Genomic DNA, 144,179 nt, shown 5'->3' on the forward strand with positions numbered 1-144,179 from the left:
GCCCCCCCGCCTCACGGGCCCCATAGCGGATGTGTGATGTGCCGCTACCCGGGGGGCCCCTGGGTTAGCGGGGAACCTAGGCAGCTGCCTGGTCTGCCTGCCCCTAACGCCGTTACTGCTCCTGGGACTCGCCATGGTGGGAGGAAAGAGGATCAGGGTGAGGATTCTGTGGTCCAGACTCCTGGCTAGTGAGACTGGACCGTGTGGAAGACAGGTAGTGCTGGGAAATACTAGAAGCATTATCTGCCATTTAACCAACCACCTGTTTGCACTGATCTGGCTTTAAGAGTGGTGTCCTGCAACGCTCTGCAAAATGGGACAGGAACCTACGTCTCATGGATGATCATGTTTGTTGTGTTCCCAAAGCATGCATAGTTTCACTTGGCCAACGGCTTTGGCCTCTGCGTGCACCATCAGCAGCACGTAAACTTCTCTGTCCCTTACCCCACGCCTTGTGCTTTTTTAAATTACGTATATAATTTATGCATGCAAATTTTCTGGTATTAATAGGTAAAAGAAAATATGTTGCCTTGAAAAGGACTTTTGTTTTTAGCTTACAGCAGCAGTATACCTATGGAAGGCCTGTAAGGCAATAAATCCTGCCTGTATGCCTCTAATCCAAAACTACTTGAGAATGGCACTTGAGCACCCGCGATACTCAATCGAGTAACGAGTGTAACCAAGCACCACGATCAGTGGCGTAGCAACTGTTTGTGGCGCCCGGGGCGGTCGAAAAATTTGCCGCCCCTTTGGTCGTTGATAATACATAAGGGGCTGGGGGCCCCACCTATAGCGTCAGACAGAGGGCCCCCACCAAACAGCGCCACACAGAGGGTCCCCACCAAACAGCGCCACACAGAGGACCCCCACCAAACAGCGCCACACAGAGGGCCCCCACCAAACAGCGTCACACAGAGGGCCCCCACCAAACAGCGCCACAGAGGGCCCCCACCAAACAGCGCCACACAGAGGGCCCCCACCAAACAGCGTCACACAGAGGACCCCCCACCAAACAGCGCCACACAGAGGGCCCCCACCAAACAGCGCCACACAGAGGGCCCCCACCAAACAGCGTCACACAGAGGGCCCCCACCAAACAGCGCCACACAGAGGACCCCCACCAAACACAGTCACACAGAGGGCCCCCACTTACAGCGCCACACAGAGGGCCCCCACCACATAGCAAGTGCCAACCATGATGCTACCAAAGAAAGGAAACCAAAATAAATGTCTCACGAAGATAAACCCTGTATACCCGTCATTGCGAGGTGGTCACCTGCCCAGGACCCCCATGTATTAGCAAGAGCTGTGTGGATTAAAGATGTTTGTGTATTAATACCACAAATATCTGGCCGTCCCCAGTAAAGGTGGATTAACAGCGAAACCCTGTCTGCAATGAAACAATCCAATAAAATATCACAGAAGAAAATAATAAATCTAAAACCTGTTGGTCGCGTTGCTGTACGTCCTGGTGTGCAGTAGCGTGACAGCGCAAACACCGGCACCAGGGCATCCAGAAAGCTCATCCAGCAATTTGACCATTCTGCATTTATAATGCTTTTCCTTAAATTCAGCTTATTTACAGATGTAGCAGAGCCATGTTTGTCATTTGGCATAACTCACTCATCTAATATATAAAGCTCAAAGTGTGTATGTATGTATGTATATATGTACAGTTGTGGCCAAAAGTATTGACACCCCTGCAATTCTGTCAGGTAATACTCAGTTTCTTCCTGAAAATGATTGCAAACACATATTCTTTGGTATTATTATCTTCATTTAATTTGTCTTAAATTAAAAAACACGAAAGAGAATGAAGAAAAAGCAAAACATTGATCATTTCACACAAAACTCCAAAAATGGGCCAGACAAAAGTATTGGCACCCTCAGCCTAATACTTGGTTGCACAAACTTTAGCCAAAATAACTGCGACCAACCGCTTCCGGTAACCATCAATAAGTTTCTTACAATGCTCTGCTGGAATTTTAGACCATTCTTCTTTGGCAAACTGCTCCAGGTCCCTGATATTTGGAGGGTGCCTTCTCCAAACTGCCATTTTTAGATCTCTCCACAGATGTTCTATGGGATTCAGGTCTGGACTCATTGCTGGCCATCTTAGAAGTCTCCAGTACTTTCTCTCAAACCATTTTCTAGTGCTTTTTGAAGTGTGTGTTTTGGGTCATTGTCCTGCTGGAAGACCCATGACCTCTGAGGGAGACCCAGCTTTCTCACACTGGGCCCTACATTATGCTGCAAAATTTGTTGGTAGTCTTCAGACTTCATAATGCCATGCACACGGTCAAGCAGTCCAGTGCCAGAGGCAGCAAAGCAACCCCAAAATATCAGGGAACCTCCGCCATGCTTGACTGTAGGGACCGTGTTCTTTTCTTTGAATGCCTCTCTTTTTCTCCTGTAAACTCTATGTTTATGCCTTTGCCCAAAAAGCTCTACTTTTGTCTCATCTGACCAGAGAACATTCTTCCAAAACGTTTTAGGCTTTTTCAGGTAAGTTTTGGCAAACTCCAGCCTGGCTTTTTTAATGTCTCGAGGTAAGAAGTGGGGTCTTCCTGGGTCTCCTACCATACGGTCCCTTTTCATTCAGACGCCGACAGATAGTACGGGTTGACACTGTTGTACCCTCGGACTGCAGGGCAGCTTGAACTTGTTTGGATGTTAGTCGAGGTTCTTTATCCAACATCCGCACAATCTTGCGTTGAAATCTCTTGTCAATTTTTCTTTTCCGTCCACATCTAGGGAGATTAGCCACAGTGCCATGGGCTTTAAACTTCTTGATGACACTGCGCACGGTAGACACAGGAACATTCAGGTCTTTGGAGATGGACTTGTAGTCTTGAGATTGCTCATGCTTCCTCACAATTTGGTTTCTCAAGTCCTCAGACCGTTCTTTGGTCTTCTTTCTTTTCTCTATGCTCAATGTGGTACACACAAGGACACAGGACAGAGGTTGAGTCAACTTTAATCCATGTCAACTGGCTGCAAGTGTGATTTAGTTATTGCCAACACCTGTTAGGTGCCACAGGTAAGTTACAGGTGCTGTTAATTACACAAATTAGAGAAGCATCACATGATTTTTCCAACAGTGCCAATACTTTTGTCCACCCTCTTTTTTATGTTTGGTGTGGAATTATATCCAATTTGGCTTTAGGACAATTCTTTTTGTGTTTTTTCATTTAAGATAAATTAAACGAAGATAATAATACCAAAGAATTTGTGTTTGCAAAGATTTTCAGGAAGAAACTGAGTATTATCTGACAGAATTGCAGGGGTGTCAATACTTTTGGCCACAACTGTATGTATGTATGTGTGTGTGTGTGTGTGTGTGTGTGTGTGTGTGTGTGTGTGTATGTCCGGGATTGGCATCCGCACCGTCGAAGCTACAGCCACAAAATTTGGCACTGTCACACGTCTGGACCCCGAGAGCGTCCTAAGCTATGTTGTGAGGCGAAATTTTAACCCTGTGCGTTCCAATTCACCAAACAATTTTGCCCCTGCCTACATACTGGGGAAAAAGTGTGTGCGCGTCAAGCCCCGCCCCTCATTATGATGTCATAATGCCCCTATTTGCATCCTGGGGAAGCACTGTGTGCGTATCAAGCCCCGCCCCTCATTATGATGTCACAATGGTTGCCATGGCGACGCTGATGTCATCATAGGTTGCAAGCCCTGCCTCCGCTCATTATGATGTCATAATGGTTGACTATGGGATGGAGGATGTGTGATGGGTATATGGGCACGGGACTATGGGATGGTGGATATGTATGATGGATATATGGGCACGGGACTATGGGATGGAGGATGTGTGATGGGTATATGGGCACTGGACTATGGGATGGTGGATATGTATGACGGGTATATGGGCACGGGACTATGGGATGGAGGATATGTATGACGGGTATATGAGCACGGGACTATGGGATGGAGGATGATGGGTATATGGGCACTGGACTATGGGATGGAGGATATGTATGACGAGTATATGGGCACGGAACTATGGGATGGAGGATGTGTGATGGGTATATGGGCACTGGACTATGGGATGGTGGATATGTATGACGGGTATATGGGCACTCGACTATGAAATGGCGAATATGTATGATGGGTAAATGGGCACGGGACTATGGGATGGAGGATATGTATGACGGGTATATGGGCATGGGACTATGAGATGGAGGATGTGTGATGGGTAAATGGGCACGGGACTATGGGATGGAGGATGTGTGATGGGTATAGGGGCACGGGACTATGGGATGGAGGATATGTATGACGGGTATATGGGCACGGGACTATGGGATGGAGGATGTGTGATGGGTATATGGGCACGGGACTATGGGTTGGAGGATGTGTAATGGGTATATGGGCACGGGACTATGGGATGGAGGATATGTATGACGGGAATATGGGCAAGGGACTATGAGATGGAGGATGTGTGATGGGTAAATGGGCACGGGACTATGGGATGGAGGATGTGTGATGGGTATAGGGGCATGGGACTATGGGATGGAGGATGTGTGATGGGTATATGGGCACGGGACTATGGGATGGAGGATATGTATGACGGGTATATGGGCACGGGACTATGAGATGGAGGATGTGTGATGGGTATATGGGCACGGGACTATGGGTTGGAGGATGTGTGATGGGTATATGGGCACGGGAGTATGGGATGGAGGATATGTATGACGGGTATATGGGCACGGGACTATGGGATGGAGGATGTGTGATGGGTATATGGGCACTGGACTATGGGATGGAGGATATGTATGACGAGTATATGGGCAGGGAACTATGGGATGGTGGATGTGTGATGTGTATATGGGCACTGGACTATGGGATGGAGGATATGTATGACGAGTATATGGGCACGGAACTATGGGATGGAGGATGTGTGATGGGTATATGGGCACTGGACTATGGGATGGAGGATATGTATGACGGGTATATGGGCACGGGACTATGAGATGAAGGATGTGTGATGGGTATATGGGCACTGGACTATGGGATGGAGAATATGTATGACAGGTATATGGGCACGGAACTATGGGATGGAGGATGTGTGATGGGTATATGGGCACGGGACTATGGGATGGCGGATAATTATAATTTGTTATAACTAACCACAGTTAGTAACTATGCCCGGGCAGCGCCGAGCTCTCCAGCTAGTTGTCACATAATAAGGCAATTGTTTTTGCATTGGGTCCTACTATATATCAAGCAATTGCATTGTGAGCAATTCCCTGGCAATCTTTCTTTTTTTCCCCTCAGTTCTCATCAGTTGTGTCAACCGCCTGCTGTACGACATGCACAAGGGGTGTAAAAAAGTTAAGTCGTAAGGGTACGTAAAATTCAGGCTCCTAAACTGGGCTACAAGATGTGGAATGGGAAAGTGCTTACAATGCAATTGCTTCACTGCTTGTACAGCATGCAGTTATATGACACACCCAACTCTCCTATATCTGTGCATAACCACATCACTATTATCAGCTCTGAGCTGCTGCTGCAGAACCTCTTGGCAGGGATCACACATACAGAGGGCATGCAGCCTGGTGAAGCAGTTTTTTCCATTAAAAATAAAAAAAGAAAAAAAAAAAACTTCATGAGTTTTCTACTAGTTGCACATACTAATAGGATTAGCAGGGCTGCCCTGCTCTCCCCCCATGCCTGGGGCACAGATCCCTGCAGCAGAGCTTCCTGGCACTCTATAGCCCCTCACCCACACAGTGCCCCCAGCACAGCAGGGGGGCAGCTTACCTGCAGGGCAGGAGTGGGCATCAGCCTGGCAGAGGACTTGGTTCCCAGGCTGTACAGCTCCTGTCCCGGGCACATTCAGCATGAGTGAGAGCATGGAGCAAACCCTGCCCTGGATCCAGTGTATACACATCAGACTGGGCTGGCCTACAGCAATCCCAGCCACCCCCATAACTGGAGGAAGGAGGAGACCTCCAGCACTGCTGCACCATCCACAGCCAGGGAGACTGGGCGGAAATGAGTTCTCCCACAGAGGAGAGGAATTGCTGCGGCTGCTACCGCGCCGCCCCCACACACGTGCCGCCTGGGGCGGACCACCCCCCCTGCCCCCCCCACGCTACGCCACTGACCGCGATGCTTGATCAAGTATTGAGCAGTGGCAAGCAGGCTTGCTCATCACTTCTAGATACACCTCTGGCTCATACTGTATATAGGGGGCTATGTGTGGTCTCATACTATATACAAAGTGCTATGTGAGGGCTCATATTGAATATAGAGAGGCTATGTGGGGGATCATACTATATATAGAGGCTATGTGGGGGCTCATACTATATATAGAGTGGCTATGTGTGGTCTCATACTATATACAAAGTGCTATGTGAGGGCTCATATTGAATATAGAGAGGCTATGTGGTGGCTCATACTATATATAGAGGCTATGTGGGGGCTCATACTATATATAGAGTGGCTATGTGGGGGCTCATACTATATAGAGGCTATGTGGGGGCTCATACTATATATAGAGTGGCTATGTGGTGGCTCATACTATATATAGAGAGGCTATGTGAGGGCTCATATTGAATATAGAGAGGCTATGTGGTGGCTCATACTATATATAGAGTGGCTATGTGTGGTCTCATACTATATACAAAGGGCTATGTGAGGGCTCATACTATATATAGAGAGGCTATGTGAGGGCTCATATTGAATATAGAGAGGCTATGTGAGGGCTCATATTGAATATAGAGAGGCTATGTGGTGGCTCATACTATATGTAGAGGCTATGTGGGGGCTCATACTATATATAGAGGCTATGTGGGGGCTCATACTATATAAAGAGTGGCTATGTGGGGGCTCATACTATATATAGAGGCTATGTGGGGGCTCATACTATATATAGAGTGGCTATGTGGTGGCTCATACTATATGTAGAGGCTATGTGGGGATAATACTATATATAGAGGCTATGTGGGGGCTCATACTATATATAGAGTGGCTATGTGGGGGCTCATACTATATATAGAGGCTATGTGGGGGCTCATACTATATATAGAGTGGCTATGTGGGGGCTCATACTATATATAGAGGCTATGTGGGGGCTCATACTATATATAGAGTGGCTATGTGTGGTCTCATACTATATACGAAGGGCTATGTGAGGGCTCATACTATATATAGAGAGGCTATGTGAGGGCTCATATTGAATATAGAGAGGCTATGTGAGGGCTCATATTTAATATAGAGAGGCTATTTGGGGGCTCATACTATATACAGAGTGGCTATGTGGAGGCTCATACTATATATAGAGGCTATGTGGGGGCTCATACTATATATAGAGAGGCTACGTGGGTTCTGACAACGTATATAGAGGGGCTATGTGAGGAATCATACTGTATGTAGGAAGCTAAGTGTGAGCTCTTACAGTATAAAGAGGTATAGAGGAGAGCTGTATATGGGCTCATATGGTATGTATGGGGTGTCAGCATATTTAATTCTGCTCAATATTAAGTTATAAAGTTATTATTACTATAAAATAATAATTGTAATTAATATGTTACAGTCTACCATGTAGCCCCTTGGGATAAGTAATAGCCCAACCCTGGTATATAGTAACATTATCCTACAGTAGCATGTCCACCTCCCCATCCAACCATCCATATAATCTAATCTTCTATAATACTGGGATATATGAGTTATTATTATTGATTTATCACTGTTCAAATCAGTAGGAACTACTCTGGAATTACAGTGAATGGTAACATTGTGGCATTTTATAAAAGTTTTAAGAAGCCAAGGTGGATAATTAGAGTCCATTTCATGTATATGGTAATGAATTGGTTGTATGGCCTGCTCTGGTCTCTTTAAACAGCTGCTGCTCCTGCTGATGATGTCACGGAATGTTGAGGTTTCTGGCTCTGCCCCCTTGCATTATGACATCACACACAAACATTGTGTAAAGAGCTGCAGAGCCAACATTCCATCTGACAGTTGCAGACGGTGGAGAGAGATAAGTCGGCGCTATGTCATCTCTTGTTGTGTCCTTCATTTTCTTCTATCATCTATTTCTCATTTATTTTTTATTCATTAAGGAGTCTTTATTCTCTATAATACAAGCAGGTCCAAAATAAATAGTGAACCCCTCATATTAGGAGATGTCCAAATTTTACAGCCTTTCTTCCAACAGTAAAGAGATACATAGGATGTGACGGGATTTATCTTCAAGTACAGAAATGACAATGATTTACCGATTATCCATCACATTTTACTGGTTTCTGACTTTCTTGCTCATCAGGTCCATAGATTAGTTATAATTAAGAGAATCCCCTCAGCCATAACTGGAACATGACGACTTCTTGATTTTTAGGCCATGTATTGTTATAGAATCATCCAAATCTGGGAGATTAAAGTTACATCCTGAAAATGGAACACATGTAACATGAAGATAATTATGTAATTGTCGGATGTTATAGAGACACATAGTAAAATACAGTCCAGGTCACAAATATAAATCCAACCAATATTGGGAAATCCTTGTACAACACCGATGTATATACATATTAGCTCCATATGTAGTAAAACTATTCAAATATTCCCCCACATTGGTAGGATTCATATAGTTTGATCTCTAATATATTGGACAATGCACTTCAGTGGAAGTGAGGTTGTTGGATCCGCACCCACTAGCTGCTACTTGCGATGTCACGGAATGTGGTAATTGTTGGCTCTGCCCACATTAGCTGTTCCTTGTTATGTCTTAGAGCAGCGTTCCCCAGCTCCAGTCCTCAAGAGCCACCAAGGATTCATGTTTTCAGGCTTTCCTTAGTATGGCCTACGTGATAATTGCAGTACCTGCACAGGCAAAAATTCCATCACCTGGGCAATACGAATGAAATCCTGAAAACATGAACCGTTGGTGGCTCTTGAGGACTGGAGTTGGGGAACACTGTCTTAGAGTGATGGGATAGTTGATCCACCCCAAATAGCTGCGTCATATGATGTCACGGAAGATTATGGTTATTGGCTTCATCCACATTAGCTCTTATTTTTCATTTCACGGAATGTTTTGGTTGTTAGCTTTGCCCCCATAAGACACTACTTGTGATGTCACTAAATGTTTTGGTTGTTGGTTTCACCCCCATTACCTTCAACTAGTGATGTCACTGAATGAATAAAAGTAATAGAAATGTTAAGCTAGTCCTACCTGTATGCCTCAAATTAATGGTCTTGTTGTGGATAAATTTTACATTCTGTCTTCATACTAATGATCACCCCAAAGACTTATAATAACGCACAATTTCATCTGCTTTTTAGGTGGAAATTGGTCACCTTACCTCTTGTCCTGTCTGCAGTTGTACAAGTTGCACCAACATGTCCGCCCCTGTCCACCCCTGAATGGAGAGATAGTAAGGATGACACTACAGCTACAGAGGTGACCGTATGATAGCCCAGCTTGACAATCCATTTCTCACGAAGACCCTTTCAGCTTTTCAGACATGGGTGGAGCACATGATCTCTGAAAATAGGGTCCCACAGCTGCACCCCAACAGTTTGAGCATCACTCTTAGAAGAGTACATACCCTCAGAGCAGAAGGCGGCGAATCGCCCCTCACTGTGTCACTGAGGAGGATAGCATTCGCTAGGGATTACTCCGGAGTGGTGGTTGTGGTGGGATGCAGGTCTGGACAGCTGTCGTCATCCTAGTAGCTAGATAAAAATTTAAATATGTCTGTTTATGCTTTAAATAGAATCTGTCATCCCCCCGTGAGACGTCTATGGCCTATTAATATGGGCATACAGGTAATATAAATGTTAAGATACTCCTACCTGTATGCCTCATATTAATGGTCTTGTTGAGGAAAAATTTTAGATTCTGTCTTAATGCTAATGATCAGCCCAATGACTCATCATAACGCACAGCTTCATCAACTTTGGAAGTGGAAATTGGTACCCTTACCTCTTGGCCCGTGTGCAGTTGCACAAGTTGTACCAACAACATGTCCACCCCTGTCCACCCCTGAATGGAACCATAGGAAGGATGACACTACAGCTACAGAGGTGACCGTCTGATATCCTAGCTCGACTACCCACCTCTCCTGAAGACCCTTTCAGCTTTTGAGACTTGGGTGGAGGACATCATCTCTGAAAATAGGGTCCCATAGCTGCACCCCAACAGTTTGAGCATTACTCTTAGAAGAGTACATACCCTCAGAGCAGAAGGGGGCGCGTAGCCATTCACTTTGTCACTGAGGAGGATAGCATTCGCCAGGGATTACTCCGGAGTGGTGGTTGTGGTGGGATGCAGGTCTGGACAGCTGTTGTCATCCTATTAGATAAATAAGAATTTATATATGTATGTTTTATGCTTTAAACTGAATGTTTCCCTCCCCACCCGAGACGTATATGACTTATTAATATGGGCATACAGGTAATAGAAATGTTAAGCTAGTCCTACCTGCATACCTCATATGAATGGTCTTGTGGATAAATTTTATATTCTGTCTTTATGCTAATGATCACCCCAATAACTCATCATAACGCACAGCTTCATCTGCTTTGGAGGTGGAAATTGGTCCTCTTACCTCTTGGCCCGTGTGCAGTTGCATCAACAACATGTCTGCCCTTGTTCACACCTGAATGGAACCATAGGAAGGATGACACTACAGCTACAGAGGTGACCGTCTGATAGCCTAGCTCGACTACCCACCTGTCCTGAAGACCCTTTCAGCTTTTGAGACTTGGGTGGAGGACATCATCTCTGAAAATAGGGTCCCACAGCTGCACCCCAACAGTTTGAGCATCACTCTTAGATAAGTACATACCCTCAGAGCAGAAGGGGGCGCGTAGCCAGTCACTGTGTTACTGAGGAGGATAACATTCGCCAGGGATTACTCCGGAGTGGTTGTTGTGGTGGGATGCAGGTCTGGACAGCTGTTGTCATCCAATTAGATAGATAAGAATTTATATATGTCTATTTATGCTTTAAATAGAATCTGTCACCCCCCCCCGCGAGTCGTATATGGCTATTAATATGAGCATACAGGTAATAGAAATGTTAAGCTAGTCCTACCTGTATGCCTCTTATTAATGGTCTTGTTGTGGATAAATTTTAGATTCTGTCTTTATGCTAATGATCAGCCCAAAGACTCATCATAACGCACAGCTTCATCAGCTTTGGAAGTGGAAATTGGTACCCTTAACTCTTGGCCCGTGTGCAGTTGCACAAGTTGTACCAAAACATGTCCGACCCTGTCCACCCCTGAATGGAACCATAGGAAGGATGACACTACAGCTACAGAGGTGACCGTCTGATAGCCTAGCTCGACTACCCACCTCTCCTGAAGACCCTTTCAGCTTTTGAGACTTGGGTGGAGGACATCATCTCTGAAAATAGGGTCCCACAGCTGCACCCCAACAGTTTGAGCATCACTCTTAGATGAGTACATACCCTCAGAGCAGAAGGGGGCGCGTAGCCATTTACTGTTTCACTGAGGAGGATAGCATTCGCCAGGGATTACTCCGGAGTGGTTGTTGTGGTGGGATGCAGGTCTGGACAGCTATCGTCATCCTATTAGATAGCTAGATAAGGATTAATATATGTACCTCATCGCCCGTGTGCAGTTGCACAAGTTGTACCAACAACATGTCCGCCCCTGTCCACCCCTGAATGGAACCATAGGAAGGATGACACTACAGCTACAGAGGTGACCGTCTGATAGCCTAGCTCGACTACCCACCTCTCCTGAAGACCCTTTCAGCTTTTGAGACTTGGGTGGAGGACATCATCTCTGAAAATAGGGTCCCACATCTGCACCCCAACAGTTTGAGCATCACTCTTAGATGAGTACATACCCTCAGAGCAGAAGGGGGCGCGTAGCCCCTCACTGTGTCACTGAGGAGGATAGCATTCGCCAGGGATTACTCCGGAGTGGTTGTTGTGGTGGGATGCAGGTCTGGACAGCTGTCGTCATCCTATTAGATAGATAGATAAGGATTAATATATGTACCTCATCGCCCGTGTGCAGTTGCACAAGTTGTAACAACAACATGTCCGCCCCTGTCCACCCCTGAATGGAACCATAGGAAGGATGACACTACAGCTACAGAGGTGACCGTCTGATAGCCTAGCTCGACTACCCACCTGTCCTGAAGACCCTTTCAGCTTTTGAGACTTGGGTGGAGGACATCATCTCTGAAAATAGGGTCCCACAGCTGCACCCCAACAGTTTTAGCATCACTCTTAGATGAGTACATACCCTCAGAGCAGAAGGGGGAGCGTAGCCAGTCACTGTGTTACTGAGGAGGATAGCATTCGCCAGGGATTACTCCGGAGTGGTTGTTGTGGTGGGATGCAGGTCTGGACAGCTGTCGTCATCCAATTAGTTAGATAACAATTTATATATGTCTGTTTATGCTTTAAATAGAATCTGTCACCCCCCCCACGAGACGTATAAGGCCTATTAATATGAGCATACAGGTAATAGAAATGTTAAGCTAGTCCTACCTGTATGCCTCATATTAATGGTCTTGTTGTGGATAAATTTTAGATTCTGTCTTTATGCTAATGATCAGCCCAATGACTCATCATAACGCACAGCTTCATCAGCTTTGGAAGTGGAAATTGGTACCCTTAACTCTTGGCCCGTATGTAATTGCACAAGTTGTACCAAAACATGTCCGCCCCTGTTCACCCCTGAATGGAACCATAGGAAGGATGACACTACAGCTACAGAGGTGACCGTCTGATAGCCTAGCTTGACTACCCACCTCTCCTGAAGACCCTTTCAGCTTTTGAGACTTGGGTGGAGGACATCATCTCTGAAAATAGGGTCCCACAGCTGCACCCCAACAGTTTGAGCATCACTCTTAGATGAGTACATACCCTCAGAGCAGAAGGGGGCGCGTAGCCATTTACTGTCTCACTGAGGAGGATAGCATTCGCCAGGGATTACTCCGGAGTGGTTATTGTGGTGGGATGCAGGTCTGGACAGCTGTCGTCATCCTATTAGATAGATAGATAAGGATTAATATATGTACCTCATCGCCCGTGTGCAGTTGCACAAGTTGTACCAACAACATGTCCGCCCCTGTCCACCCCTGAATGGAACCATAGGAAGGATGACACTACAGCTACAGAGGTGACCGTCTGATAGCCTAGCTCGACTACCCACCTCTCCTGAAGACCCTTTCAGCTTTTGAGACTTGGGTGGAGGACATCATCTCTGAAAATAGGGTCCCACAGCTGCACCCCAACAGTTTGAGCATCACTCTTAGATGAGTACATACCCTCAGAGCAGAAGGGGGTGCGTAGCCATTTACTGTCTCACTGAGGAGGATAGCATTCGCCAGGGATTACTCCGGAGTGGTTGTTGTGGTGGGATGCAGGTCTGGACAGCTGTCGTCATCCTATTAGATAGATAGATAAGGATTAATATATGTACCTCATCGCCCGTGTGCAGTTGCACAAGTTGTACCAACAACATGTCCACCCCTATCCACCCCTGAATGGAACCATAGGAAGGATGACACTACAGCTACAGAGGTGACCGTCTGATAGCCTAGCTCGACTACCCACCTCTCCTGAAGACCCTTTCAGCTATTGAGACTTGGGTGGAGGACATCACCTCTGAAAATAAGGTCCCACAGCTTCACCCCAACAGTTTTAGCATCACTCTTAGATGAGTACATACCCTCAGAGCAGAAGGGGGCGCGTAGCCAGTCACTGTGTTACTGAGGAGGATAGCATTCGCCAGGGATTACTCCGGAGTGGTTGTTGTGGTGGGATGCAGGTTTGGACAGCTGTCGTCATCCTATTAGATAGATAGATAAGGATTAATATATGTACCTCATCGCCCGTGTGCAGTTGCACAAGTTGTAAAAACAACATGTCTTCCCCTGTCCACCCCTGAATGGAACCATAGGAAGGATGACACTACAGCTACAGAGGTGACCGTCTGATAGCCTAGCTCGACTACCCACCTCTCCTGAAGACCCTTTCAACTTTTGAGACTTGGGTGGAGGACATCATCTCTGAAAATAGGGTCCCACAGCTGCACCCCAACAGTTTGAGCATCACTCTTAGATGAGTACATACCCTCAACGCAGAAGGGGGCGCGTAGCCATTTACTGTCTCACTGAGGAGGATAGCATTCGCCAGGGATTACTCCGGAGTGGTTGTTGTGGTGGGATGCAGGTCTGGACAGCTGTCGTCATCCTATTAGATAGATAGATAAGGATTAATATATGTACCTCATCGCCCGTGTGCAGTTGCACAAGTTGTACCAACAACATGTCCGCCCCTGTCCACCCCTGAATGGAACCATAGGAAGGATGACACTACAGCTACAGAGGTGACCGTCTGATAGCCTAGCTCGACTACCCACCTCTCCTGAAGACCCTTTCAGCTTTTGAGACTTGGGTGGAGGACATCATCTCTGAAAATAGGGTCCCACAGCTGCACCCCAACAGTTTTAGCATCACTCTTAGATGAGTACATACCCTCAGAGCAGAAAGGGGCTCGTAGTCAGTCACTGTGTTACTGAGGAGGATAGCATTCGCCAGGGATTACTCCGGAGTGGTTGTTGTGGTGGGATGCAGGTCTGGACAGCTGTCGTCATCCAATTAGATAGATAAGAATTTATATATGTCTGTTTATGCTTTAAATAGAATCTGTCACCCCTCCCGCGAGACGTATATGGCCTATTAATATGAGCATACAGGTAATAGAATTGTTAAGCTAGTCCTACCTGTATGCCTCATATTAATGGTCTTGTTGTGGAAAAATTTTAGATTCTGTCTTTATGTTAATGACCAGCCCAATGACTCATCATAACGCACAGCTTCATCAGCTTTGGAAGTGGAAATTGGTACCCTTAACTCTTGGCCCATGTGCAGTTGCACAAGTTGTACCAACAACATGTCCGCCCCTGTCCACCCCTGAATGGAACCATAGGAAGGAGGACACTACAGCTACAGAGGTGACCGTCTGATAGCCTAGCTCGACTACCCACCTCTCCTGAAGACCCTTTCAGCTTTTGAGACTTGGGTGGAGGACATCATCTCTGAAAATAGGGTCCCACAGCTGCACGCCAACAGTTTGAGCATCACTCTTAGATGAGTACATACCCTCAGAGCAGAAGGGGGCGCGTAGCCTCTCACTGTGTCACTGAGGAGGATAGCATTCGCCAGGGATTACTCCGGAGTGGTGATTGTGGTGGGATGCAGGTCTGGACAGCTTTTGTCATCCAATTAGATAGATAAGAATTTATATATGTATGTTTCATGCTTTAAACTGAATCTTTCCCTCCCCACCCGAGACGTATGTGACTTATTAATATGGGCATACAGGTAATAGAAATGTTAAGCTAGTCCTACCTGTATGCCTCATATTAATGGTCTTGTTGTGGATAAATTTTATATTCTGTCTTTATGCTAATGATTACCCCAATGACTCATCATAACGCACAGTATCATCTGCTTTGGAGGTGGAAATTGGTCCTCTTACCTCTTGGCCCGTGTGCAGTTGCATCAACAACATGTCTGCCCTTGTTCACCCCTGAATGGAACCATAGGAAGGATGACACTACAGCTACAGAGGTGACCGTCTGATAGCCTAGCTCGACTACCCACCTCTCCTGAAGACCCTTTCAGCTTTTGAGACTTGGGTGGAGGACATCATCTCTGAAAATAGGGTCCCACAGCTGCACCCCAACAGTTTGAGCATCACTCTTAGATGAGTACATACCCTCAGAGCAGAAGGGGGCGCGTAGCCAGTCACTGTGTTACTGAGGAGGATAGCATTCACCAGGGATTACTCCGGAGTGGTTGTTGTGGTGGGATGCAGGTCTGGACAGCTGTCGTCATCCAATTAGATACATAAGAATTTATATATGTCTGTTTATGCTTTAAATAGAATCTGTCACCCCCCCCCGCGAGACGTATATGGCCTATTAATATGAGCATACAGGTAATAGAAATGTTAAGCTAGTCCTACCTGTATGCCTCATATTAATGGTCTTGTTGTGGATAAATTTTAGATTCTGTCTTTATGCCAGTGGCGTAGCAACTGTTTGTGGCGCCCGGGGCGGTCGAAAAATTTGCCGCCCCTTTGGTCGCTGATAATCCGGAAGAATCCGAAGAGCCCACACTACACTCGAAGATCTAATTTTTAGTCTACTACTAACTCTGCTGTTATTATTTCTAAATTTCTAGACTTTCATCTTCTTGCAGTTCTCTCTCTCTATATATATATGTGTATGTATTAGCGTGATGACACTACTGAACCTCCACCACTGCCCTGCCGAGAGCTGCACCATAAAACAGTGTAAGGAGACCCACGTGTCTTCCCCCTGCACAGACCCACAGTACACCCCCTACAGAGCCCTCATGTTCTCCCCTTGCACAGCCCCCCTCCCCCGTGTACCCCCCTGCACAGCCCCTCCATGTCCTCCCCTACACAGCCTCCCCATGTACCCCCCAGCACAGCCCCCCATGTCCTCCCCTGCACAGCCCCCCATGTCCTCCCCTACACAGCTTCCCCATGTACCCCCCTGCACAGTCCCCCATGTCCCTCCTACAGAGCCCCCCCATGTCCTCCCCTGCACAGCCCCCCATGTCCTCCCCCTACAGAGCCCCCTCATGTCCTCTCCCTACAGAGCCCCCCCATGTCCTCCCCCTACAGAGCCCCCTCATGTCCTCTCCCTACAGAGCCCCCCCATGTCCTCCCCCTACAGAGCCCCCTCATGTCCTCTCCCTACAGAGCCCCCCATGTCCTCCTCTGCACAGCCCCCCATGTCCTCTCCCTACAGAGCCCCTCCATGTCCTCCTCTGCACAGCCCCCCATGTCCTCTCCCTACAGAGCCCCCCCATGTCCTCCTCTGCACAGCCCCCCATGTCCTCTCCCTACAGAGCCCCCCCATGTCCTCCTCTGCACAGCCCCCCATGTCCTCTCCCTACAGAGCCCCCCCATGTCCTCCTCTGCACAGCCCCCCATGTCCTCTCCCTACAGAGCCCCCCCATGTCCTCCTCTGCACAGCCCCCCATGTCCTCTCCCTACAGAGCCCTCCATGTCCTCCTCTGCACAGCCCCCCATGTCCTCTCCCTACAGAGCCCCCCATGTCCTCCTCTGCACAGCCCCCCATGTCCTCTCCCTACAGAGCCCCCCATGTCCTCCTCTGCACAGCCCCCATGTCCTCTCCCTACAGAGCCCCCCATGTCCTCCTCTGCACAGCCCCCCATGTCCTCTCCCTACAGAGCCTCCCCATGTCCTCCTCTGCACAGCCCCCCATGTCCTCTCCCTACAGAGCCCCCCCATGTCCTCCTCTGCACAGCCCCCATGTCCTCTCCCTACAGAGCCCCCCCATGTCCTCCTCTGCACAGCCCCCATGTCCTCTCCCTACAGAGCCCCCCCATGTCCTCCTCTGCACAGCCCCCATGTCCTCTCCCTACAGAGCCCCCCCATGTCCTCCTCTGCACAGCCCCATGTCCTCTCCCTACAGAGCCCCCCATGTCCTCCTCTGCACAGCCCCCATGTCCTCTCCCTACAGAGCCCCCCCATGTCCTCCTCTGCACAGCCCCCATGTCCTCTCCCTACAGAGCCCCCCCATGTCCTCCTCTGCACAGCCCCCATGTCCTCTCCCTACAGAGCCCCCCCATGTCCTCCTCTGCACAGCCCCCATGTCCTCTCCCTACAGAGCCCCCCCATGTCCTCCTCTGCACAGCCCCCCATGTCCTCTCCCTACAGAGCCCAACTGTTTTGCATAATATCAGCTATATGAAGATGTAGGCAATCCAACTCCAAGGATTAGGGAGCCTCAACTTTAGAATTAGTAAATGGGGGAGAGGGAGTAATTACCTAGATGCCGCCCCCTGTAGCATAACATTACATGATGGAATGAAATTCAAGGGGCAATCACATACCGCGGTGTCTCCCTCCCCTCACAGACATCATGGGCAGGCTGGGCAGCGCTTCCCGCCGTCCCCCTCACTCACCGGCTCCTGTGTCCCGGGATCCGCTCCTCCTGCGTCACCTCAGCCACACGCCACGTGTTCTTCTGGCAGCTCCGACCGAACAACCAGCCCCGAGCGGCCAACACCTCCGCCCAGCACCGGCTCAGGAGCGGAAAGCAGCCGGGGCTCCGAGTCCGAGTCCAGCAAGGCAGTGGCGTAGAAGGTAGAAAGCGCCTGCACTGTGCCTCCGCGGAGTCCGCGCTGTTCTCCCAGTCAGAGGAGAGGAATTGAATTGCTGCTGCCGCCGCGCCGCCCCCACACACGTGCCGCCTGGGGCGGACCGCCCCCCCCGCCCCCCCCACGCTACGCCACTGCTTTATGCTAATGATCAGCCCAATGACTCATCATAACGCACAGCTTCATCAGCTTTGGAAGTGGAAATTGGTACCCTTAACTCTTGGCCCGTGTGCAGTTGCACAAGTTGTACCAACAACATGTCCGCCCCTGTCCACCCCTGAATGGAACCATAGGAAGGATGACACTACAGCTACAGAAGTGACCGTCTGATAGCCTAGCTCGACTACTCACCTCTCCTGAAGACCCTTTCAGCTTTTGAGACTTGGGTGGAGGACATCATCTCTGAAAATAGGGTCCCACAGCTGCACCCCAACAGTTTGAGCATCACTATTAGAAGAGTACATACCCTCAGAGCAGAAGGGGGCGCGTAGCCAGTCACTGTGTTACTGAGGAGGATAGCATTCGCCAGGGATTACTCCGAGTGGTTGTTGTGGTGGGATGCAGGTTTGGACAGCTGTCGTCATCCTATTAGATAGATAGATAAGGATTAATATATGTACCTCATCGCCTGTGTGCAATTGCACAAGTTGTAAAAACAACATGTCCACCCCTGTCCACCCCTGAATGGAACCATAGGAAGGATGACACTACAGCTACAGAGGTGACCGTCTGATAGCCTAGCTCGACTACCCACCTCTCCTGAAGACCCTTTCAGCTTTTGAGACTTGGGTGGAGGACATCATCTCTGAAAATAGGGTCCCACAGCTGAACCCCAACAGTTTGAGCATCACTCTTAGATGAGTACATACCCTCAGAGCAGAAGGGGGCGCGTAGCCCCTCACCGTGTCACTGAGGAGGATAGCATTCGCCAGGGATTACTCCGGAGTGGTGGTTGTGGTGGGATTCAGGTCTGGACAGCTGTCGTCATCCTATTAGATAGATAGATAAGAATTAATATATGTACCTCATCGCCCATGTGCAGTTGCACAAGTTGTACCAACAACATGTCCGCCCCTGTCCACCCCTGAATGGAACCATAGGAAGGATGACACTACAGCTACAGAGGTGACCGTCTGATAGCCTAGCTCGACTACTCACCTCTCCTGAAGACCCTTTCAGCTTTTGAGACTTGGGTGGAGGACATCATCTCTGAAAATAGGGTCCCACAGCTGCACCTCAACAGTTTGAGCATCACTCTTAGAAGAGTACATACCCTCAGAGCAGAAGGGGGCGCGTAGCCAGTCACTGTGTTACTGAGGAGGATAGCGTTCGCCAGGGATTACTCCGGAGTGGTTGTTGTGGTGGGATGCAGGTTTGGACAGCTGTCGTCATCCTATTAGATAGATAGATAAGGATTAATATATGTACCTCATCGCCCGTGTGCAGTTGCACAAGTTATAAAAACAACATGTCCACCCCTGTCCACCCCTGAATGGAACCATAGGAAGGATGACACTACAGCTACAGAGGTGACCGTCTGATAGCCTAGCTCGACTACCCACCTCTCCTGAAGACCCTTTCAGCTTTTGAGACGTGGGTGGAGGACATCATCTCTGAAAATAGGGTCCCACAGCTGCACCCCAACAGTTTGAGCATCACTCTTAGATTAGTACATACCCTCAGAGCAGAAGGGGGCGCGTAGCCAGTCACTGTGTTACTGAGGAGGATAGCATTCGCCAGGGATTACTCCGGAGTGGTGGTTGTGGTGGGATGCAGGTCTGGACAGCTGTCGTCATCCTATTAGATAGATAGATAAGAATTAATATATGTACCTCATCGCCCATGTGCAGTTGCACAAGTTGTACCAACAACATGTCCGCCCCTGTCCACCCCTGAATGGAACCATAGGAAGGATGACACTACAGCTACAGAGGTGACCGTCTGATAGCCTAGCTCGACTACCCACCTCTCCTGAAGACCCTTTCAGCTTTTGAGACTTGGGTGGTGGACATCATCTCTGAAAATAGGGTACCACAGCTGCACCCCAACAGTTTGAGCATCACTCTTAGATGAGTACATACCCTCAGAGCAGAAGGGGGCGCGTAGCCATTTACTGTCTCACAGAGGAGGATAGCATTCGCCAGGGATTACTCCGGAGTGGTTGTTGTGGTGGGATGCAGGTCTGGACAGCTGTCGTCATCCTATTAGATAGATAGATAAGGATTAATATATGTACCTCATCGCCCGTGTGCAGTTGCACAAGTTGTACCAACAACATGTCTGCCCCTTTTCACCCCTGAATGGAATCATAGGAAGGATGACACTACAGCTACAGAGGTGACCGTCTGATAGCCTAGCTCGACTACCCACCTCTCCTGAAGACCCTTTCAGCTTTTGAGACTTGGGTGGAGGACATCATCTCTGAAAATAGGGTCCCACAGCTGCACCCCAACAGTTTGAGCATCACTCTTAGAAGAGTACATACCCTCAGAGCAGAAGGGGGCGCGTAGCCAGTCACTGTGTTACTGAGGAGGATAGCATTCGCCAGGGATTACTCCGAGTGGTTGTTGTGGTGGGATGCAGGTCTGGACAGCTGTCGTCATCCTATTAGATAGATAGATAAGGATTAATATATGTACCTCATCGCCCGTGTGCAATTGCACAAGTTGTAAAAACAACATGTCCACCCCTGTCCACCCCTGAATGGAACCGTAGGAAGGATGACACTACAGCTACAGAGGTGACCGTCTGATAGCCTAGCTCGACTACCCACCTCTCCTGAAGACCCTTTCAGCTTTTGAGACTTGGGTGGAGGACATCATCTCTGAAAATAGGGTCCCACAGCTGCACCCCAACAGTTTGAGCATCACTCTTAGATGAGTACATACCCTCAGAGCAGAAGGGGGCGCGTAGCCCCTCACTGTGTCACTGAGGAGGATAGCATTCGCCAGGGATTACTCTGGAGTGGTGGTTGTGGTGGGATGCAGGTCTGGACAGCTGTCGTCATCCTATTCGATAGATAGATAAGAATTAATATATGTACCTCATCGCCCGTGTGCAGTTGCACAAGTTGTACCAACAACATGTCCTCCCCTGTCCACCCATGAATGGAACCATAGGAAGGATGACACTACAGCTACAGAGGTGACCGTCTGATAGCCTAGCTCGACTACTCACCTCTCCTGAAGACCCTTTCAGCTTTTGAGACTTGGGTGGAGGACATCATCTATGAAAATAGGGTCCCACAGCTGCACCCCAACAGTTTGAGCATCACTCTTAGAAGAGTACATACTCTCAGAGCAGAAGGGGGCGCGTAGCCAGTCACTGTGTTACTGAGGAGGATAGCATTCGCCAGGGATTACTCTGAGTGGTTGTTGTGGTGGGATGCAGGTCTGGACAGCTGTCGTCATCCTATTAGATAGATAGATAAGGATTAATATATGTACCTCATCTCCCGTGTGCAGTTGCACAAGTTGTACCAACAACATGTCCGCCCCTGTCCACCCCTGAATGGAACCATAGGAAGGATGACACTACAGCTACAGAGGTGACCGTCTGATAGCCTAGCTCGACTACCCACCTCTTCTGAAGACCCTTTCAGCTTTTGAGACTTGGGTGGAGGACATCATCTCTGAAAATAGGGTCCCACAGCTGCACCCCAACAGTTTGAGCATCACTCTTAGATGAGTACATACCCTCAGAGCAGAAGGGGGCGCGTAGCCCCTCACTGTGTCACTGAGGAGGATAGCATTCGCCAGGGATTACTCTGGAGTGGTGGTTGTGGTGGGATGCAGGTCTGGACAGCTGTCGTCATCCTATTCGATAGATAGATAAGAATTAATATATGTACCTCATCGCCCGTGTGCAGTTGCACAAGTTGTACCAACAACATGTCCGCCCCTGTCCAACCCTGAATGGAACCATAGGAAGGATGACACTACAGCTACAGAGGTGACCGTCTGATAGCCTAGCTCGACTACCCACCTCTCCTGAAGACCCTTTCAGCTTTTGAGACTTGGGTGGAGGACATCATCTCTGAAAATAGGGTCCCATAGCTGCACCCCAACAGTTTGAGCATCACTCTTAGAAGAGTACATACCCTCAGAGCAGAAGGGGGCGCGTAGCCTGTCACTGTGTTACTGAGGAGGATAGCATTCGCCAGGGATTACTCCGGAGTGGTTGTTGTGGTGGGATGCAGGTCTGGACAGCTGTCGTCTTCCTATTAGATAGATAGATAAGGATTAATATATGTACCTCTTCGCCCGTGTGCAGTTGCACAAGTTGTACCAACAACATGTCTGCCCTTGTTCACCCCTGAATGGAAACATAGGAAGGATGACACTACAGCTACAGAGGTGACCGTCTGATAGCCTAGCTCGACTACCCACCTCTCCTGAAGACCCTTTCAGCTTTTGAGACTTGGGTGGAGGACATCATCTCTGAAAATAGGGTCTCACAGCTGCACCCCAACAGTTTGAGCATCACTCTTAGATGAGTACATACCCTCAGAGCAGAAGGGGGCGCGTAGCCAGTCACTGTGTTACTGAGGAGGATAGCATTCGCCAGGGATTACTCCGGAGTGGTTGTTGTGGTGGGATGCAGGTCTGGACAGCTGTCGTCATCCTATTAGATAGATAGATAAGGATTAATATATGTACCTCATCGCCGGTGTGCAGTTGCACAAGTTGTAAAAACAACATGTCCACCCCTGAATGGAACCATAGGAAGGATGACACTACAGCTACAGAGGTGACCGTCTGATAGCCTAGCTCGACTACCCACCTCTCCTGAAGACCCTTTCAGCTTTTGAGACTTGGGTGGAGGACATCATCTCTGAAAATAGGGTCCCACAGCTGCACCCCAACAGTTTGAGCATCACTCTTAGATGAGTACATACCCTCAGAGCAGAAGGGGGCGCGTAGCCTCTCACTGTGTCACTGAGGAGGATAGCATTCGCCAAGGATTACTCCGGAGTGGTGGTTGTGGTGGGATGCAGGTCTGGACAGCTGTCGTCATCCTATTAAATAGATAAGAATTAATATATGTCTGTTTATGCTTTAAATGGAATCTGTCACCCCCCCCCCCCCGCGAGACATATAGGACCTATTAATATGAGCATACAGGTAATAGAAATGTTAAGCTAGTCCTACCTGTATGCCTCATATTAATGGTCTTGTTGTGGATAAGTTTTATATTCTGTCTTTATGATAATGCTTTGTTGTTTCTCTGATCCCACAAAATGACCTTATTTTCATTGTTCTGATTGGTTATAAGTGTTGTCTTTGTTTTGTCTGTTTTCTTTATTTGTTTGTTTTCTTTTCTGTTATTGGTACTGTAATTTTGCACTTTATGTATTTGACCAAAGGGTTAAACTAAATGACTCTAAAGAAAATAGATTTAATTAGCAAAATGTTTAGTGGGAATGTGTTATTAAGCTTTTAGGTTTTGGACATTGACCACTATCTGGTTATTATTAACCAATGTGTATATTATTGCCATTATTTATTATTATAGCTCCATTTTTTCCATGGTGCCATGGTGCTTTACATGTGAAAAGGGGTGTCCATAATAAACACAAGTACAACAATCTTAACCCCTTAATGTCCAATGACGGACATAGTCCATCATTGGACATCTCCCCCGCTTTGATGAGGGCTCCGGCGGTGAACAGCTGACATGTGCCTGCAATAGGCGCAAGTGGAATCGCGATCCACCTTCCCCTATTAACTAGTTAAATGCTGCTGTCAAACACTGACAGCGGTATTTAACAAGCGCTCTGGCCGCGTGGTCAGAAATACGCGCACCGCTGTCCTCCGTCACGTGATAAGGGGGTCACAAATGCGTTGGAACAACAATCAGAGGTCTCCTGGACACCTCTATGGTTGTTGATGCCGGATTGCTATGAGCGCCACAATGTGGACAGCGCTCATAGCAATGCTGTATTTCTTCTACATGTAGGCGATCTGCTCATCGCCTAGATGTAGCAGTGGCGATCAAGCTTTGGCAGCTTCTAGCCTCCAATGGAGGCTATTGAAGCATGCTAAAAGTAAAAAAAAAATGTATTTAAAAAGATGAAAAAAAATAGAAAAATATAAAAGTTTAAATCATGCCCCATTCAAAATTAAACAATAAAAATAAAATTAAACATACACATATTTGATATCGCCACATTCAGAATCGCCCGATCTATCAATAAAAAAAAGGATTAACCTGATCGCTAAACGGTGTAGCGGGAAAAAAATAAAAAAAACAGAATTACTTTTTTTGGTCGCTGTGACATTGCATTAAAATGCAATAACGGTCGATCAAAAGAACATATCTCCGCAAAAGTGGTATCATTAAAAACGTCAGCCTTATCATCTCAAAAACATTCGTCAACAATAACCAGAAAATGTCCAATCCTTTTAATCATAGTTTAAAGTTTTGCAAGAATTTACTTTAAATTGTGTCACCCCTTATATCATAAAATAATAAATCAAAAGAAACGACTTTTCTAATAGACTGGCATGTCCAGAAGAGATCCCTTATTAGCAGTCACCTCATTATCATAATAGGCAGGATTACAATGAGAGTTAATAGAATTCACTATTCACAGTAGGTAGTGTCACAGCTCACCTCTTCCCACTTCCTGCACAATGACATCTGCATGTCACTAAACATGAGAACATGAATAGAAAACTCTGCCAAGGAAATAGAGTCCCTTATAATGTCTTATGATATATATATACTGTACATGTATATGTCCAATGTCCATATCTTCAAACAGGCAAGAGAGCAGCTTCCATAAATGTACAGGAAACAGAATACAATGATCTGCAATCAGAAATACAGATTATACAAAAGATTATAACAATCTGATTTCAATTAGTTTAAAAATTTTATAAATGTATGTGACACATTCCCTTAAAGAAAAATAAGTAAAAAATATACCTAAAAAGATTATTGGATATTTTAAGAAATGTTTAATACGTTAGAGTAGAGTAGGGCCCTGCCAAAAGAGTCTACCTTGTCGTGGTGGCAGGCTTAAAAAACCTGTTGGTCAAAACAAAAGCTGATGGTTACGTTTGTGGTATCGTTACATGGGAACTATTAATGTGTGATTGGTGACGACGGGGCAGAAGAGTTTTTCCAAGAGTGGGCGATGGGACTGTGCAAAGTTCGAAGGGTGTAGGCGGGGCTTGGGGGTAGAGGCAGACCTGGGGTGGAGCCTGGGTGGAGTCTCAAGGGAGCCCGAAAATTTTGCCATTATGGGGCCCTGAAATTCCTTTTGGTAGCCCTGATCAGGAACATAGCTAGCTTACATAATATGTGATAATGAAACTATCAAACTGGTGAGATACTCTCAAAGAAATGATAATTCCATTGTTTTACCCTTGATCTTAATATCTCTTGGTACATGTATCAGAGACACAATAACTGTTATTGCTTTGTGATAGTTCCTTCTCCCATTTTCCTTTATTTTCCCTTGTTTCACCATATTTTTCCTTTTCTCTTACTTCATGTTGTTTAACTCCATTTTATATAATAATTAGAACATTTTCAATAAAAACAGTTTGAGCAACAAATGGAATATCTGCTTAGTAAAAAAATGCTTTTGTGACTCCTTCGTGAACCTCATGTGCTAAAGAAGAGCCACGTCCAGCTGAACCACGGAGAAGGATGATAATGGACTTTATCTGGTCACTTCATGAACATTCTTGATGGTGCCCATCAGGACGTGGCCAGGTGGCATTGCTGCGATTTTTTTTTCTCATGCCAAATTAGTATGAGAAAAAAATAGCAGATCTGCTCTGCCCAGGGGTATAACATTGGGTCTTGTGCTATGTGATAAAACATCAGATAGTTCTAGGCCATATTATATGGTTATGTGAACAAACTCTTATTGTAATAAACTATTTTTTTTTTTAACTTGGAACTTCTGTGATCATGTTGGCTTACTATCCAAAACAGGACCCCTCTATTACTGACACCTGTAGAAGGTCACTTACACACCTGCAGTAAACAGATTTCCCTTGTGTAATATTGTAAGAGGTTAGTTGGATGCAGTGAAGAGCCGGAGGCAGAGAAGGGGTTAACAAGATTTACTACAACAGGTTATGGAAGTACAAGGAATACTCAGCGCAGGGAGATCAAATCAACAGTGGGAAAATGCAGAAACTCTGAGCGCAACAACAGGACTTCCACAAAAAACACAATATTTTGAAAAGGGTGATCGAAAAAGAGATAACTTATCGCTTGAAGATTTTGTTGGGGGAAGGCTGGAATATCTCCCGCCGACGTCATAGACCGTGGACAATGACTCTGGCTCTGTTATGGAGGAACGAAAAGCACTGTCTCCCCACTAGGAAATGTCATTGCAACATTTCACAACCCTAGCTGGCCATGTGGTTTGTGACACATAAGCAGACACATCTTGTTTCATTTATGAAGGATGGACTCTTAAAGTGAAAGAGCCTATTTTTACAGGGGCATCAGGCAGCATTAATCTTCTTAAAGGGACATTATTAAACAGTGGGTCTCCTATGTTGTTATTGCCTATGCAGTGAGTGGATGGACTGCCAAGAATTACGACACACCCCAATACCCCTTTCACGAGAGGTACAAGAGGGCTTCCTGAAAAAATGTTGCATTTAATGCAAGGCCTGCCCTGCCCCAAAGTTACATGCACCCCAATAAGCTTTTGAAGCCATGTACCGGAAGGGCACAGGAAAATCCACTTCACATTATTCATTTCGTACTCCAATACTGTTTTTTTATACATTGACAGCAAAGCCTGTTGTTCTGCCTTCTTCCATGTATGACGCTGTGTGGATTCCAGCATACGGCTAAACCCTTCATCCACTCCCAGTAACAAGACTGTATGGGTGCTTAAGTCCATATTTATTAGGATGATGTGAACAACAATGGTAAATGATAAAGGATGATATATTGGAGGAGATTGGTGAACACAATATGGATGAGATCGGAGATATAGAAGTGGATGATATCGGAGATATAGAAGTGGATGATTTTGGGTAAAAACTATAAATAAATAGACAGTGCAATATGTCAGTGCTGGCAGATAACATCACAGCAATAATACAAGGTGCTATCATAGCAGTAAAGCAATGATACACAGCAGGCATTATTACAAAGTGCTGTTACATCAGTAGGCATCACCACAGAGGCTGAACAATACAACACACAATGCAGTGAAAAGAGATATATAAACAACTTAGGCTGCAAGCATTGTGCTAACTGAATAATGGGGCATTTGTCTAACATGCAGTGTAAAAGTTTTACAAGGAACTGAAAATACATTGCAAAATCATGGGGCTGCATCATGGCCAGCCAACACAGATACACAACACATATCACATAACTGCATTAAACCCTCACTGGAATCCGCTTGATATAAGCAGTGATTTTGCAGGGAGCTGGACACGTGTGAGCAGCTCTGGGATCTGAGGGAAAATGGCTACATCCTTCAGCACTGGAAGATGAAGGGGCGGTTCTGAACAGAATAACAATTAAGGGGAAGGAGCCCCTAACTCCAAGAATAGGAAAAAGAAGGGCAACTATGACATCTAATGGCCATAGCTGGAACAGCACTTAAGAAATGTCTTGCTGCACATGAATGGGCAGAGCGCTTTGCTGCCAAGTCATATGCACCCCAATAAGCCTTTGAACCCAGGTACTGGATGGGCACAGGAAAATCCACTTCACATTATTCATTTTGTACTCCCATATTCTTTTCTTATGCATTGACTGCAAGGCCTGGCCCGCTGCCAAGTCATATGCACCCCAATAAGAATCTGAAACCACGTACTGGATAGTTACATGAAACAAAAGTTTCCATTATTATTTTATTTTTTATTACCATAAAGTTTGTCCCTAAAGTGAATGCAAGACCTGGCCCTAATTTGCACTCACCACAATCCCCCTTGTAAGAAACATGGGGGAGGCTTTCATAAAAAATTCACATTACAAAGGAGCATTTCATCTATACTTGGAATGCCCATACACAAACATTTCCCCCTGGGGGTACATATCAACATAGCATGTAATTTTTTTTTTAGGGGCATCATAAACACCTTGCAAAACTGTAATGTGGTTTACTACACAGTTGCTGCTGGGAAGGTGCAGGTTTTCAGTAAAAATATGGCAGACGAATCACTGGATGAAGTGATCAGGAAAAGGGGCATGGTGATGACAGGAATGAGAACATACATGATTAATATCAGTAGTGGCTATGGGAGGGATGAGATCTAGGATACAGCCTACAATGATTCGTCGTTTAGCCACCATTAATTACCAGAATGGTTTTCATGCCCGTCAGAAGATCGGTGTAACAGATGCACGTGTGAGACTCGGCCTAAAAATTGCCTGTCCAAAATATGTTGCCAAAGATGCACGTGTCTGTATAAAGGGCAAAGTGCAACATGTTCGTGAGATGCTAAATTAGAGAAAGCAGGTTAGTGTTGGAGGAAAACCAAACAAACTGATGCTCGTGGAAAACTAAGTTTAAAGAGGAGTGCACCGTCCGTGACTACACTGGGTGCAGAATTATTAAGCAAATCAGTATTTTGATCACATCATCCTTATTATACATGTTGTCCTACTCCAAGCTGTATAGGCTTGAATGCCAACTGCCAATTATGTAAATCAGTTGATTTGCATCTCTGTAATGATGAGGGGTGTGGTCTAATGACATCAACACCCTATATAAGGTGTGCTTAATTATTAGGCAACTTCCTTTCCTTTGGCAAAATTGGTCCAAAGAAAGATTTGACGGACTTTGAAAAGTCAAAAATTGTGAGATGTCTTGTAGAGGGATGCAGCAGTCTTGAAATTGCCAAACTTTTGAAGCGTGATCACCGAACAATCAAACGTTTCATGGCAAATATTCAACAGGGTCCCAAGAAGCGTGTTGATAAAAAAGGCGCAAAATAACTGCCCATGAATTGAGGAAAATCAAGCGTCAAGCTGCCAAGATGCCATTTGCCACCAGTTTTGCCATATTTCAGAGCTGCAACGTTACTGGAGTATCAAAAAGCTCAAGGTGTGCCATACTCACGGACATGACCAAGCTAAGGAAGGCTGAAAAACGACCACCTTTCAACAAAAAAGATAAAACGTCAAGACTGGGCCAAGAAATGTCTTAAGACTGATTTTTCTAAGGTTTTATGAGCTGATGAAATGAGAGCAACTCTTGATTGGCCAGATGGATGGGCCCGAGGTTGGATCAGTAAAGGGCAGAGAGCTCCACTCCGACTCAGACGCCAGCAAGGTGGAGGTGGGGTACTGGTATGGGCTGGTATCATCAAAGATGAACTTGTGGGACCTTTTCGGGTTGAGGATGGAGTGAAGCTCAACCCCCAGACCTACTGGCAGTTTCTGGAAGACACCTTCTTCAAGCAGTGGTACAGGAAGAAGTCTGTATCGTTCAAGAAAAACATGATTTTCATGCAGGACAATGCTCCATCACATGCATCCAAATACTCCACAGCGTGGCTGGCCAGTAAAGGTCTAAAAGAAGGAAAAATAATGACATGGCCCCCTTGTTCACCTGATCTGAACCCCATACACAACCTGTGGTCCCTCATAAAATGCGAGATCTACAGGGAGTGAAAGCATTACACCTCTCCGAACAGTGTCTGGGAGGCTGTGGTGGCTGCGGCACGCAATGTTGATCGTAAACAGATCAAGCAACTGACAGAATCTATGGATGGAAGGCTTTTGAGTGTCATCGTAAAGATAGGTGGCTATATTGGTCACTAATTTTTTTGTTTTGTTTTTGAATGTCAGAAATGTTTATTTCTAAATTTTGTGTTGCTCTGTTGGTTTACCTGGTGAAAATAAACACATGAGATGGGTATATATTTGGTTTTTATTAAGTTGCCTAATAATTCTGCACTGTAATAGTTACCTGCACAAACAGATATCCTCCTAAGATAGCCAAATCTAAAAAAAAACCACTCCAACTTCCAAAAATATTAAGCTTTGATATTTATGAGTCTTTTGGGTTGATTGAGAACATAGTTGTTATTCAATAATAAAAAGAATCCTCTCAAACACAACTTGCCTAATAATTCTGCACACGGTGTATAAACACACCCGTGGCATAAGCTTCTTTATCTTCACCCATACATATTACCAATAATATCCAAATGTACCAGTCGAAAATAATTTGTCCTAGTGTAACGAACACTAAGGAAAGCCACTAAACGTACATAACCACGACCCTTGGTAACACCAGATTTTCTCTTTACAAATTATGGAAGATGATGGTATTGATGACAACTTTGAAATTTACCATATCCACACCAAGAAGATGAAGATCACAGCTGCAAAAAAATGTGCAAAAAAGTCCGTGAATGTTTGGAAAATCATTTTCTCTTGGGCAAAGTTTCCCTCTTACTAAAGTGGTACTGAATGATGCATACAAAGCTCTCATGTCTACTCAGCGTGAGATGCTTGAAAGATGATGTGTTCTGATTTGTCCATGTCCACTTTTTAAAGCGAGCAGAAAAGAAGGATGATACAGCCTGAAGACATGTGATTTTGGTCAGCAAGAAGGTGATGTCAGGTACAGATAGGTAGATGTGTGTGTCATCGGCGTAGTGATGATATTGCAAACCGTGACATTACATCAGCTGTCCCAGGCCAAAGGTTTAGATGGAGAAGAGTAGGGATCCTAGAACTGAGCCTTGGGGAACACCGAAAGACAGGTGTCGAGGTGAGGAGGTGGTGTGGGAGAGGGAGAAAATGAATGTCCCCCTAACAGTCTTGTTGTTTTTTAAAGACTCTGCCGATAACCCCTAAAAGGCCATTTGCACCACCGGCCATGCCGCATCAGCAAGGGTAGCAAAACTACCAGCCTTACCACCAGCATGATCAGGCACATGGCAACAAAGCACCCGACTGTTGATTGAACATCAGGCTCCATGAACAGTGTCTACGGGTGATACCACTGCTTCTTCCACTGTTGTGCGTGCAAGCCAATCCCCTGCCCATGGTGCATGCAAAGATGCCTCCTGCCCTGCATCTGTAGTTGCACACAAACTCAACTAGCACCATTAACAAGCACGTCCACGTCCATGTCCCAACGCAGCATTCAGTCTTCCATACCCCAGTCCTTGGAATGCAAGCGTAATTACGCAGCCAACTCCACAGAACTTAATTCACACATTTCTCATCTGCTTGCACTTGAAATGTTGCATTTTAGGCTCATGGGAGACGGAAGCTTTCCGCAACCTGATGGTGGTGACCGTCACAAGGTACTTGCTCCCCACCCACCACAATTTCTCCCGGTCTGCCGTCATGACATTACACAACATTACCCGGGCCCTCAACAATGCTGTTACAAGGAAAGTGCACCTAACCACAGACACCTGGACAAGTGCTTTTCGGCAGTGACAGTACATCTCGCTGATGGCACACTGGGTTACCGTAGAAGAAGTCATGACCCAGATGGACATTGGGAGACCATGTCACAGATGTATGGAGGAGACAGGTTGTGGAAGGGTTTGTATGTCATAGTTAAGATTTTGAACTGTAGCCTATGGGCAATAGGAAGGCAGTGAAGGGCCCGGCAGAGGAGAGGCTGGGGAATAACAGAGGGACAGTTGGATTACTTTGGCAGCAGATAGGATAGATATGAGTGGTTCAAGAGTGCTAGAGGGGAGGCCAGCGAGTAGAAGGTTGCAATAGTTGAGGCGGGAGATCATGAGGGCGTGCACAAACATTCTGAAGTTTCTTGGAATGTACAGATCCAGGAAATGTTTTTGAGTTGTAGTGGACAGGAGGAGGCAAGGGCTTGGATTTGTAGCTTGAAAGAGAGGGCAGAGTCGAGGATCAAACCGAGGCCACGAACATGTGGGACTATTTGTCCCGGTGTGCCTTCCCGGCATTACACAGGTACGTGTCCCATAACATTACCCGTGCTCTCCATAATGCTGTTACTGGGAAAGTCCACCTAACCACAAACACGTGGACAAGTGCTTGTGGTCAGGGCCGGCACATCTCACTGAGGCACACTGGATTAACATAGTGGAAGCCGGGACCCACTCCGACTTTGGTATCGTGCACATCCTCCCAACCCCGAGTATTGCGGATCCTACATCAATCTGGGTTGCCCACACAGTCTACAGCTCCTGCACCTCCTCCTCCTTCGCCACCTCTTCAGCTTCCATCTCCAAAAGTAGCACATCAGTCACAAGCTGGAACTACTGAGGCACTGCCTCATCCAAGCGGCAACAGGCTGTGCTGAAGCTAATATGCTTAGGTGACAAACCGCAAAATGATGAAGAGTTGTGGACAGCTGTAAAAGAGCAGGCAGATCTGTGGCTGATCCCAGCAAAGAGCAAACATATGAAAGGCATACTAGAGCACACAAATCACCACATTAACAGACAGAGCTATTTATCTGAAGTATTACGGTATATATTTCAGTCAAAAAACGGAGGTGCTTGCATGAAAAAAAGGGAATTAGACCTACCGTTAATTCTGTTTCCAGTAGTCCCTCAGGACAGCACCATGGAGGAAGTCCTCCGTTGACCTATAGCGGGACAGGATCACAGAGAGGTTAAAAGGTCCCTCCACCCTCCAGTGTTTTTTCAAAGTACCACCGAGGATGGATGGAAATGGTCCAAACGCGCCCTTACAAACGCATCTATAAGAGACCATTTAATAACTTCATCTTAGTCTGGAGCCATGGCGACCTGACGGACGAACGATCTGCCGGAAGATTGATTCCGTGCAAGCCTAAAGACAAACATAAGGGAGGGAATTAAGGGTGCTGTCCTAAGGGATTACTGGAAACATAATTACCGGTAGGTCTAATTTCCTTTTTCCATTTCGTCCCTCCGGACAGCACCATGGATAATACCAAAGGAAAGATCCCAGGGTGGGTACAGAAACCCAAGGACCAAAGTCCCAGGCAAGAACCAGGCCAGATATAGATATGATCTGCAAGATCAAAGAAATATAGATGTCTAAAGAAAAGCGCAAAGATAAACACCGTAGTGAGTGTCTGATCTATGTCTATAATCTCCAATTTCAGTATGAATGTGGTAAACAAGGTATGCAGCAGAAACAGAGTGAAACACACCCGCCGTACCCCCAATACCAATAACCAACAGACGTGAATTATAGTTGTTGTGATAGATACTTAAAAAACACCGCAGCCACAGAATAGGTTTAAAAACCTTATTGCCCAGCAAAGTATGGTGATAGCCGCAGCCACAACACAATGAGGACTGTACAGACCAGTAATCCGCTGCATGTGGTTAACGACAAAAGGTTGTTCCTTCGTTGGTCCTCCTGGGCTAAGGTTAAACCCTGGTTAGAGATCAGCTTACCATAGTACAAGGAAATCTGCAAGACAGAGACCCTGGACTGCGGGAAGATCAAACCAATAAGTTAGTACATGGATAATGGGCAGAGCATTGGGATGCACATACACTACTCATCCAGATCACATCTATTCCAAACCCTTTGATGTCTAAACCCCCAAGTAAGGCCGGGGTCACACTAACCGACGCAAAACACAGTCCGTATTTTACATGCGTAATACGGATGAATTACCCCTAAAGAGTGCTCCGTATGTCATCCGTAAGCAAGGTGTGGTCCCGTATTTTGCGCATGTCAGCATCCGTATGTAATCCGTATGGCATCCGTATGCTGAGATTTTCTCGCCGGCTTGCAAAATGGACATATAATGGAGCCCTATGACAGGGTTTATAACAGAAACCAAAGAATAGATATAGACACATAGAATGCATATATATTATATATATATATATATACGGTATATGTATTCTATGTGTATATATCTATTCATTCGTTTCTTTATTAAAACTGTCAGTGTGAGTTTACTGTAAAGCGCACTGAATTGTCGGCTTTGCTAAAAGACACCGGGTGTGTATTTCTCGCAGGTCACATGTGTGGTCCGTGTGTAATCCGTATTTTTTGCGCACCCATAGACTTGCATTGGCGTACTACGGCCGTAGTACGCTGACAATCTCAGCATGCTGCGATTGGCACGGAGCCTAGAATACGGATGAGTAATATACGCCTGGTGCGAGGGACCCCATAGAGAATCATTGGTCCGTGTCTAATGCGTGCTTTTAGCGCCTCTCACTCGGCCGTATTCCTCGCCAGTGTGACCCCGGCCTAAGGGTTGATTATTATTGACGCTAAGGAAATATGCTATCTGCCAGGTAATATCTCCTGCCATTACCCACATAGGGCTTCTTATTAGAAGCACTGAAAGGGAAACGGGGATCACGCCTGTTTTACCTACAGTATGTTAGATACAGGGAGTCTGGACTCTGGAATCGATGAAAGTGGTGTTGGTGGGGGGGTTGTTGGTAAAAAACCTGTAATACAAGAGATTATTTCGAACTGCCTCTATACGAGTCATTAGTCCGGACATTATATATAAGTCAACTTATCTATCTATCTATATATACACACATATATACACGCGTAGCCTAAAAGGCAATTTTCTCAGTGATATTTATACACCCAGACTGCCATGGTGGGAGTAACCATACCCTATAGCTAGAGAGAGTAGTTTTCTCCCCATCACAGAGGGGGATTACCTACTGTGAGGCAATGGGACTATGAGTTCTCAACTCTAAGCGTCCAGGTTACAGATTCTTTATCTCAGGAGCCCTGACTGCTGTAAGGACAGTGTGTGTGGTATCCTCTGCCACCTGACGCAGTGCTGCTGTTTCGCCACAAGGTAATGAAAAAAACAGTGTTTAAGAGCCGTGTTGCTCGAAACGCATATGGTCTCATTACACACCACCCCCTGTCATTGCTGTGCCATCTGAGATGTCTGTTTTGTCATTTTGAATTTTTTAAGGATCATCCAATAAAATTTTTTTTTTTTTTAATTTTTAAATAAGCCTTGTGAGTGAGCTGGATCCACTTCTATTTTCCCTATTGCCTTGGAGGCTGTGCAGCAGTGAGGAAGCCGTGCTCCTTCTTGTGCTTGGAATTATATCTCGGGGGTGAGCTGAATGTTCTCTTTTGTTTTTACAAAGGCAATGATGCAGTTCCTGGTAAACATAATACAACAGACTTATGTGACAAAAATCTGTCTACTGGATGTTGATCAAGGCAACTAGTCTGATTGCCGTATGTGGAGCTGGGAAAGATTCTCTCCTTCCACCTCATGGGATTTACTGCTCCCAGGACGTAGTATGTCCTTTGTAGGATGAATCCAAAGATGTATATCTCCCTTTAAAGCTAATTATGCAATAGACTTGCCCTTAGCACTCAAGGCAGTAGCTCCTTGAGAGTTCTGTTCCAGGCGGAAGAAATGCTACTTTACTAGGCCAATTCAAGCATAGGTGGTTTTTTTTTTTTGGCTAAGCTCGGATGCCAAGAATGAAGCAAGAAAAGTTGGATCTGGGTCCAAACTGAAGGACTCTGGGCCTGAGATAAAACGTGAAGTGGTAGGCCAACAAAACAGGGTGCGGCCACACAACAAGGCCCAAGTCAGATGGTCTAAGCCAGAGGCCCACAGCCAGCGGCACAAAGCCACAACACCCGAAGTACTATGAGGCACCATGATGTACCATGAAGCACTATGAAACAATAGTGATACACCCTGAGGCACAGGGGCACCAAAGCACTATGATGCCATATGATGCACCAAAGCATTATGACGCAATATGATGTATAGAGACGCTATGAAGCACTATGATGCCATATGAAAAAAGGCACTTATGAAGCGCTATGATGCAATATGATGCACAAAGGCACCCTGAAACACTGATGCAATATGATGCAAAAAGGTACTATGTTGCAATATGAAGTAATATGATGAGGGGCATGAGGCCTATGAAGCACTATGATGCAATATGAAGCAATATGAAGTAATATGATGAGGGGCACTGTGAAGCAGTATGCTGCAATATACACAGAGGCCTATGAAGCACTATGATGCCTAAAGGCAATATGATGCACTATAATGCGATATGATGCAGCGTTGCTGTGAAACACTCTGATGCAATATGATGTCGAATTACTGAGAAGTACTATGGTTCAATATGCAGAGGCACTATGAAGCACTATGCCATATGGTGCAACCTGATGTACTCAATATAATGCCTAGAGGCAGTATGACAGAGGTACTATGATGCAATCTGGTGCAACGTGATGCACTCCATATAATGCATAGAGGCACTATGATGTAATTATGTACAGAGGCATTATGATGCCATCTGATGCCCCGGGCACTATGGATGCAATATGAAGCACTATGATGTAATATGTTGCAGAGGCATCCTGAAGCAATATGATCCATAGAGGCACTCAATATAAAGCATTGAAGCATTATAATGCAATATGAAGCATAGAGGCACTCAATATAGCGCATAGAGGCAATATGATGCATAGAGATACTCAATGTGATGCTATGTTGAAATGATATGCACAGAGACACGTCCATATAAAGCATAAAAGCACTATAATGCGATATGAAGCATAGAGGCACTCAATGCAAAGAAGCAACATGATGCATAGAGATACTCAATGTAATGCGTAGAGGCAGTATGATGCAATATGATGTCCAGAGGCACTCCATATAAAGTATAAAAGCACTATAATGCAATATGAAGCATAGAGGCACTCAATGCAAAGAAGCAACATGATGCATAGAGATACTCAGTGCCATGCATAGAGGCACTATGCAATATGATGGACAGAGGCCCTCAATATAAAACATAAAACCACTCTAATGCGATATGAAGCATAGAGGCACCCAATATATTGCATAGAAGCCATATGGTGCAGAGAAACACTCAATGTAATGCATAGAGGCAGTCTGATGCAATATGATGTACAGATGCCCACAATATAAAGCATGGAAACGCTATAATGCAATCTAAAGCATAGATGCTCAATATAATCCGTAGACCCAACCGTTGCTCTCAATCCTGTTGAGTGGTGTGATTTTCTTTCTTTTCCTTTCCCTCTGTGTCTCTACGGCTAGGGCCATGAGCTGCCACTCTGAACGGAACATCTCATTTGTCAGCCTGACCCCACCCGAAGGAGCTAATTACTGAGCTGCAGCTGGAGGGCCTTCATGGAGACACTGTGCTGCATTAACCCCCTGTGTCCTCCTATGGATAGAGTAGTTAAGTCGAACCATGAGATGTAACCTGGACATATGGCCTTATTATAGCCTAGAGGTGCAAGGCTTAGCTGCATATATGTGAACAAATACCTCATCACCTGAGCAGCTTTCAGCACAAAGGCATGAGACTAGCATCCGTCCAGAGGCCTAGGCCATCAACAGCATTCCACCGTGCACTTACCTGTGCTGGCTCCATACCTGCTAGAAAACAGGGGGAGCTGGTAATGCCGAGTGCCCACCATGGAGGGAAGCGGCGTCCCGTCAGGCATGCTGCATTACTGCCAATGATTTCTTCTCCTGTGCCCCACGAGATCCAGGAAACTCGCCCGTTGCCTGTCTCGTTCTGCACAACCGCGTTCTACAGCGGAACGCACGCCGACCTGCTCTGGCATTACCGGAGGAGCGACGCCTTCTTCTCCCCCGATTTCCGTAAGTAGCAGTGGCTTGCAGGCCGGCATCAGAGCCGAGAGCCTCGACTGTGGGAGGAAGCGGCTCTACCCAGGAGCCTCGTCCGCACCCTGGTCTCTGTGGCTGAGGGACCCCCCTAGGAGGGTTTCAGCCCCGGGCTGCTTGACAGGGGGAAGGTTTGGCCCAGCCGCCCGATCCCCCTGGGCCCCGTCAAACGTTCACCTTCTATCTTCACTCCTCCTGGAGCAACCTCTCCTACGACCGTCCCCTTTGGGACATGAAAAACACTGGAGGCTGGAGGGACCTTTTAACCTCTCTGTGATCCTGTCCCGCTATAGGTCAAGGGAGGACTTCCTCCATGGTGTTGTCCAGAGGGACGAAATGGAAAACATGAATATTTCAATGTGAAGCGAAAAAAAGAGAAATATGCAGCACTCCAGTCTTGGACCAGTAGAAGCGAGTAATCGCGAAATGGCCGTTGTCCGGCACCTCCCTCCCCTAGCATTCCTCTAACATCCTGCATGTCCACTTAACTATTGATGGAATTTATGTGAAATAAAGACGCACAGTTTTTCAGCTATATCGGTGAGTGCTGCATATTTCTCCTTTTTTCGCTTCACATTGAAATAGATCTGTGGCTGACACCGCTGAACCCACAGCCAGGCATGGTTGTGTGTGACAATGGCTGGAACCTGGTGGCTGGTCTGTGGCGATGCGAGCTCACACATGTGCCATGGCTGGCTCATGCGCTTAATCTCATTAGTCAATGTTTTCTGAAAAGCGACAAAGAGCTGACAGATCTGCTAGAAAAGTACAACTCTCTGCGTACCCATTTTGAAAGTCATCTCCATCTTCATCCGTCCTTGCTGTGCCTCAGCGGCGCTTGCAGCTTCTGGCTCACTGACTGGTGTGTGATGTCCTCAGGGGATGGAACTCTACACTGCAGATGTTGGAAAGGATTTGTGAGCAGAAGAGGGCATTTGGTGACTAATCTACCAGCATCAACAAGGTTGTCGGCAATCAGTTCTGACTTCACACATAAGATCTCAGGAGTGGACATGGATTTCAGACATATGTGCCATCCTCCAAAACTTTGAGGAATCCACCAAGTTGGTGGTTATTTATATAGAGCAAACATATTTGCAGTTTAACAGTTTCAAGCACAACAGTCCTAAGTAATAACGACAACAATATTACAATAATTAAACCAAAATAAAATGACTCTGCTCTTGACAGCTTGCATTCTACACTAAGTAACAACGATATCAATAATTAACCCCCAAAAATGCAATCCTGCTCGTGACAACTTACAATTTACAATGAGGTGGGGGAGATAAAAACTACAGGGGTATATTTACAAGAATGTATTTACAACTAGCTGAAGAGCCCGGCGCTGCCTGGGCATAGTTACTAACTGTGGTTAGTTATAGCAAATTATAATTATCCTCCATCCCATAGTCCCGTGCCCATATACCCATCATACATAACCACTATCCCATAGGCCTGTGCCCATATACCTGTAGTACATATCCTCCATCCCATAGTCCAGTGCCCATATACCCATCACACATTCTCCATCCCATAGTCCCGTGCCCATATACCCGTCATACATATCCTCCATCCCATAGTCCAGTGCCCATATACGCATCACACATCCTCCATCCCATAGTCCCGTGCCCATATACCCGTCATACATATCCTCCATCCCATAGTTCAGTGCCCATATACCCATCACACATCCTCCATCCCATAGTCAACCATTTTGACATCATAATGAGCGGCAGGGCTTGCAACCTATGATGACATCAGCGTCGCCATGGCAACCATTATGACATCATAATGAGGGGCGGGGCTTGACACGCACACACTCTTTCCCCATTATGTAGATAGGGGCATTATGACATCATAATGAGGGGCGAGGCTTGACACGCACACTCTTTTTCCACATTATGTAGATAGGGGCACAATTATTTGGTAAATTGGAATGCGCAGGGTTAAAATTTCACCTCACAACATAGCTTAGGACGCTCTCGGGGTCCAGACATGTGACTGTGCCAAATTTTGTGGCTGTAGCTGCGATGGTGCGGATGCCTATCCGGACATACACACACACACACATACATACATACACACATTGAGCTTTATATATAAGATGATGTTTTTACAATGATATTACTGAGGTTAGTCAAAAGTCGTGGAGGCCTGAGGACAAGGAGGAGGAGATCATGGTCAGTCGTACTCTTGGTAAGGACACGGAAGTATTGACTGTTAGCAGTCTTACACGCATGGCTGAGTTTATGTTACGCTGCTTTTCCCGTCACCCTTGCATTTTCAAAATTTTGCTTGATGGGCAATACTGATTGGTGACACTTATAGACCCACGCTACAAGGAGAACTTTATATCTCTTATTCCAGAGGGAGACAGGTGTACTAAAATGTTGGAGGACCAGAGGGCCCTTCTTGCGGAATTATTAAAAAAATTCCCATATGAAAACGCTGACAGCAGAGGTCTCAGTTCATTGGCGAAGCAAGGAGTACAGGTGAGAGAGACACAACTCCAATCCAGCAGACGCAGTGGTACACTGGCAAAGTTCGGGGAGAGTTTTCTCAGACCATCCCATCGCCCTGACCCCGAGGCATGGGGGACTCTCACAAAGAGTGCAAAGTTTGGGAAAATGCTGAGGGAGTACCTTGCTAACCGCACCAATGTCCTCTGTCATTCCTCTGTGCCTTATAATTATTGGTTATCCACGCTGAACACGTGGCATGAACTTGCTCTCTCTAATGCGCACGTGCGTGGTACTCATGGTCAAGGAACGCACAGCGCCTCGCTCTCTGGTGGTCAGTGGGCACACAGCGCCTCGCTCTCTGGCAGTATCACTTTTAGTGGCGGGAGCCAACGGGAACAGCCCTTTGCAGCGCCAGTGCTCTAAGGATGGAGCACACTGCTCAGCCTCCTATGCGCTGCTTGTCCACGCCAAAAATCTCTGCTGTCATGCCCGCTTTCTCTTAAGCTGGCCCCCTGCCTCTAGGTCACTGGGTCTGTCCGTCTGCTACAGTTTGACGCGGCGTTGGCACTTTGGGTGCGTAGTGCACTGCCCCCCTTCCTGCTCACACGCTCACAGCTGGGGACTCACTCCTACTTTGCATTTTTTTCCTCAGCTTCCGGACAGGTTCCCTGTCTAAACATGCCCCCTCTTCCTGGGTAATGGGGTCTGTCCGTTCCCCTATTCCTTCCCCTGGGAAATAGGGGACGCAGCCTTGACAATTCCAGACCCGATGCAGCACATGTACCCGCAGCCCGGTCATCCTGACCCCGTACATATCTGGCCAATCAGTTCTTTAATGCAAGCATCATTACATCCAGAACAGTTTCATTTTGAAGGACTTTGTGGCTCATATCAGTCCACAAGATGACACTAGTCATCTTGTCTCCTAGTCTCCAGCATCCATACTACCCAGTTGCACACAGTATGTTACCTGCCTCACTAGAGACAACAAAACAATGGACTTGTTCTTTGCCAATGTGAGAGGGGCATATGCCTCGTCAGCCCTACCGCCCCTTGGAAGATCGGATCACAACCTAGAGCACCTCCAACCCGTGTACAAGCCACTTGTACAGAGAACCTGCTGTCACTCGCACAGTGAGGATATGGACTGAGGAGAGTGATGATGCTCTGAGAGACTGCTTTGAAACAACCACTTGGGAAGTGCTGCAAGATTCATATGGTGATGACATGGATGGTCTCACACACTGTATAACGGACTACATTAATTTCTGTGTAGACATCATGGTACCCACAAAAGTAGTGAGGTGCTTCTCTAACAATAAACCAGGGATCAGCCCCGGAATAAAGGCTCTTCTCAAAGAGAAGTTGGCCTTCAGATCAGGTGACAAGGGCAGGCTGAGAGAGGTGCAGAAAGATCTGAAGAATCTAATCAGGCAGGGAAAGGCTAATTATAAGACAAAGATTGAACTGAAATTGTCACAGAAAAGGATTCATGAAGTCTGGGAGGGTCTAAAGTCTATATCTGGGCATAGACAGACTGTCGCCAGGATGGTTGTAAATAAAGAGGGGCTTAATGAACTTAATCTATTCTTTAACAGATTTAATCACACACTGGCTGCTCCTGCCCCTGCATATCATTCACACCTCTCTGCTACAATAACCTCACCCCCTGCTGCAACTTGTCAACTGAGCCAGGGTCTGTTCTTCACAAGTACCCATGTTGCAAAAGAACTGGATAAGATCAAAGTTTTGAAGGCTGCAGGTCCTGACAGTGTTGAGGTAGGGCTAAATTAACCCTTCACGGTTGAGCCAGTGATTTCCAAATTAATTCACAGGGCGTTGCTAGCAACTGGGAATGACCACACGGAGACGGGGGTCTCTGTACGGGAGGATCGAGGCAGATCACTGAGCCCCTTTACTGAATCTTACATTACATAGCATTCTGCTTAATTATGCAAAGTATACAGCTACCAATAGAATCGTAATACATGTAAGCCAATAGTATTGTAAGAGAATCAGAATATGTCCCTAGCTGCGTGACGTAGAATATAGAACAATAGCACATTCTTTTAGGGTCTCATCTCATATCTTATATCTTGTACAAGCTGGAACAGTCTGGTTTCATAACAGCCGTGAACTTTCATCCAGTTAAGTTACAAAATTTAACTCGTAAACAGCAAAATGGCGTCGCAAGCACAAAAATGCATCCCGGAGAACAAGATGTCCTGTACATCTGAATACTGTACTTCACAACGGCATCAGTGCAAGGCTAATCAAAACCTGCGGGCACCAGCTGAGTGAGATCATTACATATCTGTTCAATATGAGCCTGAGAATAGGTATAGTACCACAATTGTGGAAATTATCGTGTGTGGTATCAGTTCCGAAGAAACCTTATCCGAAAGACCTTAATGACTATAGACCTCTAGCATTGACATCACACCTGATGAAGGTACTAGAGAGATTGGTTCTCACACGTCTCCGTCCTCTAGTGAGCTCGGATATGGACCCTCTCCAGTTTGCCTACAGGCCGGGCATTGGTGTGGATGATGCCATTATCCACCTTCTAGATAGGACTCTCTCTCACCTGGAGAAACCTGGGAACACTGTGAGAATGTTCTTCGATTTCTCTAGCGCTTTTAATACCATACAGCCAGCTCTACTGAGAGACAAACTGGGCCTTGTTGGCGTGGACCTCCAACTCTCCACCTGGATCCTTAACTACCTCACGAACCGACCTCAGTTTGTAAAGGTTCAGGACAGTGTGTCAGACACAGTGATCTGCAATACAGGGGCACCTCAAGGTACAGTTCTTGCCCCTTTTCTCTTCACACTGTACACTGCGGATTTTAAGTGCAACTCTTCTAGCTGCTACTTGCAGAAGTATTCTGATGACTCTGCAATAGTAGGCCTCATCTCAGGAGGAGATGAAAGAGAGTACAGAGATACTAACCAAGCTTTTGTGGAGTGGTGTCAGAGGAACCACCTTAGGATTAATTCCGTGAAGACCAAGGAATTGGTGGTGGACTTTCGCAAGGGAAAAAATCCACCAGTAGTGGTGAACATTCAGGGAAATGACATTGAGATAGTCGACACCTATAAGTACCTTGGTGTGATCCTCAATAATAAGCTTGACTGGGCCCATCACTTGGATGCAGTGTACAGGAAGGGCCAAAGTAGGCTTTATCTGCTCTGAAGGCTGAGGGCCTTCGGAGTTAGAGGGGCACTCCTTGCATCCTTCTCCAATTCTGTTGTGGCATCAGTCATCTTCTTTGGTGTGGCGTGCTGGGGTAGTGGCATATCAACCAGGGACAGAAATAGGCTGGACAAACTGATTAGAAGGGTCAGCTCTGTCTTGGGATGCCCCCTTGATCCAGTTCAGGAAGTAGGCGACAGGAGGATACTGGCCAAGGTGAGCTACATGGTGCAGAATGATTCCCATCCCATGCATGAGACCGTGACAAAGATGTGCAGTACTGTCAGTGACCGGCTACTTCATCCTAAATGTGAGAGGGAGCGCTATCGAAAGTCCTTCCTTCCTGCTGCAGTTAGGCTGTATAACCAGCACTGTCCAAAATGGAGAACGACCCAAACAGTGAACTGATAGATCCAAAGTTGTGATAGTCCGGTTACATCTTTTTTTTTTTTTTTTCGTATATGTACCTACCTACTGTCAGTGTAATGCCTTTATGCATCTGTATCTGTACTTGTTCCTGCCTTGCTGCTGTAATGCTCTGAATTTCCCCTTGGTGGGACGATTAAAGGATTATCTTATCTTATCTTAGTCTAAGACTTCAAAATTTTGGTGGTAAATCAATTCCCCATTGTTAGGTTGTGTATGTTTTGACTTATGACTTTGGACGGCTCAGTCCACATACGCTTTCCAGACGCCAGCCATTTAACATTTCCACTGGCCATCCAGACTCTCTACTTTGTCCTTCTTTTGGCTACCATTGCAAGGATTTATTTATTTCAGTAAACGAGATTTTTCTGATGAAGGTCCTATGCTGGACCGAAAACGTTTAAACCTTTCTGTCTGGATGCACAAAATAAAAGTGTCTGAATATTTCACATATTGACTGCAAAGATTTTTGTCATTTTTTGATTGATGGGTTGGATACCCGACTTGAGCACCAACAACCAAGCTATTCCTGAGTGTCGTGCTCTCTTTATAGGATTGATTTGACTTATGTAACATCAATTGGGTGATAATTATTCACACCTATTTGCTTCACAGTATATTCATCTTTTTCTTCAAGGCTTCGGAATATAATGTTGTAAAAGTGAAAGCAAATTGGTGAAGAGAGTTTTAACTCAAATGTGAAACTAATTGTCATCTTTACTATTTCTCCATTCCGTGTGCAGCTAACCACCTCATTGATCTTATTGAGTCTCTTTGGCAGGAAAACAACAGCTCCATCAATACCATGTGTTTTTCCTATTAATTCATCATGCTTGTAAAGCAGAGGTGAGATTAGGGATCTAAATTACATCTGTGGACTGTAGTAAAAATGACACTGTGCAAGACCCACTAGGGTCTAGCTACCAATTTGACATACCATATATACTCGAGTATAAGCCGACCTGAGCATCACCCGAGGCCCCTAATTTCGTCACAAAAAACTAGGAAAACTTATTGACTTGAGTATAAGCCGAGGGTGGAAAATGCAGCAGCTACTGGTAAATTTCAAAAATAAAAATAGATACTAATAAAAGTAAAATGGTGGCCCCATAAGATGCTCCATATTAATATATGCCCCATATAATGCTGCACAAAGGTTAATGGTGGCCCTATAAGATGCTCCATATTAACCCCTTTCTGTCATATGATGTACTATCCCGTCCATGTGACCTGGGACTTAATTCCCATGGACGGGATAGTACGTCATAGCGATCAGCAGCGCTCACGGGGGGAGCGCCGCTGATAGTGGCAGGGTCTCAGCTGATTATCACAGCTGACACCCGGCACTATGTGCCAGAGGCGGTCACGGACTGCCCCCGGCACATTAACCCCTGGCACACTGCGATCAAACATGGGCATAGGGAAGAATCACGCAGGGAACAGTGCAGGCCCCCGGATCCAAGATGGCCGCGGGGGCCTTCGGGGTCCTGCAGGGAGGTGGATTTCTCAGTGCCTGCTGAGATTAGGCGTTGAGAAAGCCTCCTGCAGTACATGTCAGATCGCTGATCTTACACAGTGCACTGCAAAGTGTCAGATCAGTGATCTGACACTTTACAGCAGAGGTCTCAAACTCGGCAGAGTAAATGTGCCGCACATAAAAAAAATTTGAGCTGGCGGGCGCCATTCCTTTCAAACTTAATACACCTCGTACACACACGGCTCCGCTCCATCCACCTCATACATACGTGGCTCCGCTCCGTACACCTCGTACACATGCGACTCCGCTCCGTACGCCTCGTTACTGTAGCCATTATCAAAGTGATCAGACCCATAGAAAACCTTGAAATAATCTTAAGCCAACCTGTTAATAATCATATCAAATTATAGATGCCGATACAGTTGAAAGCAGTAATGAAGGAGAGAGCATCATGTGATGCTCCCTCTCCCATCACTCGCCTCTGACTCAGCATGTACCAACAGGGGAGCTGATTTGAAGCTGAGAAGCTCTGCAGTATGCAGAAGCGAGAGCAGCAGGTAAGTACTGTGTGTGTGTGTCTGCTGTACTATTCTGTGTATGGGGGGACTGCACTATACTGTGTTGTGTATGTCTGCTGAACTATAGTGTGTATGGGGGGACTGCACTATACTGTGTTGTGTATGTCTGCTGAACTATAGTGTGTATGGGGGGACTGCACTATACTTTGGTGTGTGTGTGTGTCTGCTGTACTATACTGTGTGTGGGGGGACTGCACTATAGTGTGTTGTATGCACTATACTGTGTGTGGGGGGCCTCCACTATACTGTGTTGTGTATGTCTGCTGCACTATAGTGTGTATGGAGGGACTGCACTATACTTTGGAGTGTGTATATCTGCTGTACAATACTGTGTGTGGGGTTGACTGCACTATACTGTGTTGTCTGCACTATACTGTGTGTAGGGGGCTGCACTATACTGTGTTGTGTATGTCTGCTGAACTATAATGTGTATGGGGGGACTGCACTATACTTTGGTGTGTGTTTGTCTGCTGTACTATACTGTGTGTGGGGGACTGCACTATACTGTGTTGTCTGCATTATACTGTGTGTGGGGAGAATGCACTATACTGTTTTTTTGTGTGCCTGCACTATTCTGTGTGTGTGGGGGGACTGCACTATACTGTGTGTTTGGGGGACTGCACTATACTTTGTATGTGTGGGGGCTGCATTAAACTGTGTGTGGGGGCTGCATTATACTGTGTGGGGGGCTGCATTATACTGTGTGTGGGGGCTGCACTATACTTTGTGTGTGTTTGTGGGGGGATGAATTATACTGTGTGTGTGGGGCTGCATTATACTCTGAGGGGGCTGCTTTATACTCTGGGGGTCTACATTATACTGTGTGTGTGGGGGGGCTGTATTATAATCTGAAAGGGCTGCATTATACTCTGAGGGAGCTGCATTATTCTCTGAAGGGGCTGCATAATACTGTGGGTGTGGGTTCTGCATTATACTGTGTGTGAGGGCTGCACTATGTGTGTGTGTTTGTGGGGGGCCGCATTATACTCTGAGGGGCTGCTTTATACTCTGAGGGGGTTGCAGTATACTCTATCAAGGACCATGGGAGCACATTTTACTATATGTACTATATGGGACCTGCATTATACAGTATCAAGGACTATCTGCACCAATCATTCTCCCTCAGCCAGAGTAAGGGTAGGTGCATACGGTCAGTAAATGATGTGGGTTGGATGCTGCGTACCTGTGCAGCATCCAGATGTTACAGCAGAGCGGATGGGATTTCAAGAAATCCCATCCCTACTGTGCGTGCACCGATGCCCACGGATCACCCAGAGATGGACATGTGGCGTGTCTCTCCAGTTCGCAGCATGTCTATTTATCTTGCAGAGACACAAGCCTCCGTAAGATAAATCTCACCCGTACAATGTATTTGAAGGTTTAATTCCGCACAGTTCAATGGACACATTCAGAATCACCTGCATTCAATAGCTGGCAACACTATGGACGTAGCGGACATGCGCTGCATACAAATCGCTGCCGATTACTGAACGTGTGCAGAGACCCTAAAAATTCCAGGAAACAAGCGTTGAATGACTTCAATATTGTCGATCGGGCTCGTTTAGCGGCCTGAACTCAGCGCAAGTAAATACAACAGAAATGTTTCTGAGTGATGGAGCGATATGTGAGCATTTGCAGACCCACTTTAAGCTTTTGCCAAGGGCCCCACTTTGTCTAAAACCGACCCTGCATGGCGGACGCATCCCTCAAAGATCAACCCAACCCACCTCGTCAAGGAATCTCTGAAAAGGGACATCTCATTTGGTGTAAAGTTCATTAATAAAACCTAGTTGAAAAAATGATTTTTAGCCCCAAATACATGAATTTTAAGGAAAAAATACCCATATCCCAACAGTAGAAAAGTGAAGGGTATATGTCAAAGACTGAAATAAAAAAAAAAGTTGAGAGTTAAAAAAAATTGGGGGCAATAAATATTATAATATGATTACACAGACAACATTTGTCACAGTAAGTACAGGTATAAATGTGAAACTATCACATTTTCTGCTTTTATTTTTAAGAAAGTTTTTTGCATTCAGGAAACTTTCTGATGTTCTATTCTCTTTAGATTTATTTGTGAGAATACTGATGATCTGCTGACAAAACCGTTCACTGGTGGTATTGATGATGATGGTAGTGATGATCTCACTGGTGGTAATGATGATGATGGTAGTGATGAGCTCACTGGTGGTAATGATGATGATGGTAGTGATGATCTCACTGGTGGTAATGATGATATTGTTGATGTTGTCCATCTTGAACTGTCCTCCCACCTCTCCTCCTGCTCCCTCTTTGACCGCTTACAATCAGGCTTCCGACTGCACCACTCAACTGAAACTGCCATAACTAAAGTCACCAACGACCTACTAACCGCCAAGAGCAAGCGACAATACTCAGTCCTTCTTCTCCTGGACCTGTCTTCTGCCTTCGACACTGTGGACCATTCCCTCCTGCTCCAGATTCTCTCATCTCTGGGCATCACAGGCTTGGCCCTATCCTGGATCTCATCATATCTAACAGACTGATCATTCTGTGTCTCCCTCTCCCACACCACCTCCTCACCTTTCCCATTCTCTGTCAGTGTTCCTCAAGGCTCAGTTCTAGGACCCCTACTCTTCTCCATCTACAACTTTGGCCTGGGACAGCTCATAGAAGTCCACAGCTTGCAGTATCATCTCTATGCCGATGACACGCAGATCTACCTATCTGGACCTGACCTCACCTCCTTACTGACCAAAATCCCACAATGTCTGTCCGCTATTTCAGCTTTCTTCTCTGCTCGCTTTCTAAAACTGAACATGGACAAAACAGAATTCATAATCTTTCCCCCATCTCACTCTACCCCTCCACCAGACTTATCCATCAATGTCAATGGTTGCTCACTTTCCCCAGTCCCGCATGCTCGGTGCCTCGGGGTGATCCTCGACTCTGCCCTCGCTTTCAAGCCACTTATCCAAACCCTAACCTCCTGCTGTCGCAATCTCAAAAATATTTCCCGGATCCGTGCATTCCTTGACCATGACACCGCAAAAACACTAGTGCATGCCCTTATCATCTCCGGCCTTGACTACTGCAACCTCCTACTCTCTGGCCTCCCCTCTAGCACTCTGGCACCACTCCAATCCATCCTACATTCTGCTGCACGACTAATCCACCTGTCTCCCCGTTATTCCCCAGCCTCTCCCCTATGCCAAGCCCTTCATTGGCTTCCTATTGTGCAGAGGCTCCAGTTCAAAACCCTAACTATGATATACAAAGCCACCCACAGCCTGTCTCCTCCTTATATCTGTGACATGGTCTCCCGGTACCTACCAGCATGCAACCTTCGATCCTCTCAAGATCTCCTTCTCTACTCTCCTCTTATCTCTTCTTCCCACAACCGCATACAAGACTTCTCCTGTGCTTCCCCGATTCTCTGGAATTCCCTCCCCCTACACATCAGACTCTCGCCTACCATGGAAACCTTCAAAAAGAACCTGAAGACCCAGCTCTTCCGACAAACCTATAACCTGCAGTGACCCACAGTCTACTGATCCGCCGCACAACCAGCTCTACCCTCTCCTAGTGTATCCTCACCCAACCCTGTAGACTGTGAGCCCTTGCGGGCAGGGTCCTCTCTCCTTTTGTACTTATGTGTGTCTTGTACTGCTCATGTTTATTGTACTTGTCTATATTTGCCCCTTTTCACATGTAAAGCGCCATGGATAAATGGCGCTATAAATTGTATAATAATAATAATAATAATAATAATAATGTTGTCTATAAATCTTGATTGTATTCTTTCTTCGTCTCTTTCAGCCTTCCACTGACCTTACCCAGTCCACTATTTCCTCTTTTCTGATATTGAAGAGACGCTCTGTTTGTGAAAAACAGGAGAAGATAATGTAATTATTTCTTTGGGTGTAATGGAGGAGGCCAACTCAAAATTAGTAAAGGTACTGTCACACTAAGCGATATCGCTAGCAATATCGCTATAACTTGTGACGTTATAGCGATATTGCTAGCGATATCGCTGTGTGTGATACTTACCTACAACCCGCTCCCCCCCTGGTTATCGCTGATCGCGCGAGAACGTTCAGGACCGCTTCTCGTCGTCAGCTTCCTGTTGTGACGACGAGCGACGCGTGGAGCCGGGCGGGAGGATGCAGGATCGCCTGGTGTGACAGGTAAGTAGCGACCCCCGTCCCCAGCGATGTCGCTGGTGAGATCTGCCAGTGTGGCAGCTCACTAGCGACCACTTAGCGATGCACCAGCGATCCTGACCGCGTCATATCGCTGGTCGGGATCGCTGGTACATCGCTAAGTGTGGCAGTACCTTTAGGCCTCATTCAGATGTTTTGGGGTTGTTTTTGCATGCAAAGAGAAAATTTTCATCCATTTTTGGTCAATGTGTCCGCTTTTTCCATCACGGTACAATCGTTTTTTCCTCTATCCAAAAAATAAGTTCTCCTACCCTTTAAGCAGTAAAAAAAAATATGCAGTTCATTTGCTTTTTTTTTTATAGACCCACATTATTGTACTTACCTGGGTCATCACTTATTATTTCCATCAGCTCATCTTCTTCCTAACCTTTGTTTTGTTACTGAAAATAGGAAATAGAGAAAATCTTTAATCTCCTTATCATGGGCAGGAATTCTAGAAGGAAGCAATGTGCAGAATAATGCATTGTCCAACTCCAGGAAATGCACCCTATTAAGAGCGGTTATAGGAAGCTTCGCCCCCAGCAATTTGCCTCCAGCAGTTCGCCCCAGGTACATTTTGCCCCCAGCATTTGGCCCCCAGGATGTTTCGCCACCGCACATTTCGCCCCCAGCGTTTCGCCCCTGGATGTTTCGCCCCCGGATGTTTCACCTACAGCATTTTGTCCCTGGATGGGTCGCCATCTGATGTTTCGCCCCTAGCATGTTGACCCCTGATGTTTCACCCTCAGCTTTTGGGGTCAACATGCAGGGAACAAAACATCTAGGGCTGAACATACCTGAGGGTAAAATATACAGGACCCCAATTGCTGGGGATTCCTGTGGCTGCCTTTTCAGCAGCTCACCCAGTGTCTCATCTGGCTGGCCTTAAAGGGGTATTATCACCCTAGAACACAAAAAAACTGACATACTTACCTGTCACAGCTGCAGCTCCTTGGGTATGGGGCGAAATGTGCGGGGGTGAAATGTGCGGGGTCGAAACACCCTGGGGGCAAAATGCTGGGGGCGAAATGTGCGGGGGCGAACTGCTGGGGGCGAACTGCGGGGGGCTAAACATCCAAATCCCATATAACACAGTCCACATAGTATATAACACAGCCACATAGTATATAACACAGTCCACATAGTATATAACACAGCCCACATAGTATATAACACAGCCCACATAGTATATAACACAGCCACATAGTATATAACACAGTCCGCATAGTATATAACACAGCCACATAGTATATAACCCACCAACATAGTATACTTTATAACACAGTCACATAGTATATAACACAGGCCACATAACATATAACATAGCCTATAAAGTATGTAACACAACCACATAGTATATAACACAGTCCACATAGTATATAACACAGTCCACATAGTATATAACACAGCCCACTTAGTATATAACACAGCCACATAGAATATAACACAGCCCACATAGAATATAATACAGCCCACATAATATATAACACAGCCCACATAGTATATAACACAGCCACATAGTATATAACACAGCCCACATAGTATATAACACAGCCACATAGTATATAGCACAATCCACATAGTATATAACACAGCCACATAGTATACTGTATAACACAGGCCACATAGAATATAACACAGCCCAAATAGTATACAACACAGCCACATAGTATAAAACACAGCCCACATAGTATATAACACAGCCACATAGTATAGTGTATAACACAGCCACATAGTATATAACACAGGCCACATAGTATATAACACAGGCCACATAGTATATAACACAGGCCACATAGTATATAACACAGCCTACATAGTATATAACACAGTCCACATAGTATATAACACAGCCCACATAGTATATAACACAGGCCACATAGTATATAACACAGCCCACATAGTATATAACACAGGCCACATAGTATATAACACAGCCCACATAGTATATAACACAGCCCACATAGTATATAACACAGTCCACATAATATGTAACACTTCCCACATAGTATATAACACAGCCACATAGTATATAACACAGCCACATAGTATATAACACAGCCCACATAGTATATAACACAGCCCACATAGTATATAACACAGCCACATAGTATATAACACAGCCACAAAGTATATAACACAGCCACATAGAATATAACACAGCCACATGGTATATAACACAGCCACATAGTATATAACACAGCCCACATAGTATATAACACAGGCCACATAATATATAACACAGTCCACATAGTAAATAACACAGTCCACATAGTATATAACACAGCCAAATAGTATATAACACAGCCACATAGTATATAACACAGCCACATAGAATATAACACAGCCCACATAGAATATAACACAGCCACATAGTATATAACACAGCCACATAGTATATAACACAGGCCACATAATATATAACACAGCCCACATAGTAAATAACACAGTCCACATAGTATATAACACAGCCACATAGAATATAACACAGCCACATAGTATATAACACAGGCCACATAATATATAACACAGCCCACATAGTAAATAACACAGTCCACATAGTATATAACACAGCCACATAGAATATAACACAGCCACATAGTATATAACACAGGCCACATAATATATAACACAGCCCACATAGTAAATAACACAGTCCACATAGTATATAACACAGCCACATAATATATAACACAGCCACATAGAATATAACACAGCCCGCATAATATATAACACAGTCCACATAGAATATAACACAGCCCACATAATATATAACACAGTCCACATCCCCCCCCCCGAGAATGGCCCCACAGTCCAGAACTCACTGATATATTAAAAAACTCCACAATTTTCACCTCTCCTCGTGCCATGCGCTGCTCCCGTCTGGCTCCTACATAAACATAAAAAGTACCAGCACAAAGTCAAGAAAATTTCATGTATATAAACTCAGATACATATCAGAAAATACAGAGAAAAAAATGAGTTTACCATATACAACGAAAAATAAGTATTTATTAATACAGAAGTTCATCAATTACATAAATAGTAAAATGTACAATAAAATATATCATATGTCAATTAGTATGTATGAATACACATGATCCACAAGACTGATGGCCACAGACTATGAGCAGAACATAATAGCAGGACAGAGCAAAAAATAACCTATGTCAAACCAATAGTAATAGAAAGAGTTAATGTAAACATCAGGCAGCTGATTCACTCAGTATCAGGAGGCTCATATAGCCAACCATGCAGTGCAATGGTATGCTGAACAAGTGCCCCTAAATCATAAACATCACCATGGTAGTGTGGGAGGAATGGCCCCCGTCGAGTGTCCGGACCGGAACCAAGGGAGCCATCATCTGGGTTCCGGGGGAAACTGTCCCCGGGGGACAGAGTTCGTGGACAGGCTGTTGTGACAGACAGATGGGCTGGGGGAGGGAACAATATAAAGGAGGCGGGGAATCCCCGGGACGATGAGTCAGCAGACTGTGACAGAGGCAGCAGGAGACTGTGGGAGCGACTGCAAGATAGAGCGACCTACCAGTGCCAGGGAAGATGCCGACTGAGGACTCCAGAGGGACGGTGGCAGGGCGATCATCCGAGATTTGCTGCCCCGCTCCAGCCCGCGGCTGCAGCCTACCCGCGGCCGCTGCCATCTCGCTCCACCCCGCAGCAGCGACCTGTTACCCGCCACCCGCAGTCGCCCTGCTCTCACCAGTGTTCGCGGCAAGTACAGTGCCGCCGCCGGCCACCACTGTCCCGCACCGGTTCGCAGCAGGGGCCGAGCCTCTGCTGGCCGTGGACTCCCCGTCGCAGCCGTTAGCTGCGCGGGTGGTCTGTGATTCGCCACCCTACATCGCTGCCACTTGCCCCAGTCTGGGAACTGCGGCCCATCCGTCCAAGGACTCAGCCGGGGCCTGTGGGGCTCCAGTGTCATCAGAGCGCTGGAGCGTGCGAAGACTACGCCAACGCCTCAGCAACTGGGCCCAGCGACTACTACGCCGAAAGACCACCATCCCGAATGGCAAGGGACGCCTGGACGGCTAAGTTGACAATATATTTACAGACCCGTAGTCAGCCATACCGCGGCCCTATAGTGACCGGCTATTGCCGGAAGTAGTCATGTTCTACCCGTTTGTGTTTGCTTGTTTTAGAGCCCCTGCGAGGGCAACCCGTGTTACTGTGGCACCCCTGAGGCTTCAGTCGCCACAGAGGTACTGCACCTCCTCCTGAGGTGTGGTGCCCCACCATCCAGGTAAGGTGAGAACTCCTGACCACGCTGCAACACTCGCATCCCACACAACATGGTAGTTCAGCAAAGCCACATTGCGGCTCCTTGCTTAGAGGGTAGCAGAGCACCTTTGGTGGTTCCCTGCTTGGAACACGAAACGTGCTGGGAGGCGGGTGGAGTTTAGACTACATAAAGAGCAGGAAGAGTTAGTTAGTCAGTCAGTCAGCGAGAGAGAGAGAGAGTCACTCGGAGAGGAGTGAGGATTCCTGGAAGAGGGATGGAGGAAGGAGTGCTGCAGCTGCCTCAGTGATCTGAGCCAGCTGGCACAGGAAAGGAAAGGAGAAAGACATTGGACTGAAACCTGACCTTCTATGAGAGAGAGGGATTAGTACAGAATGAAGGAGAAAAATGGAACAGAGAGGACGTTGGTTAGAGGAGAACCCTGCCTAGAAGTTCTAAACGCAAGGCCGGGGCCCGGTCCCCGAGGTTGTATGGATACTGAAGGCTCTGCAGCAGACACCGGTGGAGTAGTGAGCTACTCCCATCTAAGACTTGGGGGCACAACAGCAACTTGGATAGTGAGCTGGGACTCAGGAGTAAGGCGTCCCCGAAGCAGGCTACAGCTGTCTGCTGTACAAGTAGAGTTCTTGGGAACATCTGTCAGGAGGCACTCCAGTGTAACTCAGTACTAGGAGTACTTCAGTAAAAGGCGCTATAGAGGAGACATTCAGAAAGGTACATGTAGGCGGAGTGTTCGAAGGGAGCATCCTATCTTGCCTGGAGGTTGACTGAGCCCAGGACCCGGAGGACACAGCACGGAGGCAGGCATCTGTGTGAACTGCAGACTGTGAGTAAAGCTTTGGAACTACATGCCCTGGTGTCCTCCACTTATTCCCGCATCACTACACCCTGCAAAGCTACATCTGGGCAACGGCCTCTACACCGCCTGTGCCTCTCCTCCATTGCTACATCTACACTGCCCTGGGACTACGGCTCCACCTGTGGGGAGCTTCACCATCTTGGCTGCAACCCACCACCAGTCCCAGAGGATCTGCATGCAGCGTCGGTCTAACACCTCACTTGCCGAACACCACAGATGGCGTCACAAACTATTCATAAACTTTATTTCATTGTTCATTCACCCCCTTTTTTGCCATGGAGCCCCAGGGCCACGGACCGGGTCACAGCTTCCGTGACACTCCCATTGAGATCAACGGGTCCGATACCGAGTACCCCGCTAGGCCCTGGTGTCGGCGCTCCATTACCGCTTTTGGTGATCAAGCCGTGACTGAGGAAAGTTCCCTCTAGTCTTATAAAAGTTATTATAGAAAGCACCAAATTGTCTCGCGACTCGTCACTGCATCCTGCGTACCTGCAATTACCACAGTATCAACAATAAATATATTTATGTATACATTACGTATGCAAAGACCGCTACATGACTAAGTAAAGAATGAAGAGGTTAATTACCCATAATGACTGCCCGTGCTGTGACCACGTTCCCCAACGCACGTTTCGCTTGATATTTCGTCGCTTCCTCAGGGGGCTCCTGTCTCAACGGCTGCACTGCCTGGCACACAGTGAGTGTGCGATGATGTCATCACACACCCGCAGTGTCAGAGGCAGAGGGGAATGATGGGAGAGGAGGCATCAGCTGACGCTCTCTCCTCCATCATTGCTTTGAACCGGAACCACCATGAGCACCGCAGGAAAGGCTATTAAATGCAAGGCCGCTATTGCCTGGGAACCATGCAAGCCCCTCAGCATTGAAGATATTGAAGTAGCTCCTCCAAAGGCTCATGAAGTCAGAATAAATCGTGCAGAGCTTGCGATGGCCAACACAGTAACATCTGCAAAAAATTAGAGTTTGCATTTGGAGCTCAATCAGGACTGATGGATGATGGTGCAAGCAGATTTACCTGTAAAGGCAAAGCGATTTATCATTACGCATGCACAAGTACATTCATTGAATACACTGTGGTGTCTGACATTTACGTTGCCAAAGTGGATGCCCGTGCCCTTGTTGAAGTTTGTCTTATAGGCTGTGGATTTTCTACTGGATATGGTGCAGCTGTCAACACTGCTAAGGTGACCAAGCGCTCTAGTTGTGCTGTTTTTGGCTTGGGAGGAGTTGGTTTTTCATCAATTGTAGGATGCAAGGATGCAAGCGCTACACGAATCATTGGAGTAGGTTCACATAAGGATAAGTATCCAAAAGCCTTACAACTGGGAGCCACTGAGTGCCTAAACCCAAAGGTTTACGATAAACCCATTCATGAGGTCATTACTGAGCTAACTAATGGAGGAGTGGATTTTGCCGTTGAATGTGCAGGACGCACTGAAACCATGCTGACTGCTCTCCAGTGTACTTACTGTGGAAATGGTGTTGCTTGTTTGCTCATGAAGTCAAAAGAAATCGTGCAGAGCTTGCGATGGCCCACACAGTAACATCTGCAAAAAATTAGAGTTTGCATTTGGAGCTCAATCAGGACTGATGGATGATGGTACAAGCAGATTTACCTGTAAAGGGAAAGCGATTTATCATTACTAGTGTTGAGCTTTCCGATACCGCAAGTATCGGGTATCGGCCGATATTAGCTGTATCGGAATTCCGATACTGACTTCCGATACTTTTTTCGTATCGGATAACGGAATGGGAAGTTCCCATAATGCTATCAGCCCGCTCGCTTTGATTCAGCCAATGGGAATCCTCAGAAGTGTGGGCACATCCTGTTAGGCATGTAAACTATTGGCATGGCTGTGATTGGCTGCTGAAATGATGTCATGATGCACTATAAAAGCCGCCGCCATTTCTGGTCACTCGGCTGTGAATTCAGTTAGGGACAGGCTACTGTTGAAGACTGTGAGGGACAGTTAGAAATAGCGATTCTCAAAACAATATTGTGCTTTACCCAGGCTACATAAACCACCACTGTAGCTTTCTTTTCCCTAGCAGCAGTGTTCACAGCTGTCTGCAAGGGCTGTGTGAGTGCAGCTCACGCTGTGGAGTGGGTCCTGCAGCCACGTCTGGTTGTAGGCCGCCCAGCGTGCCTCACTGCTGCCTCATACATATTTTTCTTTTTGAGCTGCTTATTTTTAAAAAATTCTATCTAGTGTGCTTCCATCCGTATCAATATACGTTGGTTGCAAACACTAGTAGTAGACAGCGGAGCCTTTCTGCAGCCTTTCAGTGCTAGTGCCCACTTAGCTGCACTATTCACGGCTGTCTGAGAGGTCTCTGACTGTGTGTGAGTGCAGCTCACGCTGAGTAGTGTGTCCTGCAGCTACGTCTGGTTGTAGGCTGCTCAGCGTGTCACTGCCTCACACATTTTTCTTTTATTGCAGCTCATTTTTTCTCCTATTAGTGTGCATCCATCCGTATCCATATATGGTGGTTGCAAACACTCTAGGAGTACACAGCGGAGCCTTTCTGCAGCCTGTCAGTGCTAGTGCCCACTTAGCTGCACTGTTCACGGCTGTCTGAGAGGTCTCTGACTGTGTGTGAGTGCAGCTCACGCTGAGTAGTGTGTCCGGCAGCTACGTCTGGTTGTAGGCTGCTCAGCGTGCGTCACTGCCTCGCACATATTTTTCTTTAATTGCAGCTCATTTTTTCTTCTCCTATTAGTGTGCATCCATCCATATCCATCTACATTGGTTGGTTGCAAACACTATATAGGAGTAGAGGAGCCTTTTTTCTGGCTTGTGCCCTTCAGCTGCAGCCAGATTAGTATTACCCAAATTTTTTGGAGCCTCATCTTTTGCATTGTAGGTTACCTGCCTGCATTGTAATAGCTCCAGAAAGTTGGTGATACTCTCACTTTCAAATCTTTGATCACATCATTTTATTTTTTTTTCCCCCCCAAAAAAACAGCAAAGTTCACCAAACACTACAGTTGAAAGTTGTGTAGGCCACATTAGCTCCCATTAAAGTGTAGTCGATACACACACTTCATAAAATTAGTGTTTCTTATACCTGTAACCAGCTGTTCAGGAATAAGCACAATAAGGCCCCCCTTTGTACTTTTCTGCCTATCTTTCTCAGTCTAGCAAGATGAAAAAGGCAGGGAGTAAGGCACGTGGGCGTGGAGTTTCAGCAGGGAGAGGACGTGGGGATTCTGCAGGGAGAGGACGTGGGGATTCTGCAGGGAGAGGACGTGGGGAGTCTGTGCCTGCTGTTGGCACCAGTGAGTCAGCATCCCCCAGTTTTAGCAGGCAACAGTCCTTTATGCGCAGCTTTGTAGGACCTCACCGTACCCCACTGCTGCGGTAAAGGCAAAACGGGCGCTCCCAAGACTTGCAGTGCGTGGTCCTTTTTTGACACAGTTGCAGATGACATTTGCTTTGTCAAATGCAAGCTGTGTCATCAGAGAATCAAAAGAGGGAAAAATGTCAGCAACCTCAATACCACTAATATGTGGAAACATGTGCGGACCAAGCACGAGGTGGAGTTACACAGACACACTGAAGACGTAGGCCAACGTACAGCACCACCTACCACCTCTTCAGCTCGTGTTGGGGCCTCTTCCTCCAGCTCACACACAGCTGGTTCGGCTTCCTCACAGGATCGCCAAAGAAGAACCTCTGGCACTGTTGTCCGGAGACCCTGTGACATTCCACCCACAGCACCACATTCCAAGTCATCCTCACACTCCCAGGCCACTCGACAGCCATCGGTAGCACAGGCATGGGAGAAAGGTGACCATACTCGGCAAACCATCCCCGAGCACAGGCTCTGAATGCTGGCATTGCCAAACTACTGGCACTTGAAATGCTGTCATTCAGGCTGGTGGAGACTGACACCTTCCGGGACTTCATGGCATTGGCGGTCCCACAATACACGGTGCCCAGCCGCTTTTATTTCAGCAGGCGAGCCGTCCCTGCCCTGCAGAAACATGTGGAGGCAAACATAAAACATGCGCTACTAAACGCCGTCAGTAGCAAGGTCCACCTGACCACCGATGCGTGGACCAGTAACCATGGACAGGGACACGATACCTTTCCCTCACTGCCCATTGGGTCAATGTTGCTGAGCCGGGTACAGATCTGGAGAGTGGCGCTGTACGTGTTCTGCCAACTCCACGGATTGCAGGAATCCAGTCTGTACACATTGACTCCTCCTCCTACTCAAGTTCCTCTGAAACAGCGCAGCAGGAGCCTGTTATGACCGATATGAGCACAGCCGTGGCCAAACGTCAACAGGCCGTACTGAAATTAATTTCTTTGGGGAATCGAAGCCACACAGCGCAGGAGCTCTGGAATGCCATCAAGCAGGAGAGCGACGTGTGGTTTCTGCCAGCGAATCTCCAGCCGGGCTTGGTAGTGTGTGACAATGGCCGAAATCTGGTGGCAGCTCTTGGCCTTTGCAACCTCACTCACATCCCATGTCTGGCACATGTGCTCAACTTGGTCGTGCAGAGCTTTCTGAGCGACTATCCGGATCTTGATGCACTGCTGCACAAGGTCCGCATAGAGTGCGCTCACTTGCAGCGTTCCAGCACGGCAAGGTCGCGCCTTGCTGCTCTGCAGCGCCGATTACGCCTTCCGGAACATCGCATCATATGTGACTTACCCACCAGGTGGAATTCTACGTTACATATGTTGGAGCGGTTGTGTGAGCAGCAGGCAGCAGTCATGGAGTACCAGCTGCATCAGGCGCAAACAAGTCGCACTGTGCGCCGGTCACACTTCAGCAACACTGACTGGGCCTCTATGAAGGACATCTGCCTCGTTTTGCGTGCCTTCGATGATTCCACGCGGATGGCGAGTGCAGATGATGCACTAGTCAGCATGACTGTCCCCCTTATCTGTCTGCTTCAAAAAACACTGCAAGCACTAAGGGATGAGGTTTTGGAAGAGGTGGAGGATGAGGAGTCCCAAATGCCATCTGCTACTGGACAGTCTGCGCCACGTGCTTCCTCACAAAGGCCTAGGCAGGGGACACTTTGTGAGGCGGATGAGGAGGAGTCGATGGAGGAGGAAGACATCTCTCCAGAGGGGGGAGGTACGCAAAGCTCTAATCAGTATGTACAGCGAGGGTGGGGAGATGCAGAGCAGGCAGAGATCACGCCTCAAGCAGGGGACAGCGGTTCTTTGGCAGTTGGGAGTCTTCAGCACATGGTTGACTTCATGCTGCAGTGCCTGAGAAACGACCGTCGCATCGCCCACATTCTCTATACGGCTGATTATTGGGTGTACACCCTCCTAGATCCTCGCTACCGGGACAACTTGCAAACCCTCACACCAACGTTGAACCGGGAGTGTAAACTGCGGGAGTACCAAGACACACTGGTGCAGTCCATCATGTTTTCCATTCCACCCGACAGCAGTGGTGCTAGTGCTTTACAAAGCACCTCTGTGCGTCGAGCCAGTGGAGGAAACTCGGCACAAAGAGGGAGCAGAGGCAGAGCCTCAGCACAAAGCAAGGCCACTATGGCCCAAATGTGGCAAAGTTTAGTGTGTCCGCCACAATTGTCTACACCATCACTGACGGCTCCAGTCAGCAGGAGGCAACGTTTCCATCAGATGGTGACAGACTACATGTCTTGCCCTGTGAGTGTACTCCCAGATGGCTCTTCCCCCTTCAAGTTTTGGGTCTCTAAGCTGGATACATGGCCAGAGCTTAGCCAGTATGCATTGGAGGTGCTGGCTTGCCCTGTTGCCAGTGTATTATCGGAACGCGTCTTTAATGCCGCAGGTGGTGTACTAACAGACCGTCGCACGCGACTTTCTTCCGATAACGTTGACCGGCTTACTTTTCTGAAAATGAACAAGGCCTGGATCTCCCCAGAATTTGCCAGTCCTCTTCCCGACTAAATAATTGGTTGGCAACTGTATCCAGGTCTCCTGTTGTGTTCATGTTTCTACCACCTGAACTATAATCCCTGGGCTTCAACACAGCCAGTTGTCGCTCAGATGTGTCGTCTGCACAGAGAAAAACACTAGCTCCTGTGTTATTGGGGTTCAGTAATGCCAGCTGCTCCCCTGCTGTGTGGACTGCAAAGTCTCCTGCTCCATCCACATTCAAACTACTACTGATTTTTAACCGTGCTTCACTTAGGCCTCTGGCTCCACTGTCTCTAGTATTTCCCCTGGCCTCCAACCCCGCCAGTTGCTGCTCTGAAGTGGCGTCTGCACAATCCACACTTCTTCCTGAGTTACTGGGGCTCAGTCACGTCAGTTGATCCCCTGATGTGTGTCCGGCAAAGTCTCCTGGTCTGTCCACATTCCCATTACTAGTAGTATGAATGAGGACAGAGCAGGAGACCTTGCCGGACACACATCAGGGGATCAACTGACAGGACTGAGCCCAAGTAACATAGGAACAAGTGTGGATTGTGCTGACGCCACTTCAGAGCTGTCACTGGTGGGGTTGGAGGCCAGGGGAAATACTAGAGACAGTGGAGCCTGAGGCCTAAGTGGAGCACAGTTACAATCAGTAGTAGTCTACAACCTCTATAAAACGTGCTGCAAGTTGGCCTCAGCCTGCTCCATGCTTCATCCTGGGCTCCAACAACGCCAGTTGGTGTTCAGAAGTGCCATCTTCACAGAACAAAACACACTAGCTCCTGTGTTAGTGGGATTCAGTAATGCCAGCTGTTCCCCTGCTGTGTAGACAGCAAAGTCTCCTGCTCCATCCACATGCCAACAACATCAGACCTCAGCCTGCTCCATGCCTCATCCTGTGCTCCAACAACGCCAGTTGGTGTTCAGAAGTGCCGTTTTCACAGATCAAAACACACTAGCTCCTGTGTTAGTGGGGTTCAGTAATGCCAGCTGTTCCCCTGCTGTGTAGACGGCAAAGTCTCCTGCTCCATCCACATGCCAACAACATCAGACCTCAGCCTGCTCCATGCCTCATCCTGTGCTCCAACAACGCCAGTTGGTGTTCAGAAGTGCCGTCTTCACAGAGCAAAACACACTAGCTCCTGTGTTAGTGGGGTTCAGTAATGCCAGCTGTTCCGCTGCTGTGTAGACGGCAAAGTCTCCTGCTCCATCCACATGCCAACAACATCAGACCTCAGCCTGCTCCATGCTTCATCCTGTGCTTCTACAACGCCAGTTGGTGTTCAGAAGTGCCGTCTTCACAGAGCAAAACACACTAGCTCCTGTGTTAGTGGGGTTCAGTAATGCCAGCTGTTCCCCTGCTGTGTGAATGGCAATGTCTCCTGCTGCCTCCAAACTCACACTGCAACGCATTTTCTCCTCGCTCCAAGTAGGCCTCAGCCTGCTCGGAGCATTGATCCTGGGCTACAACACAGCCAGTTGTAGCTTGGAAGTGCTGTCCGCACAGATTCAAACACTCGCTCCTGTGTCTGTGGGGTTCAGTAACGCCTGCTGTTCCCCTGCTATGTGGATGGCAAAGTCTCCTGCTGCCTCCAAAATCACACTACTACTGATTTTCCACCGTGCTCCACTTAGGCCTCTGGCTCTACTGTCTCTAGTATTTCCCCTGGCCTCCAACCCCGCCAGTCGCTGCTCTGAAGTGGCGTGTGCACAATCCACACTTGTTCCTGTGTTACTGTGGCTCAGGCACGTCAGTTGATTCACTGATGTGTGTCCGGCAATGTCTGCCGCTCTGTCCCCATTCCCATTACTAGTAGTCGGAATGTGGACAGAGCAGGAGACCTTGCCGGACACACATCAGTGGATCAACTGACGTGACTGAGCCCCAGTCACACAGGAACAAGTGTGGATTGTGCACACGCCACTTCAGAGCGGCGACTGGCGGGGTTGTAGGCCAGGGGAAATACTAGAGACAGTAGAACCAGAGGCCCAAGTGGAGCCCGGTTAAAATCAGTAGTTGTGTACAACCAATATAAAACTAGCTCGAAGTAGACCTCAGCCTGCTGCATGATTGACCCCTGGGCTCCAACATCGCCAGTTGCAGCTCAGAAGTGTCTTTGGCACGGGTACTCCCTCCTGCTCAGCCTGGTTCCAGCACCGTCAGCTGGTTCCCGGCAGAGCCTTTGGCCTAGGTGCCTCCTTCTTGGTATCGGAGTTCCAGCAACGTCTGCTGGTCCTTGGTAGTGCTTTTTAGCACAGGTACCTCCTGCTTAGAAACCGTGTTCCAGCACCGTCAGCTGGTCCACGGTTGTGCCATTGGCTCTTGTTCCTTCTGCTGCCCCTCTGGGTTCCAGCACCGTCAGCTGGTTCTCGGTAGTTCCATTGACTCTTGTAGCTTCTGCTACCCATCCGGGTTCCAGCACCGTCAGCTGGTTCTCGGCAGTGTCTTTGGCACGGGTACGCCCTCCTGCCCAGCCTGGTTCCAGCACGCCTGTTTCCGGGTAGTGTCAATGTAACTTTGCCACCGATATGTTGTCCTGTCGTGTTGCGGTCGGGTTTGCCGAGTCTATGGTGCCTGCAGTTTTGGTGCTTTCTATGTGGGCTGCGGGTTCTGGTAATAAAGGCTGGTTCTGTAGTGCCAATAGGACAAGCACCCCCTGTTGGACTGTGGGTTTCGGAAACTGCGTCCTGCTCGCGGCCTTGCAACTTTGTTGATCATGGGTACCTTCTGCTACCCATCCGGGTTCCAGCACCGTCTGCTGGTTCCCGGCAGAGCCTTTGGCATTGTTGCCTCCTTGTCGGTATCCGAGTTCCAGCAACGTCTGCTGGTTCTTGGTAGTGCTTTTCAGCACAGGTAACTCCAGCTTAGAAACCGTGTTCCAGCACCGTCAGCTGGTCCACGGTTGTGCCATTGGATCTTGTTCCTTCTGCTGCCCCTCTGGGTTCCAGCACCGTCAGCAGGTTCTCGGTAGTTCCATTGACTCTTGTAGCTTCTGCTACCCATCCGGGTTCCAGCACCGTCAGCTGGTTCTCGGCAGTGTCTTTGGCACGGGTACTCCCTCCTGCCCAGCCTGGTTCCAGCACGCCTGTTTCCGGGTAGTGTCAACGTAACTTTGCCACCGATACGTTGTCCTGTCGTGTTGCGGTCGGGTTTGCCGAGTCTATGGTGCCTGCAGTTTTGGTGCTTTCTATGTGGGCTGCGGGTTCTGGTAATAAAGGCTGGTTCTGTAGTGCCAATAGGACAAGCACCCCCTGTTGGACTGTGGGTTTCGGAAACTGCGTCCTGCTCGCGGCCTTGCAACTTTGTTGATCATGGGTACCTTCTGCTACCCATCCGGGTTCCAGCACCGTCTGCTGGTTCCCGGCAGAGCCTTTGGCATTGTTGCCTCCTTGTCGGTATCCGAGTTCCAGCAATGTCTGCTGGTTCTTGGTAGTGCTTTTCAGCACAGGTAACTCCTGCTTAGAAACCGTGTCCCAGCACCGTCAGTTGGTCCACGGTTGTGCCATTGGCTCTTGTTCCTTCTGCTGCCCCTCTAGGTTCCAGCACCGTCAGTTGGTTCTCGGTAGTTCCATTGACTCTTGTAGCTTCTGCTACCCATCCGGGTTCCAGCACCGTCAGCTGGTTCTCGGCAGTGTCTTTGGCACGGGTACTCCCTCCTGCCCAGCCTGGTTCCAGCATGCCTGCTGTTTCCGGGTAGTGTCAACGTAACTTTGCCACCGATACGTTGTCCTGTCGTGTTGCGGTCGGGTTTGTCAAGTCTATGGTGCCTGCAGTTTTGGTGCTTTCTATGTGGGCTGCGGGTTCTGGTAATAAAGGCTGGTTCTGTAGTGCCAATAGGACAAGCACCCCCTGTTGGACTGTGGGTTTCGGAAACTGCGTCCTGCTCGCGGCCTTGCAACTTTGTTGATCATGGGTACCTTCTGCTACCAATCCGGGTTTCAGCACCGTCTGCTGGTTCCCGGCAGAGCCTTTGGCATTGTTGCCTCCTTGTCGGTATCCGAGTTCCAGCAACGTCTGCTGGTTCTTGGTAGTGCTTTTTAGCACATGTAACTCCTGCTTAGAAACCGTGTTGCAGCACCGTCAGCTGGTCCACGGTTGGGCCATTGGCTCTTGTTCCTTCTGCTGCCCCTCCTGGTTCCAGCACCGTCAGCTGGTTCTCGGTAGTTCCATTGAGTATTGTAGCTTCTGCTACCCATCCGGGTTCCAGCACCGTCAGCTGGTTCTCGGCAGTGTCTTTGGCACGGGTACTCCCTCCTGCCCAGCCTTGTTACAGCACGCCTGCTGTTTCCGGGTAGTGTCAACGTCACTTTGCCACCGATACGTTGTCCTGTCGTGTTGCGGTAGGGTTAGCCGAGTCTATGGTGCCTGCAGTTTCGGTGCTTCCTATTTGGGCTGCGGGTTCTGGTAAAAAAGGCTGGTTCCATAGTGACAATAGGACAAGCACCCCCTGTAGGACTGTGGGTTTCGGTAACTGCGGCCTGCTCGCGGATGCAAAACTTTGTTAATCATGGGTACCTTCTGCTACCCATCCGGGTTCCAGCAACGTCAGCTGGTTCCCGGCAGAGCCTTTGGCCTAGGTGCCTCCTTGTCAGTATCCGAGTTCCAGCAACGTCTGCTGGTCCTTGGTAGTGCTTTGGAGCACAGGTACCTCCTGCTTAGTAACGGTGTTCCAGCACCGTCAGCTGTTCCACGGTTGTCCCATTGGCTCTTGTTCCTTCTGCTACCCATCCGGGTTCCAGCACCGTCAGCTGGTTTTCGGCAGTGCCTTTGGCCTAGGTGCCTCCTTCTTGGTATCCGAGTTCCAGCAACGTCTGCTGGTCCTTGGTAGTGCTTTGGAGCACAGGTACCTCCTGCTTAGTAACTGTGTTCCAGCACAGTCAGCTGGTCCACGGTTGTGCCATTGGCTCTTGTTCATTCTGCTGCCACTCCGGGTTCCAGTACCGTCAGCTGGTTCTCGACTGTTCCTCAGCCTTCTTGTAACTTCTGCTACTTTTCCAAGTTCAAGCTTGTGGAAATGGTTTTTGATTCTCACTCTGGATCTCCATGAAAATGACCCTGAAGACGAATACCCTGAAGACCACACAGAAGAATACCTAAAAGATGACTCTGAAGAAGATGACCAAGAGGACAAAGAACTGGAAGACAACCACCAAGATGCAGAACAACAAGAGACAGAAGACCAAGAAGCATAAAAAACAAAAGCAGAAGAACATTAAGCATAAGACTAAAAATCTGAGCAAAGGATATTATCAAATTTATTAGCAGAAGAAGACTAAGCACCCCCTGTAGGACTGTGGGTTTCGGTAACTGCGGCCTGCTCGCGGATGCAAAACTTTGTTAATCATGGGTACCTTCTGCTACCCATCCGGGTTCCAGCAACGTCAGCTGGTTCCCGGCAGAGCCTTTGGCCTAGGTGCCTCTTTGTCGGTATCCAAGTTCCAGCAACGTCTGCTGGTCCTTGGTAGTGCTTTGGACCACAGGTACCTCCTGCTTAGTAACGGTGTTCCAGCACCGTCAGCTGTTCCACGGTTGTCCCATTGGCTCTTGTTCCTTCTGCTGCCCCTCCGGGTTCCAGCACCGTCAGCTGGTTCTCGGTAGTTCCATTGAGTATTGTAGCTTCTGCTACCCATTCGGGTTCCAGCACCGTCAGCTGGTTTTCGGCAGTGCCTTTGGCCTAGGTGCCTCCTTCTTGGTATCCGAATTCCAGCAACGTCTGCTGGTCCTTGGTAGTGCTTTGGAGCACAGGTACCTCCTGCTTAGTAACTGTGTTCCAGCACAGTCAGCTGGTCCACGGTTGCGCCATTGGCTCTTGTTCATTCTGCTGCCACTCCGGGTTCCAGTACCGTCAGCTGGTTCTCGACAGTTCCTCAGCCTTCTTGTAACTTCTGCTACTTTTCCAAGTTCAAGCTTGTGGAAATGGTTTTTGATTCTCACTCTGGATCTCCATGAAAATGACCCTGAAGACAAATACCCTGAAGACCACACAGAAGAATACCTAAAAGATGACCCTGAAGAAGATGACCAAGAGGACAAAGAACAGGAAGACAACCACCAAGATGCAGAACAACAAGAGACAGAAGACCAAGAAGCATAAAAAACAAAAGCAGAAGAACATTAAGCATAAGACTAAAAATCTGAGCAAAGGATATTATCAAATTTATTAGCAGAAGAAGACTAAGCAGTGTATGGGGGTGTGTTATGAAAGAGTCACCGAAGGAGGAAAAAACAAAAATACAAGCTAAGTCCAGAAAAACTGGAGAGGTTGGTAGCTATCAGATTGCAGACCCCTGATCCTATCCACAACAACTAACAGTAGCCGTGGGGGGTTCCTACGATGCCCTAGACCCCTTCGATCACAGCCGGAGAACAAAATAGGCCTAAAGAAAGAAAGGTGAAATCTAAACTGCCCCAGAGCAGACCCCAAAGCAATAGGCAGCCCCCAACAAATAATGACGGTGAAGCAAGATGAAAACACTAACACAGATAGAAAGATAGGTTGAGCAAACGATGGGGCCTAAGCTAACTAAAAAGGACAGGATAGAAAAGCTGCTGTCTGCAATCCGTAAAAAACCCTACCATAAACCCTACCAAAAAATGTCCCAACCGTCTGATAGGAAAAACAGGCCCTGAAGTCGCTATATCAGCACTCAGGTAAATTCTGAAGACAGAGCCAAGAGACCACCATAGTATCTTTTACGGTTTCTGACAAACGCTTCCGAAAGAGAGCTGCCAAGGCACCATCATTCCAGGTAGTAAGGACCGCCCACTTTTGGAATTTTTGACAGTACAACTCTGCAGAATCCCGACCCTGGCTCAATGCCAACAGGGCCTTTTCAGCCTGATCAATAGTATTAGGTTCATCATACAACAACCCCAAGGCTTGAAAAAATGCGTCCACATTAGTAAGAATAGGATCATCAGGTTTCAAAGAAATCCTGGGGATCGCCGCGCAGCAAAGAGATGACAATTTTAACCTGCTGCGCGGAGCTCCCCGACGAGTTAGGCTTCAAGGCAAAAAATAATTTACAATTATTCTTAAAATTCAAAAAATTAGACCGATCCCCAAAAACACATCAGGAGTAGGGTTCTTTGGTTCAGCAGCATGTGAATGAGCAAGATAGGCGGAAATTCCCCGCACTTCAGCAGTGAGCTGCTCCACACGATCAGACAATTGCTTCATCTCCATTGAGAAAGAAAAAAAAAATTCCCCCTACGGCCTCAGAGACATAGAGGAAGAAATATACACAAAAAAAAAAAAAAAAACATTCTGACAAACTCTCTTTTTTTTTTTACAATTCTTTCCTGCTATTGAGTACCCTAGGATCTGCGGTATGGCTGGTAATTCTGTTATGAATGAGTCACCGAAGGAGGAAAAAACAAAAATACAAGCTAAGTCCAGAAAAACCGGAGAGGTTGGTAGCTATCAGATTGCAGACCCCTGATCCTATCCACAACAACTAACAGTAGCCGTGGGGGGTTCCTACGATGCCCTAGACCCCTCGATCACAGCCAGAGAACTAAATAGGCCTAAAGAAAGAAAGGGGAAATCTAAACTGCCCCAGAGCAGACCCCAAAGCAATAGGCAGCCCCAACAAATAATGACGGTGAAGCAAGATGAAAACACTAACACAGATAGAAAGATAGGTTGAGCAAACGATGGGGCCCAAGCTAACTAAAAAGGACAGGATAGAAAAGCTGCTGTCTGCAATCCGTAAAAAACCCTACCAAAAAATGTCCCAACCGTCTGATAGGAAAAACAGGCCCTGAAGTCGCTATATCAGCACTCAGGTAAATTCTGAAGACAGAGCCAAGAGACAAAAATAGAACTCAGCACACCCCCGACCGGGGATGGCTGAACTCCAAAAAACAAGGTAAACAAAACAAAACTAATAAGTTCAATAGCAGAGCAAAAATTTATCTTTGGGAAGCAGGAATCAGACTGGTCTCCAAGAATCCAGCAGAGAAATCACCAGCGACTCAGAAGGGCGTCGGCTGCCTTATAACCAGTCAGAATTTCCTGTTACCCAGTCATCATCTACCAGATCAGGTGTTTGGTAATCAGCCTCACTACCTTCCTTCACCAGAAGAGGGAGTTCATCAGACAGCGACGGTGAAGGGAAAAATGAACTCACAACAGGGGTGTGTCCGTTCCTCCTCGTGGTTCCCCTGGAAAAGGCCTGCTGCTGCAGGACAAACTGAACGCGGACAAATCCTGTTGTAAATCTTTTGTGACAGGCTGAACGGAAGGTGTAATCTTCAAACTTTTATAGATAACAACTACAGGAATGCCTGACACAAATAAGAATATGATGAAGAAGAATAGGAAGAAGATGAAGAAGTAGAATATGAAGAAGAGTAATAGTTGAATAAGAAGAATATGAAGAATGTAAAAAAAAAAAAGAAAAAGAAGAAAAAAAAGAAGAAAAAGAAGAAGAAGTTGATGAAAAAGATGCTGCTGCTGAGGATCATGAAGGAGAAAGTGTGGGAGAAGTAAAAAAGAAGGTAAAGAGCATGGAAGTAGTGAAACATACATATCTGACAAAAAATTAAAGACTTTAACATAGTCAATATCTTTGTAACTACGAACGTCTTTAAAAAAAAAAAAAATCCTGCTATTCCATTTGATTGGGCTAAACCTCTATGGCTTTAATGTCTCCTACACCTCCCACAATACATTCTACATTATAATTAGTTGTTTTTCTTCATGTAGAATTAACCTACAGGGAAAGAAAGGGTTTTTTTTAATTCCGATATTTCTGTTCCATTCACTTGAATGGGACTTCCGGGATCGGAATCTGCGATACCCGATACTTTTTTTTAGATCGGCCGATCCATTCCGATACGATATTTTTCAGTATCGGGTGGTATAGCTCAACACTAATCATTACGCATGCACAAGTACATTTACTGAATACACAGTGGTGTCTGACATTTGCGTTGCCAAAGTGGATGTGTGGCGCCCCTGAGGCTCAGTCGCCACAGAGGTACTGCACCTTCTCCTAAGGTGTAGTGCCCCACCACCTAGGTAAGTAGGGAACTCCTTTCCACACTCCAACACCTGCACCCCACACACAGGATAGTTCAGCAGGACCACATTGCGGCTCCATGCTTAGAGGGTAGCAGCGCACCTTTCGTGGGTCCTTGCTTCGTAACACGAGATGTGCTGGGAGGTGGGTGGAGTTGAGATATATAAAAGGTTGGGAAGGTTTAGAATTACAGATCAGTCTGGAGGTTCAGTCTGACAGAGGGTCAGAAAGGAAGGAAGGGAGCCACTCGGGAGGAGTGGGGATCCCTGGAAGAAGGGATGGAGGAAGGAGTGCTGCAGCTGCCTCAGTGACCTGAGCCATCTGGCACGGAAAAGGAACAGAAGGAGAAAGACGTAGAACTGCAACCTAGTGCGGAACGAAGGAGTAGGAGAACAGAGAGGAGTTGTGGGTTGGAAGAGGAACCCTGCCTATAGGTTCTCAGCGCAAGGCCAGGGACCGGTCCCCGAGGTTGTATGGACACTTATGGTTCTGCAGCAGACACCGGTGGAGTAGTTGGCTGTAAATGCACTACTCCCATCTAAGACTTGGGGCACAACAGCAACTTTATAGAGAGCCAGGACTCCGGAGAAGGGAGTCCCCAAGAGAGGCTACAGCTGTCTGCCATACGAGTAGAGTTGTTAGGAACATCTGACAGGAGGAACTTCAGAGTACCACGGTGCTCGAGCTCTTCACACTAAAAGGCGCAATAGAGGAGTCGTTCAGGAAAGGTACATGTTGGCGGAGTGTTGGAGAGGATAATCCTGACTAGCCCGGGAGGTTGATTGAGTCTCTACCCCGGAGTCAGGCACCAGTGTGTACCATGAACTGTGAGTAAAGCTTTGGAACTGCAAGCCCTGGTGTCTTCCATTCAGTTGTGCGCCAACACCGTCAGCACCGCTACATCTGGCTACCAACATTCCTCACACCGCCTACGCCTATACACTGTCCTGGGGTTACAGCTTCACCTGTGGGGAGCTACACCATCTATGCTGCAACACACCATCAGCCCCAGAGGATCTGCACGCAGCGTTGGCTTACCATCTTGCTTGCCAAACACCACAGGTGGCGACACAAACTATCACATAAACTATATTACAAACCACCATTGATTTGGGCGCCCAGGGCCACGGACCGGGTCACAGCTGCTGTGACTTATCCCACTTACACTGGCCCGGTACCGAGTACCCCACAGCCCTTGGAGGGCGACCCAGATGCCCGTGCCCTTGTTGAAGTTTGTCTTATAGGCTGTGGATTTGCTACTGGATATGGTGCAGCTGTCAACACTGCTAAGGTGACCAAGCGCTCTAGTTGTGCTGTTTTTGGCTTGGGAGGAGTTGGTTGTTCAGCAATTGTAGGATGCAAGGATGCAAGCGCTACACGAATCATTGGCGTAGGTTCACATAAGGATAAGTATCCAAAAGCCCTACAACTGGGAGCCACTGAGTGCCTAAACCCAAAGGATTATGATAAACCCATCCATGAGGTCATTACGGAGCTAACTAACGGAGGAGTGGATTTTGCCATTGAATGTGCAGGACGCACTGAAACCATGCTGACTGCTCTCCAGTGTACTTACTGTGGAAATGGTGTTGCTGTTGTGTTGGGTGTGGCATCTCCCAAGGACACACTTTGTTTGCATCCAGGTTTGCTTGTCACAGGGCGTACCTTGAAAGGATCTATATTTGGAGGCTACAAGGGTTCTGATATCCCAAAACTGGTTACAGATTATATGAACAAAAGGAACAATCTGGAACATTTAGTAAGCAAGAAGCTAGCCCTGCAAAAAATCAATGAAGCATTTGAACTGCTTAGCAGTGGGGCAGGAGCTCGGAGTATTGTGATATTCTAATCGTACTGCAAGTGAAAATATGGAAGTAGACCATGGAGCTGTCCTTGTAGAAATGCACTTTACAGCTTCTGATTAATCATATCTTATATGCATACATTCTCCTATCTGATTGGTGTATGATTTTTTTGTTCACAGTGATAGAATCCACTTAAGAATTTCGGCATTTGCTTTGGTTCAACTTCTATACTAATGCAGACACCGGTATAGTTCAATGTGGCGGCGGTGGGGGGAGTCGCCACTAGCGGCAGGTGGGCCCCCCCGCCTCACGGGCCCCATAGCGGATGCGTGATGTGCCGCTACCCGGGGGCCCCTGGGTTAGCGGGGAACCTAGGCAGCTGCCTGGTCTGCCTGCCCCTAACGCCGTTACTGCTCCTGGGACTCGCCATGGTGGGAGGAAAGAGGATCAGGGTGAGGATTCTGTGGTCCAGACTCCTGGCTAGTGAGACTGGACCGTGTGGAAGACAGGTAGTGCTGGGAAATACTGGAAGCATTATCTGCCATTTAACCAACCACCTGTTTGCACTGATCTGGCTTTAAGAGTGGTGTCCTGCAACCCTCTGCAAAATGGGACAGGAACCTACGTCTCATGGATGATCATGTTTGTTGTGTTCCCAAAGCATGCATAGTTTCACTTGGCCAACGGCTTTGGCCTCTGCGTGCACCATCAGCAGCACGTAAACTTCTCTGTCCCTTACCCCACGCCTTGTGCTTTTTTAAATTACGTATATAATTTATGCATGCAAATTTTCTGGTATTAATAGGTAAAAGAAAATATGTTGCCTTGAAAAGGACTTTTGTTTTTAGCTTACAGCAGCAGTATACCTATGGAAGGCCTGTAAGGCAATAAATCCTGCCTGTATGCCTCTAATCCAAAACTACTTGAGAATGGCACTTGAGCACCCGCGATACTCAATCGAGTAACGAGTGTAACCAAGCACCACGATCAGTGGCGTAGCAACTGTTTGTGGCGCCCGGGGCGGTCGAAAAATTTGCCGCCCCTTTGGTCGTTGATAATACATAAGGGGCTGGGGGCCCCACCTATAGCGTCAGACAGAGGTCCCCCACCAAACAGCGCCACACAGAGGGTCCCCACCAAACAGCGCCACACAGAGGACCCCCACCAAACCGCCACACAGAGGGCCCCCACCAAACAGCGTCACACAGAGGGCCCCCACCAAACAGCGCCACACAGAGGACCCCCACCAAACACAGTCACAAAGAGGGCCCCCACCTACAGCGCCACACAGAGGGCCCCCACCACATAGCAAGTGCCAACCATGATGCTACCAAAGAAAGGAAACCAAAATAAATGTCTCACGAAGATAAACCCTGTATACCCGTCATTGCGAGGTGGTCACCTGCCCAGGACCCCCATGTATTAGCAAGAGCTGTGTGGATTAAAGATGTTTGTGTATTAATACCACAAATATCTGGCCGTCCCCAGTAAAGGTGGATTAACAGCGAAACCCTGTCTGCAATGAAACAATCCAATAAAATATCACAGAAGAAAATAATAAATCCAAAACCTGTTGGTCGCGTTGCTGTACGTCCTGGTGTGCAGTAGCGTGACAGCGCAAACACCGGCACCAGGGCATCCAGAAAGCTCATCCAGCAATTTGACCATTCTGCATTTATAATGCTTTTGCTTAAATTCAGCTTACTTACAGATGTAGCAGAGCCATGTTTGTCATTTGGCATAACTCACTCATCTAATATATAAAGCTCAAAGTGTGTATGTATGTATGTATATATGTACAGTTGTGGCCAAAAGTATTGACACCCCTGCAATTCTGTCAGGTAATACTCAGTTTCTTCCTGAAAATGATTGCAAACACAAATTCTTTGGTATTATTATCTTCATTTAATTTGTCTTAAATTAAAAAACACGAAAGAGAATGAAGCAAAAAGCAAAACATTAATCATTTCACACAAAACTCCAAAAATGGGCCAGACAAAAGTATTGGCACCCTCAGCCTAATACTTGGTTGCACAACCTTTAGCCAAAATAACTGCGACCAACCGCTTCCGGTAACCATCAATACGTTTCTTACAATGCTCTGCTGGAATTTTAGACCATTCTTCTTTGGCAAACTGCTCCAGGTCCCTGATATTTGAAGGGTGCCTTCTCCAAACTGCCATTTTTAGATCTCTCCACAGGTGTTCTATGGGATTCAGGTCTGGACTCATTGCTGGCCATCTTAGAAGTCTCCAGTGCTTTCTCTCAAACCATTTTCTAGTGCTTTTTGAAGTGTGTGTTTTGGGTCATTGTCCTGCTGGAAGACCCATGACCTCTGAGGGAGACCCAGCTTTCTCACACTGGGCCCTACATTATGCTGCAAAATTTGTTGGTAGTTTTCAGACTTCATAATGCCATGCACACGGTCAAGCAGTCCAGTGCCAGAGGCAGCAAAGCAACCCCAAAATATCAGGGAACCTCCACCATGCTTGACTGTAGGGACCGTGTTCTTTTCTTTGAATGCCTCTCTTTTTCTCCTGTAAACTCTATGTTTATGCCTTTGCCCAAAAAGCTCTACTTTTGTCTCATCTGACCAGAGAACATTCTTCCAAAACGTTTTAGGCTTTTTCAGGTAAGTTTTGGCAAACTCCAGCCTGGCTTTTTTTTGAATCATATCTTTTTTATTAAACATTCAGGAATCAATACAGAAAGAATATGACATCTTATATAGCTAGTAAAAATTACATTGAGAGCAGATATTATTTAAAGGGTAAAACTCTTCCTGTGTAAGAATAAATAAAAAGAAGAAATCTCAAAACACAGATATTTGCATAAAATTGAGCCTATAAACAACATGGCTCTACAAATAAACAAAAATCAAAATTATACATCAGTGCCTCATTTCAGCGGGAAAACCATCCCCGCCAGCCGTGCCACTCCGCATCATATTTCGCCCCGCCCCCCACGGATATCAGGTCCAATCCACCCCAGCCCCCTCCCACCGCGCCACTCACAATCTACTTCGCCACAAAGGGCACTAGACTTTATTTTCACCCCCCAAGCATCTCCTCATCGCAAGCACAACAGCAACTGGTCCAACATCGCATCCCGTACCAGTGCGCCCGAGGGGAGACCCGTTGACTCCATCCATGGCTGCCAAATTTTGTAAAACTTTCTTAATGCATTTCTTTTTAAATAAGCCCCCCTTTCCAATCTGATGACATTATTTAGTTTATTTTTAAGCTCTGACAATGTTGGTGGCATAGGATCCAACCAATGATATGCAAGTATCTTTCTTGCCTGATACAGGATGCGTGCTATTCCCAGGGCCACTGCAGAGTCCGGGTCAACCCCCTCCTCCCACAAATTCAACAAACATAGACGAGGTGACGGTCGTATTGTGATATGGTATACTTGGGCTATGAGTCCCAGGGTCTGCCTCCAGAAATCCCCAATGTGCCCGCACTCCCACATAACATGCATCAAGTGGGCATCATCCTGCCCACACCTAACACATTGTGTATTGGGCCTAAGTCCCATTTTAAATAATAAGCTGGGTGTTTTATATACCCTGTGAATGAGATATATTTGCGAAAGCCGCTGGCACTCAGAAACCGCCATTTTAGGGACCTGTTCTAGAATATTGGACCACTGGTCCTCCGTCAGGGGGCCAACGTCCCGTTCCCACTTATTCTTAGCAGCAGTCAGTGGATATGTCTCCAGATGGGCAGGCAATAATCTTTTATATAATTCAGAGATAAGCCCCCTAGAAGACTCAGATGTAAGTAGCATATGTAGTGTTTGATTATGTGTCACTATCACAGGATTTGTCCTTCTCTGTTTTTCCAATGCATGTCTTAGCTGTAAGTACTGATAAAAGAAGACGTGCGGGAGGTGAAATTCTGTTCTCAATTGTTCAAAACTCTTAAGAGTATTATTTTGCAAAATTTGTGACACCAGATAAATCCCTTTATCTTCCCATCTTCCGAACCCCACCAGCTTTTTGATCTCTTGCAAATCCGGATTTCGCCACAATGGCCACAATTCCGTAGGCCCATTTATCTTCAAAAGAGACTTACCCCTATCCCACACCCTGAAAATCATAGCCAACGTGGGGTACCGTGCCCCATTTATCTGCCGTCTTCCCACCTCCAACCGGCACCCTGGATATTTCCATACCGATCCTTCCCTCACAATATCACCACCATTGTCACACGCCCCGTCTCTACCCCAACCCTTAAGATGTTGCATCTGGGAGGCTATAAAGTATATGAATGGGTTTGGCACCGCCAATCCTCCCTCCTCCTTCCCTCGCTGCAGTATCTCCAAGCGAATCCTAGCCTGTTTTTTCTTCCAAATTAATTCCCGGAATAATGTATTTATTTTTGCAAAAAAGTCCCTACAGATCCACACCGGAGAATTATGTATCAAATATAATAATTGTGGCATCATTACCATTTTGATTAAGTTAGATCTACCAATATTCGACAACGGCAGGCGACACCAAGTATGTACTTTTGCTCTAAATCGCTGCAACAGGGGCTCCAGATTCAGAGCCCGAAAATCCTTCGGGGCAGGACTAACAATTATACCCAGATACTTAAACCTCCGAACTACAGGGACCGGTATCTGCAAATCTGAGAAATCCGCCGGGAGAGGGTCTATCGGCATTAAAGCTGATTTGGACCAATTAATCCGAAGACCAGACCTCAGCCCAAATTCTCGAATGACCTCCATTGCCGGCAAAATCGAGGAATGTACCTTATCTAAATATAGAAGTAAATCATCCGCGTACAATGATATCCTCAACTCAACAGTTCCACATCTGAATCCCATTATTTCTCTGGACTTCCGAATTGCAACTGCCAATGGCTCCACCGCAGTAGCAAATAGCAAGGGCGAGAGCGGGCACCCCTGTCTAGTACCTCTCCCAAGAGGAAAAGACTCAGAGACCCTGCCATTAGCCCCAACCTTCGCCACCGGCGAGCCATACAACAGCCTCACCCAATTTATAAATCTGTGTCCAAAGCCCATTTTCCGAAGTACCGCCCACAAAAAACCCCACTCCAAACTATCGAACGCCTTAGCGGCGTCTAAGGACAAAATTGCTCTTCCCCCCAACTCCCCAGAACTATGTTGAATCCCCAAGTATAGTTTCCTAAGGTTCATAGATGTGGCTCTGCCTGGGATAAATCCCGTCTGATCCTTCTGTATAACAGATGAGATAACTCGGGACATCCTATTGGCGAGTACCTTGGCCAATAATTTAACATCTGTTGATAATAGGGAAATCGGGCGATATGAATCCGGAACCTCTGGATCCTTTCCGGGCTTTAATATTAAAACTATCAAAGCTTCCCTCATAGATGGCGGGAGGACCCTCTGCCTTTCAGCCTCTTCAAATACCTTAAGTAGCTTAGGTAGCAGTAAGGGTGCATAGGTTTTGTAAATCTCGCCAGGCAGGCCATCCATTCCTGGAGCCTTTTCATTTTGCATCTGACCAAGCGCCTCCTCCAACTCCTCCAACAGGATGTCCCGATCCAATGAATCCCTATCGCTATCAGCCAATGCAGGGAGAGAGAGAGCATCCAGGTACTGCTCAATCTCAGTCTCCGTGAGACTGCAATCTGATGTGTATAGTCGCATATAATACCTCCTTATCTCACTCACTATGTCCGCACTGTCTGTCACAGGACCACCCGAGTCCGTTTTTAGCCTATTGATATATGAAGATCCGTCCTGTGCTCTAATGACCGTGGCCAATAAATGTCCTACTCCCTCCCCCTCTATAAAATATTTTTGTTTGAGGAAATAACGTTTATTTGCTGCCGCCGACATGAGGTTTTCCCTGAGCGACCCCTGTGCCTTCTCCAAAGCGTTTTTAGTTTCCTCTGTCGGGTTGAGTATCACCGCAGCCTCCGCAACAAGCCTGGCTTTTTTAATGTCTCGAGGTAAGAAGTGGGGTCTTCCTGGGTCTCCTACCATACCGTCCCTTTTCATTCAGACGCCGACGGATAGTACGGGTTGACACTGTTGTACCCTCGGACTGCAGGGCAGCTTGAACTTGTTTGGATGTTAGTCGAGGTTCTTTATCCAACATCCGCACAATCTTGCGTTGAAATCTCTTGTCAATTTTTCTTTTCCGTCCACATCTAGGGAGATTAGCCACAGTGCCATGGGCTTTAAACTTCTTGATGACACTGCGCACGGTAGACACAGGAACATTCAGGTCTTTGGAGATGGACTTGTAGCCTTGAGATTGCTCATGCTTCCTCACAATTTGGTTTCTCAAGTCCTCAGACCGTTCTTTGGTCTTCTTTCTTTTCTCTATGCTCAATGTGGTACACACAAGGGCACAGGACAGAGGTTGAGTCAACTTTAATCCATGTCAACTGGCTGCAAGTGTGATTTAGTTATTGCCAACACCTGTTAGGTGCCACAGGTAAGTTACAGGTGCTGTTAATTACACAAATTAGAGAAGCATCACATGATTTTTCCAACAGTGCCAATACTTTTGTCCACCCTCTTTTTTATGTTTGGTGTGGAATTATATCCAATTTGGCTTTAGGACAATTCTTTTTGTGTTTTTTCATTTAAGATAAATTAAACGAAGATAATAATACCAAAGAATTTGTGTTTGCAAAGATTTTCAGGAAGAAACTGAGTATTATCTGACAGAATTGCAGGGGTGTCAATACTTTTGGCCACAACTGTATGTATGTATGTATGTATGTGTGTATGTATGTATGTGTGTATGTCCGGGATTGGCATCCGCACCGTCGCAGCTACAGCCACAAAATTTGGCACTGTCACACGTCTGGACCCCGAGAGCGTCTTAAGCTATGTTGTGAGGCGAAATTTTAACCCTGTGCGTTCCAATTCACCAAACAATTTTGCCCCTGCCTACATACTGGGGAAAAATTGTGTGCGCGTCAAGCCCCGCCCCTCATTATGATGTCATAATGCCCCTATTTGCATCCTGGGGAAGCAGTGTGTGCGTATCAAGCCCCGCCCCTCATTATGATGTCACAATGGTTGCCATGGCGACGCTGATGTCATCATAGGTTGCAAGCCCTGCCTCCGCTCATTATGATGTCATAATGGTTGACTATGGGATGGAGGATGTGTGATGGGTATATGGGCACGGGACTATGGGATGGTGGATATGTATGATGGATATATGGGCACGGGACTATGGGATGGAGGATGTGTGATGGGTATATGGGCACTGGACTATGGGATGGTGGATATGTATGACGGGTATATGGGCACGGGACTATGGGATGGAGGATATGTATGACGGGTATATGAGCACGGGACTATGGGATGGAGGATGAGTGATGGGTATATGGGCACTGGACTATGGGATGGAGGATATGTATGACGAGTATATGGGCACGGAACTATGGGATGGAGGATGTGTGATGGGTATATGGGCACTGGACTATGGGATGGTGGATATGTATGACGGGTATATGGGCACTCGACTATGAAATGGCGAATATGTATGATGGGTAAATGGGCACGGGACTATTGGATGGAGGATATGTATGACGGGTATATGGGCACGGGACTATGAGATGGAGGATGTGTGATGGGTAAATGGGCACGGGACTATGGGATGGAGGATGTGTGATGGGTATAGGGGCACGGGACTATGGGATGGAGGATATGTATGACGGGTATATGGGCACGGGACTATGGGATGGAGGATGTGTGATGGGTATATGGGCACGGGACTATGGGTTGGAGGATGTGTAATGGGTATATGGGCACGGGACTATGGGATGGAGGATATGTATGACGGGTATATGGGCACGGGACTATGAGATGGAGGATGTGTGATGGGTATATGGGCACGGGACTATGGGTTGGAGGTTGTGTGATGGGTATATGGGCACGGGACTATGGGATGGAGGATATGTATGACGGGTATATGGGCACGGGACTATGGGATGGAGGATGAGTGATGGGTATATGGGCACTGGACTATGGGATGGAGGATATGTATGACGAGTATATGGGCACGGAACTATGGGATGGAGGATGTGTGATGGGTATATGGGCACTGGACTATGGGATGGAGGATATGTATGACGGGTATATGGGCACGGGACTATGAGATGAAGGATGTGTGATGGGTATATGGGCACTGGACTATGGGATGGAGAATATGTATGACAGGTGTATGGGCACGGAACTATGGGATGGAGGATGTGTGATGGGTATATGGGCACGGGACTATGGGATGGCGGATAATTATAATTTGTTATAACTAACCACAGTTAGTAACTATGCCCGGGCAGCGCCGAGCTCTCCAGCTAGTTGTCACATAATAAGGCAATTGTTTTTGCATTGGGTCCTACTATATATCAAGCAATTGCATTGTGAGCAATTCCCTGGCAATCTTTCTTTTTTTTCCCCTCAGTTCTCATCAGTTGTGTCAACCGCCTGCTGTACGACATGCACAAGGGGTGTAAAAAAGTCAAGTCGTAAGGGTACGTAAAATTCAGGCTCCTAAACTGGGCTACAAGATGTGGAATGGGAAAGTGCTTACAATGCAATTGCTTCACTGCTTGTACAGCATGCAGTTATATGACACACCCAACTCTGCTATATCTGTGCATAACCACATCACTATTATCAGCTCTGAGCTGCTGCTGCAGAACCTCTTGGCAGGGATCACACATACAGAGGGCATGCAGCCTGGTGAAGCAGTTTTTTCCATTAATAATAAAAAAAGAAAAAAAAAAACTTCATGAGTTTTCTACTAGTTGCACATACTAATAGGATTAGCAGGGCTGCCCTGCTCTCCCCCCATGCCTGGGGCACAGATCCCTGCAGCAGAGCTTCCTGGCACTCTATAGCCCCTCACCCACACAGTGCCCCCAGCACAGCAGGGGGGCAGCTTACCTGCAGGGCAGGAGTGGGCATCAGCCTGGCAGAGGACTTGGTTCCCAGGCTGTACAGCTCCTGTCCCGGGCACATTCAGCATGAGTGAGAGCATGGAGCAAACCCTGCCCTGGATCCAGTGTATACACATCAGACTGGGCTGGCCTACAGCAATCCCAGCCACCCCCATAACTGGAGGAAGGAGGAGACCTCCAGCACTGCTGCACCATCCACAGCCAGGGAGACTGGGCGGAAATGAGTTCTCCCACAGAGGAGAGGAATTGCTGCGGCTGCTACCGCGCCGCCCCCACACACGTGCCGCCTGGGGCGGACCACCCCCCCTGCCCCCCCCACGCTACGCCACTGACCGCGATGCTTGATCAAGTATTGAGCAGTGGCAAGCAGGCTTGCTCATCACTTCTAGATACACCTCTGGCTCATACTGTATATAGGGGGCTATGTGTGGTCTCATACTATATACAAAGTGCTATGTGAGGGCTCATATTGAATATAGAGAGGCTATGTGGGGGATCATACTATATATAGAGGCTATGTGGGGGCTCATACTATATATAGAGTGGCTATGTGTGGTCTCATACTATATACAAAGTGCTATGTGAGGGCTCATATTGAATATAGAGAGGCTATGTGGTGGCTCATACTATATATAGAGGCTATGTGGGGGCTCATACTATATATAGAGTGGCTATGTGGGGGCTCATACTATATAGAGGCTATGTGGGGGCTCATACTATATATAGAGTGGATATGTGGGGGCTCATACTATATAGAGGCTATGTGGGGGCTCATACTATATATAGAGTGGCTATGTGGTGGCTCATACTATATATAGAGAGGCTATGTGAGGGCTCATATTGAATATAGAGAGGCTATGTGGTGGCTCATACTATATATAGAGTGGCTATGTGTGGTCTCATACTATATACAAAGGGCTATGTGAGGGCTCATACTATATATAGAGAGGCTATGTGAGGGCTCATATTGAATATAGAGAGGCTATGTGAGGGCTCATATTGAATATAGAGAGGCTATGTGGTGGCTCATACTATATGTAGAGGCTATGTGGGGGCTCATACTATATATAGAGGCTATGTGGGAGCTCATACTATATAAAGAGTGGCTATGTGGGGGCTCATACTATATATAGAGGCTATGTGGGGGCTCATACTATATACAGAGTGGCTATGCGGTGGCTCATACTATATGTAGAGGCTATGTGGGGCTAATACTATATATAGAGGCTATGTGGGGGCTCATACTATATATAGAGTGGCTATGTGGGGGCTCATACTATATATAGAGGCTATGTGGGGGCTCATACTATATATAGAGTGGCTATGTGGGGGCTCATACTATATATAGAGGCTATGTGGGGGCTCATACTATATATAGAGTGGCTATGTGTGGTCTCATACTATATACAAAGGGCTATGTGAGGGCTCATACTATATATAGAGAGGCTATGTGAGGGCTCATATTGAATATAGAGAGGCTATGTGAGGGCTCATATTGAATACAGAGAGGCTATTTGGGGGCTCATACTATATACAGAGTGGCTATGTGGAGGCTCATACTATATATAGAGGCTATGTGGGGGCTCATACTATATATAGAGAGGCTATGTGGGTTCTGACAACGTATATAGAGGGGCTATGTGAGGAATCATACTGTATGTAGGAAGCTAAGTGTGAGCTCTTACAGTATAAAGAGGTATAGAGGAGAGCTGTATATGGGCTCATATGGTATGTATGGGGTGTCAGCATATTTAATTCTGCTCAATATTAAGTTATAAAGTTATTATTACTATAAAATAATAATTGTAATTAATATGTTACTGTCTATCATGTAGCCCCTTGGGATAAGTAATAGCCCAACCCTGGTATATAGTAACATTATCCTACAGTAGCATGTCCACCTCCCCATCCAACCATCCATATAATCTAATCTTCTATAATACTGGGATATATGAGTTATTATTATTGATTTATCACTGTTCAAATCAGTAGGAACTACTCCGGAATTACAGTGTATGGTAACATTGTGTAAAGAGCTGCAGAGCCAACATTCCATCTGACAGTTGCAGACGGTGGAGAGAGATAAGTCGGCGCTATGTCATCTCTTGTTGTGTCCTTCATTTTCTTCTATCATCTATTTCTCATTTATTTTTTATTCATTAAGGAGTCTTTATTCTCTATAATACAAGCAGGTCCAAAATAAATAGTGAACCCCTCATATTAGGAGATGTCCAAATTTTACAGCCTTTCTTCCAACAGTAAAGAGATACATAGGATGTGACGGGATTTATCTTCAAGTACAGAAATGACAATGATTTACCGATTATCCATCACATTTTACTGGTTTCTGACTTTCTTGCTCATCAGGTCCATAGATTAGTTATAATTAAGAGAATCCCCTCAGCCATAACTGGAACATGACGACTTCTTGATTTTTAGGCCATGTATTGTTATAGAATCATCCAAATCTGGGAGATTAAAGTTACATCCTGTAAAGGGAACACATGTAACATGAAGATAATTATGTAATTGTCGGATGTTATAGAGACACATAGTAAAATACAGTCCAGGTCAAAAATATAAATCCAACCAATATTGGGAAATCCTTGTACAACACCGATGTATATACATATTAGCTCCATATGTAGTAAAACTATTCAAATATTCCCCCACATTGGTAGGATTCATATAGTTTGATCTCTAATATATTGGACAATGCACTTCAGTGGAAGTGAGGTTGTTGGATCCGCACCCACTAGCTGCTACTTGCGATGTCACGGAATGTGGTAATTGTTGGCTCTGCCCACATTAGCTGTTCCTTGTTATGTCTTAGAGCAGCGTTCCCCAGCTCCAGTCCTCAAGAGCCACCAAGGATTCATGTTTTCAGGCTTTCCTTAGTATGGCCTACGTGATAATTGCAGTACCTGCACAGGCAAAAATTCCATCACCTGGGCAATACGAATGAAATCCTGAAAACATGAACTGTTGGTGGCTCTTGAGGACTGGAGTTGGGGAACACTGTCTTAGAGTGATGGGATAGTTGATCCACCCAAAATAGCTGCGTCATATGATGTCACGGAAGATTATGGTTGTTGGCTTCATCCACATTAGCTCTTATTTTTCATTTCACGGAATGTTTTGGTTGTTAGCTTTGCCCCCATAAGACACTACTTGTGATGTCACTAAATGTTTTGGTTTTTGGTTTCACCCCCATTACCTTCTACTAGTGATGTCACTGAATGAATAAAAGTAATAGAAATGTTAAGCTAGTCCTACCTGTATGCCTCAAATTAATGGTCTTGTTGTGGATAAATTTTACATTCTGTCTTTATACTAATGATCACCCCAAAGACTTATAATAACGCACAATTTCATCTGCTTTTTAGGTGGAAATTGGTCCCCTTACCTCTTGTCCTGTCTGCAGTTGTACAAGTTGCACCAACATGTCCGCCCCTGTCCATCCCTGAATGGAGAGATAGGAAGGATGACACTACAGCTACAGAGGTGACCGTATGATAGCCTAGCTTGACAATCCATTTCTCACGAAGACCCTTTCAGCTTTTCAGACATGGGTGGAGCACATGATCTCTGAAAATAGGGTCCCACAGCTGCACCCCAACAGTTTGAGCATCACTCTTAGAAGAGTACATACCCTCAGAGCAGAAGGCGGCGAATCGCCCCTCAATGTGTCACTGAGGAGGATAGCATTCGCTAGGGATTACTCCGGAGTGGTGGTTGTGGTGGGATGCAGGTCTGGACAGATGTCGTCATCCTAGTAGATAGATAAAAATTTATATATGTCTGTTTATGCTTTAAATAGAATCTGTCATCCCCCCGTGAGACGTCTATGGCCTATTAATATGGGCATACAGGTAATATAAATGTTAAGATACTCCTACCTGTATGCCTCATATTAATGGTCTTGTTGAGGATAAATTTTAGATTCTGTCTTTATGCTAATGATCAGCCCAATGACTCATCATAACGCACAGCTTCATCAGCTTTGGAAGTGGAAATTGGTACCCTTTCCTCTTGGCCCGTGTGCAGTTGCACAAGTTGTACCAATAACATGTCCACCCCTGAATGGAACCATAGGAAGGGTGTCACTACAGCTACAGAGGAAACCGTCTGATATCCTAGCTCGACTACCACCTCTCCTGAAGACCCTTTCAGCTTTTGAGACTTGGGTGGAGGACATCATCTCTGAAAATAGGGTCCCATAGCTGCACCCCAACAGTTTGAGCATTACTCTTAGAAGAGTACATACCCTCAGAGCAGAAGGGGGCGCGTAGCCATTCACTTTGTCACTGAGGAGGATAGCATTCGCCAGGGATTACTCCGGAGTGGTGGTTGTGGTGGGATGCAGGTCTGGACAGCTGTCGTCATCCTATTAGATAAATAAGAATTTATATATGTATGTTTTATGCTTTAAACTGAATCTTTCCCTCCCTACCCGAGACGTATATGACTTATTAATATGGGCATACAGGTAATAGAAATGTTAAGCTAGTCCTACCTGCATACCTCATATGAATGGTCTTGTTGTGGATAAATTTTATATTCTGTCTTTATGCTAATGATCACACCAATAACTCATCATAAAGCACAGCTTCATCTGCTTTGGAGGTGGAAATTGGTCCTCTTACCTCTTGGCCCGTGTGCAGTTGCATCAACAACATGTCTGCCCTTGTTCACCCCTGAATGGAACCATAGGAAGGATGACACTACAGCTACAGAGGTGACCGTCTGATAGCCTAGCTCGACTACCCACCTCTCCTGAAGAACCTTTCAGCTTTTGAGACTTGGGTGGAGGACATCATCTCTGAAAATAGGGTCCCACAGCTGCACCCCAACAGTTTGAGCATCACTCTTAGAAGAGTACATACCCTCAGAGCAGAAGGAGGCGCGTAGCCATTCACTGTGTCACTGAGGAGGATAGCATTCGCCAGGGATTACTCCGGAGTGATTGTTGTGGTGGGATGCAGGTCTGGACAGCTGTCGTCATCCTATTAGATAGATAGATAATGATTAATATATGTACCTCATCGCCCGTGTGCAGTTGCACAAGTTGTACCAACAACATGTCCTCCCCTGTCCGCCCCTGAATGGAACCATAGGAAGGATGACACTACAGCTACAGAGGTGACCGTCTGATAGCCTAGCTTGACTACCCACCTCTCCTGAAGACCCTTTCAGCTTTTGAGACTTGGGTGGAGGACATCAACTCTGAAAATAGGGTCCCACAGCTGCACCCCAACAGTTTGAGCATCACTCTTAGATGAGTACATACCCTCAGAGCAGAAGGGGGCGCGTAGCCATTCACTGTGTCACCGAGGAGGATAGCATTCGCCAGGGATTACTCCGGAGTGGTTGTTGTGGTGTGATGCAGGTCTGGACAGCTGTCGTCATCCTATTAGATAGATAAAAATTAATATATGTCTGTTTATGCTTTAAACAGAATCTGTCAACCCCTCTGCGAGATGTATATGGCCTATTAATATGTGCATACAGGTAATAGGAATGTTAAGCTAGTCCTACCTCTATGCCTCATATTAATGGTCTTGTTGTGGATAAATTTTATATTCTGTCTTTATGCTAATGATCAGCCCAATGACTCATCATAAGGCACAGTTTCATCTGCTTTGGAGGTGGAAATTGGTCCTCTTACCTCTTGGCCCGTGTGCAGTTGCATCAACAACATGTCCGCACCTGTCCACCCCTGAATGGAACCATAGGAAGGATGACACTACAGCTACAGAGGTGACCGTCCGATAGCCTAGCTCGACTACTCACCTCTCCTGAAGACCCTTTCAGCTTTTGAGACTTGGGTGGAGGACATCATCTCTGAAAATAGGGTCCCACAGCTGCACCCCAACAGTTTGAGCTTCACTCTTAGATGAGTACATACCCTCAGAGCAGAAGGGGGCGCGTAGCCATTTACTGTCTCACTGAGGAGGATAGCATTCGCCAGGGATTACTCCGGAGTGGATGTTGTGGTGGGATGCAGGTCTGGACAGCTATCATCATCCAATTAGATAGATAAGAATTTATATATGTCTGTTTATGCTTTAAATAGAATCTGTCACCCCCCCCCGCGAGACGTATATGGCCTATTAATATGAGCATACAGGTAATAGAAATGTTAAGCTAGTCCTACCTGTATGCCTCATATTAATGGTCTTGTTGTGGATAAATTTTAGATTCTGTCTTTATGCTAATGATCAGCCCAATGACTCATCATAACGCACAGCTTCATCAGCTTTGGAAGTGGAAATTGGTACCCTTAACTCTTGGCCCATGTGTAGTTGCACAAGTTGTACCAACAACATGTCCGCCCCTGTCCACCCCTGAATGGAACCATAGGAAGGATGACACTACAGCTACAGAGGTGACCGTCTGATAGCCTAGCTCGACTACCCACCTCTCCTGAAGACCCTTTCAGCTTTTGAGACTTGGGTGGAGGACATCATCTCTGAAAATAGGGTCCCACAGCTGCACCCCAACAGTTTGAGCATCACTCTTAGATGAGTACATACCCTCAGAGCAGAAAGGGGCGCGTAGCCAGTCACTGTGTTACTGAGGAGGATAGCATTCGCCAGGGATTACTCCGGAGTGGTTGTTGTGGTGGGATGCAGGTCTGGACAGCAGTCGTCATCCTATTAGATAGATAGATAAGGATTAATATATGTACCTCATCGCCCGTGTGCAGTTGCACAAGTTGTACCAACAACATGTCCGCCCATGTCCACCCCTGAATGGAACCATAGGAAGGATGACACTACAGCTACAGAGGTGACCGTCTGATAGCCTAGCTCGACTACCCACCTCTCCTGAAGACCCTTTCAGCTTTTGAGACTTGGGTGGAGGACATCATCTCTGAAAATAGGGTCCCACAGCTGCACCCCAACAGTTTTAGCATCACTCTTAGATGAGTACATACCCTCAGAGCAGAAGGGGGCGCGTAGCCAGTCACTGTGTCACTGAGGAGGATAGCATTCGCCAGGGATTACTCCGGAGTGGTGGTAGTGGTGGGATGCAGGTCTGGACAGCTGTCGTCATCCTATTAGATAGATAGATAAGAATTAATATATGTACCTCATCGCCCGTGTGCAGTTGCACAAGTTGTACCAACAACATGTCCGCCCCTGTCCACCCCTGAATGGAACCATAGGAAGGATGACACTACAGCTACAGAGGTGACCGTCTGATAGAATAGCTCGACTACCCACCTCTCCTGAAGACCCTTTCAGCTTTTGAGACTTGGGTGAAGGACATCATCTCTGAAAATAGGGTCCCACAGCTGCACCCCAACAGTTTTAGCATCACTCTTAGATGAGTACATACCCTCAGAGCAGAAGGGGGCGCGTAGCCAGTCACTGTGTCACTGAGGAGGATAGCATTCGCCAGGGATTACTCCGGAGTGGTGGTTGTGGTGGGATGCAGGTCTGGACAGCTGTCGTCTTCCTATTAGATAGATAAGAATTAATATATGTACCTCATCGCCCGTGTGCAGTTGCACAAGTTGTACCAACAACATGTCCGCCCCTGTCCACCCCTGAATGGAATCATAGGAAGGATGACACTACAGCTACAGAGGTGACCGTCTGATAGCCTAGCTCGACTACTCACCTCTCCTGAAGATCCTTTCAGCTTTTGAGACTTGGGTGGAGGACATCATCTTTGAAAATAGGGTCCCACAGCTGCACCCCAACAGTTTGAGCATCACTCTTAGATGAGTACATACCCTCAGAGCAGAAGGGGGCGCGTAGCCATTTACAGTCTCACTGAGGAGGATAGCATTCGCCAGGGATTACTCCGGAGTGGTTGTTGTGGTGGGATGCAGGTCTGGACAGCTGTCGTCATCCTATTAGATAGATAGATAAGGATTAATATATGTACCTCATCGCCCGTGTGCAGTTGCACAAGTTGTACCAACAACATGTCCGCCCCTGTCCACCCCTGAATGGAACCATAGGAAGGATGACACTACAGCTACAGAGGTGACCGTCTGATAGAATAGCTCGACTACCCACCTCTCCTGAAGACCCTTTCAGCTTTTGAGACTTGGGTGGAGGACATCATCTCTGAAAATAGGGTCCCACAGCTGCACCCCAACAGTTTTAGCATCACTCTTAGATGAGTACATACCCTCAGAGCAGAAGGGGGCGCGTAGCCAGTCACTGTGTTACTGAGGAGGATAGCATTCGCCAGGGATTACTCCGGAGTGGTTGTTGTGGTGGGATGCAGGTCTGGACAGCTGTCATCATCCAATTAGATAGATAAGAATTTATATATGTCTGTTTATGCTTTAAATAGAATCTGTCACCCTCCCCGCGAGACGTATATGGCCTATTAATATGAGCATACAGGTAATAGAAATGTTAAGCTAGTCCTACCTGTATGCCTCATATTAATGGTCTTGTTGTGGATAAATTTTAGATTCTGTCTTTATGCTAATGATCAGCCCAATGACTCATCATAACGCACAGCTTCATCAGCTTTGGAAGTGGAAATTGGTACCCTTAACTCTTCGCCCGTGTGTAGTTGCACAAGTTGTACCAACAACATGTCCGCCCCTGTCCACCCCTGAATGGAACCATAGGAAAGATGACACTACAGCTACAGAGGTGACCGTCTGATAGCCTAGCTCGACTACCCACCTCTCCTGAAGACCCTTTCAGCTTTTGAGACTTGGGTGGAGGACATCATCTCTGAAAATAGGGTCCCACAGCTGCACCCCAACAGTTTGAGCATCACTCTTAGATGAGTACATACCTTCAGAGCAGAAGGGGGCGCGTAGCCCCTCACTGTGTCACTGAGGAGGATAGCATTCGCCTGGGATTACTCCGGAGTGGTGGTTGTGGTGGGATGCAGGTCTGGACAGCTGTCGTCATCCTATTAGATAGATAGATAAGAATTAATATATGTACCTCATCGCCCGTGTGCAGTTGCACAAGTTGTACCAACAACATGTCCGCCCCTGTCCACCCCTGAATGGAACCATAGGAAGGATGACACTACAGCTACAGAGGTGACCGTCTGATAGCCTAGCTCGACTACCCACCTCTCCTGAAGACCCTTTCAGCTTTTGAGACTTGGGTGGAGGACATCATCTCTGAAAATAGGGTCCCACAGCTGCACCCCAACAGTTTGAGCATCACTCTTAGATGAGTACATACCCTCAGAGCAGAAGGGGGTGCGTTGCCATTTACTGTCTCACTGAGGATAGTATTCGCCAGGGATTACTCCGGAGTGGTTGTTGTGGTGGGATGCAGGTCTGGACAGCTGTCGTCATCCAATTAGATAGATAAGAATTTATATATGTCTGTTTATGCTTTAAATAGAATCTGTCACCCCCCCCGCGAGACGTATATGGCCTATTAATATGAGCATACAGGTAATAGAAATGTTAAGCTAGTCCTACCTGTATGCCTCATATTAATGGTCTTGTTGTGGATAAATTTTAGATTCTGTCTTTATGCTAATGATCAGCCCAATGACTCATCATAACGCACAGCTTCATCAGCTTTGGAAGTGGAAATTGGTACCCTTAACTCTTGGCCCGTGTGCAGTTGCACAAGTTGTACCAACAAAATGTCCGCCCCTGTCCACCCCTGAATGGAACCATAGGAAGGATGACACTACAGCTACAGAGGTGACCGTCTGATAGCCTAGCTCGACTACCCACCTCTCCTGAAGACCCTTTCAGCTTTTGAGATTTGGGTGGAGGACATCATCTCTGAAAATAGGGTCCCACAGCTGCACCCCAACAGTTTGACCATCACTTTTAGATGAGTACATACCCTCAGAGCAGAAGGGGGCGCGTACCCCCTCACTGTGTCACTGAGGAGGATAGCATTCGCCAGGGATTACTCCGGAGTGGTGGTTGTGGTGGGATGCAGGTCTGGACAGCTGTCGTCATCCTATTATATAGATAGATAAGAATTAATATATGTACCTCATCGCCCGTGTGCAGTTGCACAAGTTGTACCAACAACATGTCCGCCCCTGTCCACCCCTGAATGGAACCATAGGAAGGATGACACTACAGCTACAGAGGTGACCGTCTGATAGCCTAGCTCGACTACTCACCTCTCCTGAAGACCCTTTCAGCTTTTGAGACTTGGGTGGAGGACATCATCTCTGAAAATAGGGTCCCACAGCTGCACCCCAACAGTTTGAGCATCACTCTTAGATGAGTACATACCCTCAGAGCAGAAGGGGACGCGTAGCCATTTACTGTCTCACTGAGGAGGATAGCATTCGCCAGGGATTACTCCGGAGTGGTGGTTGTGGTGGGATGCAGGTCTGGACAGCTGTCGTCATCCTATTAGATAGATAAGGATTAATATATGTACCTCATCGCCTGTGTGCAGTTGCACAAGTTGTACCAACAACATGTCCTCCCCTGTCCACCCCTGAATGGAACCATAGGAAGAATGACACTACAGCTACAGAGGTGACCGTCTGATAGCCTAGCTCGACTACCCACCTCTCCTGAAGACCCTTTCAGCTTTTGAGACTTGGGAGGAGGACATCATCTCTGAAAATAGGGTCCCACAGCTGCACCCCAACAGTTTCAGCATCACTCTTAGATGAGTACATACCCTCAGAGCAGAAGGGGGCTTGTAGCCCCTCACTGTGTCACTTAGGAGGATAGCATTCGCCAGGGATTACTCCGGAGTGGTTGTTGTGGTGGGATGCAGGTCTGGACAGCTGTCGTCATCCTATTAGATAGATAGATAAGGATTAATATATGTACCTCATCGCCCGTGTGCAGTTGCACAAGTTGTACCAACAACATGTCCGCCCCGTCCACCCCTGAATGGAACCATAGGAAGGATGACACTACAGCTACAGAGGTGACCGTCTGATAGCCTAGCTCGACTACCCACCTCTCCTGAAGACCCTTTCAGCTTTTGAGACTTGGGTGGAGGACATCATCTCTGAAAATAGGGTCCCACAGCTGCACCCCAACAGTTTTAGCATCACTCTTAGATGAGTACATACCCTCAGAGCAGAAGGGGGCGCGTAGCCCCTCACTGTGTCACTGAGGAGGATAGCATTCGCCAGGGATTACTCCGGAGTGGTTGTTGTGGTGGGATGCAGGTCTGGACAGCTGTCGTCATCCAATTAGATAGACAGATAAGAATTTATATATGTCTGTTTATGCTTTAAATAGAATCTGTCACCCCCCCCGCGAGACGTATATGGCCTATTAATATGAGCATACAGGTAATAGAAATGTTAAGCTAGTCCTACCTGTATGCCTCATATTAATGGTCTTGTTGTGGATAAATTTTAGATTCTGTCTTTATGCTAATGATCAGCCCAATGACTCATCATAACGCACAGCTTCATCAGCTTTGGAAGTGGAAATTGGTACCCTTAACTCTTGGCCCGTGTGCAGTTGCACAAGTTGTACCAACAACATGTCCGCCCCTGTCCACCCCTGAATGGAACCATAGGAAGGATGACACTACAGCTACAGAGGTGACCGTCTGATAGCCTAGCTCGACTACCCACCTCTCCTGAAGACCCTTTCAGCTTTTGAGACTTGGGTGGAGGACATCATCTCTGAAAATAGGGTCCCACAGCTGCACCCCAACAGTTTGACCATCACTCTTAGATGAGTACATACCCTCAGAGCAGAAGGGGGCGCGTAGCCCCTCACTGTGTCACTGAGGAGGATAGCATTCGCCAGGGATTACTCCGGAGTGGTGGTTGTGGTGGGATGCAGGTCTGGACAGCTGTCGTCATCCTATTAGATAGATAGATAAGAATTAATATATGTACCTCATCAGCGTCGGACTGGAACACCTTGGGCCCACCAGAGAAAATCATTCTTGGGGCCCACTACGTAGCTGCATAGAGTTAAAAACCAGACCACCAATTATGCGGTAAAACACGCTAATATCCGGGTATAATATAAGGTTGTACATGTCTTAATTATGTAGCAGGAGTTGGGGTAGCCCCCTCATATAATATAAAGCAGCCCCCTCACATAGTATAATGAAGCCATCTCATAGAATATAATACTGCCCCCCCCATAGGGTATAATACTGCCCTCCTCATAGGGTATAATGCACCCCCTCATAGGGTATAATACTGCCCCCTCATAGGGTATAATACTGACCCCCTCATAGGGTATAATACTGCCCCCCTCATAGGGTATAATGCTGCCCCCCTCATAGGGTATAATGCACCCCCTCATAGGGAATAATGCACCCCCTCATAGGGTATAATGCTGCCCCCTCATAGGGTATAATACTGCCCCCTCATAGGGTATAATACTGCCCCCCTCATAGGGTATAATACTGCCCCCCTCATAGGGAATAATGCACCCCCTCATAGGGAATAATGCTGCCCTCCTCATAGGGTATAATGCTGCCCTCCTCATAGGGTATAATGCTGCCTCCTCATAGGGTATAATACTGCCCCCCTCATAGGGTATAATGCTGCCCCCTCATAGGGTATAATGCTGCCCCCTCATAGGGTATAATGCTGCCCCCTCATAGGGTATAATGCTATATAGATATATAGATATAGAGTTAGATAGATATAGATAGAAAGATAGATGTAGAAATAGATAGATATAGAGATAGATAGTAGATAATGGATAGAAAGTAGATAATGGATAGATATAGATAGAAAGATTCATAGAGATAGAGATAGAGATATAAAGATAGATATAGAAAGAAATATAGATAGATAGATAGATCGATAGGTAGATAGATATAGAGACAGATAGAAAATAGATAATGGATAGATAGATAGATATAGAGATAGATAGCTATAGATAGAAAGATATAGAGATAGATAGATATATAGATAGAGATAGATAATAGATAGAGATATACAGATATAATAATAATAATAATAATAATAATAATAATAATAATAATAATAATATAGACATATATAGATAGATATAGAGATAAATATATATAGATAGATGGCTATAAATAAAAATAGATATAGAGATATATATAGAGATAATAGATATAGAGATAATAGATATAGAGATAGATAGATAGATAGATATAGAGACAGATAGCTATAGAAAGATAGATATAGAGATAGATATAGAGATAATATCTAGATATAGAGATATGTATAGAGATAGATAGATATAGAGTTAGAAAGATAGATAGATATAGAGAGATAGAGATAGATAGAGATAGCTAGATAGATATAAATAATAGAGATAATAGATAGATATAATAGATAGATATAGAGATAGATGGATAGATCAATAGATAGATAAAGAGAGAGAGATAGAGATAGATAGATAATGAGATATAGAGATAGATATAGAGATATAGTGTTAGATAGAAAGATAGAGATAGATATGGATATAGAGATAGATATGGATATAGAGATAGATATGGATATAGAGATAACAGATAGATATAGAGATAGATAGATATAGAGATAATATATAGATAGATATAGAGATAGCTATAGAGAGAGATATAGAGATAGATATAGAGAGAAACAGATATAGATATAGAGATAGATATAGAGATAGATAGGTAGATAGATATAGAGATAATAGATAGATATAGAGATAGATAGATAGATATAGATATAAAGATAGAGATAGAGAGAGCGGTAGATAGAGAGAGAGATAGAGAGAGAGATAGATACAGAGATCGATAAATAGATAGAGAGATAGATATAGATATAGATAATAGATAGAGATAGATAGAAAAAGATAGATAATAAATATAGAGATAACAGATAGATATAGAGATAGAGTAAGATAAAGATATAGAGATAGGTAGATATAGATAATAGAGATAGCTAGATAGATAGACATAATAGATAGATAGAAAGATAGATATAGAGATAGATGTAGAGATAGAAAGATAGATAAAGAGCGATAGATAGATAGAGATAGATATAGATAATAGATAGATAGATAGAGAAAGATAGATAGATATAGAGATAGAAAGAAAGATAGAAAGAAAGATAGATAGATAGATAGACATACAGAGAGATAGATATAGAGATAGAGATAAATAGATAGATAGATAGATATAGAGAGAGATATAGAGAGAAATAGATATAGATATAGAGATAATAGATATATATAGAGATAGATAGATATAGCTATAGAGATAGATAGATACAGAGAAAAGATATAGAGATAAATAGATAGAGAAAGATAGATAGATAGATATATAGATAGAAAGATAGAGATAGAGATAGAGCAATAGATAGATACACAGAGAGATAGATATAGAGATAGATAGAGATATATAGATAGATAGCTATAGAGAGAGATAGAGATAGCTATAGAGAGAAATAGATATAAATATAGAGATAGATAGAGATAGATATATAGATATAGATATAAAGATAGATATAGAGATAGATATAGATATAGAGATAGAGCGATAGATAGCGAGAGATATAGATATAGAGATTGATAGATACAGAGAAAAGATATAGAGATAGATAACGGATAGATAAATAGATAGATAGGTATAGAGATAGATAGATATAGATATTAGATAGAGATATATATAGATAAAGATAGATAGATATAGATGGTAGCTAGATAGATAATAAATATAGAAATAATAGATATAGAGATAAATAGACATAATAGATAGATATAGAGATATATATAGAAAGATATAGAGATAGATATAGAGATAGATAGATAGATAAAGAGATAGATGTAGAGATAGAAAGATAGATATAAACATAGAGCGATAGAGAGAGATAGATATAGAAATAGATAGATATAGATAATGGATAGAGATAGATATAGAGATAGATAATAGATAGAGATAGAAAGATAGATAGATAGATAGATATGAGAGATATATAGAGATAGATAGATAGATAGAGAGAAACAGATAGAGAGAGCGAGAGAGATATAAAAAACAAACAAAACACAATACTCACCTCTCCTCCTCGCTCCCACGCTGATCCCGGCTTCAGTGTCAGGAGCTGCCCCCTCTGCCAGACACACAGCGGGTGCGCGATGTAGTGACGTCATCGCGCACTGGCTGTGAGCCAGGAGCAGAGAGGACTGAGGGCGGCGCCGGCCCTGATGCAGAGCGGCTTACTGGGCTGGGGGCGGGGCCTCTGGGGGTGTGGAGACCTGAAATGATATTCACTGCTTCGCAGTGAATATTCATTTCTCTTTAGCAGCGGGGACAGGGACTCCTGCCTCCTGACACCCGCTGCTGCTCCGCTGGCAGGGGCCCCCATAGCAGCTGCATGGTGTGCGACACACCACTGGCTGGGGGCCCCTGGAGCAGCGGGGGCCCTAGGCAACTGCTGGCCCTGTATGCCAGCAGGTGCCAGGGCCCACCAGATGCCAGGGCCCACCGGAGAATCCACCGGTTCCCCGGTGGGCCAGTCCGACGCTGTACCTCATCGCCCGTGTGCAGTTGCACAAGTTGTACCAACAACATGTCCGCCCCTGTCCACCCCTGAATGGAACCATAGGAAGGATGACACTACAGCTACAGAGGTGACCGTCTGATAGCCTAGCTCGACTACCCACCTCTCCTGAAGACCCTTTCAGCTTTTGAGACTTGGGAGGAGGACATCATCTCTGAAAATAGGGTCCCACAGCTGCACCCCAACAGTTTCAGCATCACTCTTAGATGAGTACATACCCTCAGAGCAGAAGGGGGCTTGTAGCCCCTCACTGTGTCACTTAGGAGGATAGCATTCGCCAGGGATTACTCCGGAGTGGTTGTTGTGGTGGGATGCAGGTCTGGACAGCTGTCGTCATCCTATTAGATAGATAGATAAGGATTAATATATGTACCTCATCGCCCGTGTGCAGTTGCACAAGTTGTACCAACAACATGTCCTCCCCTGTCCACCCCTGAATGGAACCATAGGAAGGATGACACTACAGCTACAGAGGTGACCGTCTGATAGCCTAGCTCGACTACTCACCTCTCCTGAAGACCCTTTCAGCTTTTGAGACTTGGGTGGAGGACATCATCTCTGAAAATAGGGTCCCACAGCTGCACCCCAACAGTTTGAGCATCACTCTTACAAGAGTACATACTCTCAGAGCAGAAGGGGGCGCGTAGCCAGTCACTGTGTTACTGAGGAGGATAGCATTCGCCAGGGATTACTCCGAGTGGTTGTTGTGGTGGGATGCAGGTCTGGACAGCTGTCGTCATCCTATTAGATAGATAGATAAGGATTAATATATGTACCTCATCGCCGGTGTGCAGTTGCACAAGTTGTAAAAACAACATGTCCACCCCTGTCCACCCCTGAATGGAACCATAGGAAGGATGACTCTACAGCTACAGAGGTGACCGTCTGATAGCCTAGCTCGACTACCCACCTCTCCTGAAGACCCTTTCAGCTTTTGAGACTTGGGTGGAGGACATCATCTCTGAAAATAGGGTCCCACAGCTGCACCCCAACAGTTTGAGCATCACTCTTAGATGAGTACATACCCTCAGAGCAGAAGGGGGCGCGTAGCCATTTACTGTCTCACTGAGGAGGATAGCATTCGCCAGGGATTACTCCGGAGTGGTTGTTGTGGTGGGATGCAGGTCTGGACAGCTGTCGTCATCCTATTAGATAGATAGATAAGGATTAATATATGTACCTCATCGCCCGTGTGCAGTTGCACAAGTTGTACCAACAACATGTCCGCCCCTGTCCACCCCTGAATGGAACCATAGGAAGGATGACACTACAGCTACAGAGGTGACCGTCTGATAGCCTAGCTCGACTACCCACCTCTCCTGAAGACCCTTTCAGCTTTTGAGACTTGGGTGGAGGACATCATCTCTGAAAATAGGGTCCCACAGCTGCACCCCAACAGTTTTAGCATCACTCTTAGATGAGTACATACCCTCAGAGCAGAAGGGGGCGCGTAGCCAGTCACTGTGTTACTGAGGAGGATAGCATTCGCCAGGGATTACTCCGGAGTGGTTGTTGTGGTGGGATGCAGGTCTGGACAGCTGTCGTCATCCAATTAGATAGATAAGAATTTATATATGTCTGTTTATGCTTTAAATAGAATCTGTCACTCCCCCCGCGAGACGTATATGGCCTATTAATATGAGCATACAGGTAACAGAAATGTTAAGCTAGTCCTACCTGTATGCCTCATATTAATGGTCTTGTTGTGGATAAATTTTAGATTCTGTCTTTATGCTAATGATCAGCCCAATGACTCATCATAACGCACAGCTTCATCAGCTTTGGAAGTGGAAATTGGTACCCTTACCTCTTGGCCCGTGTGCAGTTGTACAAGTTGTACCAACAACATGTCCGCCCCTCTCAACCCCTGAATGGAAACATAGGAAGGATGACACTACAGCTACAGAGGTGACCGTCTGATAGCCTAGCTCGACTACCCACCTCTCCTGAAGACCCTTTCAGCTTTTGAGACTTGGGTGGAGGACATCATCTCTGAAAATAGGGTCCCACAGCTGCACCCCAACAGTTTGAGCATCACTCTTAGAAGAGTACATACCCTCAGAGCAGAAGGGGGTGCGTAGCCAGTCACTGTGTTACTGAGGAGGATAGCATTCGCCAGGGATTACTCCGGAGTGGTGGTTGTGGTGGGATGCAGGTCTGGACAGCTGTCATCATCCTATTAGATAGATAGATAAGGATTAATATATGTACCTCATCGCCCGTGTGCAGTTGCACAAGTTGTACCAACAACATGTCCGCCCCTGTCCACCCCTGAATGGAACCATAGGAAGGATGACACTACAGCTACAGAGGTGACCGTCTGATAGCCTAGCTCGACTACCCACCTCTCCTGAAGACCCTTTCAGCTTTTGAGACTTGGGTGGAGGACATCATCTCTGAAAATAGGGTCCCACAGCTGCACCCCAACAGTTTGAGCATCACTCTTAGATGAGTACATACCCTCAGAGCAGAAGGGGGCGCGTAGCCATTTACTGTCTCACTGAGGAGGATAGCATTCGCCAGGGATTACTCCGGAGTGGTTGTTGTGGTGGGATGCAGGTCTGGACAGCTGTCGTCATCCTATTAGATAGATAGATAAGGATTAATATATGTACCTCATCGCCCGTGTGCAGTTGCACAAGTTGTACCAACAACATGTCCGCCCCTGTCCACCCCTGAATGGAACCATAGGAAGGATGACACTACAGCTACAGAGGTGACCGTCTGATAGCCTAGCTCGACTACCCACCTCTCCTGAAGACCCTTTCAGCTTTTGAGACTTGGGTGGAGGACATCATCTCTGAAAATAGGGTCCCACAGCTGCACCCCAACAGTTTTAGCATCACTCTTAGATGAGTACATACCCTCAGAGCAGAAGGGGGCGCGTAGCCAGTCACTGTGTTACTGAGGAGGATAGCATTCGCCAGGGATTACTCCGGAGTGGTTGTTGTGGTGGGATGCAGGTCTGGACAGCTGTCGTCATCCAATTAGATAGATAAGAATTTATATATGTCTGTTTATGCTTTAAATAGAATCTGTCACTCCCCCCGCGAGACGTATATGGCCTATTAATATGAGCATACAGGTAACAGAAATGTTAAGCTAGTCCTACCTGTATGCCTCATATTAATGGTCTTGTTGTGGATAAATTTTAGATTCTGTCTTTATGCTAATGATCAGCCCAATGACTCATCATAACGCACAGCTTCATCAGCTTTGGAAGTGGAAATTGGTACCCTTACCTCTTGGCCCGTGTGCAGTTGTACAAGTTGTACCAACAACATGTCCGCCCCTCTCAACCCCTGAATGGAAACATAGGAAGGATGACACTACAGCTACAGAGGTGACCGTCTGATAGCCCAGCTCGACTACCCACCTCTCCTGAAGACCCTTTCAGCTTTTGAGACTTGGGTGGAGGACATCATCTCTGAAAATAGGGTCCCACAGCTGCACCCCAACAGTTTGAGCATCACTCTTACAAGAGTACATACTCTCAGAGCAGAAGGGGGCGCGTAGCCAGTCACTGTGTTACTGAGGAGGATAGCATTCGCCAGGGATTACTCCGAGTGGTTGTTGTGGTGGGATGCAGGTCTGGACAGCTGTCGTCATCCTATTAGATAGATAGATAAGGATTAATATATGTACCTCATCGCCGGTGTGCAGTTGCACAAGTTGTAAAAACAACATGTCCACCCCTGTCCACCCCTGAATGGAACCATAGGAAGGATGACTCTACAGCTACAGAGGTGACCGTCTGATAGCCTAGCTCGACTACCCACCTCTCCTGAAGACCCTTTCAGCTTTTGAGACTTGGGTGGAGGACATCATCTCTGAAAATAGGGTCCCACAGCTGCACCCCAACAGTTTGAGCATCACTCTTAGATGAGTACATACCCTCAGAGCAGAAGGGGGCGCGTAGCCATTTACTGTCTCACTGAGGAGGATAGCATTCGCCAGGGATTACTCCGGAGTGGTTGTTGTGGTGGGATGCAGGTCTGGACAGCTGTCGTCATCCTATTAGATAGATAGATAAGGATTAATATATGTACCTCATCGCCCGTGTGCAGTTGCACAAGTTGTACCAACAACATGTCCGCCCCTGTCCACCCCTGAATGGAACCATAGGAAGGATGACACTACAGCTACAGAGGTGACCGTCTGATAGCCTAGCTCGACTACCCACCTCTCCTGAAGACCCTTTCAGCTTTTGAGACTTGGGTGGAGGACATCATCTCTGAAAATAGGGTCCCACAGCTGCACCCCAACAGTTTTAGCATCACTCTTAGATGAGTACATACCCTCAGAGCAGAAGGGGGCGCGTAGCCAGTCACTGTGTTACTGAGGAGGATAGCATTCGCCAGGGATTACTCCGGAGTGGTTGTTGTGGTGGGATGCAGGTCTGGACAGCTGTCGTCATCCAATTAGATAGATAAGAATTTATATATGTCTGTTTATGCTTTAAATAGAATCTGTCACTCCCCCCGCGAGACGTATATGGCCTATTAATATGAGCATACAGGTAACAGAAATGTTAAGCTAGTCCTACCTGTATGCCTCATATTAATGGTCTTGTTGTGGATAAATTTTAGATTCTGTCTTTATGCTAATGATCAGCCCAATGACTCATCATAACGCACAGCTTCATCAGCTTTGGAAGTGGAAATTGGTACCCTTACCTCTTGGCCCGTGTGCAGTTGTACAAGTTGTACCAACAACATGTCCGCCCCTCTCAACCCCTGAATGGAAACATAGGAAGGATGACACTACAGCTACAGAGGTGACCGTCTGATAGCCTAGCTCGACTACCCACCTCTCCTGAAGACCCTTTCAGCTTTTGAGATTTGGGTGGAGGACATCATCTCTGAAAATAGGGTCCCAGAGCTGCACCCCAACAGTTTGAGCATCACTCTTAGAAGAGTACATACCCTCAGAGCAGAAGGAGGCGCGTAACCATTCACTGTGAAACTGAGGAGGATAGCATTCGCCAGGGATAACTCCGGAGTGGTTGTTGTGGTGGGATGCAGGTCTGGACAGCTGTCGTCATCCTATTAGATAGATAGATAAGGATTAATATATGTACCTCATCGTCCGTGTGCAGTTGCACAAGTTGTAAAAACAACATGTCCACCCCTGTCCACCCCTGAATGGAACCATAGGAAGGATGACACTACAGCTACAGAGGTGACCGTCTGATAGCCTAGCTCGACTACCCACCTCTCCTGAAGACCCTTTCAACTTTTGAGACTTGGGTGGAGGACATCATCTCTGAAAATAGGGTCCCTCAGCTGCACCCCAACAGTTTGAGCATCACTCTTAGATGAGTACATACCCTCAGAGCAGAAGGGGGCGCGTAGCCTCTCACTGTGTCACTGAGGAGGATAGCATTCGCCAGGGATTACTCCGGAGTGGTGGTTGTGGTGGGATGCAGGTCTGGACAGCTGTTGTCATCCTATTAGATAGATAAGAATTTATATATGTATGTTTTATGCTTTAAACTGAATCTTTCCCTCCCCACCCGAGACGTATGTGACTTATTAATATGGGCATACAGGTAATAGAAATGTTAAGCTAGTCCTACCTGTATACCTCATATTAATGTTCTTGTTGTGGATAAATTTTATATTCTGTCTTTATGCTAATGATCACCCCAATGACTCATCATAACGCACAGTATCATCTGCTTTGGAGGTGGAAATTGGTCCTCTTACCTCTTGGCCCGTGTGCAGTTGCATCAACAACATGTCTGCCCTTGTTCACCCCTGAATGGAACCATAGGAAGGATGACACTACAGCTACAGAGGTGACCGTCTGATAGCCTAGCTCGACTACCTACCTCTCCTGAAGACCCTTTCAGCTTTTGAGACTTGGGTGGAGGACATCATCTCTGAAAATAGGGTCCCACAGCTGCACCCCAACAGTTTGAGCATCACTCTTAGAAGAGTACATACCCTCAGAGCAGAAGGGGGCGCGTAGCCAGTCACTGTGTTACTGAGGAGGATAGCATTCGCCAGGGATTACTCCGGAGTGGTTGTTGTGGTGGGATGCAGGTCTGGACAGCTGTCGTCATCCTATTAGATAGATAAGGATTAATATATGTACCTCTTCGCCCGTTTGCAGTTGCACAAGTTGTACCAACAACATGTCTGCCCTTGTTCACCCCTGAATGGAACCATAGGAAGGATGACACTACAGCTACAGAGGTGACCGTCTGATAGCCTAGTTCGACTACCCACCTCTCCTGAAGACCCTTTCAGCTTTTGAGACTTGGGTGGAGGACATCATCTCTGAAAATAGGGTCCCACAGCTGCACCCCAACAGTTTGAGCATCACTCTTAGATGAGTACATACCCTCAGAGCAGAAGGGGGCGCGTAGCCCCTCACTGTGTCACTGAGGAGGCTAGCATTCGCCAGGGATTACTCCGGAGTGGTGGTTGTGGTGGGATGCAGGTCTGGACAGCTGTCGTCATCCTATTAGATAGATAGATAAGAACTAATATATGTACCTCATCGCCCGTGTGCAGTTGCACAAGTTGTAACAACAACATGTCCGCCCCTGTCCACCCCTGAATGGAACCATAAGAAGGATGACACTACAGCTACAGAGGTGACCGTCTGATAGCCTAGCTCGACTACCCACTTCTCCTGAAGACCCTTTCAGCTTTTGAGACTTGGGTGGAGGACATCATCTCTGAAAATAGGGTCCCACAGCTGCACCCCAACAGTTTTAGCATCACTCTTAGATGAGTACATACCCTCAGAGCAGAAGGGGGCACGTAGCCATTTACTGTCTCACTGAGGAGGATAGCATTCGCCAGGGATTACTCCGGAGTGGTTGCTGTGGTGGGATGCAGGTCTGGACAGCTGTCGTCATCCTATTAGATAGATAGATAAGGATTAATATATGTACCTCATCGCCCGTGTGCAGTTGCACAAGTTGTACCAACAACATGTCCGTCCCTGTCCACCCCTGAATGGAACCATAGGAAGGATGACACTACAGCTACAGAGGTGACCGTCTGATAGCCTAGCTCGACTACCAACCTCTCCTGAAGACCCTTTCAGCTTTTGAGACTTGGGTGGAGGACATCATCTCTGAAAATAGGGTCCCACAGCTGCATCCCAACAGTTTGAGCATTACTCTTAGATGAGTACATACCCTCGGAGCAGAAGGGGGAGCGTAGCCAGTCACTGTGTTACTGAGGAGGATAGCATTCGCCAGGGATTACTCCGGAGTAGAGTTGAGCCACTTTTGGTTTTTTAGGGTCGTGTTTCGTTTCGTGAAACCCGACTTTTCCAAAAGTCGGGTCGAGCAAGATCGTCCGATTATAGGGAAAAGTCGGGGTCGTCCCGAAACACGAAACCCAATGTAAGTCAATGGGGAATAAGTCGGCAGTGAGAGGAGGACAGGAAACACACCTACAGTGCCCATTTGAATGCCAAAAGCATCAATTCTTCTTACTTAAGCTTGTCAACCTTAATTAACTTCATAATACAAGTTACGCACTGAAAAATGGGGGTTATTTGGCTAAAGTTGTGGGGGGGGAGGGCTGGCTGCAGGTTTTCATGTGCCCTGGGCGAAAGAGCGCCCCTTTAACACATACCACAACTCATCATGCTCCGATACGGCAGAGAAATAGCGGTATAGTACAATGAAAAATACCTCACTTTTTACATCTCATGACGAGGCCCATCTATTTCTCCATACAGAATCATTGGTCCCATATAATGTTTGAAACAGTATATGATGAGCTCCACATAATGCTACAGTATATGTTGGTCCCCATGGATGAAGCTCCACTGTCTTATGGGCCCAAATAATGCTCCAAACATAATGGGCCCCATTTCTAATGCTCTAGTGTATAATGGGCCCTGTAAATGCTGCTCCAGTGTCTGATGTCCACCTTTGGAATGTTCCAGTGTATGGTGGGCCCCATCTATCATTCTCCAGAGTATAGTGCTCCCCAAAAATTGCTGTCCCAACATTGAAAACAATGAAATAAGTCTCCGGTGAGAAAGGGTACCATATCCCCAGATAACATGTATGGATAGCGTACACATTCAAAATATATGTCTATACATCAGGAGGCAGGCTCAGACGGTGTCAGGCACAGTATGGATTGCACGTGATTGCACAAAGGTTAGAAAGGGTACCGTATCCCCGGATAACATGTATGGATAGCGTACACATTCAAAATATGTGTCTCAGGAGGCAGGCTCAGACGGTGTTAGGCCCAGTATGGATTGCGCGTGATTGCACAAAGGTTAGAAAGGGTACCATATCCCCAGATAACATGTATGGATAGCGTACACATTCAAAATATATGTCTCAAGAGGCAGGCTCAGACGGTGTTAGGCCCAGTATGGATTGCACGTGATTGCACAAAGGTTAGAAAGGGTACCGTATCCCCGGATAACATGTATGGATAGCGTACACATTCAAAATATATGTCTCAGGAGGCAGGCTCAGATGGTGTTAGGCCCAGTATGGATTGCACGTGATTGCACAAAGGTTAGAAACGGTACCGTATCCCCAGATAACATGTATGGATAGCGTACACATTCAAAATATATGTCTCAGGAGGCAGGCTCAGACGGTGTTAGGCCCAGTATGGATTGCACGTGATTGCACAAAGGTTAGAAAGGGTACCGTATCCCCAGATAACATGTATGGATAGCGTACACATTCAAAATATATGTCTCAGGAGGCAGGCTCAGACGGTGTTAGGCCCAGTATGGATTGCACGTGATTGCACAAAGGTTAGAAAGGGTACCGTATCCCCAGATAACATGTATGGATAGCGTACACATTCAAAATATATGTCTCAGGAGGCAGGCTCAGACGGTGTTAGGCCCAGTATGGATTGCACGTGATTGCACAAAGGTTAGAAAGGGTACCGTATCCCCAGATAACATGTATGGATAGAGTACACATTCAAAATATATGTCTCAGGAGGCAGGCTCAGACGGTGTTAGGCCCAGTATGGATTGCACGTGATTGCACTAAGGTTAGAAAGGGTACCGTATCCCCAGATAACATGTATGGATAGCGTACACATTCAAAATATATGTCTCAGGAGGCAGGCTCAGACGGTGTTAGGCCCAGTATGGATTGCACGTGATTGCACAAAGGTTAGAAAGGGTACCGTATCCCCGGATAACATGTATGGATAGCGTACACATTCAAAATATATGTCTCAGGAGGCAGGCTCAGACGGTGTTAGGCCCAGTATGGATTGCACGTGATTGCACAAAGGTTAGAAAGGGTACCGTTTCCCCGGATAACATGTATGGATAGCGTACACATTCAAAATATATGTCTCAGGAGGCAGGCTCAGACGGTGTTAGGCCCAGTATGGATTGCACGTGATTGCACAAAGGTTAGAAAGGGTACCGTATCCCCAGATAACATGTATGGATAGCGTACACATTCAAAATATATGTCTCAGGAGGCAGGCTCAGACGGTGTTAGGCCCAGTATGGATTGCACGTGATTGCACAAAGGTCAGAAAGGGTACCGTATCCCCAGATAACATGTATGGATAGCGTACACATTCAAAATATATGTCTATACATCAGGAGGCATGCTCAGACGGTGTCAGGCACAGTATGGATTTGACGGCCCAGATTACACAGCGGAGGAGCAGGGAGAGGTAAAGATTGCAAATGCTGGGGCCCTGCCCAAGCAAGGGGGGCCCACTCGTGGGCGTCGGTACTGGCACTGGGCCCCTCATAGTACAGCGGTGTGTCTGACGGCGGGTGTGCACCACCACCGTCAGAGACACTTGATTGCACTATGAGGGACCCTGTGCCAGTGCCCGCGCCCAAGAGTCGGCCTACCCACCTGTCCAGGGCAACGGCACTCGCACGGTGTCGTGCGCTAGGTGGTGACCCCGGCCATGGGGGGGGGAGGCAGCACAGTTAGGGAGTTTTAGAAAGTGGCATATGTTGATGTTGGACATTCAGCTGATGCAAAAGGCGAAATAGGTGAAGTACCAGGAAGAGGTGGACCAAAGCAAGCCATTTTTCTGTCACCCTATGTGTCATCAGGGGAAGGTGGGACAAAATCCTTGGAAACCCATGCGTGGTTCATTTTAATGAAGGTTAGATCATCCACATTTTGGGTTGACAGACGGGTCCTTTTTTCTGTCAGGATTGATCCAGCTGCACTGAAGACTCTTTCCGATAGCACACTTGCAGCTGGGCAAGCGAGCTCCTGTAAGGCATATTGGGCCAATTCAGGCCAGGTGTCCAGTTTAGCGGCCCAATAGTCAAAGGGAAATGACCTGTGTGGGAGAACATCGATATGGGAGGAAAAGTAGTTTGTAACCATAGTTGACAACTGCTGTCTCCTGTCACTTTCCATCGATGCAGTATTACCAGTTGTGTGAGCGGTATTTGAAAAATCAGTCCACAACATTGTCATGAAACCCCTGTCTCCAACGCCACTTCTGCTGTGTGCACCACGAACACCTCTGCCAAGCTGCCCCCGGCCCGTACGGCTCGTGTGAGAACCATCACCGCTGCTGTGTGCTGGGAATGCCTCAAGCAACCGATTTACCAGAGTTGCTTGTTTATTAGCCAATATTAGGTCAAGGTTCTCCTGTGGCATGATGTTTTGTAATTTGCCTTTATAGCGTGGATCCAGGATGCTGGCCAACCAGTAGTCGTCATCGTTCATCATTTTGGCAATGCGGGGGTCCCTTTTTAGGATCCGCAAGGCATAATCTGACATGTGGGCCAATGTTCCCGGTGTCAATGATGCACTGCGAGTGCTGGGTGGAGGAGCACTTTCTGGCAAATCCACATCCCTCCAGTCACGCACAAACCCTGTACCAGACCTTGCCACGCCAACATTTTCACTTGCCCCACGAGATGCATCCTCCTCCCCTAAGTAATCATCCCCATCATCATCCTCCTCCTCCTCTTCTTCCTCCACCTCGTCCAGGAGAGGTCCCTGAGCAGACAATGGCTGAATGTCATCAAGGATTCCCTCCTCCTCTTCCTCCTCATCAACATTGGCTGCAGACACCTGCTCCTTAAGGTGCGTCAAAGTTTGCATGAGCAGACGCATAAGTGGGATGCTCATGCTTAGGATGGCGTTGTCTGTGCTTAAAAAGCCGTGTGCATTCCTCAAAACACTGAAGGACTTTACAAAGGTCTTTCAGCTTCGACCACTGCACACCTGTCAACTCCATGTCTGCTCTCAAAGTGCCTGGCCGTGTATCCTCCCACAAATGCATTATGGCCTGCCTCTGCTCGCACAGCCGCTCCACCATGTGCAGGGTGGAGTTCCACCTTGTTGCAATGTCGATAATGAGGCGGTGGTTGGGAAGGTGGAGCAATCGCTGCAGCTTCTGCATACGAACGGAGTGTACAGGCGACCGGCGGATGTGCGCGCACAGTCTTCGCACCTTCTGGAGCAGGGCTGTTAACTCCGGATAATTTTTGAGGAAGCACTGCACCACCAGGTTCAAGGTGTGAGCCAAGCAAGGTATGTGGCTGAGTTTTGAAAGGGCTATGGCTGCCACAAAATTACGGCCGTTATCACTAACTACCTTGCCTGCCTCAAGATGTACACTGCCCAGCCATGACTCAGTTTGTCGCTTCAAGTACTCGGCCAGCACCTCGGCGGTGTGTCTGTCGCCCAAACACATCATCTGCAACACAGCCTGCTGACGCTTTCCACTAGCTGCTCGATAAGGGGACACATTGTGTGCAACAGTGGCAGCTGCAGATGGAGTGCTCGTACGACTGCGCTCTGTGGACGAGCTTTCGCTTCTGGAGGAGGAGGAGGAAGAGGAGGGTCGAACGCCTACAGCCAACTGTTTCCTATACCGTGGGCTAGGCAGCACTGTCCCACCACCGCTGTCCCCTGTGGACCCTGCATCCACCACATTAACCCTGTGTGCAGTGATGGACACGTAACGGCCCTGGCCATGCCGACTGGACCATGCATCAGTTGTGAGGTGCACCTTTCCGCTCACTGACTGCTTGAGTGCATGGACAATGCGGTCTTTCACATGATGGTGGAGGGCTGAGATGGCTTTGCGAGAGAAGAAGTGGCGACTGGGTAGGTCATAGCGTGGTACTGCATAGGCCATGAGTTCGCGGAAAGCTGTGCTTTCCACCAACCGAAAGGGCATCATCTCAAACGAGATTAGTTTGGCAATGTGGGCGTTCAAACCCAGTGTACGCGGATGAGAGACTGAGTACTTTCTTGACCTACTCATAGTGTCTGGGAGGGTGAGCTGGACTTGAGAGCTGCATATGGTGGAAGTAGCGGTGGACAGGGCGGACTGAGAGAGGGTTGATGATGGTGATGGAGTTGGTGTTCTTTCTGATGGCCTAGAATCAGTCTTTCGTTGATATAACAGTGGGATTCCCTGACTGCTGTGGTCTTGCAACGACACCTCAACATTTGCTGCTGTGCTAACCGGTGGGCTTACAGTGGGGGAAACAATGTAGCGTTGCTGACTACCTTCGTTGTGATCAGTTGCACATGTGGCACTTGAGGTTTGGTGTTGTGTCCACGCTTGCAAGTGCATGCTGGTTAAATGTCTAAGCATGCAACTGGTATTCAAATTTTTCAGATTTTTCCCTCGGCTAAAGGTCTTTGCGCACTTCTTACAGATAACCTTGGCCTGATCATGAGGATTTTGTTCAAAAAAGTGCCACACTGCACTCTTCCTACTTTGGCAGACATTTTGCGGCCTAGCACGCTGTGATCTTTTGACCCTCTGGACAAGCTGTCCAGCAACTCTTTTGATGTTTGGAATCTGTCTTTGGAGTGCTACGGGCCTGCCAGATAACAGCTGTTGCGATGTCGATGTCTGCTGTGGATGCTCCTCATCTGAGCTATTGGAAGCAGCACCCTCTTCCCCCAATGGATACCAATCTGGGTCAACAACTGGGTCATCCATCACCTCCTCTTCTATGTCATGTGCACTTTCCTCTGTGTCACCGTGTATGGTGGTATAGTGTGCGGGAAGGGGCACCTGAGTCTCATCAGGGTCAGAATCTGGCTCTGTACACTGCGAGGACAATGTAGTGCTCTGAGTGAATGTACCAGCAGAATCATCCATCAGCGGCTGTGCATCAGTGCACTCCATGTCAGATTCATCTTGGCCTGGGTAATTCACCATTTCACTTGATAATCCAGGCATGGTATGTGAAAACAGCTCCATGGAGTAATCAGTAGTATGGCCTGCGTCATCCTTCAATCTTGGTTGGGGTGAAGGACACAAGGAAAGGTGTGGTTCATGAACATGAGCCTCCAATGACGACTCAGTGCTTTTACTTTTTACAACTGAAGAAGAGGAGGCGATAGAGCTGGAGGCTGAGTCAGCAATGTAAGACAAAACTTTTTCCTGATGCTCTGGCTTTAAAAGCGGTTTGCCAACTCCTAGAAAACTAAGCGTTCGAGGCCTTATGTAGCCAGATGATGACGCAGGGTCAGCACCTCCTGCATTCGGTCCTATTTTGCTCTTGCCACTACCATCAGATCCACCACCAACACCATTATTACCAGCTGCCAACCCCCGCCCAATTCCACGGCCTCTTCCACCAGCCTTCCTCATTTTTGGTAGAAATGTAGACAAAATCCAACAAACTATATAGTAATGTAAAACAAGGTACAAGGTGTCTATAGGACAGGGGAGATTTTGAATTTCTGCAGACACTTGTGGACACTGGACACTTTTGGATTGTGTGAGGTCCACTGATATCTGAGCGCTATGTGACAGGCTCGATGGCACAGCTGTGACCAAAGTGACTAGAGGATAAGGGAGATTTTGAATCTCTGCACACACTTTTGGACACTGGACACTTTTGGATTGTGTGAGGCCCACTGATATCTGAGCGCTATGTGACAGGCTCGATGGCACAGCTGTGACCAAAGTGACTAGAGGATAAGGGAGATTTTGAATCTCTGCACACACTTTTGGACACTGGACACTTTTGGATTGTGTGAGGCCCACTGATATCTGAGCGCTATGTGACAGGCTCGATGGCACAGCTATGACCAAAGTGACTAGAGGATAAGGGAGATTTTGAATCTCTGCACACACTTTTGGACACTGGACACTTTTGGATTGTGTGAGGCCCACTGATATCTGAGCGCTATGTGACAGGCTCGATGGCACAGCTGTGACCAAAGTGACTAGAGGATAAGGGAGATTTTGAATCTCTGCACACACTTTTGGACACTGGACACTTTTGGATTGTGTGAGGCCCACTGATATCTGAGCGCTATGTGACAGGCTCGATGGCACAGCTGTGACCAAAGTGACTAGAGGATAAGGGAGATTTTGAATCTCTGCACACACTTTTGGACACTGGATGGACACTTTTGGATTGTGTGAGGCCCACTGATATCTGAGCGCTATGTGACAGGCTCGATGGCACAGCTGTGACCAAAGTGACTAGAGGATAAGGGAGATTTTGAATCTCTGCACACACTTTTGGACACTGGACACTTTTGGATTGTGTGAGGCCCACTGATATCTGAGTGCTATGTGACAGGCTCGATGGCACAGCTGTGACCAAAGTGACTAGAGGATAAGGGAGATTTTGAATCTCTGCACACACTTTTGGACACTGGACACTTTTGGATTGTGTGAGGCCCACTGATATCTGAGTGCTATGTGACAGGCTCGATGGCACAGCTGTGACCAAAGTGACTAGAGGATAAGGGAGATTTTGAATCTCTGCACACACTTTTGGACACTGGACACTTTTGGATTGTGTGAGGCCCACTGATATCTGAGCGCTATGTGACAGGCTCGATGGCACAGCTGTGACCAAAGTGACTAGAGGATAAGGGAGATTTTGAATCTCTGCACACACTTTTGGACACTGGACACTTTTGGATTGTGTGAGGCCCACTGATATCTGAGCGCTATGTGACAGGCTCGATGGCACAGCTGTGACCAAAGTGACTAGAGGATAAGGGAGATTTTGAATCTCTGCACACACTTTTGGACACTGGACACTTTTGGATTGTGTGAGGCCCACTGATATCTGAGCGCTATGTGACAGGCTCGATGGCACAGCTGTGACCAAAGTGACTAGAGGATAAGGGAGATTTTGAATCTCTGCACACACTTTTGGACACTGGACACTTTTGGATTGTGTGAGGCCCACTGATATCTGAGTGCTATGTGACAGGCTCGATGGCACAGCTGTGACCAAAGTGACTAGAGGATAAGGGAGATTTTGAATCTCTGCACACACTTTTGGACACTGGACACTTTTGGATTGTGTGAGGCCCACTGATATCTGAGTGCTATGTGACAGGCTCGATGGCACAGCTGTGACCAAAGTGACTAGAGGATAAGGGAGATTTTGAATCTCTGCACACACTTTTGGACACTGGACACTTTTGGATTGTGTGAGGCCCACTGATATCTGAGCGCTATGTGACAGGCTCGATGGCACAGCTGTGACCAAAGTGACTAGAGGATAAGGGAGATTTTGAATCTCTGCACACACTTTTGGACACTGGACACTTTTGGATTGTGTGAGGCCTACTGATATCTGAGCGCTATGTGACAGGCTCGATGGCACAGCTGTGACCAAAGTGACTAGAGGATAAGGGAGATTTTGAATCTCTGCACACACTTTTGGACACTGGACACTTTTGGATTGTGTGAGGCCCACTGATATCTGAGCGCTATGTGACAGGCTCGATGGCACAGCTGTGACCAAAGTGACTAGAGGATAAGGGAGATTTTGAATCTCTGCACACACTTTTGGACACTGGACACTTTTGGATTGTGTGAGGCCCACTGATATCTGAGCGCTATGTGACAGGCTCGATGGCACAGCTGTGACCAAAGTGACTAGAGGATAAGGGAGATTTTGAATCTCTGCACACACTTTTGGACACTGGACACTTTTGGATTGTGTGAGGCCCACTGATATCTGAGCGCTATGTGACAGGCTCGATGGCACAGCTGTGACCAAAGTGACTAGAGGATAAGGGAGATTTTGAATCTTTGCACACACTTTTGGACACTGGACACTTTTGGATTGTGTGAGGCCCACTGATATCTGAGCGCTATGTGACAGGCTCGATGGCACAGCTGTGACCAAAGTGACTAGAGGATAAGGGAGATTTTGAATCTCTGCACACACTTTTGGACACTGGACACTTTTGGATTGTGTGAGGCCCACTGATATCTGAGCGCTATGTGACAGGCTCGATGTCACAGCTGTGACCAAAGTGACTAGAGGATAAGGGAGATTTTGAATCTCTGCACACACTTTTGGACACTGGACACTTTTGGATTGTGTGAGGCCCACTGATATCTGAGCACTATGTGACAGGCTCGATGGCACAGATGTGACCAAAGTGACTAGAGGATAAGGGAGATTTTGAATCTCTACACACACTTTTGGACACTGGACACTTTTGGATTGTGTGAGGCCCAATGAATATCTGAGCGCTATGTGACAGGCTCGATGGCACAGCTGTGACAAAAGTGACTAGAGGATAAGGGAGATTGGATTGCTTTTAAAAAAGCAATGCAGGAATGTCAGGAAGCCTTAGAAGGCAGCCCAACAACCAACACCACTGATACACCACTATATAGCCTCCCCTTGCACTGCACACACAGTGACTGGTGTGTTGTGCAGGCCAAATTGCTAGCAGCAGAAGCAGTTTTTTTTTTCTTCTCAGCAGGACAAAAAAAAAAAATTGGGATTGCTTTTAAAAAAGCAGTTTGCGGAGCAGTGGGTAAACAGCAATGCAGGAATGTCAGGAAGCCTTAGAAGGCAGCCCAACAACCAACACCACTGATACACCACTATATAGCCTCCCCTTGCACTGCACACACAGTGACTGGTGTGTTGTGCAGGCCAAATCGCTAGCAGCAGAAGCAGTTTTTTGTCTTCTTCCCTGCCTAACGCTCTCCCTACAGAATCAGCAGCAACCTCTCCCTATACTAAGATCGGCAGAAGTAAGATGGCGGTCGGCGTCCACGCCCTTTTATACCCCCTGTGACGCCCACCAAAGCAAGCCAATCACTTGCATGCCCTTCTGAAAGATGGTGGTGACCCGTGCCTATGTCATCACGTTGCCCACAGTGTCCGTGGATCCTGATTGGCTGAAAAAGAGCGCAAAACAAACTTTTGAAACGCGACTTTGGCGCGTAAGTCGCCGACCTCGTGGCCGACCTCATCCTAGGGTCGGGTTTCGATTCATGAAACCCGACTTTGCCAAAAGTCGGCGACTTTTGAATTTTTTCGACCCGTTTCGCTCAACTCTACTCCGGAGTGGTTGTTGTGGTGGAATGCAGGTCTGGACAGCTGTCGTCATCCCATTACATAGATAGATAATGATTAATATATGTACCTCATCGCCCGTGTGCAGTTGCACAAGTTGTACCAACAACATGTCCGCCCCTGTCCACCCCTGAATGGAACCATAGGAAGGATGACACTACAGTTACAGAGGTGACCATCTGATAGCCTAGCTCGACTACCCACCTCTCCTGAAGACCCTTTCAGCTTTTGAGACTTGGGTGGAGGACATCATCTCTGAAAATAGTGTCCCACAGCTGCACCCCAACAGTTTGAGCATCACTCTTAGAAGAGTACATACCCTCAGAGCAGAAGGGGGCGCGTAGCCAGTCACTGTGTTACTGAGGAGGATAGCATTCGCCAGGGCTTACTCTGGAGTGGTTGTTGTGGTGGGATGCAGGTCTGGACAGCTGTCATCCTATTAGATAGATAGATAAGGATTAATATATGTACCTCATCGCCCGTGTGCAGTTGCACAAGTTGTACCAACAACATGTCCACCCCTGTCCTCCCCTGAATGGAGCCATAGGAAGGATGACACTACAGCTACAGAGGTGACCGTCTGATAACCTAGATCGACTACCCACCTCTCCTGAAGACACTTTCAGCTTTTGAGACTTGGGTGGAGGACATCATCTCTGAAAATAGGGTACTACAGCTGCACCCCAACAGTTTGAGCATCACTCTTAGATGAGTACAGACCCTCAGAGCAAAAGGGGGCGCGTAGCCATTCACTGTGTCACTGAGGAGGATAGCATTCGCCAGGGATTACTCCGGAGTGGTTGTTGTGGTGGGATGCAGGTCTGGACAGCTGTCGTCATCCTATTAGATAGATAAGAATTTATATATGTCTGTTTATGCTTTAAATAGAATCTGTCACCCCCCCACCCCGCAAGACGTATGTAGCCTATTAATATGGGCATACAGGTAATCGAAATGTTAAGATACTCCTACCTGTATGCCTCATATTAATGGTCTTGTTGTGGATAAATTTTAGATTCTGATTTTATGCTAATGATCAGCCCAATGACTCATCATAACGTACAGCTTCATCAGCTTTGGAAGTGGAAATTGGTACCCTTACCTCTTGGCCCGTGTGCAGTTGCATCAACAACATGTCTGCCCTTGTTCACCCCTGAATGGAACCATAGGAAGGAAGACATTACAGCTACAGAGGTGACCGTCTGATAGCCTAGCTCAACTACCCACCTCTCCTGAAGACCCTTTCAGCTTTTGAGACTTGGGTGGAGGACATCATCTCTGAAAATAGGGTCCCACAGCTGCACCCCAACAGTTTGAGCATCACTCTTAGATGAGTACAGACCCTCAGAGTAGAAGGGGGCGCGTAGCCTATCACTGTGTCACTGAGGAGGATAGCATTCGCCAGGGATTACTCCGGAGTGGTTGTTGTGGTGGGATGCAGGTCTGGACAGCTGTTGTCATCCTATTAGACAGATAAGAATTTATATATGTCTGTTTATGCTTTAAATAGAATCGGTCACCCCCCCCCCGCGAGACGTATGTAGCCTATTAATATGGGCATACAGGTAATAGAAATGTTAAGCTAGTCCTACCTGTATGCCTCATATTAATGGTCTTGTTGTGGATAAATTTTAGATTCTGTCTTTATGCTAATGATCAGCCCAATGACTCATCATAACGCACAGTTTCATCAGCTTTGGAAGTGGAAATTGGTACCCTTACCTCTGGACCGTGTGCAGTTACACAAGTTGTACCAACAACATGTCCGCCCCTGTCCACCCCTGAATGGAACCATAGGAAGGATGACACTACAGCTACAGAGGTGACCGTCTGATAGCCTAGCTCGACTACCCACCTCTCCTGAAGACCCTTTCAGCTTTTGAGACTTGGGTGGAGGACATCATCTCTGAAAATAGGGTCCCACAGCTGCACCCCAACAGTTTGAGCATCACTCTTAGATGAGTACATACCCTCAGAGCAGAAGGGGGCGCGTAGCCTCTCACTGTGTCACTGAGGAGGATAGCATTCACCAGGGATTACTCCGGAGTGGATGTTGTGGTGGGATGCAGGTCTGGACAGCTGTTGTCATCCTATTAAATAGATAAGAATTAATATGTCTGTTTATGCTTTAAATGGAATCTGTCACCCCCCCCCCCCCGCGAGACGTATAGGACCTATTAATATGGGCATACAGGTAATAGAAATGGTAAGCTAGTCCTACCTGTATGCCTCATATTAATGGTCTTGTTGTGGATAAGTTTTATATTCTGTCTTTATGATAATGCTTTGTTGTTTCTCTGATCCCACAAAATGACCTTATTTTCATTGTTCTGATTGGTTATAAGTGTTGTCTTTGTTTTGTCTGTTTTCTTTATTTGTTTGTTTTCTTTTCTGTTATTGGTACTGTAATTTTGCACTTTATGTATTTGACCAAAGGGTTAAACTAAATGACTCTAAAGAAAATAGATTTAATTAGCAAAATGTTTAGTGGGAATGTGTTATTAAGCTTTTAGGTTTTGGACATTGACCACTATCTGGTTATTATTAACCAATGTGTATATTATTGCCATTATTTATTATTATAGCTCCATTTTTTCCATCGTGCCATGGTGCTTTACATGTGAAAAGGGGTGTCCATAATAAACACAAGTACAACAATCTTAACCCCTTAATGTCCAATGACGGACATAGTCCATCATTGGACATCTCCCCCGCTTTGATGAGGGCTCCGGCGGTGAACAGCTGACATGTGCCTGCAATAGGCGCAAGTGGAATCGCGATCCACCTTCGCCTATTAACTAGTTAAATGCTGCTGTCAAACACTGACAGCGGTATTTAACAAGCGCTCTGGCCGCGTGGTCAGAAATACGCGCACCGCTGTCCTCCGTCACGTGATAAGGGGGTCACAAATGCGTTGGAACAACAATCAGAGGTCTCCTGGACACCTCTATGGTTGTTGATGCCGGATTGCTATGAGCGCCACAATGTGGACAGCGCTCATAGCAATGCTGTATTTCTTCTACATGTAGGCGATCTGCTCATCGCCTAGCTGTAGCAGTGGCGATCAAGCTTTGGCAGCTTCTAGCCTCCAATGGAGGCTATTGAAGCATGCTAAAAGTAAAAAAAAAATGTATTTAAAAAGATGAAAAAAAATAGAAAAATATAAAAGTTTAAATCATGCCCCATTCAAAATTAAACAATAAAAATAAAATTAAACATACACATATTTGATATCGCCACATTCAGAATCGCCCGATCTATCAATAAAAAAAAGGATTAACCTGATCGCTAAATGGTGTAGCGGGAAAAAAATAAAAAAAACAGAATTACTTTTTTTTGGTCGCTGTGACATTGCATTAAAATGCAATAACGGTCGATCAAAAGAACATATCTCCGCAAAAGTGGTATCATTAAAAACGTCAGCCTTATCATCTCAAAAACATTCGTCAACAATAACCAGAAAATGTAGAATCCTTTTAATCATAGTTTAAAGTTTTGCAAGAATTTACTTTAAATTTTGTCACCCCTTATATCATAAAATAATAAATCAAAAGAAACGACTTTTCTAATAGACTGGCATGTCCAGAAGAGATCCCTTATTAGCAGTCACCTCATTATCATAATAGGCAGGATTACAATGAGAGTTAATAGAATTCACCATTCACAGTAGGTAGTGTCACAGCTCACCTCTTCCCACTTCCTGCACAATGACATCTGCATGTCACTAAACATGAGAACATGAATAGAAAACTCTGCCAAGGAAATAGAGTCCCTTATAATGTCTTATGATATATATACTGTACATGTATATGTCCAATGTCCATATCTTCAAACAGGCAAGAGAGCAGCTTCCATAAATGTACAGGAAACAGAATACAATGATCTGCAATCAGAAATACAGATTATACAAAAGATTATAACAATCTGATTTCAATTAGTTTAAAAATTTTATAAATGTATTTGACACATTCCCTTAAAGAAAAATAAGTAAAAAATATACCTAAAAAGATTATTGGATATTTTAAGAAATGTTTAATACGTTAGAGTAGAGTAGGGCCCTGCCAAAAGAGTCTACCTTGTCGTGGTGGCAGGCTTAAAAAACCTGTTGGTCAAAACAAAAGCTGATGGTTACGTTTGTGGTATCGTTACATGGGAACTATTAATGTGTGATTGGTGACGACGGGGCAGAAGAGTTTTTCCAAGAGTGGGCGATGGGACTGTGCAAAGTTCGAAGGGTGTAGGCGGGGCTTGGGGGTAGAGGCAGAACTGGGGTGGAGCCTGGGTGGAGTCTCAAGGGAGCCCGAAAATTTTGCCATTATGGGGCCCTGAAATTCCTTTTGGTAGCCCTGATCAGGAACATAGCTAGCTTTCATAATATGTGATAATGAAACTATCAAACTGGTGAGATACTCTCAAAGAAATGATAATTCCATTGTTTTACCCTTGATCTTAATATCTCTTGGTACATGTATCAGAGACACAATAACTGTTATTGCTTTGTGATAGTTCCTTCTCCCATTTTCCTTTATTTTCCCTTGTTTCACCATATTTTTCCTTTTCTCTTACTTCATGTTGTTTAACTCCATTTTATATAATAATTAGAACATTTTCAATAAAAACAGTTTGAGCAACAAATGGAATATCTGCTTAGTAAAAAAATGCTTTTGTGACTCCTTCGTGAACCTCATGTGCTAAAGAAGAGCCACGTCCAGCTGAACCACGGAGAAGGATGATAATGGACTTTTTCTGGTCACTTCATGAACATTCTTGATGGTGCCCATCAGGACGTGGCCAGGTGGCATTGCTGCGATTTTTTTTGTCATGCCAAATTAGTATGAGAAAAAAATAGCAGATCTGCTCTGCCCAGGGGTATAACATTGGGTCTTGTGCTATGTGATAAAACATCAGATAGTTCTAGGCCATATTATATGGTTATGTGAACAAACTCTTATTGTAATAAACTATTTTTTTTTTTAACTTGGAACTTCTGTTATCATGTTGGCTTACTATCCAAAACAGGACCCCTCTATTACTGACACCTGTAGAAGGTCACTTACACACCTGCAGTAAACAGATTTCCCTTGTGTAATATTGTAAGAGGATAGTTGGATGCAGTGAAGAGCCGGAGGCAGAGAAGGGGTTAACAAGATTTACTACAACAGGTTATGGAAGTACAAGGAATACTCAGCGCAGGGAGATCAAATCAACAGTGGGAAAATGCAGAAACTCTGAGCGCAACAACAGGACTTCCACAAAAAACACAATATTTTGAAAAGGGTGATCGAAAAAGAGATAACTTATCGCTTGAAGATTTTGTTGGGGGAAGGCTGGAATATCTCCCGCCGGCGTCATAGACCGTGGACAATGACTCTGGCTCTGTTATGGAGGAACGAAAAGCACTGTCTCCCCACTAGGAAATGTCATTGCAACATTTCACAACCCTAGCTGGCCATGTGGTTTGTGACACATAAGCAGACACATCTTGTTTCATTTATGAAGGATGGACTCTTAAAGTGAAAGAGCCTATTTTTACAGGGGCATCAGGCAGCATTAATCTTCTTAAAGGGACATTATTAAACAGTGGGTCTCCTATGTTGTTATTGCCTATGCAGTGAGTGGATGGACTGCCAAGAATTACGACACACCCCAATACCCCTTTCACGAGAGGTACAAGAGGGCTTCCTGAAAAAATGTTGCATTTAATGCAAGGCCTGCCCTGCCCCAAAGTTACATGCACCCCAATAAGCTTTTGAAGCCATGTACCGGAAGGGCACAGGAAAATCCACTTTACATTATTCATTTTGTACTCCAATACTGTTTTTTTATACATTGACAGCAAAGCCTGTTGTTCTGCCTTCTTCCATGTATGACGCTGTGTGGATTCCAGCATACGGCTAAACCCTTCATCATAGAATCATAGAATCGTAGAGTTGGAAGGGACCTCCTGGGCCATCTGGTCCAACCCCCTGCTCAAAGCAGGATTCGCTAAATCATCCCAGTCAGATGTCTGTCCAGCCTCTGTTGTCCCTTAAAGAAAAATAAGTAAAATATATACCTAAAAAGATTATTGGATATTTTAAGAAATGTTTAATACGTTAGAGTAGAGTAGGGCCTCACAGAGTAGAGTAGGGCCATACAGTAGACTGTATGGGTGCTTAAGTCCATATTTATTAGGATGATGTGAACAACAATGGTAAATGATAAAGGATGATATATTGGAGGAGATTGGTGAACACAATATGGATGAGATCGGAGATATAGAAGTGGATGATATCGGAGATATAGAAGTGGATGATTTTGGGTAAAAACTATAAATAAATAGACAGTGCAATATGTCAGTGCTGGCAGATAACATCACAGCAATAATACAAGGTGCTATCATAACAGTAAAGCAATGATACACAGCAGGCATTATTACAAAGTGCTGTTACATCAGTAGGCATCACCACAGAGGCTGAACAATACAATACACAATGCAGTGAAAAGAGATATATAAACAACTTAGGCTGCAAGCATTGTGCTAACTGAATAATGGGGCATCTGTCTAACATGCAGTGTAAAAGCTTTACAAGGAACTGAAAATACATTGCAACATCATGGGGCTGCATCATGGCCAGCCAACACAGATACACAACACATATCACATAACTGCATTAAACCCTCACCGGAATCCGCTTGATATAAGCAGTGATTTTGCAGGGAGCTGGACACGTGTGAGCAGCTCTGGGATCTGAGGGAAAATGGCTACATCCTTCAGCACTGGAAGATGAAGGGGCGGTTCTGAACAGAATAACAATTAAGGGGAAGGAGCCCCTAACTCCAAGAATAGGAAAAAGAAGGGCAACTATGACATCTAATGGCCATAGCTGGAACAGCACTTAAGAAATGTCTTGCTGCACATGAATGGGCAGAGCGCTTTGCTGCCAAGTCATATGCACCCCAATAAGCCTTTGAACCCAGGTACTGGATGGGCACAGGAAAATCCACTTCACATTATTCATTTTGTACTCCCATATTCTTTTCTTATGCATTGACTGCAAGGCCTGGCCCGCTGCCAAGTCATATGCACCCCAATAAGAATCTGAAACCACGTACTGGATAGTCACATGAAACAAAAGTTTCCATTATTATTTTATTTTTTATTACCATAAAGTTTGTCCCTAAAGTGAATGCAAGACCTGGCCCTAATTTGCACTCACCACAATCCCCCTTGTAAGAAACATGGGGGAGGCTTTCATAAAAAATTCACATTACAAAGGAGCATTTCATCTATACTTGGAATGCCCATACACAAACATTTCCTCCTGGGGGTACATATCAACATAGCATGTAATTTTTTTTTTAGGGGCATCATAAACACCTTGCAAAACTGTAATGTGGTTTACTACACAGTTGCTGCTGGGAAGGTGCAGGTTTTCAGTAAAAATATGGCAGACGAATCACTGGATGAAGTGATCAGGAAAAGGGGCATGGTGATGACAGGAATGGGAACATACATGATTAATAACAGTAGTGGCTATGGGAGGTATGAGATCTAGGATACAGCCTACAATGATTCGTCGTTTAGCCACCATTAATTACCAGAATGGTTTTCATGCCCGTCAGAAGATCGGTGTAACAGATGCACGTGTGAGACTCGGCCTAAAAATTGCCCGTCCAAAATATGTTGCCAAAGATGCACGTGTCTGTATAAAGGGCAAAGTGCAACATGTTCGTGAGATGCTAAATTAGAGAAAGCAGGTCAGTGTTGGAGGAAAACCAAACAAACTGATGCTCGTGGAAAACTAAGTTTAAAGAGGAGTGCACCGTCCGTGACTACACTGGGTGCAGAATTATTAAGCAAATCAGTATTTTGATCACATCATCCTTATTATACATGTTGTCCTACTCCAAGCTGTATAGGCTTGAATGCCAACTGCCAATTATGTAAATCAGTTGATTTGCATCTCTGTAATGATGAGGGGTGTGGTCTAATGACATCAACACCCTATATAAGGTGTGCTTAATTATTAGGCAATTCCTTTCCTTTGGCAAAATTGGTCCAAAGAAAGATTTGACGGACTTTGAAAAGTCAAAAATTGTGAGATGTCTTGTAGAGGGATGCAGCAGTCTTGAAATTGCCAAACTTTTGAAGCGTGATCACCGAACAATCAAACGTTTCATGGCAAATATTCAACAGGGTCCCAAGAAGCGTGTTGATAAAAAAGGCGCAAAATAACTGCCCATGAATTGAGGAAAATCAAGCGTCAAGCTGCCAAGATGCCATTTGCCACCAGTTTTGCCATATTTCAGAGCTGCAACGTTACTGGAGTATCAAAAAGCTCAAGGTGTGCCATACTCACGGACATGACCAAGCTAAGGAAGGCTGAAAAACGACCACCTTTCAACAAAAAAGATAAAACGTCAAGACTGGGCCAAGAAATGTCTTAAGACTGATTTTTCTAAGGTTTTATGAGCTGATGAAATGAGAGCAACTCTTGATTGGCCAGATGGATGGGCCCGAGGTTGGATCAGTAAAGGGCAGAGAGCTCCACTCCGACTCAGACGCCAGCAAGGTGGAGGTGGGGTACTGGTATGGGCTGGTATCATCAAAGATGAACTTGTGGGACCTTTTCGGGTTGAGGATGGAGTGAAGCTCAACCCCCAGACCTACTGGCAGTTTCTGGAAGACACCTTCTTCAAGCAGTGGTACAGGAAGAAGTCTGTATCGTTCAAGAAAAACATGATTTTCATGCAGGACAATGCTCCATCACATGCATCCAAATACTCCACAGCGTGGCTGGCCAGTAAAGGTCTAAAACAAGGAAAAATAATGACATGGCCCCCTTGTTCACCTGATCTGAACCCCATACACAACCTGTGGTCCCTCATAAAATGCGAGATCTACAGGGAGTGAAAGCATTACACCTCTCCGAACAGTGTCTGGGAGGCTGTGGTGGCTGCGGCACGCAATGTTGATCGTAAACAGATCAAGCAACTGACAGAATCTATGGATGGAAGGCTTTTGAGTGTCATCGTAAAGATAGGTGGCTATATTGGTCACTAATTTTTTTGTTTTGTTTTTGAATGTCAGAAATGTTTATTTCTAAATTTTGTGTTGCTCTGTTGGTTTACCTGGTGAAAATAAACACATGAGATGGGTATATATTTGGTTTTTATTAAGTTGCCTAATAATTCTGCACTGTAATAGTTACCTGCACAAACAGATATCCTCCTAAGATAGCCAAATCTAAAAAAAAAACCACTCCAACTTCCAAAAATATTAAGCTTTGATATTTATGAGTCTTTTGGGTTGATTGAGAACATAGTTGTTATTCAATAATAAAAAGAATCCTCTCAAATACAACTTGCCTAATAATTCTGCACATGGTGTATAAACACACCCGTGGCATAAGCTTCTTTATCTTCACCCATACATATTACCAATAATATCCAAATGTACCAGTCGAAAATAATTTGTCCTAGTGTAACGAACACTAAGGAATGCCACTAAACGTACATAACCACGACCCTTGGTAACACCAGATTTCCTAATACAAAGAGTTTACAGGAGAAAAAAGAGGCATTCAAAGAAAAGTACACAGTCCCTACAGTCAAACATGGCGGAGGTTCCCTGATGTTTTGGGGTTGCTTTGCTGCCTCTGGCACTGGACTGCTTGACCGTGAGCATGGCATTATGAAGTCAGAAGACTACCAGCAAATTTTGCAGCATAATTTAGGGCCCAGTGTGAGAAAGCTGGGTCTACCTCAGAGGTCATGGGTCTTCCAGCAGGACAATAACCCAAAACACACTTCAAAAAGCACTAGAAAATGGTTTGAGAGAAAGCACTGGAGACTTCTAAGGTGGCCAGCAATGAGTCCAGACCTGAATCCCATAGAACACCTGTGGAGAGATCTAAAAATGGCAGTTTGGAGAAGGCACCCTTCAAATATCAGGGACCTGGAGTAGTTTGCCAAAGAAGAATGGTCTAAAATTCCAGCAGAGCATTGTAAGAAACTCATTGATGGTTACCGGAAGCGGTTGGTCGCAGTTATTTTGGCTAAAGGTTGTGCAACCAAGTATTAGGCTGAGGGTGCCAATACTTTTGTCTGGCCCATTTTTGGAGTTTTGTGTGAAATGATCAATGTTTTGCTTTTTGCTTCATTCTCTTTTGTGTTTTTTCATTTAAGACAAATTAAATGAAGATAATAATGCCAAAGAATTTGTGTTTGCAATCATTTTCAGGAAGAAACTGAATATTATCTGACAGAATTGCAGGGGTGTCAATACTTTTGGCCATGACTGTATTAGGCTGAGGGTGCCAATACTTTTGTCTGGCCCATTTTGGGAGTTTTGTGTGAAATGATCAATGTTTTGCTTTTTGCTTCATTCTCTTTTGTGTTTTTTCATTTAAGACAAATTAAATGAAGATAATAATACCAAAGAATTTGTGTTTGCTATCATTTTCAGGAAGAAACCGAGTATTATCTGACAGAATTGCAGGGGTGTCAATACTTTTGGCCACAACTGTATGTATATATCTATATATACCTGAGTTACGTATCCTACCCATACTGATTGGTGACACTTATAGACCCACGCTTCAAGGAGAACTTTATATCTCTTATTCCAGAGGCAGACAGGTGTACTAAAATGTTGGAGGACCAGAGGGCCCTTCTTGCGGAATTATTAAAAAAATTCCCATATGAAAACGCTGACAGCAGAGGTCTCAGTTCATTGGCGAAGCAAGGAGTACAGGTGAGAGAAACACAACTCAAATCCAGCAGACGCAGTGGAACACTAGCAAAGTTCGGGGAGAGTTTTCTCAGACCATCCCATCGCCCTGACCCCGAGGCACGGGGGACTCTCACAAAGAGTGCAAAGTTTGGGAAAATGCTGAGGGAGTACCTTGCTGACCACACCAACGTCCTCTGTCATTCCTCTGTGCCTTATAATTATTGGTTATCCACGCTGAACACGTGGCATGAACTTGCTCTCTCTACTGCGCATGTGCGTGGTACTCATGGTCAAGGAACGCACAGCGCCTCGCTCTCTGGTGGTCAGTGGGCACACAGCGCCTCGCTCTCTGGCAGTATCACTTTTAGTGGCGGGAGCCAACGGGAACAGTCCTTTGCAGCGCCAGTGCTCTAAGGATGGAGCACACTGCTCAGCCTCCTATGCGCTGCTTGTCCACGCCAAAAATCTCTGCTGTCATGCCCGCTTTCTCTTAAGCTGGCCCCCTGCCTCTAGGTCACTGGGTCTGTACGTCTGCTACAGTTCGTCGCGGCGTCGGCGCTTTGGGTGCGTAGTGCACTGCCCCCCTTGCTGCTCACACGCTCACAGCTGGGGACTCACTCCTACTTTGCATTTTTTTCCTCAGCTTCCGGACAGGTTCCCTGTCTAAACATGCCCCCTCTTCCTGGGTAATGGGGTCTGTCCATTCCCCTATTCCTTCCCCTGGGAAATAGGGGACGCAGCCTTGACAATTCTGGACCCGATGCAGCACATGTACCCGCAGCCCGGTCATCCTGACCCCGTACATATCTGGCCAATCAGTTCTTTAATGCAAGCATCATTACATCCAGAACAGTTTCATTTTGAAGGACTTTGTGGCTCATATCAATCCTCAAGTTGACACTAGTCATCTTGTCTCCTAGTCTCCAGCATCTATACTACCCAGTTGCACACAGTATGTTACCTGCCTCACTGAGAGACTGCTTTGAAACAACCACTTGGGAAGTGCTGCAAGATTCATATGGTGATGACATGGATGGTCTCACACACTGTATAACGGACTACATTAATTTCTGTGTAGACAACATGGTACCCACAAAAGTAGTGAGGTGCTTCTCTAACAATAAACCAGGGATCAGCCCCGGAATAAAGGCTCTTCTCAAAGAGAAGTTGGCCTTCAGATCAGGTGACAAGGGCAGGCTGAGAGAAGTGCAGAAAGATCTGAAGAATCTAATCAGGCAGGGAAAGGCTAATTATAAGACAAAGATTGAACTGAAATTGTCAGAGAAAAGGATTCATGAAGTCTGGGAGGGTCTAAAGTCTATATCTGGGCATAGACAGACTGTCGCCAGGATGGTTGTAAATAAAGAGGGGCTTAATGAACTTAATCTATTCTTTAACAGATTTAATCACACACTGGCTGCTCCTGCCCCTGCATATCATTCACACCTCTCTGCTACAATAACCTCACCCCCTGCTGCAACTTGTCAACTGAGCCAGGGTCTGTTCTTCACAAGTACCCAGGTTGCAAAAGAACTGGATAAGATCAAAGTTTTGAAGGCTGCAGGTCCTGACGGTGTTGAGGTAGGGCTAAATTAACCCTTCACGGTTGAGCCAGTGATTTCCAAATTAATTCACAGGGCGTTGCTAGCAACTGGGAATGACCACACGGAGACGGGGGTCTCTGTACGGGAGGATCGAGCCAGATCACTGAGCCCCTTTACTGAATCTCACATTACATAGCATTCTGCTTAATTATGCAAAGTATACATCTACCAATAGAATCGTAATACATGTAAGCCAATAGTATTGTAAGAGAATCAGAATATGTCCCTAGCTGCGTGACGTAGAATATAGAACAATAGCACATTCTTTTAGGGTCTCATCTCATATCTTATATCTTGTACAAGCTGGAACAGTCTGGTTTCATAACAGCCGTGAACTTTCATCTAGTTAAGTTACAAAATTTAACTCGTAAACAGCAAAATGGCGTCGCAAGCACAAAAATGGATCCCGGAGAACAAGATGTTCTGTACATCTGAATACTGTACTTCACAACGGCATCAGTGCAAGGCTAATCAAAACCTGCGGGCACCAGCTGAGTGAGATCATTACATATCTGTTCAATATGAGCCTGAGAATAGGTATAGTACCACAATTGTGGAAATTATCGTGTGTGGTACCAGTTCCGAAGAAACCTTATCCGAAAGACCTTAATGACTATAGACCTCTAGCATTGACATCACACCTGATGAAGGTACTAGAGAGATTGGTTCTCACACGTCTCCGTCCTCTAGTGAGCTCGGATATGGACCCTCTCCAGTTTGCCTACAGGCCGGGCATTGGTGTGGATGATGCCATTATCCACCTTCTAGATAGGACTCTCTCTCACCTGGAGAAACCTGGGAACACTGTGAGAATGTTCTTCGATTTCTCTAGCGCTTTTAATACCATACAGCCAGCTCTACTGAGAGACAAACTGGGCCTTGTTGGCGTGGACCTCCAACTCTCCACCTGGATCCTTAACTACCTCACGAACCGACCTCAGTTTGTAAAGGTTCAGGACACCTATAAGTACCTTGGTGTGATCCTCAATAATAAGCTTGACTGGGCCCATCACTTGGATGCAGTGTACAGGAAGGGCCAAAGTAGGCTTTATCTGCTCTGAAGGCTGAGGGCCTTCGGAGTTAGAGGGGCACTCCTTGCATCCTTCTCCAACTCTGTTGTGGCATCAGTCATCTTCTTTGGTGTGGCGTGCTGGGGTAGTGGCATATCAACCAGGGACAGAAATAGGCTGGACAAACTGATTAAAAGGGTCAGCTCTGTCCTGGGATGCCCCCTTGATCCAGTTCAGGAAGTAGGCGACAGGAGGATACTGGCCAAGGTGAGCTACATGGTGCAGAATGATTCCCATCCCATGCATGAGACCGTGACAAAGATGTGCAGTACTGTCAGTGACCGGCTACTTCATCCTAAATGTGAGAGGGAGCGCTATCGAAAGTCCTTCCTTCCTGCTGCAGTTAGGCTGTATAACCAGCACTGTCCAAAATGGAGAACGACCCAAACAGTGAACTGATAGATCCAAAGTTGTGATAGTCCGGTTACATCTTTCTTTTTTTTTTTTCGTATATGTACCTACCTACTGTCAGTGTAATAATCTGTATCTGTACTTGTTCCTGCCTTGCTGCTGTAATGCTCTGAATTTCCCCTTGGTGGGACGATTAAAGGATTATCTTATCTTATCTTAGTCTCATACTTCAAAATTTTGGTGGTAAATCAATTCCCCATTGTTAGGTTGTGTATGTTTTGACTTATGACTTTGGACGGCTCAGTCCACATACGCTTTCCAGACGCCAGCCATTTAACATTTCCACTGGCCATCCAGACTCTCTACTTTGTCCTTCTTTTGGCTACCATTGCAAGGATTTATTTATTTCAGTAAACGAGATTTTTCTGATGAAGGTCCTATGCTGGACCGAAAACGTTTAAACCTTTCTGTCTGGATGCACAAAATAAAAGTGTCTGAATATTTCACATATTGACTGCAAAGATTTTTGTCATTTTTTTATTGATGGGTTGGATACCCGACTTGAGCACCAACAACCAAGCTATTCCTGAGTGCCGTGCTCTCTTTATAGGATTGATTTGACTTATGTAACATCAATTGGGTGATAATTATTCACACCTATTTGCTTCACAATATATTCATCTTTTTCTTCAAGGCTTCGGAATATAATGTTGTAAAAGTGAAAGCAAATTGGTGAAGAGAGTTTTAACTCAAATGTGAAACTAATTGTCATCTTTACTATTTCTCCATTCCGTGTGCGGCTAACCACCTCATTGATCTTATTGAGTTTCTTTGGCAGGAAAACAACAGCTCCATCAATACCATGTGTTTTTCCTATTAATTCATCATGCTGGTAAAACAGAGGTGAGATTAGGGATCTAAATTACATCTGTGGACTGTAGTAAAAATGACACTGTGCAAGACCCACTAGGGTCTAGCTACCAATTTGACATACCATATATACTCGAGTATAAGCCGACCTGAGCATCACCCGAGGCCCCTAATTTCGTCACAAAAAACTAGGAAAACTTATTGACTTGAGTATAAGCTGAGGGTGGAAAATGCAGCAGCTACTGGTAAATTTCAAAAATAAAAATAGATACTAATAAAAGTAAAATGGTGGCCCCATAAGATGCTCCATATTAATATATGCCCCATATAATGCTGCACAAAGGTTAATGGTGGCCCTATAAGATGCTCCATATTAACCCCTTTCTGTCATATGATGTACTATCCCGTCCATGTGACCTGGGACTTAATTCCCATGGACGGGATAGTACGTCATAGCGATCAGCAGCGCTCACGGGGGGAGCGCCGCTGATATTGGCCGGGTCTCAGCTGATTATCACAGCTGACACCCGGCACTATGTGCCAGAGGCGGTCACGGACTGCCCCCGGCACATTAACCCCTGGCACACTGCGATCAAACATGGGCATAGGGAAGAATCACGCAGGGAACAGTGCAGGCCCCCGGATCCAAGATGGCCGCGGGGGCCTTCGGGGTCCTGCAGGGAGGTGGATTTCTCAGTGCCTGCTGAGATTAGGCGTTGAGAAAGCCTCCTGCAGTACATGTCAGATCGCTGATCTTACACAGTGCACTGCAAAGTGTCAGATCAGTGATCTGACACTTTACAGCAGAGGTCTCAAACTTGGCAGAGTAAATGTGCCGCACATAAAAAAAATTTGAGCTGGCGGGCGCCATTCCTTTCAAACTTAATACACCTCGTACACACACGGCTCCGCTCCATCCACCTCATACATACGTGGCTCCGCTCCGTACACCTCGTACACATGCGACTCTGCTCCGTACGCCTCGTTACTGTAGCTATTATCAAAGTGATCAGACCCATAGAAAACCTTGAAATAATCTTAAGCCAACCTGTTAATAATCATATCAAATTATAGATGACGATACAGTTGAAAGCAGTAACGAAGGAAAGAGCATCATGTGATGCTCCCTCTCCCATCACTCGCCTCTGACTCAGCATGTACCAACAGGGGAGCTGATTTGAAGCTGAGAAGCTCTGCAGTATGCAGAAGCGAGAGCAGCAGGTAAGTACTGTGTGTGTGTGTCTGCTGTACTATTCTGTGTATGGGGGGACTGCACTATACTGTGTTGTGTATGTCTGCTGAACTATAGTGTGTATGGGGGGACTGCACTATACTGTGTTGTGTATGTCTGCTGAACTATAGTGTGTATGGGGGGACTGCACTATACTTTGGTGTGTGTGTGTGTGTCTGCTGTACTATACTGTGTGTGGGGTGACTGCACTATAGTGTGTTGTCTGCACTATACTGTGTGTGTGGGGGCCTCCACTATACTGTGTTGTGTATGTCTGCTGCACTATAGTGTGTATGGAGGGACTGCACTATACTTTGGAGTGTGTATATCTGCTGTACAATACTGTGTGTGGGGTTGACTGCACTATACTGTGTTGTCTGCACTATACTGTGTGTAGGGGGCTGCACTATACTGTGTTGTGTATGTCTGCTGCACTATAATGTGTATGGGGGACTGCACTATACTTTGGTGTGTGTTTGTCTGCTGCACTATACTGTGTGTGGGGGACTGCACTATACTGTGTTGTCTGCATTATACTGTGTGTGGGGAGAATGCACTATACTGTTTTTTTGTGTGTCTGCACTATTCTGTGTGTGTGGGGGGACTGCACTATACTGTGTGTTTGGGGGACTGCACTATACTTTGTATGTGTGGGGGCTGCATTAAACTGTGTGTGGGGGCTGCATTATACTGTGTGGGGGGCTGCATTATACTGTGTGTGGGGGCTGCACTATACTTTGTGTGTGTTTGTGGGGGGATGAATTATACTGTGTGTGTGGGGCTGCATTATACTCTGAGGGGGCTGCTTTATACTCTGGGGTCTACATTATACTGTGTGTGTGGGAGGGCTGTATTATAATCTGAAAGGGCTGCATTATACTCTGAGGGAGCTGCATTATACAGAGTGTAAAAGTTGGACCATTCACTTCGGACACCTTGGTCACAAACATCGGGGCACCTCAGGGGTGTGTTTTGTCCCCGTTACTGTTTTCTCTCTATACGAATGATTGCATCTCTTCAGCAGACTCAGTAAAAATCTTGAAATTTGCCGATGATATGACACTGATTGGTCTCATCAGGGGAAATGCTGAAGACTTGTATCGGAGTGAGGTGGAAAGAATATGTGACTGGTGTAAAGCCAATAATCTTGTACTCAACACTAAAAAAACTGCTGAGATGGTTGTGGATTTTCGGAAAGATCAACATGAGATACTTCCAATCTACATCCATGACGAAGTGGTTCTTAGGGTCACAGAGACCAAATTCCTTGGTGTTATCATCTCTCATGATCTTAAATGGGAGAAAAACGTGGATGCTGTTATAAGAAAAGCACAACAGAGGATGTTCTTCCTGCGTCAGCTGAAAAGATATGGTTTGTCTAAGAATCTGCTGATCTTATTCTTTAATGCTGTCATCAGATCTGTGATTTGTTCCTCTCTGATAGTCTGGTATGGGGGAGCCACTGCGCATGACAAACTCCGCTTACAAAGGACTTTCAGAACAGCAGAGAGAATTATAGGTTCCCCCTGCCTAAAATCCAGGATCTTTATGATAAGAGTATTCGATCCCACGCATTGAAAATTTCATCCGATCCCTCTCACCCGGGACACTCCTCATTCCAACTACTCCCTTCAGGACGTCGCTTCAGAGTCCCCAAATGCAGCACCAACCGCCATATGAACAGCTTCTATCCACTCTCTGTTCAACAATTAAATCGTCATGTGTAGACTATATACTGTATCTGTCTTGTTAGATGTTACTTGTTGTATCTGTTGTTATATATTATGTTGCCTCTTTGCCACAAAGAATTCCTTGTATATATGTAATATGTACTTGGCGATAATAACTTTGATTTGATTTTGATTTGATTATTCTCTGAAGGGGCTGCATAATACTGTGGGTGTGGGTTCTGCATTATACTGTGTGTGAGGGCTGCACTATGTGTGTGTGTGTGTTTGTGGGGGGCCGCATTATACTCTGAGGGGCTGCTTTATACTCTGAGGGGGGTTGCAGTATACTCTATCAAGGACCATGGGAGCGCATTTTACTATATGTACTATATGGGACCTGCATTATACAGTATCAAGGACTATCTGCACCAATCATTCTCCCTCAGCCAGAGTAAGGGTAGGTGCATACGGTCAGTAAATGATGTGGGTTGGATGCTGCGTACCTGTGCAGCATCCAGATGTTACAGCATAGCGGATGGGATTTCAAGAAATCCCATGCCTACTGTGCGTGCACCGATGCCCGCGGATCACCCAGAGATGGACATGTGGCGTGTCTCTCCAGTTCGCAGCATGTCTATTTATCTTGCAGAGACACAAGCCTCCGTAAGATAAATCTCACCCGTACAATGTATTTGAAGGTTTAATTCTGCACAGTTCAATGGACACATTCAGAATCACCTGCATTCAATAGCTGGCAACACTATGGACGTAGCGGACATGCGCTGCATACAAATCGCTGCCAATTACTGAACGTGTGCAGATACCCTAAAAATTCCAGGAAACAAGCGTTGAATGACTTCAATATTGTCGATCGGGCTCGTTTAGCGGCCTGAACTCAGCGCAAGTAAATACAACAGAAATGTTTCTGAGTGATGGAGCGATATGTGAGCATTTGCAGACCCACTTTAAGCTTTCGTCAAGGGCCCCACTTTGTCTAAAACCGACCCTGCATGGCGGACGCATCCCTCAAAGATCAACCCAACCCACCTCGTCAAGGAATCTCTGAAAAGGGACATCTCATTTGGTGTAAAGTTCATTAATAAAACCTAGTTGAAAAAATGATTTTTAGCCCCAAATACATGAATTTTAAGGAAAAAATACCCATATCCCAACAGTAGAAAAGTGAAGGGTATATGTCAAAGACTGAAATAAAAAAAAAAGTTGAGAGTTAAAAAAAATTGGGGGCAATAAATATTATAATATGATTACACAGACAATATTTGTCACAGTACGTACAGGTATAAATGTGAAACTATCACATTTTCTGCTTTTATTTTTAAGAAAGTTTTTTGCATTCAGGAAACTTTCTGATGTTCTATTCTCTTTAGATTTATTTGTGAGAATACTGACGATCTGCTGACAAAACCGTTCACTGGTGGTATTGATGATGATGGTAGTGATGACCTCACTGGTGGTAATGATGATGATGGTAGTGATGAGCTCACCGGTGGTAATGATGATGATGGTAGTGATGATCTCACTGGTGGTAATGATGATATTGTTGATGTTGTCCATCTTGAACTGTCCTCCCACCTCTCCTCCTGCTCCCTCTTTGACCACTTACAATCAGGCTTCCGACTGCACCACTCAACTGAAACTGCCATAACTAAAGTCACCAACGACCTACTAACCGCCAAGAGCAAGCGACAATACTCAGTCCTTCTTCTCCTGGACCTGTCTTCTGCCTTCGACACTGTGGACCATTCCCTCCTGCTCCAGATTCTCTCATCTCTGGGCATCACAGGCTTGGCCCTATCCTGGATCTCATCATATCTAACAGACTGATCATTCTGTGTCTCCCTCTCCCACACCACCTCCTCACCTTTCCCATTCTCTGTCAGTGTTCCTCAAGGCTCAGTTCTAGGACCCCTACTCTTCTCCATCTACAACTTTGGCCTGGGACAGCTCATAGAATTCCACAGCTTGCAGTATCATCTCTATGCCGATGACACGCAGATCTACCTATCTGGACCTGACCTCACCTCCTTACTGACCAAAATCCCACAATGTCTGTCCGCTATTTCAGCTTTCTTCTCTGCTCGCTTTCTAAAACTGAACATGGACAAAACAGAATTCATAATCTTTCCCCCATCTCACTCTACCCCTCCACCAGACTTATCCATCAATGTCAATGGTTGCTCACTTTCCCCAGTCCCTCATGCTCGGTGCCTCGGGGTGATCCTCGACTCTGCCCTCGCTTTCAAGCCACTTATCCAAACCTTAACCTCCTGCTGTCGCAATCTCAAAAATATTTCCCGGATCCGTGCATTCCTTGACCATGACACCGCAAAAACACTAGTGCATGCCCTTATCATCTCCGGCCTTGACTACTGCAACCTCCTACTCTCTGGCCTCACCTCTAGCACTCTGGCACCACTCCAATCCATCCTACATTCTGCTGCACGACTAATCCACCTGTCTCCCCGTTATTCCCCAGCTTCTCCCCTATGCCAAGCCCTTCATTGGCTTCCTATTGTGCAGAGGCTCCAGTTCAAAACCCTAACTATGATATACAAAGCCACCCACAGCCTGTCTCTTCCTTACATCTGTGACATGGTCTCCCGGTACCTACCAGCATGCAACCTTCGATCCTCTCAAGATCTCCTTCTCTACTCTCCCTCTTATCTCTTCTTCCCACAACCGCATACAAGACTTCTCCTGTGCTTCCCCGATTCTCTGGAATTCCCTCCCCCTACACATCAGACTCTCGCCTACCATGGAAACCTTCAAAAAGAACCTGAAGACCCAGCTCTTCCGACAAACCTATAACCTGCAGTGACCCACAGTCTACTGATCCGCCGCACAACCAGCTCTACCCTCTCCTAGTGTATCCTCACCCAACCCTGTAGACTGTGAGCCCTTGCGGGCAGGGTCCTCTCTCCTTTTGTACTTATGTGTGTCTTGTACTGCTCATGTTTATTGTACTTGTCTATATTTGCCCCTTTTCACATGTAAAGCGCCATGGATAAATGGCGCTATAAATTGTATAATAATAATAATAATAATAATAATAATAATAATAATGTTGTCTATAAATCTTGATTGTATTCTTTCTTCGTCTCTTTCAGCCTTCCACTGACCTTACCCAGTCCACTATTTCCTCTTTTCTGATATTGAAGAGACGCTCTGTTTGTGAAAAACAGGAGAAGATAATGTAATTATTTCTTTGGGTGTAATGGAGGAGGCCAACTCAAAATTAGTAAAGGTACTGTCACACTAAGCGATATCGCTAGCAATATCGCTATAACTTGTGACGTTATAGCGATATTGCTAGCGATATCGCTGTGTGTGATACTTACCTACAACCCGCTCCCCCCCTGGTTATCGCTGATCGCGCGAGAACGTTCAGGACCGCTTCTCGTCGTCAGCTTCCTGTTGTGATGACGAGCGACGCGTGGAGCCGGGCGGGAGGATGCAGGATCGCCTGGTGTGACAGGTAAGTAGCGACCCCCGTCCCCAGCGATGTCGCTGGTGAGATCTGCCAGTGTGGCAGCTCACTAGCGACCACTTAGCGATGCACCAGCGATCCTGACCGCGTCATATCGCTGGTCGGGATCGCTGGTACATCGCTAAGTGTGACAGTACCTTTAGGCCTCATTCAGATGTTTTGGGGTTGTTTTTGCATGCAAAGAGAAAATTTTCATCCATTTTTGGTCAATGTGTCCGCTTTTTCCATCACGGTACAATCGTTTTTTCCTCTATCCAAAAAATAAGTTCTCCTACCCTTTAAGCAGTAAAAAAAAATATGCAGTTCATTTGCTTTTTTTTTTATAGACCCACATTATTGTACTTACCTGGGTCATCACTTATTATTTCTATCAGCTCATCTTCTTCCTGAACCTTTGTTTTGTTACTGAAAATAGGAAATAGAGAAAATCTTTAATCTCCTTATCATGGGCAGGAATTCTAGAAGGAAGCAATGTGCAGAATAATGCATTGTCCAACTCCAGGAAATGCACCCTATTAAGAGCGGTTATAGGAAGCTTCGCCCCCAGCAATTTGCCTCCAGCAGTTCGCCCCAGGTACATTTTGCCCCCAGCATTTGGCCCCCAGGATGTTTCGCCACCGCACATTTCACCCCCAGCGTTTCGCCCCTGGATGTTTCGCCCCCGGATGTTTCACCTACAGCATTTTGTCCCTGGATGGGTCGCCATCTGATGTTTTGCCCCTAGCATGTTGACCCCTGATGTTTCACCCTCAGCTTTTGGGGTCAACATGCAGGGAACAAAACATCTAGGGCTGAACATACCTGAGGGTAAAATATACAGGACCCCAATTGCTGGGGATTCCTGTGGCTGCCTTTTCAGCAGCTCACCCAGTGTCTCATCTGGCTGGCCTTAAAGGAGTATTATCACCCTAGAACAGGGGTCCCCAACCGCCGGTCCGCGACCCAGCACCGGGCCGCTGCAGTGCCCTTGCCGGTCCGCGGACACAAGGGGAGCCAGGGGCGGTCAGTGGCGTAGCGGGGGCTGGGGTGGCGTGCTGCAGTTCTTAGCGGCGGCCAGGGAGCGATCCAAGCAGCTCCGCTGCCTGCAAGAGGGAATAGCAGGAGCGGAGCTGCAAGGACCCGTCCAGCTTCCTGCCCGCCGCCCGCGCTTCCTGTCTCTGACACAGAGAGGAGAGCGCGGCCGCTGCTGTGTCAGAGCGAGGAATTGCGGGCGGCGGACAGGTGAGAGGAGAGAGGTGGTGTGTGTGTACGTATAATGTGTGTGTATGTATGTATAATGTGTGTGTATGTATGTCTGTGTGTGTGTGTGTGTGTGTGTTGTGTGCGTGTGTGTGTGTGTGTTGTGTGTGTGTGTTGTGTGCGTGTGTGTGTGTGTTGTGTGCGTGTGTTGTGTGTGTGTGTGTGTTGTGTGCGTGTGTGTGTGTGTGTGTGTTGGTCTGTGTTTGTGTAGCCTGGCCCTGGAGGAGATGGGGACATGAGGAGAAGGCCATGAGGGGAGTGATGGAGAGACGGCAGTGATGGGGAGAGGGGAGTGATGGGGTGAAGGCAATGATGGGGAGAAGGCAATGATGGGGAGAGGGGAGTGATGGGGTGAAGGAAATAATGGGGAGACAGCAGTGATGGGGTGAAGGCAATGATGGGGAGACAGCAGTGATGGGGTGAAGGCAATGATGGGGAGACAGCAGTGATGGGGTGAAGGCAATGATAGGGAGACAGCAGTGATGGGGTGAAGGCAGTGATGGGGAGAAGGCAGTGATGGGGTGAAGGCAATGATGGGGAGAGGGGAGTGATGGGGTGAAGGCAATGATGGGGAGACAGCAGTGATTGGGAGAAGGCAATGATGGGGAGACAGCAGTGATGGGGTGAAGGCAGTGATGGGGAGAAGGCAGTGATGGGGTGAAGGCAATGATGGGGAGAGGGGAGTGATGGGGTGAAGGCAATGATGGGGAGACAGCAGTGATGGGGTGAAGGCAATGATGGGGAGAAGGGAGTGATGGGGTGAAGGCAATGATGGGGAGAGGGGAGTGATGGGGTGAAGGCAATGATGGGGAGAAGGGAGTGATGGGGTAAAGGCAATGATGGGGAGAAGGGAGTGATGGGGTGAAGGCAATGATGGGGAGACAGCAGTGATGGGGTGAAGGCAATGATGGGGAGAGGGGAGTGATGGGGTGAAGGCAATGATGGAGAGACGGCAGTGATGGGGTAAAGGCAATGATGGGGAGAAGGGAGTGATGGGGTGAAGGCAATGATGGGGAGACAGCAGTGATGGGGTGAAGGCAATGATGGGGAGACAGCAGTGATGGGGTGAAGGCAATGATGGGGAGAGGGGAGTGATGGGGTGAAGGCAATGATGGGGAGAAGGGAGTGATGGGGTGAAGGCAATGATGGGGAGAAGGGAGTGATGGGGTGAAGGCAATGATGGGGAGAAGGGGGTGATGGAGCACTTAATCAAAACCTATGGTGAGTTGAGTCACATTATAAATGTTATTTAATTATAAGTATGCACTGCTACACTACAACCGTGTCCATAGCCCCGCCCCCTTATGACCAAAGCCCCACCCCTGCCACACCTCCATCCCCGCCCTGCCGGGCCATGGAAGAAAGGTCTTGCTTGAAACCGGTCCCTGGTGCAAAAAAGGTTGGGGACTACTGCCCTAGAACACAAAAAAACTGACATACTTACCTGTCACAGCTGCAGCTCCTTGGGTATGGGGCGAAATGTGCGGGGGTGAAATGTGCGGGGTCGAAACACCCTGGGGGCAAAATGCTGGGGGCGAAATGTGCGGGGGCGAACTGCTGGGGGCGAACTGCGGGGGGCGAAACATCCAAATCCCATATAACACAGTCCACATAGTATATAACACAGCCACATAGTATATAACACAGCCACATAGTATATAACACAGTCCACATAGTATATAACACAGCCCACATAGTATATAACACAGCCCACATAGTATATAACACAGTCCACATAGTATATAACACAGTCCACATAGTATATAACACAGCCCACATAGTATATAACCCAGCAACATAGTATACTTTATAACACAGTCACATAGTATATAACACAGGCCACATAACATATAACACAACCACATAGTATATAACACAGTCCACATAGTATATAACACAGTCCACATAGTATATAACACAGCCCACTTAGTATATAACACAGCCACATAGAATATAACACAGCCCACATAGAATATAATACAGCCCACATAATATATAACACAGCCCACATAGTATATAACACAGCCACATAGTATATAACACAGCCCACATAGTATATAACACAGCCACATAGTATATAGCACAATCCACATAGTATATAACACAGCCACATAGTATATAACACAGCCCACATAGAATATAATACAGCCTACATAGAATATAATACAGCCCACATAGTATATAACACAGCCACATAGTATATAATACAGCCACATAGTATATAACACAGGCCACATAGTATATAACACAGCCCACATAGTATACAACACAGCCACATAGTATAAAACACAGCCCACATAGTATATAACACAGCCACATAGTATAGTGTATAACACAGCCACATAGTATATAACACATGCCACATAGTATATAACACAGGCCACATAGTATATAACACAGCCAACATAGAATATAACACAGTCCACATAGTATATAACACAGCCCACATAGTATATAACACAGGCCACATAGTATATAACACAGCCCACATAGTATATAACACAGGCCACATAGTATATAACACAGCCCACATAGTATATAACACAGTCCACATAGTACATAACACAGTCCACATAGTATGTAACACAGCCCACATAGTATATAAAACAGCCCACATAGTATATAACACAGTCCACATAATATGTAACACAGCCCACATAGTATATAACACAGCCACATAGTATATAACACAGCCACATAGTATATAACACAGCCCACATAGTATATAACACAGCCCACATAGTATATAACACAGCCACATAGTATATAACACAGCCACAAAGTATATAACACAGCCACATAGAATATAACACAGCCACATGGTATATAACACAGCCACATAGTATATAACACAGCCCACATAGTATATAACACAGGCCACATAATATATAACACAGTCCACATAGTAAATAACACAGTCCACATAGTATATAACACAGCCAAATAGTATATAACACAGCCACATAGTATATAACACAGCCACATAGAATATAACACAGTCCACATAGAATATAACACAGCCACATGGTATATAACACAGCCACATAGAATATAACACAGCCCACATAGTAAATAACACAGTCCACATAGTATATAACACAGTCCACATAGTAAATAACATAGTCCACATAGTATATAACACAGCCAAATAGTATATAACACAGCCACATAGTATATAACACAGCCACAAAGTATATAACACAGCCACATAGAATATAACACAGCCACATGGTATATAACACAGCCACATAGTATATAACACAGCCCACATAGTATATAACACAGGCCACATAATATATAACACAGCCAAATAGTATATAACACAGCCACATAGTATATAACACAGCCACATAGAATATAACACAGCCCACATAGAATATAACACAGCCACATGGTATATAACACATCCACATAGTATATAACACAGCCACATAGTATATAACACAGGCCACATAATATATAACACAGCCCACATAGTAAATAACACAGTCCACATAGTATATAACACAGCCCACATAGAATATAACACAGCCCGCATAATATATAACACAGTCCACATCCCCCCCCCCCCCCGAGAATGGCCCCACAGTCCAGAACTCACTGATATATTAAAAAACTCCACAATTTTCACCTCTCCTCGTGCCATGCGCTGCTCCCGTCTGGCTCCTACATAAACATAAAAAGTACCAGCACAAAGTCAAGAAAATTTCATGTATATAAACTCAGATACATATCAGAAAATACAGAGAAAAAAATGAGTTTACCATATACAACGAAAAATAAGTATTTATTAATACAGAAGTTCATCAATTACATAAATAGTAAAATGTACAATAAAATATATCATATGTCAATTAGTATGTATGAATACACATGATCCACAAGACTGATGGCCACAGACTATGAGCAGAACATAATAGCAGGACAGAGCAAAAAAATAACCTATGTCAAACCAATAGTAATAGAAAGAGTTAATGTAAACATCAGGCAGCTGATTCACTCAGTATCAGGAGGCTCATATAGCCAACCATGCAGTGCAATGGTATGCTGAACAAGTGCCCCTAAATCATAAACATCACCATGGTAGTGTGGGAGGAATGGCCCCCGTCAAGTGTCCGGACCGGAACCAAGGGAGCCGTCATCTGGGTTCCGGGGGAAACTGTCCCCGGGGCACAGAGTTCGAGGACAGGCTGTTGTGACAGACAGATGGGCTGGAGGAGGGAACAATATAAAGGAGGCAGGGAATCCCCGGGACGATGAGTGAGCAGACTGTGACAGAGGCAGCAGGAGACTGTGGGAGCGACTGCAAGATAGAGCGACCTACCAGTGCCAGGGAAGATGCTGACTGAGGACTCCAGAGGGACGGTGGCAGGGCGATCATCCGAGATTTGCTGCCCCGCTCCAGCCCGCGGCTGCAGCCTACCCGCGGTCGCCCGCGGCCGCTGCCATCTCGCTCCACCCCGCGGCAGCGACCTGTTCCCCGCCACCCGCAGTCGCCCTGCTCTCACCAGTGTTCGCGGCAAGTACAGTCCCGCCGCCGGCCACCACTGTCCCGCACCGGTTCGCAGCAGGGGCCGAGCCTCTGCTGGCCGTGGACTCCCCGTCGCAGCCGTTAGCTGCGCGGGTGGTCTGTGATTCGCCACCCTACATCGCTGCCACTTGCCCCAGTCTGGGAACTGCGGCCCATCCGTCCAAGGACTCAGCCGGGGCCTGTGGGGCTCCAGTGTCATCAGAGCGCTGGAGCGTGCGAAGACTACGCCAACGCCTCAGCAACTGGGCCCAGCGACTACTACGCCGAAAGACCACCATCCCGAATGGCGAGGGACGCCTGGACGGCTAAGTTGACTATATATTTACGGACCCGTAGTCAGCCATACCGCGGCCCTATAGTGACCGGCTATTGCCGGAAGTAGTCGTGTTCTACCCGTTTGTGTTTGCTTGTTTTATAGCCCCTGCGAGGGCAACCCGTGTTACTGTGGCACCCCTGAGGCTTCAGTCGCCACAGAGGTACTGCACCTCCTCCTGAGGTGTGGTGCCCCACCATCCAGGTAAGGTGAGAACTCCTGACCACACTGCAACACTCGCATCCCACACAACATGGTAGTTCAGCAAAGCCACATTGCGGCTCCTTGCTTAGAGGGTAGCAGAGCACCTTTGGTGGTTCCCTGCTTGGAACACGAAACGTGCTGGGAGGCGGGTGGAGTTTAGACTACATAAAGAGCAGGAAGAGTTAGTTAGTCAGTCAGTCAGCGAGAGAGAGAGAGAGTCACTCGGAGAGGAGTGAGGATTCCTGGAAGAGGGATGGAGGAAGGAGTGCTGCAGCTGCCTCAGTGATCTGAGCCAGCTGGCACAGGAAAGGAAAGGAGAAAGACATTGGACTGAAACCTGACCTTCTATGAGAGAGAGGGATTAGTACAGAATGAAGGAGAAAAATGGAATAGAGAGGACGTTGGTTAGAGGAGAACCCTGCCTAGAAGTTCTAAACGCAAGGCCGGGGCCCGGTCCCCGAGGTTGTATGGATACTGAAGGCTCTGCAGCAGACACCGGTGGAGTAGTGAGCTACTCCCATCTAAGACTTGGGGGGCACAACAGCAACTTGGATAGTGAGCTGGGACTCAGGAGTAAGGCGTCCCCGAAGCAGGCTACAGCTGTCTGCTGTACAAGTAGAGTTCTTGGGAACATCTGTCAGGAGGCACTCCAGTGTAACTCAGTACTAGGAGTACTTCAGTAAAAGGCGCTATAGAGGAGACATTCAGAAAGGTACATGTTGGCGGAGTGTTCGAAGGGAGCATCCTATCTTGCCTGGAGGTTGACTGAGCCCAGGACCCGGAGGACACAGCACGGAGGCAGGCATCTGTGTGAACTGCAGACTGTGAGTAAAGCTTTGGAACTACATGCCCTGGTGTCCTCCACTTATTCCCGCATCACTACACCCTGCAAAGCTACATCTGGGCAACGGCCTCTACACCGCCTGTGCCTCTCCTCCATTGCTACATCTACACTGCCCTGGGACTACGGCTCCACCTGTGGGGATCTTCACCATCTTGGCTGCAACCCACCACCAGTCCCAGAGGATCTGCATGCAGCGTCGGTCTAACACCTCACTTGCCGAACACCACAGGTGGCGTCACAAACTATTCATAAACTTTATTTCATTGTTCATTCACCCCCTTTTTTGCCATGGAGCCCCAGGGCCACGGACCGGGTCACAGCTTCCGTGACACTCCCATTGAGATCAACGGGCCCGATACCGAGTACCCCGCTAGGCCCTGGTGTCGGCGCTCCATTACCGCTTTTGGTGATCAAGCCGTGACTGAGGAAAGTTCCCTCTAGTCTTATAAAAGTTATTATAGAAAGCACCAAATTGTCTCGCGACTCGTCACTGCATCCTGCGTACCTGCAATTACCACAGTATCAACAATAAATATATTTATGTATACATTACGTATGCAAAGACTGCTACATGACTAAGTAAAGAATGAAGAGGTTAATTACCCATAATGACTGCCCGTGCTGTGACCACGTTCCCCAACGCACGTTTCGCTTGATATTTCGTCGCTTCCTCAGGGGGCTCCTGTCTCAATGGCTGCACTGCCTGGCACACAGTGAGTGCGCGATGACGTCATCACACACCCGCAGTGTCAGAGGCAGAGGGGAATGATGGGAGAGGAGGCATCAGCTGACGCTCTCTCCTCCATCATTGCTTTGAACCGGAACCACCATGAGCACCGCAGGAAAGGCTATTAAATGCAAGGCCGCTATTGCCTGGGAACCATGCAAGCCCCTCAGCATTGAAGATATTGAAGTAGCTCCTCCAAAGGCTCATGAAGTCAGAATAAATCGTGCAGAGCTTGCGATGGCCATCACAGTAACATCTGCAAAAAATTAGAGTTTGCATTTGGAGCTCAATCAGGACTGATGGATGATGGTGCAAGCAGATTTACCTGTAAAGGCAAAGCGATTTATCATTACGCATGCACAAGTACATTCACTGAATACACTGTGGTGTCTGACATTTACGTTGCCAAAGTGGATGCCCGTGCCCTTGTTGAAGTTTGTCTTATAGGCTGTGGATTTTCTACTGGATATGGTGCAGCTGTCAACACTGCTAAGGGGACCAAGCGCTCTAGTTGTGCTGTTTTTGGCTTGGGAGGAGTTGGTTTTTCATCAATTGTAGGATGCAAGGATGCAAGCGCTACACGAATCATTGGAGTAGGTTCACATAAGGATAAGTATCCAAAAGCCTTACAACTGGGAGCCACTGAGTGCCTAAACCCAAAGGTTTACGATAAACCCATTCATGAGGTCATTACTGAGCTAACTAATGGAGGAGTGGATTTTGCCGTTGAATGTGCAGGACGCACTGAAACCATGCTGACTGCTCTCCAGTGTACTTACTGTGGAAATGGTGTTGCTTGTTTGCTCATGAAGTCAAAAGAAACCGTGCAGAGCTTGCGATGGCCCACACAGTAACATCTGCAAAAAATTAGAGTTTGCATTTGGAGCTCAATCAGGACTGATGGATGATGGTACAAGCAGATTTACCTGTAAAGGGAAAGCGATTTATCATTACTAGTGTTGAGCTTTCCGATACCGCAAGTATCGGGTATCAGCCGATATTAGCTGTATCGGAATTCCGATACTGACTTCCGATACTTTTTTCGTATCGGATAACGGAATGGGAAGTTCCCATAATGCTATCAGCCCGCTCGCTTTGATTCAGCCAATGGGAATCCTCAGAAGTGTGGGCACATCCTGTTAGGCATGTAAACTATTGGCATGGCTGTGATTGGCTGCTGAAATGATGTCATGATGCACTATAAAAGCCGCCGCCATTTCTGGTCACTCGGCTGTGAATTCAGTTAGGGACAGGCTGCTGTTGAAGACTGTGAGGGACAGTTAGAAATAGCGATTCTCAAAACAATATTGTGCTTTACCCAGGCTACATAAACCACCACTGTAGCTTTCTTTTCCCTTGCAGCAGTGTTTACAGCTGTCTGCAAGGGCTGTGTGAGTGCAGCTCACGCTGTGGAGTGGGTCCTGCAGCCACGTCTGGTTGTAGGCCGCCCAGCGTGCCTCACTGCTGCCTCATACATATTTTTCTTTTTGAGCTGCTTATTTTTAAAAAATTCTATCTAGTGTGCTTCCATCTGTATCAATATACGTTGGTTGCAAACACTAGTAGTAGACAGCGGAGCCTTTCTGCAGCCTTTCAGTGCTAGTGCCCACTTAGCTGCACTATTCACGGCTGTCTGAGAGGTCTCTGACTGTGTGTGAGTGCAGCTCACGCTGAGTAGTGTGTCCTGCAGCTACGTCTGGTTGTAGGCTGCTCAGCGTGTCACTGCCTCACACATTTTT

The 144,179-nt window shown here is 46.4% G+C and overlaps 2 protein-coding genes and 1 long non-coding RNA gene across 3 annotated transcripts; 2 read left to right on the forward strand and 1 right to left on the reverse strand.

Annotated features, from left to right (window-relative positions):
- Nucleotides 1-14,871: 14,871 nt before the first annotated feature.
- LOC141088338 (uncharacterized) lies at nucleotides 14,872-90,854 on the reverse strand. Its single transcript, XR_012231908.1, has 3 exons — nucleotides 90,659-90,854; nucleotides 89,631-89,750; nucleotides 14,872-15,217 (listed from the first exon to the last, which is right to left on the reverse strand). It is a non-coding gene; the product is annotated as an uncharacterized lncRNA (long non-coding RNA).
- On the forward strand, nucleotides 45,854-71,972 carry LOC141088148 (NADP-dependent alcohol dehydrogenase-like). The gene is made up of 5 exons (XM_073574079.1): nucleotides 45,854-45,874; nucleotides 49,694-49,779; nucleotides 56,720-56,849; nucleotides 69,974-70,048; nucleotides 71,325-71,972. The coding sequence occupies exons 1-5, from the start codon at nucleotides 45,854-45,856 to the stop codon at nucleotides 71,970-71,972; spliced, it is 960 nt and encodes a 319-aa protein (XP_073430180.1).
- A 38,519-nt stretch (nucleotides 90,855-129,373) lies between the features above and the next one.
- On the forward strand, nucleotides 129,374-143,294 carry LOC141088175 (NADP-dependent alcohol dehydrogenase-like). The gene is made up of 3 exons (XM_073574099.1): nucleotides 129,374-129,394; nucleotides 134,203-134,288; nucleotides 142,691-143,294. The coding sequence occupies exons 1-3, from the start codon at nucleotides 129,374-129,376 to the stop codon at nucleotides 143,292-143,294; spliced, it is 711 nt and encodes a 236-aa protein (XP_073430200.1).
- The last annotated feature ends 885 nt before the right edge of the window (nucleotides 143,295-144,179 follow it).

The sequence above is a fragment of the Dendrobates tinctorius genome, unplaced genomic scaffold (assembly GCF_039654945.1).
Source record: "Dendrobates tinctorius isolate UK_male_01 unplaced genomic scaffold, ASM3965494v1 ptg000038l, whole genome shotgun sequence".
Taxonomy (NCBI): domain Eukaryota; kingdom Metazoa; phylum Chordata; class Amphibia; order Anura; family Dendrobatidae; genus Dendrobates; species Dendrobates tinctorius.

Bases quoted from the DNA above. Each gene is read 5' to 3' on its own strand.
- LOC141088148 (XM_073574079.1), top strand. From the start codon at position 45,854: ATGCAGAAGCGAGAGCAGCAG. The intron at 49,780-56,719 runs GTAATTATTTCT...TTGCTCATGAAG, and splicing joins GAAAAACAGGAGAAGATAAT to TCAAAAGAAATCGTGCAGAG. The intron at 56,850-69,973 runs ATTTATCATTAC...GTATAGCTCAAC, and splicing joins TTACCTGTAAAGGGAAAGCG to ACTAATCATTACGCATGCAC.
- LOC141088175 (XM_073574099.1), top strand. From the start codon at position 129,374: ATGCAGAAGCGAGAGCAGCAG. The intron at 129,395-134,202 runs GTAAGTACTGTG...CGTCTCTTTCAG, and splicing joins TGCAGAAGCGAGAGCAGCAG to CCTTCCACTGACCTTACCCA. The intron at 134,289-142,690 runs GTAATTATTTCT...TGGCCATCACAG, and splicing joins GAAAAACAGGAGAAGATAAT to TAACATCTGCAAAAAATTAG.